Source organism: Pelobates fuscus, chromosome 4 (assembly GCF_036172605.1).
Source record: "Pelobates fuscus isolate aPelFus1 chromosome 4, aPelFus1.pri, whole genome shotgun sequence".
Taxonomy (NCBI): domain Eukaryota; kingdom Metazoa; phylum Chordata; class Amphibia; order Anura; family Pelobatidae; genus Pelobates; species Pelobates fuscus.
Window position 1 is genome coordinate 215,112,621 of NC_086320.1, and position 144,179 is coordinate 215,256,799.

General features: G+C 41.4%; 1 protein-coding gene across 2 annotated transcripts; it reads right to left on the reverse strand.

Annotated features, from left to right (window-relative positions):
- Window positions 1–15,222: 15,222 nt before the first annotated feature.
- RPRD1A (regulation of nuclear pre-mRNA domain containing 1A) lies at window positions 15,223–86,808 on the reverse strand. 2 transcript variants are annotated; one of them, XM_063451886.1, is made up of 7 exons: window positions 86,417–86,805; window positions 80,769–80,898; window positions 74,531–74,637; window positions 74,149–74,261; window positions 73,203–73,329; window positions 72,918–73,093; window positions 15,223–16,720 (listed from the first exon to the last, which is right to left on the reverse strand). In XM_063451886.1, exons 1-7 carry the CDS (start codon window positions 86,565–86,567, stop codon window positions 16,571–16,573), a joined length of 954 nt encoding a protein of 317 aa, XP_063307956.1. In that variant the 5' UTR covers window positions 86,568–86,805; the 3' UTR covers window positions 15,223–16,570. The 2 variants fall into 2 exon arrangements, with proteins under 2 accessions (XP_063307956.1, XP_063307957.1); XM_063451887.1 differs by lacking the exon at window positions 15,223–16,720 and adding an exon at window positions 67,067–67,274 and having other exon boundaries at window positions 86,417–86,808.
- Between the last annotated feature and the right edge of the window lie 57,371 nt (window positions 86,809–144,179).

Below are 144,179 nucleotides of genomic sequence, written 5' to 3' on the forward strand. Positions count from 1 at the left end.
ATGCCCCATAAAAATCGGCAGATCAAAGGGTTTTGACCGATTGCTCTCCCTTGGGATGGAACGTGGGCTGCTGATATAGCCGATCTGATGACGTTGATGGTGCGGTATGATTTGCCTTCTTCGAAGATGGAAGACAGAAAATTCATTATCTCGGGAACAGGAGCTGTAAAGGGATCCAAGTCCCGTCCCATGCACCAACTGTGCCAAGTTCTCCATGCAGATAGATAACTTTTTCTAGTTCCTGGGGCCCATGAGTCCCACAGCAGGTCCTTAGTTGTAGCCGATAGTTCGTGGGTGTCCCAGGCACCCCTGAAAGAGTCCAGGCCACCAGGGTTAGTCTGTCGTCCTGAAGCATGGGATGCGGGTTCCCTGTCGGATCCCTGAGTAGATATGGGTCGGTCGGTAGGAGGAGTGGATCCTCGCACGTTAGTTCGAGAAGGTCCGGGAACCAGGGTTGGCTCTGCCATAGTGGTGTCAGTAGTGTTAGCGTCACCTCTCGTCGTCGAATATGGTGAAGTACTCTCGCAATCATTGCAAATGGGGGAAAAGCATACGCCCCTTGTTTGGGCCAGTGTTGAGTGAAGGCATCCACTGCCGTGCATTCCGGGTCCGGGAGCCAGCTGTTAAATCTTGGGAGTTGATGGTTGTTGCGTGATGAGAAGAGGTCGATGAGGAACGGGCCTCTCTGCTCATTCAGGTGGGCGAATATTTGTGTGTTTATTTGCCAGTCGCTGGTATCCCTCCAATGTCGTGAGTACCAGTCTGCGGTGAGGTTCGATTCTCCTGGGAGATGTTCTGCCCGAATCGAGATGTTGCGTGGAAGGCAATAATCTAAGATCTTCTTCGTCAGTTCGACCAGTGGTTGGGAGCGAGTCCCTCCCAGGTGGTTGATGTATCGTACTGCGGAGATGTTGTCCATCCGCAGTAGGATGCAGCAATTGGATTGTCCCTTCATCAGGCTTTGGATGGCGAAGGATGCGGCCAATAATTCCAGGCAATTGATGTGCATGGTGAGTTCCTGATTCGTCCAGGTCCCGCCTGTGGCTGCGTTCCCATCTGTTGCCCCCCTTCCCCACCGGCTCGCATCCGATTCCAGAATGAAGTCCGGGTGGTTGCCAAAGATGGCTCATCCATTCCACGCTTGCATGCAGTTGAGCCACCATTCGAGTTCCTGTCGTACCTCGTCCGTCAGTGGTACCGGTTGATTGTATGTGGGGTCTTGTCTGAGGAAGCGGGCTTTTAGCCGTTGCATGGCTCGGTAATGTAAGGGGCCAGGAAAAATGGCCTGGATGGAGGAGGATAGCAGACCTATTATCCATGCCAATTGTCGGAGGGGAATGTTCTCTAGTTTGAGGACTTTGCGTATCTCTTTCCTGATGGCCGATACCTTGGTATTTGGAAGATGAAGAGTGCAAGACCTGGAGTCTATTTCGAAGCCCAGGAATTGGATAGTGCGCGTGGGGGTTAGTGACGATTTGTCCCTGTTGACAATAAATCCCAGTGATTCTAACAGTTGAATCGTGTATGCGGTGTGGTGTGAAACCCCTTCGCTTGTTCTGCAAAAAATGAGTATATCGTCTAAGTAGATGATACATCTGATGCCTCGAGTCCTGAGATGGGCCACTACTGGTTTCAGCATTTTTGTAAAGCACCAAGGTGCTGAGCTGAGGCCGAATGGGAGGCAAGTGAATTGCCATGGGGACCCCTGCCATAGGAGCGGTCGGCTGTCTTTGTGAATAGGGATCGCCAGGTATGCGTCTTTGAGGTCCAGACGCGTGAACCAGTCCCTTTCTTGTAGTAAGTCCCTTAAGAGGTGTATTCCCTCCATTTTGAAATGGCGGTATACCACGTGGGCGTTCAGTGCCCTCAGGTTGATCACCGGCCTGAAGTCTCCGTTTTTTTTGCGAACCAGAAACATGTTGCTGAAGTAGCCCCCTTGCGTGTGTGCGGGTTGTATTGCGCCTTTGTTGTGGAGCTCATATAATTCCTGTCCTATAAGCTGGGCGTCCGTGTCTGCCAAGTATAGGGGGGCGGGGGGCGATGTTGGTTGGGGTATGACTGTAGTTCGATGCGGTAACCTCTGACCGTCTGTAGCACCCACGCGTCTGTGGTTAGACCTGCCCAATTCTGGGAAAAAAGAGAAACGCGGCCGGCAGTCATGGTTAATAAAGCCACATTTGAGTTTGGTTTCCTTACCTGTGGGAAATCTTGCGCGGGCACGTCCGCGTCCTCCCCGGCCTCTATCTGTTCCTCTTTGGAAATAGGAGTAGGATTGTCTTGCACCCGAGTCCGGATAGGACTGTTGCGGGTAGAAAGGTTGTGGAGCTCCAATGCGGGGCCTGATGGCCAGAAGCGGCTGGTGGCACGACCCCGCTGCCGACCAGCCCTGCCAAAAACACCCCGGGAGGGGTTACCTCTGAAGACTTTCCGCATAGAGGTACGAGCTCTGCTCAGGGAAGTGAATACATTCACATGTTTGTTGAGCTCCTTCATGAATGCCTCTCCAAAAAGCTTGCCCTGTGCCTGCGGGCCTAGTTCTTTCACCCCGAGGTCAGCCAACTTTGGGTCAATGCGGAATAGTGCTGCGCGGCGCCGTTCTGTTGATAGGGCCGCATTGGTATTGCCCAGGAAACAGAAACCCCGCTGGGTCCATTCCCTGATATCGTGAGCCCACTCACGTACCATGTCCGCAGTAAAGGAGTCTGCTCTGGCGTAGGCATCATCCGCCAGGTACATCACTCGGGCCAAAGGCCCCATTGTATCTAGGAGCTTATCTTGCAGAGAAGGTCGAGGGCATTCCGCCCGCATCCGCTTGCGCACATGTTTCTCCAGTGGCTTGCGAATCCAATTATGCATAAATTTCAAGAGGTGGTCAGGTGGAGCTCATTCCCCTGAGCGGGGGTGACGTATATTTCTGGAATCAAACATGCATTGTCCCGTGGTATCCATGAAGCTCCCCTGTTCATGGGTAGCGGTTGACGTGCCAGACTCTGCATCCCCTTTCGTCTGGGGCTCACCCAGAAAGGTCTCTGAGACGTAGACATTGGATCCCCAATCGCCTTCGTCTGAATCCGAGACCTGTGCCTGCCACTCATCCAGGATGGAGAGGGAGTGGGGCATCTCTTCTTCCTCGTCCGAGGAGATTTCTTTGGGAATTCTCAGGGGTGCGGGTGTGGGTATGCGTTTGTTACGCTTAATGGGCGCCTTGCCTTTGTTAGAGGCCCTCTGGGACGCTTCGCCTTTCCAGTGGCGTTTTGCCGTACGCTGTCGTTCCTGGGAGGACGCGTCTGAATCTTCCGAATCCTCCCTGGTGCGCCTAGATTTACCAGTCGGCTTGATAGTATCAGTGGCCGCTGGAAGCACCTTTGCAATGGCCTTCTCGAGGGATGTGGCTACCGCCGCATTAATCATGGCCTGCATTTGTTCAGTCGACATCTGTGACTCTTTTTCCATTGTATGATGGCTGACAGGCACAGGTATGAGAGGTGTAGGGACCGTGAGGGAGGGTTTGGTAAAGGCCAGTGGCCGTGTATTATAAAACGCTGTTTTGCATTAAAAGCAGACTCTTATAGACACTGGGGCTCACCCAGGAGGGACGGAATTGCTATAGCAGATTCCGGTAAGCAGCACTTATACGGGGGCTCACCCCTTGCCAGAATACTCGTTAAAAACTGACTGGCAGATCCACTCCCTAAGGGTATTATACCCAGTTGCACAGGTCCCTGTGAGAAAAAATATAAATAACACTCACTTTTGCGATGAGAAACAGGAGCTTCCACTTGCAGCAGTACTAATCGCCTCATCCAAAACCACACAAGATGGCCGCCGTAACTGTCACTTTAAAAGCCCGGGAAAGGCAAGGGATTTCGGTAGTTAGAGTGATCAGATTGCGTTCGGCAGATTTGCTGTTCGCACAAAAACCGCCGAACTCAATCTGGAGAAATAGTGGTTTAGCGTTCGGCAGTTTGAAACAGCCGAACGCTTCAGACGGATTCCGTCTCTGTTCAAGCGGAGGAGGGCTGCTCCGTCCGTGCGTGTCCGTGGACGGACCGGGGAGAGGAAACTGGGGAGGGGATGTGATTTGCCCAGCCCAGCCCTGCAGCCAGCGGGTAGCTAACTGGTATCCCGGTCGGGTAATGTAACAGTAGAACGAGGTGGCGAACGTAGCCACCAGGGAAAGGAGAGGGAGGGGGGAAAAGGGGGGAAAAAATCCTGACAGGCTGCCTCCGATTATGAGAGGAGCCTGAAGGGTAAAAATGCCAAACATTTTGGCAAATTTAAAATCACCCATAAAGGTTTCCCCACCACCCTTAGTAGGAAAACACAATATAGTAGAATATGTGTATATAGTGAAAATAGAAGTAGTACTCTGACCTGTTACTTGTGATGGAGCAGCAAAGAAAGAGGAAATGATGGGCTATGCCTGAACTGATATACACTCTGACTCACTGTGATTGGTTCTTTGTTTTACTGTTTTTTTCTTTGCTGCTATGGAGTGAGTAAAGAAAGTTAATGCAAATACGAAGCCTCCGGTCATGTTATAAAATTAAAAAGGATGAATTCCTCATTCAACTAGGTTACGAGGTTTTAGCCTTAGATGCTCTATAATAATCAAACTCTTTCAACATACCGTATATACTCGAGTATAAGCCGAGTTTTTCAGCACATTTTTTGTGCTAAAAACCCCCAACTCGGCTTATACTCGAGTCAATAGTCTGTATTATGGCAATTTGCATTGCCATAATACAGACTGGGGGAGAGGGGTGCTGGCAGAGCTGTAACTTACCTGACCTGCAGCTCCTGTCAGCTCTCTCCTCCTCCGCGCCGTCCGTTCAGCACCTCGGTCAGCTCCCAGTGTAAGTCTCGCGAGAGCCGCGGCTCTCGCGAGACTTACACTGGGAGCTGACAGAGGGAGCTGCACGGACGGCGCGGAGGAGGAGAGAGCTGACAGGAGCTGCAGGACAGGTAAGTTACAGCTCTGCCAGCACCCCTTTCCCCCCACTGAACTGCCAATGCCACTGGACCACCAGGGAAGGAGCCCCCCTCCCTGCCATGTATCAAGCAGGGAGGGGGGACGAAAAAAAAATAGTAATAATTTAGTAATATTATTAGTAATAATAAAAAATAATAATTAAATAATAAATAATAATGCAAAAATAATAATAATTAAATAAAAAAAAATAAAAAATAATAATAATAAAAAAAAAATTAAAATAATAAAAAAAATATAAAAAAAATTGCCCACCCCCCACCAAGGCTCTGCAACACACACACACACACACACTGCACTCATACACACACTGCATTCATACACTCACACACTCACACTGCATTCATACACTCACACACTCACACTGCATTCATACACACACACTGCATTCATACACACACACTGCACTCATACACACACTGCATTCATACACTCACAATGCATTCATACACTCACACACTCACACTGCATGCATACACTCACACACTCACATTGCATTCATACACACACACTGCATTCATACACACACTGCATTCATACACACACACTGCGCTCATACACACACTGCACTCATACACTTACACTGCATTCATTATACACACACTGTAAATAAATATTCAATTAATATTTTTTTTAGGATCTAATTTTATTTAGAAATTTACCAGTAGCTGCTGCATTTCTCACCCTAGTCTTATACTCGAGTCAATAAGTTTTCCCAGTTTTTTGGGGTAAAATTAGGGGCCTCGGCTTATATTCGGGTCGGCTTATACTCGAGTATATACGGTACATTGCATAACCCAGAATTGTAACCCTGTAACCAAAAACCTCATTTACATTCCTAGCCAATTACTCCCTTGGTAATACCATCACACACATAATGCTGAGTGTTTCACCTTGAACAATGATCAGGTCAGTTGTATGTGCCTTGCCAATAGTCTCTCTCAGTAATCATAATTATGGAGCAAAGAAAGAGTCATGGGAGTGTTGTTAGACAGCCCAGAACTTGAGTCAGTCATTGGCTGATAGCTGTCAGCCAATGCTCTCAACCAATGAATGCGGCTTTTGGAGCTTTGCAGCACATCACTGGATCACCAGGAAGCATCATAGCTCAGCACAGAACACATTGGTGAGGAACTGGGCCAGACTATGCCTGTCATAATCACTACAGCAGGCTGTGTTGGTTATGATGCTTGGAGTAACACTTTAACTAGGCTAGATAGCCTTCCCCACCCATCATATTTTACTATACAAAGTTTTTTCTTTTTTGTAATGATCACTGATATCGCATGTCAGGTGACTGAGACCCTGGCACCATTTTCTTGTGAATGTGTGATAAATTTGTTTTCCTATCAATTACCAACTGCTTATTTTTATATAGAATATACTTAATCCATGTTGTATTATGATTACTGTGAGTGTATATTTATTTACACATTCTGCGTCCACCACTTTGAAATATGCTACACCAGAATAGCTATGTTTCTGGTTTATTAAATAGTTCATGGAGCATCACTTTATGCCAATAAGTAGATTTCCATCCACAAGCTGGGATTATACTGTTCAAGTGCCTACTCATGCTCAATGAGCCTGGTTGGATGTAATACTGTTGAAGCTTACTGTAATTAGTAAAAACTTCACAGTAGTAATGTATGGTGAGACATTCTTAACTACATCCATAGGCGTGCGCAGCCTATTGCATTAGGGTGTGCACCCTAAAGCACAAGCACACGCGGCGTATATGTGTGTATATATATACACATATATATATATGTATGTGTATATATATATATATATATACATATATATATATATATATATATACACACACACACACACACACACAAAGCTGTGTGTGTGCTGTGTGAGGGTGCTGTTAGTGTGATGTGTGTGTGAGGGTGCTGGTAGTATACTATGTGGGTGAGGGTGTTTGTGTGTGCGTGCTTGTGAGGGTGCTGTGAATGTACTGTGTGTCAGGGTGCTGTTTGTGTGTGTGTGTGCACTTGTGAGGGTGCTGTTTGTGTGTGAGGGTACTGGTAGTGTGCTGTGTGTGTGTGTGTGTTTGTTAGGGTCCTGTTTGTGTTTGTGAGGGTACTGTTAGTGTGCTGTGTGTTTGTGAGGGTGGTGTGTGTGGGTGCTGTATATGTGCTGTGTATGTGTGTGGGTGATGTGTATGTGTGTGGGTGCTGTATGTGTGTATGTGCTGTGTATGTCTGTGGGTGCTGTATGTGTGTTGGTGCTGTGTATGTATGTGGGTGCTGTGTATGTCTGTGGGTGCTGTGTATGTATGTGGGTGCTGTGTATGTATGTGGGTGCTGTGTATGTGTGTGGGTGCTGTGTATGTGTGTGTGCTGTGTATGTGTGTGTGTGCTGTGCATGTGTGTGGGTGATTGTGGGGGGTGGAGGTGGGGGTACTTTATGTAGGGAGGGGGGATCCTTCCTTGCTGCCTTCCCTGGTGGTCCAGTGGAGGTGGGGGCAGATCAGTTATCCCCCCTCCCTTCTTACCTTATGCCTGGGAGGGGGGATCCTGCGGCTGATGCTGCCATCCCTGGTGGTCCAGTGGAGAGTGAACTCTAGCCCCGCAGGGCTAGAGTTCACTCACGCGAGATCTGAGCGTTGCCGCGGCAACGCTCAGATCTCGCAAGAGGAACCCGGCGGAGCTGCTGGCAATAGCTCCCCGGGTCCTCTCCTGCCTCCCTCCATGCCTGTGAGCCGGTGAGGGGATAGCGCCGGCTCTGCATGAGCCGGCAGGGGAGATCCTGAGATCTCCCCTGCCGGTCTCAATACATAGGCGTGCCGCGGGGATTAGGGTGTGCCCAGGCACACCCGGCACACCCCGTGCGCACGCCTATGACTACATCACTCCATAGAGACCTGACAGGGCTGCCTCAGTATAAAAATGGACTTGCTTGACATTTACAGAAAAAAAAGGTTAAAAGTAAAGAATATAATATACTATTCGAACAAAATAAAATTGCCATTATACTGCATACTGTGCATTTTTCTGGTGCATTCCAGAAACCAAATGTGTGCTACTCTTGTAAAACAAGCCATATTATATTTTGATATACTGCCTGTGTACTAAAACCCACCATGAATACCTTTTCCAGGTTTTTGTGAGGTTACAGGGCCATATTGATGATGGATTTTTTGTTGCTTTGTAGGTAATGTGAGCAGATAAATTAAGTTAACCTGATAAATGTATACAATTTTCAAAAGAGGACATCCTGGTGTATGTTAAGCTCTGTTGCGTGGTGCATTTTTAATACTGGGCACGGTTTTAACATGCAGTAAATCAGAATTAGAGCTTTAGGATTAGGGATAGGTTTATTAAAAATGTTGTGGAATGCAACTCCCATCAACCTCAGCCAGGTTCTGCCTTACTATGAGCCATAGGCATTGCAGTTCAAGTCATCCTGAGGGCAAGTCTGTTGTAGCCCTAAGTCTCCAACTCTAAACATCTTAGACCAACTTCTCTACTATACTAGAAAATCTCTCTGCTGACAAAAACAACAGGCGTCCCTTTTCTACAATGTGCAAGGTACTGGGTTAACAGCAGAGTGATCTCTCCCTCTCTGCATAGGATAGTATTTTTACCTTTCCTGTCAGATCAGAAATGGTGATTGGTGCACGACTGTGCAAAAAAAATGGTCTAATCTGGGTTCACAGAGAGGCCAGATCAGGGTTCCCTTACATTGAGGGAACACCGAGTGATTTTCCATTTCCCATGTCCCCGGTATATTTATGAATATACTATATTTTTTTTTAAACTATTTTTCTTGTTTGTTTTAGATCTCAGTACCTGGACACTGCCATCTTGTTTTCCTCTGTCCATGATACCTGCTGTGGGATTGATTTTACCAATGGATTAAGGGTAAATTTGAATGGCAACTGAAAGAGGGCCTTGTTTTAAAGGGACACTCCAGGCACCCAGACCACTTCTGCCCATTGGAGCGGTCTGGGTGCCAACTCCCACTACCCTTCACCCTGCAAGTGTAATGATTGCAGTTTTTTATAAACTGCAATAATTACCTTGCAGGGTTAACTCCACCTCTAGTGGCTGTCTATTAGACAGCCACTAGAGGGCACTTCCTGGTCCATAGCACAGAAAACCTGTGCTAGAGAGTCGCTGGACGTCCTCACACTGTGTGAGGACCTCCAGCGTCGCTCAATTCCCCATAGGAAAGCATTTTCAATGCTATCCTATGGAGAGCTCTAATGTGCATGCACAGCATTGCCACACATGCGCATTAGGTCTCCATGGCCGGCGGGCGGGATCAGTCTCGCCCACCGGCCGACGTAATGAAGAGAAGGAGCAGCGGCGACCCAAAACCACCGCCGATGGACATGGGCAGGGGTCTCAGGTAAGTGACTGAAGGGGATTTCACCACTTCAGCAACTGGGGATTAGGAGGTGGGAGGGAGAGGGGACCGGATTGTTTTCCTGGCACTGGAGAGTCCCTTTAAGCTCTGTCCATTGTCAAGTTTTATCAACTGCTATACAGCATGAAAAGTAATCCTTACTTTTCTTTGTGTATTTTATGAAAACTAAAGCGCACAGTGGAAAATAAAAAGTGACTCAAACATAAGGAACTCTACAAAAGCACCACTTTAAGCATTAAAAACCACTACATCTTAATACAGAGGTTTAGGTGCAAATACCCTTTTGTATCTTCATTTGGGTTTAATATACATTTGTAGTCGGGGACAAAAGCCGTACTTATAACAGGTTAGATATTTGAGTAAGTCGGTTGTAATAAAAGAGGGCCCACCTGGTAATAGTATATATACATATATAAGGGGAGTGGTGGGAGGGATGAACCCGGAGGCATCAGCCCTGTGGAGTAGGGGGCCTGGGCTTACATAGCCGGGTAACCCCTCCTAAAACTTCAGGCTCCGCCTTCTAATTTGTAGTCGAGGACATAAGCCGTACTTATAACAGATAGATATTATAACAGATAGATATTTGAGCAAGTTGGTTGTGGTGTGCCAAAACCGACGTATCGGGTAGGCCTGTAATAAAAGAGGGAAAAAAGGTTGAATGAAATTCACTTTATTATACATATTTACATGGCAAGATTCTTAAAGGACCACTATAGTGCCAGGAAAATATACTCGTTTTCCTGGCACTATAGTGCCCTGAGGGTGCCCACTCCCGCCGGGCTCTAGAGGGTGGAAGGGGTTAAATTTACCTTTTTCTCCAGGGCCGGGCCGGGAACTCTCCACCTCCATATAGCGTCATCGGCTGAATGCGCATGCGCGGCAGGAGCCGCACCTGCATTCAGCCAGTCCATAGGAAAGCATTCTCAATGCTTTCCTATGGACGCTGGCGTCTTCTCACTGTGAAAATCACAGTGAGTAGCGCGGAAGCGCTTCTAGCGGCTGTCAATGAGACTCTGAAACTGCTATGTTTATAGAAGAAAGGGTTAATCCTAGCTGGACCTGGCACCCAGACCACTTCATTAAGCTGAAGTGGTCTGGGTGCCTATAGTGGTCCTTTAAAGGCTTGTCTTAATTCTAGCTCTGGTTTCGGTATGTATGTGGAATACACTGCGGATTTCCATCGTCCTAATCTTTTAATGATGTAAGCTGGAACGTTTTGTCTTGATGCGGCAGAGGCTGCCCCTATTCTGAATGAGTGTCCTGTAAAGGCATTGGGGTTAAGTCCCAGCCTAGTTAATAGAGTACTGATGTATGAAATGAACTTGGCTGTGGTGAGTAGTTTGCCCTTCATGGTGAATAGGGCCTTGTTAGGATTTATGTCAACGAGTGATGCTACATACCGGTCTAGTATTACCACCGGGCACCATTTGTTGGCCGTGGGATAGTAATTTATTTCTGTAGGTGGTCCTGATTGGTTGGTTTTAGTGTGACTGATGGTGAGAACATAATGATCTGAATGTTTGTTTAGGTTGGGATACTGTCAGATAATTTTTACAGGATGTGATGTTGTCAGCAGTGAATTTGTTGGGTCGTAAGAACCCACAGAATGCCAGGTAAACTGCAGTTTTGATGGTGAGATTCGTATTTGGTTCAAAGGGTTTGGTGTCTAGTAGGTCGAATAGTGCCCGGAATTTAGGACCGTCTATAGGTTGTCTTTTAGTTGTAGTGGGGTTATCTAGACGCTGTATGCCTCTGAGTATATTCTTTACGGGGTAAGAGGACATGAACGGTTTAATGCTAGGTTAGGCACTTTATATATGGTGTTGTATACCAGTGATGTAGAGTTTTATGGTGTTTAGGGAGTTTTAGGTGAAGGTGGCAAAAGGATATAAATGCTACTATGGAATCCAGAGAATGTAAATCTGCAACTTGATATTCGGACGTAAATTTGCTATAGACGGCAAAGGCTCTATTCTATGATTTGAAGGTGTTGACTGAAAGGGCAGCGCTAGCCAGGAACCTGCTGTGCGCTATTAAGCGGGTCAGTCCAGGATTAGGTCTTGGAACGAGGAGGTTGGCACTGGCGTTTTGTTGGCCAAAGGGTGGGCTTTGAAAAATCTCTGAAATTAAGAGCAAAACCGGGCGTCAGCTGCTATGTTTGTGGGTCCTGGTATGTGGAAGCATGTGACGTGAAAGTGTAACGTGGCTGGGAACAAGTGAGACGTCTGACTAGCCTAATGATTACGAGGGAGGAGGATCTGCCTTTGTTTAGGATGTCACTTGCAGCTTTGTTATCTGTGAAGCATTTTACTGCTTTACCTTCCCATAGGTACCCCCAGACTTTGGCAGCCGCAACTATGGGGTATATTTCAAACAAAGCTGAAGTCGTGTGGAATGAGGGCAGATTTGTGGTCTCCATTGGCCAAGTGTCGCTAAACCAGGCATTGTTGAAAATAGCAGCAAACCCAGTATGTGCTGCAGCGTCTGTCCAGATAGCTAAAGAATGTTCTGAAACGGGGGGTATGAACATTGCTTTACCGTTCCAGTGGGACAGAAACCTGAGCCACATGCGGAGGTCGGCTATGGCGTATTCATCTAGTGTTATGGTGCGGATGTCACTGGTCAGTCTGGGGAGAAGACTCAGGAGCCTTGAGATGAATGATCTGCCTTGTGGTATTATCCTCATCGCAAAGTTTAGTGTACCTAGTAAAGAATACAGCTCGGTTTTTGTACACTTGTTTCCCCTCAAGACTCCACCGATTGTATGATTCTGATGACTTTCTCCCGAGGAAGGCTAGCTTGTAGCGCAACGAAATCTAGCTGGATTCCTAGGAAAACCAAATGGGTGGTAGGCACTACTGTCTTCTCCTGGGAGACTGGTACCCCTAATGTTGCAAAAAGCACCTTTTTTTTGTTAATGCTGGTGGGTGTTGTGTGTGAGGCTTCTATTGTGAGAAAGTCGTTCAGGTAGTGGATCACAGATGGACAATCGTATATGTGGAGAAGGAGCCAACCTAGTGTGTCTGCAAACACGTTAAATAATTTCGGACTGCTTTTAGCTCTGAATGTCAGCCATGTGGCAAAGTAGCATTCCCACCCCCACTTAATGCAGTGCACATGCTAGCTGTCTAGATGGTCTGTTCGGGTACTGGGTCCAGGTGGTGTGAGGGGTCTGGCTTGGGTGCCAGGCAGAGAGAGTTCTTATTCTTGTTCCAGTATTTGTGACATTCTACAATAGAAGAATTTAATAGTGAGTCATGGGCAGGGCTGAGTCAGCCTATGCCAACTGGCTTCTAGCTAGCTATCGTATATATCATGATATATATACATGGCAAATTTACCTAGTCTTAGTAGGGGAGATAGGGCCTGCTTTAACGCCTAGTGTTTTCGAGAGGCTCTACCCATACTTAAGTGGGGGCCTCTTGGTGACAGGGAGAGGTAGTCTCTCCGTCTTTAAGAGAGGGAGCATGATTGGAGCGGCCCTAACTATCCCATAGGGAATGATGTGAAACATTATCTATGTGTTGGGTTAGGGGTTAAGTATGGGGGGGGAGGGGGGGAGGAGCATGCTTCACAAGGTTAGTTTAAATGACTAATAAGGCCTAAAAGATTCTAAGAATATAGCCAGTTGGTTAATCTATCAGTGTTGACAGGGGTAGGGTTTCCAGGGAAGAATGGGATGTGGGCCTACTTGCCAAGGGCTTAAGGCAGACTTACCTAGGTCGTATGGAACTGTTGAAGCACAAAAGAAGAGGGGGGGTTGTCTGAACTTTAGGGAGTACGTAAAGAGAATATGGATGACATGGACGGACCCGGTCATATGCAAATAGGGGTGACAACTAGTAAGTAATAGGTAAGGTAAGGTTAGAGAGTGTTACTAAGAACGGCGGCCGTCTGAAGTGAGGATAAAGATGTCCTAGTAATGTCTGGGTCTCCCCCCACAACATAGTGCAATTCTAAACCTGAATTGTGGTACCGGGTGGATCCTGTTGCTCTGAAGATGGGAAGATAGTTTGCGACGTAGTTGTCACCTAGTTTGGTATAGATATATACTTATTAGGGTGGCTTAGGAGATGAGTATATGTAAGTACGAATGGCAGTGGCAGTTTACTTAAAAATAGAGCAGCATTATGATTGTGACATAACATGTGAATGAAATTAGCAGACTTAAGTTTTATGGTTCTGAGAGGAAGATATTCGGTATACGGACAGTAAATATTGGCAGTACAAGCTGCTGAAAATCAGTACGGAAATAATGGTAGACCTAGTTATGAGGAAATAAGTGACTTTTAGTATACGTATGGTGAGATAGATCGTGCCAACAGTACAGAGGCGTAATGACAATGGCAGCTCTGCGAGGCGGCATGACATGATTCTTTATTCGTAGTTGCATATACAGTTTAAAACAGTATGGTCTGGGTGAGATGGGAGTAGTAGTATTATAACAGGAGTGATAGGACCAAATTTCTCTATGCATAGGGGATTATACCAAATGATGTAGTACACATATTTGACCATTAGGTGGTAGTGTTCGTCTAATTGGTTGGTTGCCGAACAGGTGAATTACTCAGACTGTGGAGAAAGCGTGGGAACGAACGGTTTGTGCGGTAAGTTTATATGAACGGTGATGGGCTGGTGTGTATTTGCCCATTCTGGGCAGACTCACGGTTCGCTGATCTAGATGCCGGAGGAGCGACCCGGACGTGCAGGAAAGGTAAAAGGTTGACCGTGTGACCTGCTGGGCTGCGGAGCCGGTAAGCGGTGGCTGGAGGAGCTGATGCCGGGGCTGGAGCGGAATACCGGTATCAAGGTGGGTGTTGGATGCCAGAGGGACCCTGTAGATGCTGTGGCAGGTCCGGTGAGCGGGCGGGAACGGTAAGTAAATACCGGCGGGACTGATCGTTTGAAAAGATGGCGGCGAGGGATCAGATATTCAGGTAAGGAAACCGGAAGTCAAGGGTTTCTTAATGAACCCAGAGGCAACAGCCCTGTGGAGTAGGGGGCCCGGGTTTATATAGCTGGGTAACCCCTCCCACAACTTCAGGCTCCGCCTTCTAATATACCATTTTTTTTAATATATCAGAAAGTACTATGCTTTATCTGAGTGTATTTAACACAGAAGTAGCCCTTCCAGATGTAATATTTTCCATATTCCTGAAAAAATATGTATTAAGCTATGGTAAAAATCTACAGAGACAAAATGTTACATACTTTCATGCATCAGTTAACCCAATGAGGTTTTTATCTTGGTATTTTATTGTAATATATCTATTGGAAGTGACAATGGGCTTCATGAAACACCAAAATAGAAGATTTGAGTCGCCTAAGCATCTAGTACAGCTACTTTGACCTTAAATGTGAAATCCCTGATTGTTTTAAAATGTTCATGTAAATCAAACAGGAAATGCCACTTACCTGGAAATTACATTGTTGAATAAAAGAAAAGAAAAATCACCTATAACTTTTGATAATCCTTTTTCATGGGATGCTATGTTTTCTTTTAAATGTATATACAAATTTTAACAACATAAATCACAATAAAGTTTAGTTATGGTACAGCCAAACATACTAAAAGTAGAAAAACAGAAGAAATGTTTATGGTTTTCCTCCTCTTCCTCAATGCTCTCTGTATGCTGATGGACAGGTATAAAGACAGTTTTTATAATAGCGAATGATAGCCATCACTCAGGGAACTCACTTTAAGGATAGAGCTAAATATACAGCCTTGTGGATTTCTACATTTAAATTTTATTTGAAAGACCTCACAAACACAGTATATTATACTTATATAAAGGAGATAAGTAAACATAATATTAAAACCCTTGGGAAGTGATGGCTCCCGTTCAAGTAACAAGTATGAAAAAATAATTTTTAATTGCATTTTTTTCAAAGTCAAAACACGATGCACAGAGCAGCAGCAGGACATATCAATATATCATCAATGTGAATAAATCTTTTAGTCTACAAAGATAGCAGAAACTACACATGCAATGGATGATGTGGTATGCAACAGAGTGCCAATTCTGTTCTCAATACAGATTTTAGTCATACTGACCTAGAAAGGTTAACACTTCTTTCTTGAAAGTATACAAGCAAGAATGCTAAAAGCCTGGTTTGAAATAAGATTAACAAAACCAACATGTGCTATAAATGTATGCATATGCTTTTAGCAGGTGGAAGAGCATTATCATCAATATGTTTAAATTATATTATTGACTTCACAGTAGCCATGCATTTCCTCTACATTAAGAGCCAGGCTTCCTGCCATATAGGAACACCTTATTTTAGCTGTAGCAGTACCTTTGGCCAAAAGGAGTGAGGAACATAAACCTCCTCAAAATCTTTGCTCAATTTCATACCATCTCTACTTCGGTGTGACTCTCTCTTTAGCCTGCATTTCAAGTTTGCAGACTGCAGACTTGGATCTTAATTGGAAAAAGTCACAGTGATTTCAAAAAAGGGAACTACCATTTAAAATAAATGCAAAAAAACAAAACAATTTTAAAAGTCAATTCAGGGTTATTTACTAAACTGAGATTTTTGCTGGGATTTTAAATGTCAAATTTAAGGTAAAAACAGCCAAACTGGAAAAAAAAATCTCCAAATCAGCTATGCTTCCAGTTCGGCTACAAAGTGAAATACACTTTGAATTCACAAAAATTCTCACTTTAGTAACAAAGCCTGATTTGTAATGAATCTGTATACATTCGGTTATTAAATGTCAAGCCTAAAGTTGCATGGCCATTTAATCAACCAATTTCAATAAACTAGAGAACATCAATAGTTTCCATGGTTCTAACTTCAGACTGCACCTTCACAAAGGAAATGTTCTGGATATCCAGAAGGTAAGATGCAATCCATTTAAATTAAATCCTTAATTTACAGTGAAAATACATCAATGCATAATTCACAAGTTGAACTCGACTGTACAAAGGTATATACGGTTTCATTAAATAGTGAAAATGATTAAATACACATTATTTAAGCTTCACAGCTTATTAAAGTAATTTTAATCCCACTAGAAAGGCTGCAGGCCATCAATAGAGGTGGGAGTAAAATGATTTAACCACACTAAAAATGGTTTATTCAGACTCAAATATTTTATGTCACACTTTTAACAATATACAAAAATAATACTAACATTTGCCTAAACTAAGCCAGACCACTGTAACCAATCACATGTGACCAAAGGCTTTGTTGTCAATCATCATTATAGAGATCCGCAGCATATGGCAAATGAACGCGACTTCCTGTAACATTTGGGAGACGAGATAGATCTGGCAGGTTCTGGATACGTAACCTCAGTTCTTTCCGTACTTGTGATACTCTTGCCAACTTGCGCTTGTATTCCTTTAAAAACAAATAACAAGGCAATGATTATACAGTATAGAAATATTCTGACAAGAAACAATTTACTCTCCCCAAAGAAAATTGCTAGTTGTTTGTAGAAGAAGCTAGGCAAATTATTCCAATATTTTTTTAAAATTTTAATAATATCTAGCAAATACTTGGATATGCTAGGTGCAGTATGCAACAAAAACAAAACCAAGTGGAGGCTGGAGCACCTACTCCAGGCTGTTACCAGTACCCAGGAAGAAACACCTCCCATCCCTGCTAAGTATGGTTCTTAAAATACACCGAATGGCCTATTCACAGAGAGATTGTTCACAATTAATTTATTAAACCATAAAACATGACAATCTCTGAATTCAGAAAGCCACTGTAAGCAGCACTCAAAAGAGTTCCACACTTTGCTTTAGTAACATAACATATCACATAACAATGGAGATCCACATGTTCCATTTGCACGGTTTATAGTTAAGTACCCAAACAATAGCTGTGTTAAACCTTTATTTCCATCTATCTCATTTATTTCACCAACACATACTATATACAGTTTTTGTAAACAACAACAAAAATGTTTAATTTGATGTGATATATACATATAAAAATCATCATTTAGAATAAAAAAAACAAATGGTTAAAAAAAAAAAAGAAACACATTTTTGTGTTGTGGCACTAATAATGTACATATAACTAGTGCTGCTTAAGAACAGCAATTCAAAATAAATGTATCTATTTGTCCTTCTTTAGAGAGTGTATCATATATCCATGATTTCAGTTTATTTTTGGTAATTACAAGTTACAAAATACAAGATGCAAAAATAAACAATTTTCAATGTGGAACAATTTTAGAATTTTATTACATTTGTAAAGTTCAATTGCCATCACAGAAAATAAAATGTATAAACAAAAGTTATTTTTATATAAAGTTGACATTGACAGGTATTTAACCAAGGGTATTTTGGCACTCTTTACATCTAACTCAATCTCTAAAAAATATAATGTAGTAAAACATTTTCCCCCCACATACACACCTATAAGGTCTTCTATTTTGTAAACCTGCTGGGTGCTACTCTTGCACAAAACCACAAATTGTGTTCAGCTACATTTTCTGAGTACAACAATATCCCCAATGTATGGCTTTGTCATTAACCTGTGAAGCTACTGTACCATATAAGAGATCTGACCCTTTCAGTTTTACAGTTAGAATTGTAATAGATGGATTTGATAGGCCAATCTTTCAATTTGGGGCATTACAGCAGTTTGTTCAAATTAACCCACAAATACCTACTGTTTTGTGATATTAGACGCTTCATGGTTTCTCATATATTGTGTCTTAACGTGCCACCATTCTTTACCAGTTTACATCAAAGCCTGTTGTAAAAATTTCCTCCATATTTTAAAGACATTGCACTTTTTGCTATTCAATTTGTGATTCTGATATGTTCCACTAGGATTAAGGTACGTAATTGTGACAGATGGGCAGGCCTTCTCCGGTCCTCTCCAGGGATGCAACTTGCTTCAATGGTGACAACCATAATGGGCGACCTGTCTGGGAAGCTGGTTTGTCAAGCCACTGAATTAGCTGTCGTGCTTTACGTTAGGCTGACAGACAGCCTCCTGGTTGGCGCACTACATGCAGGACCATGCATGGTCTGCTTGGTTCTAGTGCTCACTGCACAGTGAGAACACGTCTAATGATGAGCTTGCACTGTGCTGCCAGAGGACAGTTCCCTGGAGGCAGGATGCTAAGGAACTAAATTGGAATTATGGGAAAGGACTACAAAATTAGGACTGTCCCAGTAAAAGTGGGATGGTTGGGAGACCTTAAATTATGCTCAGCTCACTCTTCTGAGTAAAACAATACACCCAATACATGCCCTTTCCATTATCTTGTGAAATTACAGTGCCAAAGAGACCTGGCTATTCCAGTTTTTGCTGTTAGAATTTTGCTAGATGTATTTGATAGGGCGGTCTCATTTTGGGGCTTTGTAGCAGCTGGACTGTTCAAAATACCTCATAAATGCATACAATTTGCAAAAGTAGTCATCACAGGGTATGTCATTCTGTATATTTTGAACCTTATTGTGCAGTTATTTTTTTCCCACCAATAACCTTTTTTTTGTTTTTACATGCACATTGCAATTTAGCGGTTTATTTTTTAAATGTGTTATGTGCTACTGTAATAAAACTAAATTTTTTAATGGCTAGTTGAAGTTGTGTGTATGGTGTTTGGGACATATTTGTAGCCCACACATTTAAATTAGTTCATAAATGCATACCATTTGCAAACGTGGACACTAAGGTTGAGTTGCGGTATTAGCTTTCATTTTATAATTTTTTACACACATTGTATTTTATTTTTAATCATGTGTGCCACTGTAATAAAAAATATCAAAACTGTAGGCTGCAACATCTCCTGAGTATAAAAACTCCCACTATTTATACTTTTGCTAAATCTCTATCCTAATCATAGTAATCGTGTTAGAGCAACCCCTCTGCTGTCAGCAGAGGAATTATGTTGCGGATTTCAGCAGAGGTATTCCCTTCCTCAGCCCTAATCCTGACATCTGTTGATTCCAGCTGAGAGAATTCTTAAAAGTGCAGAGTATTTTCTGAGCTGTACTTTTTTGCAATGTTGCTAAATCATATTGCAACAGGTTTTCACAATATGATCTAAATCTTCCCTGCAGCCATGATCACTTACTGTAATCAGTGCGGGGCAACTTGCATACCTCAATGCACATCATCCTCTACAGCTCTACATTCCCTTGCTGGAGGGAATCTCCAGTGATGTCAGAAATGACATCACTGATCCTAGACGTTTAGCGATGGTGATTTAAAGGGCTGTATTGAGCAATGCATACAGTTTATTGATCGGTGTGGGACAACTGTTTTGGCCCCATGTTACAGAGGCAAGCCAGAAGAAAAAACAGTTCCTGCTGGTATAATGGAGTTTTTTCATCAAGGGTCCTTCAGGGAAGAACATTTAAGACAAAATAATTTCATGATATGTCATTAAGAGGTTCAGATAATCTTACAAGTACTTGATCAAGAGTAAGCATTTTTGTAGCTGTTGTGAGTAAGGCACACCAAGTTAAATACTATTGGTGTTTTCTTTCAAAAACACAACTTAAACCACTTATATTACCAACACTCTTGGATTCTGAGAATCTCTTATTATGAGTGAATATGTGTACATCCTCATAACCCTTCTGAGTACATAGTTGTATACACGCAGAGGGAAAAAATACACTGCAAGCACTGTTCTGCCCAAAGTTTTCCCCCAAAAAGTTCTGTCCAGAAAATACCCAATGCACATGTGCTGTGGTTGTGATCCAGGCAACTGGAGAATTGCCAGTAGGATGTTCTCCTGCTCTCAATCAATTCTTCAGCATAGAGATCTATGGTGACTCCATGTTAGAAATGAGTGACAGGTGAGGAGCGTGGATCTATTAAAAATTTTTTTCTCCCAATCTATACATTTGTATGCGAAATGTAAAATGTATAGGTGAAATGTAATGCACAGATTATATAAACGCATACAAGAACAGGTACACTTAAAAAAAAAAAAAAAAAAAAAAAATCTTCAACCAAGTTCTTTTAGAAGTTCTGGCATCAAGAACATTGTATAAACCAATAGAAATTGTGGAGATTTAATTATCAGCTCCATTTTCATCTGCAATGGATCTCCCAGTAGAGAGGAGATACCTCGGACACAAAGAAGAATCTAATTGAAGATGTTTTGCAGGTTTGTTTAGCATATCCCTTACAGTTGAATATTGTATTAAGCTGTAGTTGTTCTGGTGACTATAGTGTCCCTTTAAACAACATATATTGTAATAAGGCCAAAAATTTACAAAATGTGAAGCTCTTTTAAAAAATGGAAACTACTTGTTATTAAAGGGACATGCATCACTTGAATTAATTTTTTTAAACAAACATTTTTTACATGCATATACAAACTGAAATAAAGAAGTTTGCAAAATATTTAATAAACGTTTATAAATGTACTCAGATTTCTTTGTATGGTACGCCAGTCAGCTAGGGGAGTAACTTCAGCCTCTTACGCTGACTCTTGCCCCCACATTAATCCAGGCATCTTAGTTCCAGACAACTATCACTAACCATGCATGAGAAACTTTGCACACTCATGACTTTTGCAAGCAAAAGAGCAAGGGTGCGGAGTCAGGGATACAATAATGACAAACTGATTCCCTGCATCAATAAAATGGGTAAATGTAATAAATGATTATATACACTCAGTGGGAGACACTGCTCTACATCCTGAATTCCAGTATACAGTTGTAATTAAAATTATACAAACCCCATTGAATATCAGGTTGGTCGTCAAAATTGACAGACGTTAAGCTGTTTGCAAATTTACAAATCAAACAAAAGCAATTGAAATGGCTCAAAACAACAATTGTGTCAAGTGGTTTCTCCAAATTCAACATATAATTATTTCTTCAACCTCAAAATTATTCAACCCGCTGAATAGAATCCCTCACAGCAGTACAAATATTCAAAACAGGTGTTTCAAGCACACCTGTTGCAACTAAGTAAGGGATCCAGTAGTTACACCAGGTGTGCTTGAGCTGGAACACTTGAAATATCTGAACTGGCAATGAGTTTGCCAAGTGACACATTTGACAACATGTTAGAAATATAGTAAGTCAAAAAAATGGTCCACAAAGTTAAGAGAAGAGATCATAGCCCTTCACAAATAGGGAACACGATACAAAAAGATGGCAAAGGCACTGAATGTTTCTAGAGACACAGTTGGAAGCATAGTTTGCAAATTGAAAGTTGAAGGAACAGTAGTTACACTACATGGACGGGGCAGAACAAAAAAAAAAAAAGTCCATCAATGGCTGCAACCAGATTTCTGAGAAGGCAGGTTGTGAAAAACCCTCTCGTGACTGTAAAAGACCTACATCAAAACTTGGTGGCAACAAGCACTGAGATTTCAGTAAGCACAGCAAGCTAAACGTTTCCATGCCATAACTCCAAAACGTACACCACTACCTACTGAAAAGCAAAAGAAAAGTCAGCTCCAACATGCTCAAAATTATATAAATAAGCCACAGAAGTTTTGGGATTCTGTTCTGTCAAGCAATGAAACAAAACTAGAACATTTTGGACCAATGGATCAGCGTTCTGTCAGGAGGAAGTAGAATGACGCATACGCTGAAAAGCACACTGTTCCTCCAGTAAAGCATAGTAGTGGCTCGGTAATGCTTTGCATCCTCTTGCACTGGAAACCTGCAGCGTGTGGAAGGCAACATGGATTCATTGACGTATTGGGAAATCCTAGGAAAAAAAACTTCATGTCATCTGGGAGGAAGCTGAAGTTGGGCGTTATTGAACCTTTCAACAAGACAATTATCCCATGCATATCTCAAATTCCACCTAGGCCAGTAGTAGTCCTGGTAAATTCTACACTGGCTATTACAGTCACCAAACTAACACCGTAGAAAATCTCTGGTGGGATTTGAACAAGGCAGTTGCAGCAAACCCAAGAATATTACTGAACTGGAAGCCATTGCTCATGAGCAATGGGCTAAAATTCCTCAGGAACTTGGTGTCTTGCTATGCATCTCGTTTGCAGCAGGTCATAACAGCAACAAGGATGTTCGACTTGGAACTAGTCGATGCTTGCCATGATGGGGTTGAAAAATGTTGAGACCGGAGCAGTCATTTTATGTTTCAGTTGAATTTGGGGAAACAACTGGAAGCATTGGTTGTGTTGAGCTATTTCGATTGCACTTGTTTGATCTGTTCTTTGCAAACAGCTGAATGTCAGTACATTTTGACAATAAACATGACTTTCAATGGGGGTTGAATAATTTTGATTTAAATTGCATACTGAAAGACTCATTGCTCTGCACAGTGAATCCTTCTATATACAGAGTGTGGGTGCCTATATATTACATAAAGGGCTCACAATGTCTGCTCGCCATTAACCATTGGCGAATAAAATAATATATAATAATATAATAATATTGCAGTGATTATTAACTTTTAAAGCCCAGCCAGCAGCATAGGACATTAAAATGTTCAGATTATATGTACACACACAAAATGTAAAATCATTTGCTACCAGCCAGGCCTAAAAAAAAAACCCAAAAAACCCTCCGAGTGGAAATTTTACACACTGTATGTAGCCACCATACATCTATATGTTACCACACTTCCATGACATTCCTTATATAATCCTCACATTGCAGCCAAGCTCTTTGGACACATACAAACGTATGCACAGACATACACACACTGATAATTTGAATCTGTTTAATTTAGAAAAATGGTGACTCAGAGGGGATATGATAGCATCATACAAATATTTGGGGCCAATACAAGCCATTGTCTATACATAGGACATGAGGTCACTCATTTAAACTAGAGGATTCAAGAAGGTTATGAACTGTAAGAACAAGGATGTGGAATTCTTTATCTGAAGGAGATCCAAGGAGAGATTTGATTGCCATTTTCAGATCGAGAAGAATTTTATTCCTAGTTTGCTGCAAAATTGGAAAGAGCTTTAAAGTTAAACTGTGTTTTTTTTGCCATCTTTTGGATCAAGAGCAAAAACTGATGTGAGAAAGGCTGATCTTGATGGGTCGACATGCTTTTTTCAGCTTACATAACTATGTAACATACACACACTGGTGCATTCACAGACATATTTGAAAGATAGACATAAAATCACAGTTTATGTGGCAGCGTGTATTGGTGCCCGTGTGTGCATGTCTGGCATTGTGCATCTGTATATGTACCACATGCCTGACAGTACTTGTGAATCTATGAGTGTCTGTATGCATGTGTATCCGTGAGTAAGTTTGTAATGAATATCTGTGTCATTGAACATGTGTTTCTCTGTGTATAGCAGATGCTTGCAGTGTGTTGTGTATGGGGGCTGCTTGTGGTTTTGTTGTTTGCATTGTTTTTCTGGCAAGGCTATGTTGTATGTGTCAGTGTTGACCGTTTGTATATGAGGGCTACTGTCTGTGGTGGGATGCCTGCTTATGAGGGTGACTGAATTGTGCATAGGGGGAGAGTGTGACATGGGGTGGGGTGTGGCAGGGTGCATATGTGAGGGTAGGAGTAAACCAGGGTGCCTGTGTGGGGTAGAGTGTTACAGTGATTATAAGAAGGGTAAATGTGATTGTGAGGGGATGACTGTGTGGGGGCTGACTGTGACAGGGTGATTGTAGCATGGGTGAGTGTGACAGGGTAACTGTGGTGGGGGATGTATCAGTGTGTATGTGTGTTGGAGCTTTGTTGTTAGCTTAAAGGGACACTATAGGCAGCCACACAACTTCCGCTCGTTAAAGTGGTCTGGGTGCAGTGCCCCTGTCAGTTTAACCTTGCAATTGTAATTATTGAAAACTACGAGGCAGAGGGGACTATTTGTATTCCTAGCACTATAGTTTTCCTTAAACCCCTTAAGGACCAAACTTCTGGAATAAAAGGGGATCATGACATGTCACACATGTCATGTGTCCTTAAGGGGTTAATGCCAGTAAACACTATCTATACATGAGAATATTGAAGGGGTTGAATTACAGATAAATGAGTAACAAAAAGTGTCAGAAACATTTTACATGGAAGGTGGAAAGAAAGCAGGAGGAGAAGTAATTAAAAACATAGTTCGTGAAGAAGGGGCTAAAGTAGCATTATGAAAGAAAGCTTCTGGTAAAGGGATTAAGGATCTAAATTGAAGAAATCATGTGGACAAAGTGTATAATGACAAAGTGATTCTGTGATAAAAGGAGTTGAACAGGTAGAATGAAAGGAAGAGGCTTGAGAGTATGTAATCCATAGGCATTACTGTGTAGTTCAACAAACAAAGGTTTCTGAAATCAGGACAAAATTAAAATACAAATTTTCGGCCCTCTAATCTTAACATAGAATGAGCAAACAAATACCTGTGGAGTATAGATAATTTCCCCCCTAAATATCTGCTTCATTTGAATGTAATATGACGTCACTGTGATAAGAGAGCTCAGAGTGAGGTACAGCAAGTTGACATAATTACCGTAAACAAATACACCACACTATAACTCTCCACACAGACGTGATCATTCAATCCCCTGTCCATACAGAACAAAGTGAAATATTAAAATACCACCAGAATTTTCATCCTAATTTCTTTGTACATATCTATTTGCCTATTTGTATGGACAGTCACCGAGGTGGACTTCACTCTCGCCCCGCTGGAGAATGGCAGTAAAAGCTACCCCAAGCTCAATGGCACCTAAGCAGGTGGATGTGCAGTCCGTGAATGCACATGATGCACTTCCACAGCCTGTGCGCGTGCTTAGACGTTATCAGTGAATTTGTGAGATGTTTAAATTGCAAGCTCATGACAAAGTTGCACATGAGCAGTTTCACTCTTCATGATTCCTAGGTATAGGACAACGACTGAATTTGATCAGTAACTTCTCCTGCAGAGGCACATGGAAAGCACAAGCAAGAAACAGATAAATATAAGGAAAAAATTATAATTCACCTACTTTCTCTGCCTGCAAAATGAGAGATCTATCTCATTTAAAGCTAAAGCATTTGCATGTGACATGCAGGTCCCTTTGAGGTTTCTTAATGTTTGTACATATTCATTGCTCAATGTGCTTGTGGTCACGCAATGTCTATTGGACAATTTAGACGTAAAAAAGAAATTGGTTTGGAAGTAGTGTTTTTTCCAGGGATGAGTTCTCAGCAAATCAATAAATCTGACTTTTTTTTTTTTTTACCATTTTTAGTTACCCTAACTTTAACAGTGCTTGAGCACAGACTTGATTTTTGTGTCTAAATAAATCATATATATTTCTACTACATATCTGTGATGCAATAAAGAGTCTAGGAAATAGGTAGCAGACCTTTCTCTGTGATGTCAGTTGTACTGGTTTACTCAGTTTTTCATGAACAGGAGGACGGCTGAAGAGGTTAGAATTCTTAATAGGATCTGCAATACTTTTAGTTGGATTAATAAGCTTCTCTCTGACATTTAACATACTGGTCAACTCAAATTGTTTTAATCTTTTGCAATGTGTCTGCAACTGCTGGTTGTACTATAATTCTGCTGTCAAGTATCATAACATCACAGCTGGTTTCGTTAAATGTGATTCCTACGTCTTGTACTGCATGATGTGTTTTGCAAACACCATCTGTTAATGTTTGTTAGTTTTGTCGTTATGCATATTTTTTCTCCATCTGTTCATCTTGGTAGAATAAAATCCTTTAAATAAGCAGGCCATGTTAGGGGGAGACCATCCAACAATGTAGAGCAGTAGGGTTTACTGTCAGGCCTACAGCCCCTCCATCACCTTTGATTGGTGCATTATTTTGTTCATGGGCCTTGTCAATGGATATAGCAGAGAATGCATGCTTGACTTTTTTTGTGACAAACGTTTCTTTCATGAATAATACATAGTTGTTAAGTTGATGCTTTTAAGCGAAACCATATCATGTAAGTGGGCAGGGATCCATGGTACATAATGAGCATGATCAACTTTTGTCCTTTTCCTATCGATACTAGACTTAATTGTGGCCAAAATGTTCGTTATTTTGACCCTTTTTTTTGTTTAGTCCAAACTACATGTCAGCCCTTTTTTTGCTGACATTTCAGACAAAATTTGGCCATTATTTGGATCAATTCAATTCTGATGTAGGCCAAGGCAGCATGTTGCAGTCATTTAGGAGAAAAAGCCTTAATTGGTACCCTTGTAGAATTACCATTTTTAAGGGTACCAAATTATAGAGCAGTGTTTAGTATGTAGCTCCTTTTTGTTATCATTATGGCAATCCCACAAGGATTAGGGACCTCACTGTGCTGCAAGTGGGGACATTTACACTAAACTGCGATCAGCCAAACTACCGACTTGGCAGCATCAGAATGTTTAGAAAGACGGTGTGGGATGACAGTTATATTTTAGTAACAAGTGATGTGTCACCCCTTTATACTTCTATCCCAGAAAATTTAGGAAGTGGTGTGCAATGAGATTTTTTACAAGAATCTGGATAATTTTCTATTGAGTGCATCGACTTTTTAATTGATAGCATAGAGTGGATATTAAACAACACTTATTTTTTTTAATTGTAAATATTATCTACAATGCCAGGGCAATGTGATAGTAGCTAGGTTTGATCCCAGTTTCACTAATTTACATATGTCTGGATGGGGGATGGGATAGACTTTTATCACAGGTACATAGATGATTTAACTTTCATATGGAATGGCTCCATGGCTAAACTATGTTTTATATAACGGAACTCTGTGCTCTATAATATCCAGAAAGGTCAACTGCAACGGATAAGGAAAAATTGTACAGACAGAGGTTTTTAAGGAGCAAGCACAACTTTTAAAAGGGAGATTTTTAGATAAGAAATATCAAGAGAAAATAGTAAGTGGACAATACGAATAGAGGTACTTAAGTATAATCAGTATGACCTTATGAGTTTGAGGAATAGTGGGGATAATAAGAAAATTACTTAAAAAGTATACCCTAGTATTTGATTTTAATGATGCTCACAGAGGCATTAAATCCATTATAGACAAACATTGGGATTTGTTGAAGGTGATACCTTTATTTGCATTGTTACTGCCTATTTTGTGTTTATTATTGTGGCTGCTTGCTTTGTGTGTCCCTTTGATTTATGTGGGGATCTGGGCAAGTACCTGGCCTTTGGATTTCCCTGGGGATCCCCCCTGCCAGCCCTCACGCTGCCCGAGATTGCACCCCCCCCCCATATGCCATTTTTTGGTGTCACGTGCGCTCCCACAAGTTCTGGGGGACCTGGACCTCTGGTTCCTTGCCTGTCCGCTCCCCCTAAGTGCTGGCTGTGCTGCTGGCCCCCTTATACACCATTTTATTTTTCTTGCAGTGTTTAGGCCACATGGACCCCCGGTGGAGGTAGGCCTCTACCTGTTATGTGTGGGATAACCCCTCTTACAGCTACTACACCACAGGGCACTAACCTGTATGACATTATTGCCCCACACTGGGCCCTGCTGGTGTGTCAGTGACACTTTTTTGGGTTGGGTGACCACCTCCCTCTGACAGCACCGGTGGATCTTCAGTGTCCTATTATATTCATCCTGAGGGTGACCCCCTACTGCTGACTGCACTGCTGGACCTACAGTGTCCTGTTATATTCATACTGAGCCTATGGTATGCTTCTGCTTGTTTGGTTACCCTCTCTTGCATGCTGAATGACCCCCAGCTGTCCTCACCAGGTACCACACTGACAGTGTTTTACCTTTATGGCAATAATATGGTCATGGCTGACAGAGCAGATTTCCATGACCAGAAAGTCTCCAGGTCTGGCTTCGTGCCACCATAGTGGCCTCAGTGCCCGAAGCCCTGGCTGCCTTCCCTGGTGATCACAACCAAGACCCCAAACTTCTTAAATGTATTGGCATTAAAAATGTAAGACTCCTTGGAGAGGTGGGAATATAAAAATTATTTTAGGCAGATCAGAAGTGGAATGGGTTTTTAATCTACAGACCCTAGTTCCCCATGGTCTAAATGTAGATTTTGATTTGTAAAATGTTTTAAAACATTTTATAAATCTATATAGTCCTATATCCCTACCTGTTATGGTCCTCCCTTGTAGTTATATTCCTGATTTCTCGATTTTTCTCTTCTAACGCAGTACTCTCAATTAGTTTTATCCTAAATATTAATATTATAATTTTATATATAACGCTTATTCCATTTATGTGTCTTGATAATTACTATGTAACTGATGTTAAATGAAAAATGCTGACAAATGTTATCTTAGGATTTATAAGACTATTTATTATCCTCCCCTGAATATAGTAGATAGATAGATAGATAGATAGATAGATAGATAGATAGATAGATAGATAGATAGATAGATAGATAGATAGATAGATAGATAGATAGATAGATAGATAGATAGATAGATAGATAGATAGATAGATAGATAGATAGATAGATAGATAGATAGATAGATAGATAGATAGATAGATAGATAGATAGATAGATAGATAGATAGATAGATAGATAGATAGATAGATAGATAGATAGATAGATAGATAGATAGATATATAGATAGATATATAGATAGATATATAGATAGATATATAGATAGATATATAGATAGATAGATAGATAGATAGATAGATAGATAGATAGATAGATAGATAGATAGATAGATAGATAGATAGATAGATAGATAGATAGATAGATAGATAGATAGATAGATAGATAGATAGATATATAGATAGATATATAGATATATAGATAGATAGATATATAGATAGATAGATATATAGATAGATATATAGATAGATAGATATATAGATAGATAGATATATAGATAGATAGATATATAGATAGATAGATAGATAGATAGATATATAGATAGATAGATATATAGATAGATAGATATATAGATAGATAGATATATAGATAGATAGATATATAGATAGATAGATATATAGATAGATAGATATATAGATAGATAGATATATAGATAGATAGATATATAGATAGATAGATATATAGATAGATAGATATATAGATAGATAGATATATAGATAGATAGATATATAGATAGATAGATATATAGATAGATAGATATATAGATAGATAGATATATAGATAGATAGATATATAGATAGATATATAGATAGATATATAGATAGATATATAGATAGATATATAGATAGATATATAGATAGATATATAGATAGATATATAGATAGATATATAGATAGATAGATAGATAGATATATATATAGATAGATAGATAGATAGATAGATAGATAGATAGATAGATAGATAGATAGATATATATATATAGATATATATATATAGATATATATATAGATATATATATAGATATATATATAGATATATATATAGATATATATAGATATATAGATAGATAGATATATATATAGATATATATATAGATATAGATAGATAGATATATATATAGATATTATATATATATATATATATATATATATATATATATATATATATATATATATATATATATATATATATATATATATCTATATATCTATCTTTTTAAATGTCTATTTATAAGTAGCACTGCATATTTATTCACTACTGAACTTATTTCCCTGATGCATAATTTTCTACATATTACATAACAAGTCAGTTATCAATTTGCCCCACTAGCAATTTATGTCCTGTTTTAACATTAAATTGCCCGTTGCTAGTAGACTTCAATCCCCATGATGCAGTTCGCATCAACTTTCCCTTTATTTTCACCCTTGGCGACACTTACCCCTATCCCTCCCTATTCCTGTCCACCTCAGTCGCTTGACTTAATGCTCATCCAGAACCCCCATCCACGCTCGCAGTGTGAAAGAACTACATCTCCCATCACACATAGCGCACTGTCACCAATGATTACAATATTGTGCGAGTTACGTGACTTGCTTCTTTAATGTAATTTAAAGTATTAAAACCTTGTTTTCAAGAGGTTTTAGTCGGAATGAATATATATTATAATCTTAAACATAAGTCCTTTTATTTATATTTCTGTGTCATATAAACTTTTATGCTATTGGCTCTTGAACAGTGATGTCATTTTGTCTCCAATTTTAAATCACTCTGTACCTATATAAACCACTATGAGCCAGGTTGCTAATGTTATCCCATTTGAAAAAGCCCTAGTGGCGAAACGCGTTATGGTAATATTGTATGTGTATCTTATTTAAAGGTTTTTTTGGTTACTACTTTTTTTTTTTACGCAATTTGACGCTTTTACCTGGCTATTACTTATTTCATTGTGCTGATATCATAGTGCAGTTGGCCTGCACTAGAGTTGTAAGTAAATTGTCTTAAGTTTATTTTAAACATCCTGTACATACTGAGAGCACTATCAGTTGTTTTTCATGTACCCTTCTCCTGAGTGTCGAACACCACCTCCTCCAGAAGACTAGCACCATCTATCCCATAAGTGGGGATTATACCGCTGTACGCTCTTCACACCTGAGCTGGCGATAGCTCTCCCAAATGTGAGTTGAACATATATACTCCTTTTTTTCACTCATATTGGCTTACACACGCTATATAATTGGTCTCCTTTGCTCTTTGTATTTCCATACAAGGGAATCATTTGGACTACTATAAACACTGAGGATATCACATCTCTAAAAGCACCTTAAAGGAATACTATAGTCACCTAAATTACTTTAGCTAAATAAAGCAGTTTTAGTGTATAGATCATTCCCCTGCAATTTCACTGCTCAATTCACTGTCATTTAGGAGTTAAATCACTTTGTTTCGGTTTATGCAGCCCTAGCCACACCTTCCCTGGCTATGATTGACAGAGCCTGCATGGAAAAAAAAACTGGTTTCACTTTCAAACAGATGTAATTTACCTTAAATAATTCTATCTCAATCTCTAAAATGAACTTTAATCACATACAGGAGGCTCTTGCAGGGTCTAGCAATCTATTAACATAGCAGGGGATAAGAAAATCTTAATTAAACAGAACTTGCAATAAAGAAAGCCTAAATAGGGCTCTCTTTACAGGAAGTGTTTATGTAAGGCTGTGCAAGTCACATGCAGGGAGGTGTGACTAGGGTTCATAAACAAAGGGATTTAACTCCTAAATGGCAGAGGATTGAGCAGTGAGGCTGCAGGGGCATGTTCTATACACCAAAACTGCTTCATTCAGCTAAAGTTGTTCAGGTGACTATAGTGTCCCTTTAAAAGACATCTATATCTAGAGTGAAATACTTAATACTTTTAGACCATTTCCTATATTGCACTTTATTTATATGTCCTTATCTCTTTGTTGTCTTAAGATACAGTGCATTGTGTTACCTGCTGAAACATTTATAAGTATATTGTATTATTATCACATTTGGCACAGCCCTGCACTATTGTTTACTGTGTGTCACATTTTCCTTCCATGGTGACTCTCCACCGACCACCCTGCACCCGGCACCTCAGGTGCTCGGGGCTCCAACTCGGGTGATTCCCTCTGCTCTGTGGATATGGGCTTCGCACGTAAGGGACCTTGGCAGGGTCATGGCACTCCCACCGATAAAGAGGAAGCTGCCTGCCAAGTTAACCAAGATGGCCTCTAGTTCAGGCAGCCACTCGGTGGAGGAAGGTTGTGACGTCCTGGATGAGTACCGGACCGACAGCTCTGGTGCCACATCCCCCAGTGCGTTTTTTTTTTTCTCAGCAGCTATGCCCACTACGTGAGTGAGACAGTGTTGGACTCTCTCCTGACTGATCGCCAAAAGGCCCGCCAACCACCACTGATGACCCCGGTGGATTCTGGATCCTTCCGGCTCTCCCCTCTTCGATCCACCGGCTCATTAAAACACCCTCGCAATGGGCCCCTCTGGACAACATTGCAGAACTCCTGCGTTACTGGCTCCGCCGCCCCTTGGATAAGGAGGTTGGAGCAAACCTTCGGGCGGAATGCCCCCGCCCAATGTTACAGGACACAGTGGCTCTTACTTTCGAGTTCGACCCGGCGTTTGCTTGCATCATGATACGTCCGGAAAAGACCCGCAAAGACCTGGAATTGGGTGTATGCTCTGCCCAGGAAAGACTGCTGGATGGCAGTGGCACATTGACACAGATGTTCCTCATGGCGCGTGACGCTCTATAAAGTGGAACACCGGTAGTTGCTAAATCTCCTACAAGATTGGCTTGCTCAACTGGATCTGAGGGAACCCTACCTCACATTCCTGATCCGTCTGATTCAGAACCTGGGATTCGCCCTCAACGTGGAAAAATCAGAACTGGTTCTCTCTCTGTTTGTCCAATTTCTGGGTTTTGTGGTGGATTCGGTTCAGGCGGTGCTCAGTCTTCCAATGTCCAAGCTGACCACCTTCAGGAAGGATATCAGAAGCCTGCTCCGCGACACGCAGGTCACACTAAGGGACCTGGCCCAGACGTTTGGCCTGTTGTCATCCTCCGTTCAAGCCATCTTCCAGGACCTTGCAATATTGGGCACTTTAACGCCTGAAGGCTCGCTATCTCAGGTCATTGGCCTTGTACGACCGAGTTGTGTGGCTTTCAAACGAAGCCAGTCTGGAACTTCATTGGTGGCTGCAACATATTGAGGCCTGAACCGGGAAGGCAATATTCGGACCTTAACCAGACTTTGTCCTGGAAACAGACGCCAGCTGTATGGGTTGGGGCACTCCTTGCGATGGAGTGGCGACATGAGGACTCTGGACTCCAGAGGAGAGAGCTCTTCACATCTACTGTCTGGAACTAATTGCAGGATCGGTCGCCACTCGCAGTTTCACCAAGGGAAGAATCACTGCTTGCCGCTTCTCTGCATGGACAACGTCCCAGCTGTCCGTTACATAAATTGGTTGGGAGGTTTCCCGCTCCAAACTGCTGTCGGATCTCACGAAGGATCTCTTTCAATACTGTCTGGACAAGAATGTGTCAATTGTGGCAGAATATCTCCCGGGACAGGGCAATCAAGAAGCGGTCTTGTTCTCCCAACACAGGAAAGATGCCACCGATTGGAAACTTCACTCTCCGGTGTTTTGACTTCTGGACTCATCCAGAGACACCCTTCACTCGGATCTGTTCGCATCCAGGGCAAACCGTTAGACGGAGTTTGTTCTTCAGTTGGCTTCCAGATACCTCAACGAGGCGTTGGACGCATTTCTCCGGGACTGGCCTCCCTCGTGTGCATATGCGTTTCCCCCTTTCTCCAGGATACTTCAGACATTGCATCGGACCACACTTCTAGGAGTGTCGCTTCTCCTAGTCACAATACTTTGGAGGAGTCAACCGTGGTTCCCTCTCTTGCTGAAGTTGTCATGTGAAGGCCCTCTAATACTCCTGGTCTCCAGGTGTCTCCTACGGGATCCACATCCATTGATATTAGAGGATTGCCTAACACTAAGTTGCTAGGACCATTTCTAGGGTTTCTGGGAGGTGTCGGGCCGATCAATGACGGTTAGAGAGTTACTCTGGGACTTTTGGGCATCTGGCACCATAAGATCATACCTGCACGCCTGGCTGTTAGCTGGAGAGACATTTGGATCCCTTTACGGCCCCTATCATGGCAGTCCTGAACTTCCTGGCTGAATTGTTTTCTTAGGGTAAGTTGTTAACGTCTTTCGGTCAGCTAGTTTGACAGCTCATGTGCCTTCTCAAGATTTTGTCATTAATAGAACCCCTCAGTCTGCGCCTTTCAAGACCCCTACCACTTGCTATTCCTCACTTTGGGTTGTATCGCTTGTTTTGCGATCCCTTGAGGAGTTGCCTGATAACGGGGATTTGTCTTTGCGCCAGCTTTCCGCTTAGCTAGTTCTCCTGTTAGGTGTTGTATCTTTACGTCACATTTCTGATGTTCGTGCTTCTGATGTAGACTGTTTCTCCTTCTCACCAGATGATATGTCGGTTTCTATTTAACGCAGAACTAGATCTCATTCGTCTTCTGGGTCGTATCCCCACTCTCTAGATAGTTCACGTCTCTGTGTGGTACGTAAACTACAGACGTATATATCCAGGACCTCGTCCTTTCGTCCTTCTGCTCATGGGCAGCTGTTGATTTCCTACGTACGACCGTTTAGGGCTGTTTCTGCACCTATGATTGCTCGTTTGATTTGGTGGTTTCTCTCATTGGCCGGCATGGCGAGTTCCTTTGGGGCACATTCGGTTAGGGATGCTGAAGCTTCAGCAGCTCTAGAAGCCGGTGGGGGTCCCTTACGGATATTTCTCAGCACCGCTGTTTGGGCTAGGTACTTTTCATTTCCGTCTACGATCTCATGTTTCTTCTGTTTGTATGTCTGGGCGTTACAATTGGAAATATGAAGCCTCCTGTCTTGCCATAAAATTAGGGATTATTCTAGCCTCGGTGAGGGAATAATCTAAATTTTATTAAAGAGAGGAGGCGAATATTTCCCACCCTTTTACGTGTTTCTCCCTGGAATTGTTTTTTTTCTCTTATGTTACTAAGGGATATGGTTATGTTTTTACAATGTTGTATAATGGTCTTATATTGTATAATAAGGTTTTTCTAATATACAGTTTTGGTTGTCCATGTGTGTTTATTCCTCATGCATTATACTGTGGAAGTAATATTGGATGGATATGCCATCTTGCCATGACAGTTTACTTTCACGATGTTTCTTTTTCCTTGCAGTGTAATCTGGTTTCTCTCTGGTTTTGGCAATTTCTTCTCGAGATGTACCTGTTACAAGTTGGATTCGTTGGTTTTCCTTGCTCTCCTGCTCAACTTCATCAAAGAAAGAGGAAGTGAGAGGGTATGACTGAGGGATTTCATACTGCTGTTATTTTGTTCTGATTGGTTGTTTGAAAAAGTTCTGTTAACGGTTTTCTTTGCTGCTGGAGGTTTTCAGTAAAGAAGGTAAAGCAAATATTTGCCTCCTGTCTTTAATAAAATTTTGATTATTCCCTTACTGAGGCTAAAATAATCCGTAATTTTCATTTTAAATGCTGAATAATTGGAACAATATGCATGCAAAGCATTTTTTTTTTTTTACAATTTTGCCAATACTTCCCTATCGTTTATATTCACTTTGTCAAGCCTTGACAGCTGGTTCAATTCCTCATGCAAATGATCTTTAGTATTGTAGCTAATGATATATCATAAGATTCTTAGGCTAAGCAAGCCCATTTCTAGAGTAGAGACTATGGACTGATGCAGTTAATATCGGCGAAACACGTCATTACAGCCCTAACATCATTACGCATGCTGGTCTGAAGCCCCACCTCTTGGAAGTACAGAAACGCATTTGGTTCCTGGAGTCACTCGCAGCTGGAGTCTGACAGTAGGACCGGAGGGACCAGAAGAGTTTACCTGCCTTCCTGCATTTTAACATTTAATAAAGGATATGGATTTCACCACAGTCTTCATACACTTATTGAGAAGAGGAATCTTAGTTAGAGCAGGTTGTAATGCTCTACTTCTGTGAGTGCTTTTCCTGATTATTTTATCTTTTGATTATTTTCAACAATATTACCCTATTTGTGTTCCTGATTTCCTCTCCCCCCCTTCTCGAAGATCCTCTAATTGGATAACTTAAGGCACATCAGCTTACTAAAGCTTAGCATTTGTGAACATATGTGTATGTTGTACTCTTTCATGCAATGTTGTATATATCATATTACTCTTTAAATTTTAACGCACAGCGCATGTTATGGATATATGAGCTTTTTACACATTGTAAGATGCAGCTTTTATATAATTTCTATACATTATTTTTAGTGGGTAGTTCATTCGATTTTAGCGCCCTACTTTTACTTTTAGTTTATTACAAGTCGCTAATCCAATAAATGAATGAACAAAATAATATGCAGAATGAAATTTTGTCCAACAAGCAATTCATTTTTTGTTTTGATTCATCGTAATTTCAATTCATTAATTTTTTATTTTTTTGTAAATATGAATTTTATTGAAAGGTTTTTCATTTGCTTCCAGTTGCAATATAACAATTGTTTGGACTCGCAGGTCCCATATGGCATACATCTTTTTCAGGTTACATAACCTGTGAGAATTGTTGCTGTATATCATGGCTGCTCATGGATCGTATTTACCGTATATACTCGAGTATAAGCCGACCCGAATATAAGCCGAGGCCCCTAATTTTACCCCAAAAAACTGGGAAAACTTATTGACTCGAGTATAAGACTAGGGTGGGAAATGCAGCAGCTACTGGTAAATTTCTAAATAAAATTAGATCCTAAAAAAAATATATTAATTGAATATTTATTTACAGTGTGTGTATAATGAATGCAGTGTGTGTATAATGAATGCAGTGTGTGTGTGTATGAATGCAGTGTGTGTGTGTATGAATGCAGTGTGTGTGTGTGTGTGTATGAATGCAGTGTGTGTGTGTGTGTGTGTGTGTGTATGAATGCAGTGTGTGTGTACAAATGCAGTGTGTGTGTATGAGTGCAGTGTGTATGAGTGCAGTGTGTGTGTGTTTGTGTGTGTTGCAGAGCCTTGGTGGGGGGTGGGCAATTTTTTTTATTATTTTAATTTTTTTTATTATTATTTTGTATTTAATGTCATTATTATTATTTTTTTATTATTTAATTTCATTATTAATATATATTTTTTTAGTCCCCCCTCCCTGCTTGATATATGGCAGGGAGGGGGGCTCTCCTTCCCTGGTGGTCCAGCATTGGCAGTTCAGTGGGGGCTGGCAGAGAGCTTACTTACCCCTCCTGCAGCTCCTGTCAGCTCCCTCCTCCTCCGCGCCGTCAGTTCAGCTCTTCTGTCAGCTCACACTCTAAGTCTCGCGAGAGACTTACACTGGGAGCTGACGAGGTGCTGAACCGACGGCGCGGAGGAGGAGGGAGCTGACAGGAGCTGCAGGACAGGTAAGTAAGCTCTCTGCCAGCCCCCACAGCCCCCAGTCTGTATTATGGCAATGCAAATTGCCATAATACAGACTATTGACTCGAGTATAAGCCGAGTTGGGGTTTTTCAGCACAAAAAATGTGCTGAAAAACTCGGCTTATACTCGAGTATATACGGTTGTTTATATCAAGCCATTGTTTATCGGACTCACAGGTCCTATTTCGTGTATACACTTATCATTTAGTCATACATGAAGGCGCATGACAGCTATGAACATTCGTCTGTTATATAAATGCTGTGAGATCGTAAGCTGAGCTGTGTGTGTCGGGATCCGTTTGGCTCCGCGTGTGGTGCCTACGCCGGCATCTGTGGGCTTAGACTCTTAGGTCACCTAGATTTCCGCGCTGTGCGCTGTCGTGGTTGGATACACTATGCGCTCGTTTGGGTTTGTTACTAGTAGTCATGTATGTGGGAAGTCAAGTCGTCCTAGAGGAGTGCGCTGATGTTTCTGTCAACTTGTGGTTGTAAGCTGCGGTTGCCGTTCCAGTGTGTGTTGTCTGGTCCAGCGTTTGTCTGTTGCGGTTATGACTGCGCGTGTTGGTTTGTGTATGTTCGTGTCTATGTCGTGTCTCTCTCTCTCCTTCTGTGTGTGTTGGCAACTCCTGTAGTTACTCAGTGTGTCCCCATGCGTGTTCATCAGTCCCTTCAAGTGTGTAGGGTTTTGGTGTCCTTTTGCCCTGTACCCCCAGTCCTTTTCCTGATCCGGCAGGCAAGTTCCCTGTGATGCCAGCTCCCATTGCGGTCGAGTGCAACGGTGTTCTCTCGTGGTGTGTGCCCTGGGGTGATATAGGGAGATTGGAGGGGTCTATGGTGGGAGGAAGGGGGGAAAAACGGGAGGGGAAGTTTATCTGCCTTCCCCCTCGGTGCGCTCAGGCCGTCCCTCCCGACAGTCGCCCCGTCTTCCGTCCCATTGTTTCTCGTCGTCTAGCTGCACTTACGTGCAGTGTAATATCCACGGCGTCCATCTATCCACATATTTGTCACTTCTCCCTTGGGATTCTGCTATTTTTGCCTCTGCTGTCCTGATGTCTTCCACCTTACGTGTCCATTCTTCTATCGTGGGTGGGTGTTCCCGTTTCCAGTGTAGAGGAATCAGGGACTTGGCCGCGTTTAATCAGTGCCTCAGTAACGATCTCCGGTAGGAGGGTATTGGTCGTTCCGTATGGTGTAGAAGAGCGGCTGCCATCGTCAAGTCTGAGGGTTCGTCTAGGATTTGTTTTATCTCCCGTTTTACGTTCTCCCAGAAAGGTTTTATTTTCGTACAGTCCCACCAGATGTGTCTTAAGGTGCCGGGATACTCCCCACATCTCCAGCAGGTGTTTGGTATTGTCGGGTTGTATCGGGTGATTATGGATGGTGTGCGGTACCAATGTGACATGAGCTTATAATTCACCTCCTGGTATTGGGTGCTTGAGGCACTTTTGTGTTGTAAGGTTAGTATTTTTCCCCACTGTTCGTCCGTGAAGGTCTCCTCCATCCAGTCCTCCCATTGTCTCTTGTATAAGTTGTTGGCAGTGCGGTGGGATGTCTGTAGATTCTGATACAGTGTGGACACCCGAACTTCCAAATCCGGCATTAGTGTGCATAAGTTTACATACCATGTTAGTTTTCTGTGTATCTTGTTCTTGCGTGGATGTAGTGGAACTGGTGCATTAGTGTTGGCGTTTCTACTCCTGCGATTTCCCTCAACAGTTGAACACCCGCATTGTTCAGGACCGAGTGTATCGGTATATATCCCTCCTGGTCTTCGGTTGGCCAGGCGGTTGGTGGAAGGCTATCCCCCAGGTTTGGGTTATATGTGATGGGTATCAGGGGGCTGGGTTCAGGTGAGATCTGCTGTTCTATCCTCATTGCGGACCAGTGCGTCAGGGTGTGCGTGAGGGGTGAGTCGTCCCCGAGGAGTGTTCGGGCGTCCCTTTCATTGTTCCAAATCAGGGTATGCAGGTTTTTGTCCGTGGTATCCCTCCACAGCTGGACCCATCGTTTGTGTGGTGTGTCAACATGAAGTTCTTTAAGTCTCTGTAAGACTGTTGCCTGATGGTATCTTTTGATGTCAGGTAGAGCCAACCCGCCCTAGCTCCTCGGGAGGCAGAGTTTGTCGTAACTGATCCGGGCCCTTGCCGCTTTCCAGACATATTGTATGAATGCTGTCTTGAGTGTGTAAAAATGTATGGGGGATGGTTTGCGGTGTCGTGTGTAGGATATACAATATCCGTGGTAAGATATTCATCTTTAAGACCGCTATTCGTCCAATCCATGATATGTGCGGGTAGTTCCATCGTCTGAGGTCTTCCGTGATGTGTGTCAGGAGTGAGGCGTGGTTATGAGTGTAGAGGTCTTTGGTTGTGTGTGTTATCCACAGTCCTAGATATCTCATCCTGTCCTTGCACCAGTGGAACGGGAATTGTCGTCTCAGTTGCTCGCAGTCGTTATCCGGAACCGTGACGTTGAGGATTTCGCATTTAGCCAGGTTGAGTTTCAGTCCGGATAGTCGGCCGTAGGTTTCAAATTCTTCCATTAGAGGTGGGATTGAGTCTAGTGGATTGTCTAGGAAGAACATCATATCATCCGCATATGCGACCACTTTGTGTTCCTGTGCTTTATGTCTTAGTCCCACTATCCTCTCGTTTTGTCTGATGTGTTCTAGCAAAGGTTCCAGGTTGAGAGCGAATATCAGGGGCGAGAGTGGGCATCCCTGCCTCGTGCCGTTTTTGATCTCGAAACCGTCTTTAAGTGCACCATTCACCCTGACTCTGGCGGTCGGTCTGCTGTAGAGCGCAGTGATCCAGGTAAGCATACCCAAGCCCATACCCGTGGCACGTAGTGTTTCCAACATAAAGACCCAGTCCACCCTATCAAAAGCTTTCTCCGCGTCCGTGGAGAGGAGCAGCAGTTGCGATGCCTTGCGTCTGGCCAGATGTTGAATGGCAAACAGTCTCAGAGTGCAGTCTCTCGCTTCCCGTCCCGGTATGAAGCCTGTCTGGTCTGGGTGTACTATTCGTGTCATCTGGTTTTGTAATCTCAGTGCCAGGATTTTGGAGAAGAGTTTGATGTCCGCGTTAAGGAGCGATATGGGGCGGTAGTTGCCGACTTGTTCGGTGTTTTTTCCTGGTTTGGGGATCACTGTGATGGTAGCTGCCAGTGTCTCCCTGTGGAAGGCGTGTCCATCCCTTATGCTATTGAGCGCCTTGGTCAGGTATGGTAGCAAGATATGTCCGAATTTCTTGAGGTATTCCACCGGGAAGCCGTCTGGTCCTGGGGCTTTGCCCGATTTTGCAGTTTTTAGTGCTTTTCGTATTTCTCAGTGATAGGCGCGTCCATCTCCTCAGCATCGGCCGGTGCGAGGGTAGGTAGTTGTAAGTTGGTCAGGTATTCAGTCGCGGCTGCCTGCCTAATGTTCGGGGGGCGCCCGTTATTTCCGTCATGTGTGTTGTACAATTTCGTGTAGAATTTCTCAAATTCATCTGCGATTTCCTTCGGAAACTGCGTTGTGCCACCCTGTGCCGTTCGGATGGTGTGTACTTGTGCCCTACGTTGTGTGCCTCTCAGCATCCTTGCGAGGAGTCTGCCTCCTTTATTTGCGTGCCTGTAGAAGAATGCCTTCGAGCGTTGTATTGTTCTGAAATGTCTGTGTTCAAGGAGCTCAGCTAGTTGTCGTCTGGTGGACAGTAGGTCTCTGTAGGTTTGCTCCTGTTGGTCGTGCTTGTGGGTCGATTCCAGTTCGCTGATTTTCTGTGTGAGAACTAGGATCTGGTGGCCAGCTTCCTTCTTTTTTCTGGTGGCAATTCTGATGAGGTGACCCCTGATAACGCTTTTATGGGCTTCCCATAACGTCATGTCCTTCTGTGACATTCTCCGCGAAATACTGCGTGAGGTGTTCAGCTACCTGTGCCTGTGTTGCCATATCTATCAGTAGGGAGTCATTTAGCCTCCATGTTGTTCTTGCCGGTCGGAACAGTGGCGATCTCATGTGTACTTGCACCACGCTGTGATTCGACCATGTCGTGGTGAGGACATCTGCCTTCTGTAGGTACGTGAGCCCTTCTTGTTGCACAAATATGTAGTCAATTCTGGTGTATCTGTGGTGTAGCGCGGAGTAATAGGTGTAGTCCCTGTCTTCTGGTCTCAGCGCTCTCCAGGTGTCCACCAGTCTCATGTTTCGAAGAGCTTTACGTATGATTTTAAGCGCTGAGTCCGGGACGCTGCTGCTTCCCGTGGTGGTGTCTCGTCGAGGATCCATGGGTATATTGAGGTCCCCACCAAGTAGTAGGGTTCCTTCCGTGAATCGGGAGAGCCGCATCAATGTTCTTCTGAGGAAGCTGGCCTGTCCACTGTTTGGGGCATAAACCGTAGCGAACGTGTACATTTTTCTTGCTCTCTCTCCTTTAATGAAGAGGAATTGTCCTCCTGTGTCTGCCATCTGTCCGTGAGGGTGAATTGTAAGTGAGATGCCACTAATATCGCCGTCCCCGCTTTTCAAGAGGATGGGTGGTTGCTATAAAAGTTTTTTTGGTAGCAGTTGTCTCTTAGCAGCTTGTTGGTTTCTGGCCTGAGGTGTGTTTCTTGTTGGAGAGCCACTGCTACGCGCTGCCGCTTAAGGTTGCGGAGAAGGTGTGATCTTTTCTCCGGGGTGGAGTCCCCTGCAGTTTTGTGTTTGAATCACTAAGGGTGCGGGTGCGTACGCCATGTTGCCAGGGCCCAGGGTCTCCGCCTGGTCAGCGGGGTGGTCTATCTCCGCGAGGGCTGTTTCCTCGTCGAGCGGGCGGGCACGAGCGCCACCTCGAGGGTGGCTATCTGGGGCAGAGGGGAGGAGGTTGCGGACCAAGTTGGGGAGTGGAAGCTAGAGGTTCAGGAGCTGTGTGTAGGCGCGTTTGTTAGCGCTGTGACTATGTGTGGGTAGTAAAATGTGTCAGAAGCCGTGTGTGTCTCCGATCTGCTGTCGGCTTTAAAGTGTTTGTTTCGTGTGGTCGATCTAGGGTGTAAGGGGTATCGTGGTACCCAGTTATAAGGTAGCTCCGTGTATCTGGGTAGATAGACAGTGCCGTACCGCCGGTCAGTTCTCCCGGCCAGGCTTCGGCAGTGGTCCCCCAGTGGAAATTTTACACGGGTTATGTGTCGGGTGGTGGCCTGTGCCTGTCGGGATGTATCTCTCCCGCTAAATCACTCGGTGTGATGTGTGGTGAACTATTTGTGTCCCGCAAGTCTGCGTTCCCGCTATGTTTATAGCTCGTTAGATGCACTAATGTTATCTTGTTATGATATCTGAGGTATAACCTTGTTGGTGGGGCCGTCCTCTGGTTCGTCAGGTGAGAGTGGATGTCTGGCTCTTCTGCTAGGGGATGTCGTTAGTGAGGTGTCGTCTCCCTCAGCGTCAGTTTGTCGGTATATGTGGTGCGTGTGCGAAGTGTGTGTCCCGTGAGGGGCATGGGTTTAGTAGCGCATGGGAGGTGGCGATTATGTGCATATCCGTCTCCCTTGGCGTTGGTTGAACCGTCCTAGGTGGGGGGGTGCCTGTCTTATGGGTTTCTGGCGCGTTAGTCGTGGGGGGGCCGGTTGCTGCTTACGGGTATTCGGTCGACCTCTATAAGAGTGTCTGTGCCGGGGTTGGGTGACGGCTCGGTATGCATACAAGTTAAGAATTTGCTTTAGTATATATACTCATTTCGACATATAGTAAAAGTTGCAAGCATAACATTCATATACATTCCAAGTTTCTAAAGACATCCCCTCCTCTCTCCTTCCACCCATATCCTTTTTTCTTGTCGTTTTTTTTTCTTCCTTTCTTTTCCTCCTTTTTTATTTTCCCTTCTCCACCCCCCTCCCCTCTCCACCCCCTTCTCTCCCCCTTTCCTCCTCTTATTGTTTTTTTTTTTTTTTTTTAGACATTTCAGTTTGCTGTGTTGTTAGGGTCCCCCCCCTCTGGTTTTCATTCCTCACTTCCTCTCCCACCCTGCCCCTCTCCGCAACCAGTACTAGTAGCTTATTGTGACCCTATGCCTACTCCTCTTCCCTCACAGAGCCAGCTCTTATCACTCCCTTCCCCAACCCCTTCCTCCTGGTCACTCCCCTCCTTGACCCTTCATCCTTAACGTGCCATAACCGTCCGTCAGCTGCTTCTCCCGAATGGTGGATATCCCTCCCTCCTTCCCCTAAGCTGGCCTGTTGCTTCCTAGGTCCTTGTCTGCCCCCCCCCCACTCATCTGCATCCCTGATCACAGACCCCATTGTGCCCTTGCTCCCACTCTCTGTACCTTCAAACAGTGTCATAATGTCTCATAAACCCGGCTCGGGGTTCGTGCATTCGCTTCAGATTGCGGTCGGTCCATGCAGAGTGTTCATATGAGTTGTTCCCAAATTGCCCCCTGTCCCATCCTTCCCAACCTGCTGGTGTTCCCTAGGGTGGGTCGGGAAGCGAAAGTTCACGGTGCTAGTCGTGATCCAGTGTCCCAGTGTCTCTCTTCGCTGGGTGGAGGATGGTTCTCGCGGCTCCGTGAATCTAGGAGGTGTTGGGGGTTTTCTGTGGGTTTAGGTCATATGTCTTTGCCTCGGTCTTCGAGTGTCTATAGGTCAAAGTGTGTGTCGTACTTATCTGAGGGTCTTGTGTCTTTGTCTGTGGTCTGCTGTGGGAGAACGTACACCTCTGCTGGTGTGAGTCAAGGGGTCAGTCGCCTTTTTAGATCTGCGGTCTATTCTGCTCCGGGACGTGCTGGCTGCAGGTGTCTGCGTGATTGGCGTTCGTGTGGCGAATCTTCCCTGCGGCGTCTGGGAGCCATTTGGCGGTTCACCTGTTCTGGCGGTCCTAGGACCCAGTCTGTCACTTCAGTATGAGGTAGCCCCATGGTCTGTAGGAAGGCGGGTACTTCTTCTGGCCAACGTAGGGTTTTCCATTCATTGCCCTGTTTAGCGGTCAGGCAGAAGGGGAAGCCCCATTTATACAGTACATTCCGGCTCCTCAATAGCTGCGTTACTGGCCTCAAGTGTGAGAGGGGACAGGTCCTGAAATAGTGACACGTCAGCTCCCCTGAACCTCCACGTTTGTTTAGTTCTAGCCTTGTTCATTACAAGTTCTTTTATTTTATATTCATGCAGACAGCATATGACGTCTCGTGGTGGGTTTTCAGCAGTGCGGGGTCTCGGGGCACTGTGTGCCCTGTCAAAGTCGAAGTGTTGCGGTGCGTCTGGGCCCAGGATTTCCCTGAATAGGTCCGTCAGCATAGCGCTGACATCTTCTTCCCCAGGGGTTTCAGGCACGTTGCGGATCCTTATGTTGGATCTGCGACCCCTATTGTCCAGGTCTTCGGCCTGCCTTCTTATTTGGAGTAGCATGGCCCCTTGTCTCGCAATAGCTGTGTTTGTGGCCTCCATTCTGTCTGCGGCTGCTTGCTGTGTGTTCTCTAGGGTCTGTATACGGCCATCTTGGGCTCTGAGGTCCCTCTGCAGCGTGGCCACCTCTGACCTAATTACTTCATGCAGGTTAGCTGACAGGGCTTGGAGGTCAGTTTTTGTGACCATGGCTGCGGTGAGGGCCCTAATGTCTGCTCTGATGTCTGCTAGGGAGGGTTCTTGCATGTCATGTACCTGGGTTGGAGGTCGGCCATCTTGGGGCCTGGTACCGCGCGTGGCTGCCTGGCCGGTGTTCTCAGGTACCTGTCCAGCGTACCAGTGTGTTGCGCCTGCTGGGGTCCTGTCTCCGCCGGGTGTGTGTCCGACCGTTTATTGCGGCCCATCGGGTAGGTTATGCTGCCGTGCGGTTGCTGAGGTGTAGCTTAGCGGGACGGAGCTCCTCTATTAGGCGGCCATCTCCGTTGGCGTCCAGGCCACGCCCCCCATTCATTCATTTTTTTTTAGACGAATGGACAAATGCATAAAGTCTGGACGAAAAGTGTATTCATCCAAAATGAATGCGGATGTCCAATGGATACCACTAAAGAATGTTCAAAGTTGATCAGTGCCATGACTCAAAGATCTCGTGTGACAAAACTTTGGAATTATTATTTCTTTACTTAAAATGAGATTTAAAAAAAAAAAAAAAAAAAGAATATAAACAACCTATAAATGAAAGCAACACTCCAAGTAACATCGCTGTATCTGGGAACAACTCTCCACCTAGACTACTTTTGCCAGAGAGCCAAAAGGTACTGGACAGGAGTTCCCTTAAGCTCTCACGAGTCAATATTAACACAAAGAAGTTATTTATTAAAGTGTTCTGAAAAGGGACTGTTCAATTTCCATAATGTTTTTAATCGTACTTTGTAGTAATTTAAAAGTGGTAGAAATTTCCATTTTAGAAATTGAAAGTAGCAAATGTATAGTGGCAAAAAAAATTACATCACTTTTCGAACGTAAAAACTCAAATCTGTTTCACTGCGGAAAAAAAAGTGTGTTTACCAAAATGATGATGATTAGGGCTCAAAATACAACAGATGTCAAACTGTCCAATTACAGATTTCCCAATGCAACCCAATGAGAAGTTTTTGCAAGGCAGGTGCTCTGGTTAATAACCTGCTTCTTGAGTTCAGCTCCACTGAGCTAAAAAAAACCAGGAAGTAACAGGACTGGTTGTTTGACAGCCAGGGAGTGTAACAATGTTAATTTATTAAAGGGACAATTTCTGTTGAAATCTACACTTTGTAAAAATAAAAACAAATTTCACGCATAAAGCACTAGCAAGCTGAAGTACTTTATGGGTCCGGAGTGTCCTTTTATATCTCCCCATTGTCTATAGGGTTTCAAAACACTGATATGTCCATCAATTTATTCAGACAACTGGCCTGAAACCATCTAGGAAAATATCCCTTCTATATTTAGAACCAGATTCCTGGATACCACTGCCGTTCCCAAAATGTACTGACTGATCAACAAAAGCCATATGTAAATCTATAATGGAAATTTATCACCATGCATAGATCTTGTTTGAAATATCTCATGCATTTTTTTCGAACGACTTAAACAAGATATTACTACTGATACTCTAAAGTTTATTATAAAGCTCATAAAACCATGTAACGGACGGGTTTGTTTGTCTTAAGCTTTGGCTGTGCTTTTACATGGGTGGAATTTCCTTAATAAGAAGGAAAAGTGAATATAAAGTTTGCAAGACCACAACAACCAAACAAGTCACATGTTTAATAAATTGTAATTCGTTCAAACTAATGCACAAGCTATTGATTTTTTATGTCGCTGATATATTGACATCATCAATTCTTTCTGAAACTAAAAAGATATGCCAACAATAAAAACTACATCATTGTCTCTATAAATTGGCATACTTATGGAAAGGATATATGAACCAATGTTATTTCATGAAAACAAAACAAGGATTGGGCACAGGTATAAGGTCCAGGGCAAGTTTATTGGACAGAAACAGGCAACGTTTAAAGCTCTATACAAGCCTTTGTTAAGTCTGACCAGCCTAATGGGCTTATCATGCCCAGAAAGTAGTATAACCAAGCAGGTTTGCAGCAGTTGCAAAAGCACGTTCCTCTGCCTGGTGTATCTGTGGAGCAGAGAGCGCAAGTTCTCTCATGTAAGTGGCAAGAGGGTCCATATTTAAAGTTAAGTCATATTCCCATATCCTCCACGAACACAGAACTGCTGCAACATTCGGGGAGATCAACTGTGACAGTGGATTTTCTCCACTTAAAAAATAAAGTATATCTTGTATCTTATTTCTTGAATAATTGGTTATGGTATGCCCTTGCTTTTTAAGCGTTTTAAACATATTTTCATATCAGTTGATTGATATGAGAAATATCTATCTCAATATTCTTCTTGGGGAACCCTTATTCAGCTTTTCAAAAGCATCCCATGCTTATAAAATACAGTTCCTGTTATATACTCTATACTACTCCACCAGTAAAGTTCTGAACCACTTTGGAAAATACACATAATTTTAGATCCAGGCTCTCTGTTGGCTTTCTAGAATCTAATCAAGGTCCATCTTTTTAGTTCCTGAGCTTGCAATCTCCATATAAACTCAAAATCAAGCCAAATGGCCGAAAGAAAACACCGTTAGAACTTCACTAAATTACACTGTCTTGATATGAATTTATATAACATCATAATCTATCGAGACAAGGAACTTTTTATTTTGAATAAACAGAACAAGTTAACTCTAAAAATATTTTTGCCCACAGGACTTTAATGTATGTTCAATTTAAATGTACTTCTTTCAATAACACTTCATTTTCAACGTTCTAATATTTGAATATTATATTCTTCCTTTTATTTCCTATACCTCACATCTAAATTTGATCACAGTTTATTTAAAAGACAAATAATTTGTCATGTAAATATGCTTAAAACAAGAATACTTTTTCAGACATTTGAGCGATTTAACAAGGTTGATGGCTAAATGCACAATGTTCTGTTACTAAGAGTTAAGGAAGAAAAATCCAATAATTTGGCCTTTTTGTAAATCACAAACACGCCATCATCACTGGATGTCCATTAATGTTTCCAATGGATGCATCAAATCCCTAATGGAAATAAAATTGGCAAGTTTCATCAAGAGGTATTTAAAGGAGCAGTATAGTGCCAGGAAAACAAACTCTCATTCCTGGCACAATAGGGTTATTAGGTCTCCCCCACCCTCAGGGCACCCCTTCAGCCACTTGACTTTCTCCAGCGCCGGGCTCCCTCTGTGCTGGGGAACTCTCCACCCCCTGCCGACGTCAGATCCGAATGAGCAGGCGCGGCAAAAGCCGCACGCGCATTCAAACAGCCCATATGAAAGATTTAATCAATGCTTTCCTATGGACATCCAGCATCTTCTCACTGTGATTTTCACAGTGAGAATCGCGGAAGAGCCTCTAGCAGCTGTCAATGAGACAGCCACTAGAGGCTGGATTAACCCTCAGTGAAACATAGCAGTTTCTCTGAAGTGGTCTGGGTGCCTATAGTGGTCCTTTAAATTGTATATTTTTTCTGCAGTGGTGACTTCATTTGAATGTCACTAAATTACAAATTGTCCAAGGGGTTTTAAATATTGTTTTATGGGCAAATACAAAAATGCATACATATGTTTGTTTTTATTATTGTTTACTTTTCTGTTGCAAAATATATTTTGTAACTTCAAAGTGTTAAGGATATTGTGAAATTCGAATGTAAAAAATCCCAATAAAAATCCATAATGATTTAATTTTTTTTTTTTTTATATTTTGACATCAAAGAAGTGAATATTTCTAGGTACTGCATATTAGTAGTTATCAAAGGACCCCTAAAGTCCCTCAGACCATATCTAGGTGAAGAGGCCCGATTATTTTAACTCTGCAGTGTAAAACATGCAGTTTACATGTGATCCAATAAATCCAATGCTTTCCAATGAGAAGCATTTAGATCAGTGCATCAGTTTCCAATGCTACTCTATGATGAGCACTGTGTTGCCCATCAGCTCGAGAACCTGATGACGATGCAGGAGGTGGATCAGCCAACTGCACTAATGGATTAATGGCACTAGAGAAATTGTAAGTAAAAGTCCTTTTCTTCACATTTTAACTAAAATTGGGAGTGGGGTAAAACTAGTCTGCAACTTTAGCATTCAAAATAAATGTTTGTATTCTTAATGTTAGAGAGACCTTTAACCCCTTAAGGACGGCGAGCGTGCTATGCCATCCTTGGGAACCTGGCTCTCAATATTCCTTGCGAGGATCTCACAATCACATTGACGGAATAGCCATCCATAGCAGTGCCAGCAGGTGGAGTGCCTGGAATGACAGGAATTCCCCCTGCTGCCTGTAAAATGTTAAAATAAAGTTAAAACAGTGTAAAATAATATATACTTTGTGTATGTATAATTACATACATATATACACACACACACACACTGTTCCAAATTATAATGCAAATTCTATTTAACCCCTTCAGGACCGCTGACGGTTCAGGACCGTCAGCGGTAAAACGTGCGTTTGGACCGCTGACGGTCCTGAACCGTCATAACGGTTTTGGGCTACTTACCTGATCGCCGTCGGTCCCACGGCGGCGATCAGCTCTCCTCCCGGTCCAGGGGGACTGCCTGTCTGCCCGGGCAGTCCCCCCTCGGCAGATCAGGACCCCACGGCCATGTGATCACTCGATCACATGACCGCAATAGGGGTCTGTGTATCTGCCTGCAGGGGGACTGTCTGTGCTGACAGGCAGTCTCCCTGCAAGTAAAAAATCATTAAATAAAGTGTAAAAAAAAGAAATCAGTGTAAAAAAAAATAAAATATGTGTATATATATGATATATATACATGTATTATATCTATATATAATATATGTATATGTATCATATATATAATGTCACACTAAGTGTATTTTTATATTTATATATACGTATATTAATATAAAAATACACTTATATTTAAATTACACACGAATATATACAATATATATAATAACTATATATATGGTATATATATATTATTATAAAATACAAATAATATGTTAATAAAAATAAATAACAAAAAATAAAAATAATTTTTAATAATTAAAAAAAAATTATATATATATATTCAATTTTATTCTAACAGTATTTTGATATTGATATATATATATATTTATATCAAAATACACTTAGAATGTAATGATATATATATCTATGTATAAATAAATAAATAAAAATAATACGAAATATACATATGTCCACATACAAAATTACATTAATAATTTCATAAATATACACGTAGACGTCAAATATATAAATATGTATATATATTAAAATTCTACGTGCATATTTATGTAATATTTTTACCTAATTAAGTAATTTTAATGATTGCAATTTGAGGGACCTGCCTGCCAACCCAGGCCAAAAGTCCAGATAATTTAATTTGCTAGCACTGTGCTTAACCCTGTAACTTTCTATGACACCCTAAATCCTGTACATGGGGGTACTGTTTTACTCGGGAGACTTCGCTGAACACAAATATTAGTGTTTCAAAACAGTAAAACATATCACAGCGATGATATTGTCAGTGAAAGTGAAGTTTTTTGCATTTTTCACACACAAACAGCTCTTTCACTGAGGATATTATTGCTGTGATATATTTTACTGTTCTGATACACTAATATTTGTGTTCAGCGAAGTCTCCTGAGTATAACAGTACCCCACATGTAGAGGTTTTATAGTGTTTGTGAAAGTTACAGGGTCAAATATAAGGCTTGATTTTTTTTATTGAAATTTGTCAGATTGGTTAGGTTGCCTTTGACAGCGTATGGTAGCCAAGGAATGAGAATTAGCCCCATGATGGCATACCATTTACAAAAGAAGACAACCCAAGGTATTGCAAATGGGGTATGTTCAGCCTTTTTTAGTAGCCACTTAGTCACAAACACCGGCCAAAGTTAGCGTTTCTTGCATTTTTAACACACAAACAAATATAAATGCTAACTTTGGCCAGTGTTTGTGACTAAGTGGCTACTAAAAAAAACTGGACATACCCAATTTTGAATACCCTGGGTTGTCTACTTTAAAAAAATATGTACATGTTAGGTGTGTTTCAGGGATTTATGATAGATAACGGTGTTACAAGGTCACTATTGATACATTTAAAATATATATATATTGAAACAGCAATTTCCTACTTGTATTTATAGGCCTATAACTTGCAAAAAAAAGCAATAAAGCATGTAAACACTGGGTGTTTTTAAACTCGGGACAAAATTTTGAATCTATTTAGCAGTTTTTTTCATTAGCTTTTGTAGATAAGTAAAAGATTTTTCAAGTAAAAGTCCAAAAACATGTTTTTTTTTTATTTTTCACCATATTTCATTATTTTTTTTAAATACAATATATGACATAATATAAATACTGGTATGTAAAGAAAGCCCTTCTTGTCGTGAAAAAAACAATATATAACTTGTATGGGAACCGTAAATGAGAGAGCGGAAAATTACAGCTAAACACAAACACCACAAAAGTGTTAAAACTGCTCTGGTCCTTAACGTACAAACATCGCAAAAACAGGCCGGTCCTGAAGGGGTTAAGTGTCACAAAGATTAAATATTTTGTTTTTCAGTTTCACTCATGGATGGCATTGTGTCTCAGGGCTCTTTTGATCACCGAAAACAATCTCGGACACCTGTGAAAATTAGATTGCCAGGTGAGCCCAATTTAAGGAAAAACTACTTTAAGGAAAAACATTATTAAGCAGAGCGCCATTTTCATGCAATATGGGGAAGAAAAAGGATCTCTCTGCTGCCGAAAAGAGTGAAATAGTTCAATGCCTTGGACGAGGTATGAAAACATTAGATATTTCAGGAAAACTTAAGCGTGATCATTGCACTATTAAGAGATTTGTGGCTGATTCAGAGCACAGATGGGTTTGTGCAGATAAAGGCACATTGAGGAAGATTTATGCCAGATCCATGCATCGGATCAAGAGAGCAGCTGCTAAAATACCATTACATAGCAGCAAACAGATATTTGAAGCTGCTGGTGCCTCTGGAGTCCCACTGACATCAAGGTGTAGAGTCCTCCAGAGTCTTAAAACTGTTCATAAACCTTCTATTCGGCCACCACTAACCAATGCTCACAAGCAGAAACGGCTGCATTGGGCAGAAAAATACATGAAGACTAATTTTCAAACAATCCTGTTCATTGATTAGTGCAGTGCAACCCTGGATGGTCCAGATGGATGGAGTAGTGGATGTTTGGTGGACGGCCACCCTGTTCCAGCAAGGTGGTGGTGAAGTCATGTTTTGGGCCGAATCATGGGAAGAGAGCTGGTTGGCTCCTTTAGGGTCCCCAAAGGTGTAAAGATGACCTCTGCAAAGTATGTGGCGTTTCTGACTGACCACTTTCTTCCCTGGTACTGAAGGAAGAACTATGCTTTCTGTAATAAAATCATCTTCATGCATGACAATGCACCATCTCCAGCTGCAAATAATACCTTTGCATCAATGGCTGCTATGGGAATAAAAGGAGAGAAAGTCATGGTGTGGCCTCCATCCTCCCCCGACCTCAATCCTATTGAGAACCTTAGGAGCATCCTCAAGCAAAAGATCTATGAAGGTGGGAGACAGTTTACATCCAAACTGTCCAAAAACTCACACGTTCAATGGATGCAAGACTTGTGAAGCTGCTATCAAATAAGGGGTCCTATGTTAAAATGTTTAAAAAGTTAAAATGTTGTTATAAGGTTGATTGAAATAGCTTTTGATTTCAGTAAATATGCTGCAAACACAACAAATGTCAATTTTCAGTTCTTTACAACCTATAAAGTGTTTTGAAACTTACTGTGCGTAATAATTTGGAACAGTGCATTGTAAGTTTATGTTTAATTGAAATACTGTTATCATTAGGTTTGTTCAGTAAAATTTGAACTGTACTCTTAATAGTTGATAACATGAGCATTATGCCGACTGTTATTTACATCAATTATTTAGGTAAATGAGAAATATCATTTGCATAATAATTTGGAACCGGGAGTATATATACACACACTAAGTGTATTTTAATATTTATATTAATATCAAAATACACGTAGATTATTATACATTTTTATTAAAATATATAAATATGTTAAAAAAAATGGAAAAATATATTTGCGCAATTTCGTTCTAACTGTATTTTGATATCAAAATACACTTATAACAAAATATATATTTATATGTATATTTCACTATATATATATATATATATATATAAAATAATTTTAAAAAATTATATAAAATTTATATTTTAATTCTATGTATATATTTATGTAATATTTTTACATAATTAAGTCATTTTATTAATTACAATTTGTGGGACCTGCCTAATAAACCAGGCTGAAAGTCCAGGGAATTTTATTTGCTAGCACCATATTTAACCCTGTAACTTTCCAAGACACCATAAAAACTGTACATGGGGTTACTGTTTTATTCAGGAGACTTTGTTGAACACAAATATTAGTGATTCAAAATGTTAAATTGTATTACGATGATGATATAATCAGTTTAAGTGACTTTTTGGCATTATTCACACACAAACCGCACTTACACCGACGATATAATTGTTTTACGTTTTACAGTCTTGAAACACTAATATTTGTGTTCAGCGAAGTACCCCTTATTTAAGGCTTGTGTTTCAGTTTTTTCACATTGAAATTCGCCAGATTGGTTACGTTGCCTTTGAGACCGTATGGCAGCCCCCATGATGGCATACCATTTGCAAAAGTAGACAACCCAAGGTATTGCAAATGGTGTATGTCCAGTTTTTTTAGTAGCCACAGTTGTGTTCAAATTTCTGCATTTATCACACAAAAAAAAATATTAACGCTAACTTTGACCAGTGTTCTCTACTACACTAGGAACATGACAAGCAAGGAATGAACAGCTGTATCAGAACCAAGCTTCTCCCTTTCTGCAGAATGCAGCTGTTATTCAGCCGCCATTCATTGAGGCTAAGCACCCAAGAAAGTGGCAAACTATTGAAAAATGCTGGCTGTACTGGTTAACTGGTTATGATCAAAGTGACCAGGTACACCATATTTTGAGGGACACAAATCACATTAATGGGCAGCACATGAAAATGTAGATGAATGTAGAATTCAGAAAAAGGTGAATAACAAAGCAATAAAGACTTTTGCAAAATATTAATTATACATACTACACGGCAACCCTTTTCATGCATTCTTATAAATGTGACAAAATTATGTGTCCCTGAAAACATAGTGGTGATCTGGTCACACTGGTTATAATGCATGAATAATCTTCTGCATTATATTTTTTCAAAGTGGACTATAATGATAGCTGTAAAGTTTAAAACATTTAAATGTTACCTACTAAACCTTAAAAGGACAACCAATGTTTAGTAGATAAACCCCCCAATGGAAACATGCATGCATTTTATTATAGATCTAGATCAAATGAAAAATGCATAAACAATTTGCAAAAAGTTGTATATCTAGTCTGAAGCATATACAAACCTTCCTCTTCTGTGGGGGTACCAATTCCAATATCTTATACAGCTTAATGAAAAGTCTTTACAAGGGAGATACTTTGATCAATTGACTGCCTCTTGAGTTAAGCTCAACTAGAAACTAAAAGGGACGATGATTTGATTGACAACTAGGGTGCTTAACAAGTTTTATTTATAAAAGTGACAATTTCTATTGAAATTTGTGCCTTTTGATAAAAAAAAATAAAAAGAACCCTCCACATATAAAGCTGTAGTGCTTTAGCGGCCTGGAGTGTTCCTTTAACATTTAAATACCTTAGTGATGGTGATCACACTACAATAGGAACCATCCACCACCTGAGACCCTGTTACTTCTAAACAAGCAGCAGTGGGAACTGATCACAGGAAGTCTGTATTAAATAGACACTAGAGTCACCAGAACAACTACAGATTATTGCATTTGTTCTGGTGAGTAGAATCATTACCTTCAGGTTATTTGCAGTAAACACTGTCTTTTCAGAGAAAATGCAGTGTTTGCATTACAGCCTATAGACACCTCTACTGGCCACTCCTCAAGTGGCTGCTAAAGCTGCTTCCTTAAGCATTCTTGCCTAATGCATGCAGACACTGAATTTTCCTCATAGAGATGCATTGATTCAATACAGCTCTATGAGGAGATGTTGAGTGGTCAGGGCTGTGTTTGACTGGTGTTGGCTCTGCCCCTGAAATGCCTCCTTCAAAGTCACAGCCAACCCTATGGGGAAGCACAGTGATTGGCTCAAACTAGCACTTCTGATGTCAGCAGACAGTGGGCAAGTCAGAGACAGACAGGGGCAGAGCAAGCAGCTGCAGACTTGAATAAAAGTAAGATTTTACTATATTTAGGGTGGCAAGAGGGGTCCAGATGGTTGTTTTAACACTAGAAGGTCAGATATATATGCTTGTGTTCCTGACCCTATAGTGCTCCTTTAAGGAAGCATCCAGTGCACCATGGACAACATGGAGCACAAACAGCAACTGGACCTACTGCAGCAATAGTTCCCACAGCATAGGGAATGGTCTTCCATACCCACAAGTTTTAGCACTGCAAACACAGGCAAATAAAAGCTGTTTATTCAACTCTTCATTAGAGCATCAAAAGTATAGTAGGACATTCATCTGATATGGCTCATTCAAAATAGTGGACTTATTCATAGATATGATGCAGAAGTGAATTTTTTTTTTATAAAGTGGACTCAGATGCGAAGGAAGTAAAAACAGCAGCACACTTGAACCTTGGTAGTTAAAGGGACAATACAGTCACCAAAACAACTTTAGTTTAATTAAGCAGTTGTAGTGTATAGCCCCTTCAGTCTGTTTGCTCAATTCTCTGCCATTTAGGAGTTCAATCACTTTTGTTCCTGTTTAGGCAGCCATAGCCACATGTTCCCTGGCTGTGACCGACACAGCCTGCATGAAGAGAAAAAAAAAAAAATGTTATTATCAAATCAGATTGTAACTTACCGTAAACACGGTTATCTACTGCTCTGTAAACTGGACTTTAATCACTGTAGGCTCCTGCAGGGTCTAGCAAACTATCAACAGAACATGAAATAAGATATTCTAAACTAAATAGAATTTGCAGTAAATGAAGTGTAAACATCAGATAACTTTTTACAGGAAGTGTTTAGGGAGGCTGTGTATGTCACATGCAGGTAGGTGTGCCTAAAGTTGCATAAACAAAGTGGTTTAACTCCTAAATGGCAGAAAATTGGGCAGCGAGACTGCAGGGGCATGATATATTACCAAAACTGCTTAATTAGGCTGTTTTGGTGACTATAGAGTCCCTTTAACTGTCGCTACACTAAACAATGCGCAAACTTAATTCTTAGTCATAAATAAGTGAAGAAAACAAAATGTTGAGTACTTGAATAATTAAGTAAACAAAACAATCAATCCTAATTTCAGCCTTCTGTGAGCAGATAGGTATATCTCACAAACAGCAATATGGCATATAAAAGGAGTAACAATCTCCAAATAGATGGATACACTCCTACCAAACCATGATTTCTGGAGAAAGACCTCATCCAGAAATCCTCACAGACAACAACAGAATCAACACTAAATCATGAAAAGCTTTAATGCACCCTTCTTAAAAATAGAGAACATCTGTCTTACCAATAACATTTAAAGAAGACCATGAATGAGTAAAGGAAGGAGTGAAATCAAGACAGGCATATTCACAACCTAGAAGCCAATATTGGTTGACTATAGAGCAGTGATGGCTTACCTTGACACCATAAATTGTTTGTGGACTACATTTCCCATGATGCTCAGCTAGCTTTTAGAGTCTAAAAACTAGCTAAGCATCATGGGAAATGTAGTCCAGAAACAATTTATGGTGTCAAGGTTAGCCATCACGGCTAAAGAGCAACTAGTTTGATCACTGGATATGTTGATTATTATTATGATATTTATAGAGCACCGTCAAATTCCGCAGCGCTTTACAATGGGTGGACGAACAGACATGTAGTTGTAACCAGACAAGATGGACACACAGGAACAGAGTGGTTGAGGGTCCTGCTCAATGAGCTTACATGCTAGAGGGAGTGGGGTAAAATGACACAAAAGGTAAGGATAGTATTAGACTAGTGACAGTTGCAGAAGAGGAATCAGTCAGGAGCCATTAACAGTTTAATTGATATGCTTTTATGAAGAAGTGGGTTTTTAACGATTTTTTGAAGGAGTGGAGACTGGGTGAGCATTTAACGGAGGAGGGAAGTGAGTTCCACAGGAACAGTGCAGCCCTCGAGAAATCTTGAAGGAGAGCATCAGAGGTGGGAGTACGGACAGAAGATAGACGTAAGTCTTCAGCAGATCGTAAGGGCCTAGACGGGACATACCTGTGTATAAGGGAGGATAGGTGGGAGCAGCATTATGTAGAGATTTGAAAGCAAGAACCAGAATTTTAAATTAAGCTCTATATTTTATAGGAAGCCAATGTAGGGACTGACAGAAGGGTGAGGCGTGGGAGGTGCGGGCGGACAGGAAGATGAGCCTCGCCGCCGCATTCATTATGGACTGTAACGGCGATATTGAGATTTGGAAGATTAAATATAAGTGTCAGTTACAGGTTCATTTACTAAAGTGAGAATTCAAAATTAATTTCAAACTGAAAAAAAAATAAAAAAAATCATCTGCTCTGACCGTAACCACTGTAAGGACAAAGGCAATTGTACAAGTTTGGACCAAAACAAAACCTGGAATTTGAGCTGTGTGTTTGTTCGACCATAAATACGTCTTTCATATTAAGTGCACCCACACTTCTATATAATTTTGTTCAGGAGAAATAGGGCTTTTTATTTCACATGAAATATTTCTATATGAAATATAAATTAATATGAATAAAATATAATAAAGTTTGAAATTATGAAATCAATATTTTTCAAGTTCTGCATGACATTTTAACTGTGGAAGCCATGATACTGGTAGATTTTGCAGCTCTAAATATATATTTGTGTTCAGCAATGTTTATTTTCAAAATGTCAGGATACTGTTGGGAGATATGGGCATATGATTAAAAAGGCTTTATGTTTGGTGGAAAATCATTCTGAATTGTGGTTATAACAGGATGGGGTTACTGCCCATCTAGCCAGGGAAACAATGGACCTTCTGAAACTGCTGTTCAGCAAGCGGAGAATACCAAGAAATTCCCTAATGAGCAGTTACGTTCACCTGACCTTTCAGCTCCCAATTAATTCCCGTGGGTATATCTGAAGGAGCAGGTGTACGTGAAAAAGGGTGTATTTATTATTCTCATAATTAAGTTACTTACTACTTATATATTGGGAGATCTGTCTGACAACCCAGGTAGTCCCACTGCAGTGAATGTGTCAATCACATGACACAGATGGGTAGGATTAGCTGCAGAAGGACTGCCTGGGTTGTCAGGCAGGCCACCTGATTGCAATCGCCAAGGAAGGCAAGTATCTGGCCAGAGGGAGGGCCCTATCATTAAGACATGCTATGCCATCCTATGACGTTAAAGTCCTCCTTTTGTAGGATGGCCTAGCACACCATTTGTTGGGGAGGTGTTAAATTTTAAAGGCCAAAATAGTTGACCTGGAAGAATTCTCAAAGTCTTATGTTTTCTGTTCAGCTGCTCTGACATTAAATTAGACATTCTTTTTGAATTTACATTGGAATTTCACTTTAATAAATATCCTTGTGAGTGTTCCACAATCAGCAAGTCCGCTATCTTTCTGAAGATAAGACCCAACCTCAACCCATCAGTTAGATTAACAATCTTTTAATTAGTAGATATGAGAATGCACACATCTTTGGAAATAGTAACTGCATATTTCCGTTTGTTTATCAATGATCCTTCCATTGTCTGAAAAGTTACGAGAGTAGGAGAGCATTCTTAAAACTTGAAAAAAACTCTTAAAAATTGCAAATTTAAAAACCAAAAAAAAAAAACCCATAACATTGACATTAGCATTCAGATCCTTTGCGATGACACTTGAACCTTAGCTCAAATGCATCCAATTTCTCTGGATTTAATACTGAGACATGTCTACACTTTGATTGGACTTGTGGCATCTTCAATGATTTGGAAAAGCACACACTTTATGGTTGCATTGAAGCTTCACAAAAGCACAATGGCCTTTATAATTCTTAAACAGATACATTTGGAAAAACCTTGACTCTTCCTTGAGTTAGCTCCTTGGCCCATTCAAAAGGAGAAATCTGCCTTAATAAGAGAGGTGAGGTGACCAAGAAACCAACCGTCGCTCGGATTGTGCTGCAGAGATCATGTGTGGAAATGTTAGAAACTTGCGGAAATTGAACATTCAATGTAACACTACACTAACCTTTATGGCAGTCTGACTAGACTGAAGCCTCTCCTCACTGCATGACACATAAAAGCCTGTTTGAGTTTTGCCAAAGAAAAATATAAAAAGTAAAAAAAAAATATATACAATTAAAATCTCAGACTAAGAAACAAGATGAAGCCAAGCTTGAACGGTTTGGCCTTAATTTAAAGTGTAATGTCTTGAGGGAACCAGACACTGCACATCACCTGTGCAATGCCATCCCCAAAAGTGAAACATGGTGCTGGTAGCATCATGCTTTGGGGATGTTTTTCAGTGGAAGAAACTCGGGAAAAGCTGAATGCAGTAACATACAAGGGATCCTTAATGACAACCTGGTATAGAACCTTTGACTGGGCCAAAGATTTGCCATCCAACAAAACAATGACCCTAATCGCAAATGCAAGAGAAACCAACTCTGTGAATGTCCTTGAGTGGCTTAGTGAAAGCCCCTCTTTGAAGCCAACCGAACATCTCTGGAGAGACCTGAAAATGGCTATTTACTGATGGGCCCCATCCAACATGACAGAGCTTGAGAGGATCTGCGGAGATGAATGGCAGAAGCTACTAGAATCCAGGTGTGATATCATACTAAAAAGACTTGGAGCTGTACTCACTGCCAAAAGGTTCTTTAACAAAGTATTGCAGTTAAAGATCTGTAAACTTCTGTCTATGTGATATTTTAGTGTTTTTTGAAATTTAGTGTAAATAGTGTTAAAAACCCCAAAAAACAGATATTTGCTTTGTCATTATGGCGTATGTAAAAACGAAAAAAGAAAAAATGAAGGCATCAATACTTTCTGAATACAAAGCCATTGGAGACAAAAGGCAAAGAGCATTCACCTTCAATGTTTGAATAATTGCCAGCAGCTGTCACTAGCAAACGTCAGTTGGAACACATATCTTTTGAAGCATCACACAAATTAATCCCTTAAGAAATTGTAATATCTTTTAGGATTTTTTGCAGGCACTGGAAAGGATTCCTGGGGAATGAAGAAGGTACCCATAAGGAGTATGGAGATCTTCAGACATGTATATATATATCATGTAATTAAAAAGACTTTGGAACTGATAAGGCCACTTTAAAGTGACATCAGAATTCCATTTTTTTTTTCCCTTCTTCAACTACTTAATAGGGATGGGAGTTTTCCATTAACAACTTGAAGGGATATAATAGGCATTAAAACAACTTTAGCTTAAGCAGTCCCACTGTTCAATTCTCTGCCATATAGGAGTTACATAATTTCTGTTTCAGTCCATGCAGCCCTAGAGTAAGAGTAACCCATTTAGATTTAGATTTATAGTGCCAGGAGAAAGCAGGCGCCTTTTTAAACTTTAAGGCAATTTTTAAACCGATTAGTAACAGTGTATCCCAAAGTTGGGGCTCCAGCACCTAGCACTCTGCCTCCCAGGTTCTCTTCCTTTCTGTATTGTGGTTAGTCAGCTAAGACTTGCAAGCCTATCAACAGTCATCTGGCTAAAACTTCCTCATATTGCAACAAAAAAAAAGGAATAAAAGACTGGAGGAAGAAATGCTGGAGCTCAATATTCATTGTTGCCAACCAGTTTAACCTGTGAAGGTATCAAGGCATCTGGACACCCACGCCTTCATAACAAATTAGCTTAGAGCAGGATCACCCAAACTCCATCCCTCCAGATGATGTTGTTTAACCCCTTAAGGACCAAACTTCTGGAATAAAAGGGAATCATGACATGTCAAGTGTCCTTAAGGGGTTAACTACAACTCCGATGATTCTCAGCCTATTTAATTTATAGAATCATGTTTTAGTTCAGCAACATCTGGAGGGTCAGAGTTTGGGGAAGCCTGGCTTATAAGGTTACTCCAATCATAACTACCACAGCATGCTGTAATGGTTTTGAGACTAGGAGTACAATGGCCCCATTTTCTAGTAATGGGGCAAACCGCTTTGCAACAAAGCACAGTGTCCTCCAGTGAAGTGCATGAAAGTCAGTCAATTTTGGCCATTTATTAGCGGAAAGCATCAGCTGATCACTCTCAGACAACGAATGCTCAGCTGTACATAGAAATATTCACAGAACTGACATTAGCACACCTTAAAAATCGCTTTCCAGGTTGGCGTCCCAATGATGCTGCTGGTGTTAGAGTTACACCTTTAGCATCAAAGTGATTAAACTTTGCATGTGCAGTTTCCTAGCAAAAGACTGCACCTACAGACTCCAAGCTCCATGATTACTTCAAATCACTTAAGTGGTCATGGTGCTTGGCATAACACAAGTTGTGTAATGGGAGGGAGTGTTGGTTTAAGTTTTTTTTATTTTACTATTCTTTATATATATCCACAACTTCTAGTTACCAAGTCAGTAGGGTTGTTACTGATCACCAAGTCCCTGAGGAAGTCCGAATCTAGGACGAAACGCGAAGGACGCCCAGTGGTGAAAACGGATTGTTTTAAACTTAAATGTAAGTTAGAAACATAGAATGTGACGGCAGATAAGAACCATTCGGCCCATCTAGTCTGCCCAATTTTTTAAATACTTTCATTAGTCCCTGGCCTTATCTTATAGTTAGGATAGCCTTATGCCTATCCCACGCATGCCTACACTCCTTTACTGTGTTAACCTCTACCACTTCAGCTGGAAGGCTATTCCATGCATCCACTACCCTCTCAGTAAAGTAATACTTCCTGGTATTATTTTTAAACCTTTGTCCCTCTAATTTAAGACTATGTCCTCTTGTTGTGGTAGTTTTTCTTCTTTTAAATATAGTCTCGTCTTTTACTGTGTTGATTCCCTTTATGTATTTCTATCATATCCCCCCTGTCTCGTCTTTCCTCCAAGCTATACATGTTAAGATCCTTTAACCTTTCCTGGTAAGTTTTATCCTGCAATCCATGAACCAGTTTAGTAGCCCTTCTCTGAACTCTCTCTAAGGTATCAATATCCTTCTGAAGATACGGTCTCCAGTACTGTGTACAGTACTCCAAGTGAGGTCTCACCAGTGTTCTGTACAATGGCATGAGCACTTCTCTCTTTCTACTGCTAATACCTCTCCCTATACAACCAAGCATTCTGCTAGCATTTCCTGCTGTTCTATTACATTGCCTGCCTACCTTTAAGTCATCAGAAATAATCACCCCTAAATCCCTTTCCTCAGATGTTGAGGTTAGGACTATCAAATATTCTGTACTCTGCCCTTGGGTTTTTATGTCCAAGATGCATTATCTAGCACTTATCCACATTAAATGTCAGTTGCCACAACTCTGACCATGTTTCTAGTTTACCTAAATTATTTGCCATTTGGCTTATCCCTCCTGGAACATCAACCCTGTTACATATCTTAGTATCATCAGCAAAAAGACACACCTTACCATCAAGACCTTCTGCAATATCACTAATAAAAATATTAAAGAGAATGGGTCCAAGTACAGATCCCTGAGGTACCCCACTGGTGACAAGCCCAAGCTTCGAATATACTCCATTGACTACAACCCTCTGTTGCCTGTCACTCAGCCACTGCCTCACCCATTCAACAAAATTGGAATCCAAACTCAAAGATTGCAGTTTATTGATAAGCCTTCTATGTGCAACAGTGTCAAAAGCCTTACTGAAATCTAGGTAAGCAATGTCTACTGCACCACCCTGATCTACAATTTTAGTTACCCAATCAAAAAAATCAATACAATTAGTTTGGCATGATCTCCCTGTAGTAAACCCATGTCGTCTCTGATCTTGAAATCCATGTTTTTTGATGTTCAACAATCCTATCCTTAAACATGGTTTCCATCACTTTCCCCACTACTGAAGTAAGGCTTACTGGCCTATAGTTGCCCGACTCCTCCCGATTACCTTTCTTGTGAATGGGCACAACATTCGCTAACTTCCAATCTTCTGGGACTACTCCTGTTATCAATGATTGGTTAAATGAATCTGTTAATGGTTTTGCTAGTACACCACTAAGCTCTTTTAATAGCTTTGGGTGTATTCCATCAGGTCCCATTGACTTATTTGTTTTTACTTTTGACAGTTGAAATAGAACCTCTTCCTCTGTAAACTCACGTGTAATAAATGACCAATTTATCCTTTTTCTTAACTGAGGTCCCTTTCCTTCATTTTCATCTGTAAATACCGAACAAAAATATTTATGGAGGCAGTCGGCTAGACCTTTATTCTCATCTACATACCTTCCTTCTTTTGTTTTTAATCTAACTAATCCTTGTTTTATTTTTTTATTTTTCTCATTTATGTATCTAAAAAAATGTTTTGTCCCCCTTTTTTTACAGACTGTGCTATTTTCTCTTCGGTGTGTGATTTGGAAGCTCTTATAACTTGCTTAGCCTCTTTCTGCCTAATCTTATAGATCATTCTGTCTTCCTCACTCTGTTTTTTTTTATAATTACTAAATGCTAACTTTTTTTTTTTTTTTACTATTTTGGCCACATCTGCAGAGTACCATAGTGGTTTCTTGAATTTTTTGCTTTTACTGACAAGCCTAATGCAATTTTCTATTGCCTTCAGTAGTGCAACTTTTAAATAATCCCATTTCTCTTGGACTCCATTTAAATTGCTCCAGTCTGATAATGACTCCTTTACACATATTCTAATTTTAGTAAAGTTTTTTTAAAGTCTAAAACTTTTGTTTTTGTGTGGTGTGACTCAGTCACTGTTCTTATATTAAACCACACTGACTGATGATCACTGGATCCTAAACTTTCACCTACAGTAATATCTGATACCAAATCTCCATTTGTTAACACTAAATCTAGTAAAGTTATTAAATTATTTTTATACTTTACTCTGGAAGTGCACTAAATTTTTTTGCTTTCTCTATATTCTCTCGAGCAACACATTCCAACCAATTGATGGGAGTATGATAGGGATGATGAAAGAACCCAACTGATATTGAAGGAGGAATTTTACTTAAGGCCATTTTACGTCTGAATTTGTGAGTGGCCAATTGTAAACATACCTTTTGTGATTCACTCATACATAGTTATACGCTAGGTTATTTTATCTCTCAATTTAGCAGATTATCCCCTATTTTTGTGTATTAGTTCCTAAGTCAGTAGGGTTGTAACATTTCAGCATTTTGGATTTCCCTAAATGTAATGTGTAACGCTTGTATTTTCAGAACATTAAAAGTGGCAATAACAGTGGATGAAAGGTCAGATGTTATAGTGTATATTGTGATGTTAGTGAAGACTTGATTAAAAAAACCTAAGCATTTTCACCTGTCGGCTTCTTTTTCATTTTTCCAATTAGAGCAAGGAATAAGCCTCTTTCCTGTTGTATGTTACAGTGCTTTAATAGATTGAAGCATTTTGCCCATCCCTTATGTCTTTTATATAGCATTTTAAAGTAAAAAAATGTTACAGGATATGTAGATGTAAACGGTTTTACTTTCATATTTCCCAATATTTACTATAACTGAAGCTCAGGTTTTCTTACTGTACGAGAAAAAGAAAAAAAAAATTATTTACTATAATTTTTTTTAACTTTTATATACATACACCCTTTCTTTTGTGTGACTACTCAGATTTCTGCTTTATGTAGATGTCTATGCATGAATATAAAGAACAGAAAAGTAGTATTTGTACAGTGTGGGTAATCATAGGAAAGTTAGATTTAAAATTTGCTCATTAAAAAGTAGCTTATTTCACAGCCCTTACATGCTTCAAACATTAAATCAAGGTACATGCCACCTATGCACATTTAAAGATTCACTATAGTGTCAGGAAAACAAACGCGTTTTCCTGACACTATATAATCCTTAGGTCCCCCCCATTTCTTAATGCTTTCCTACAGCCGTTCTGCATGCTCAATTAGATTTTCGCATTGAGCATTGTGGAAGCGCCTCTAGCGGCTGTCAGGAAGACAGCCACTAGAGGCTGGATTAACCCTGCAATGTAAACATAGCAGTTTCCCTGAAACTAGGTTTACATCTGAAAGGTTAAAACCTGGTGTCCTGGAACCCAGACCACTTCATTGAGCTGAAGTGGTCTGGGTGACTATAGCGGTCCTTTAACAGCAAGATCTTGCAAACAAAGGAACACTCCACGTGCACATTGAGGTTTGGTGCAACATGTAGGTTTCATATATGCTTTTACTTTATTAAATTTATTTAAAAAAATAAAAATAAACCAGTGTGCTACAAAACACTTTCTACCTCTCACTCCAATCTATATGGCATATTTTGCCCCTAAAACATTGGTGTACATAATCCGGTTACATTCTGCAGTAAGAAAAGGAGACTTGTGCTGCAACTCCACCGATACTCTTGCTTTGCCCATGAAATGCTAACTTAATATACACATAAGTGCAAGTGAAACTGTGTACTTACCTGGCCCTCCGCTGCGGTCTTATAAGACGTGGGTGTTTCACTTCGGTAACACCCACTTCCAGTCCGCCTGCACTCCTTCTCTGGTCTTCATTGATTAGCCCTGCTTATGAACACTTCCCCAAGCAGGGCAGACCACCTTCATGTTGCTGCCACTACATTGTTATACCTCTACTCCCTAACATTGCGGGCTGGGGAGTTACCAAAGTAGCCACAGCTCATGCACTATGGTTGCTATGAATGGAGTTCTTGTCTGCTCTTCCTATCTCTCAATCATTTAGCATTAAGGGTATGCTGAGGAATTGTGGGGAACAAAAAAAAAAAACAAAACCTATATTTAAATAGATTTTTATCCCACTGTATACATTTGCTAGCAACTGCTATCACAATATTTAAACAAGCCATAGTAAAAGGTGGCAAGAGAGTTTCATTTTAATTTAACCGGTTATTTTCTGGTTTGGTGAGAGTTTATTTTCAATCAATTGTGCTTCATAAGTTTTGTTAAAAAAAAAAATGTCCCCAAAGAAAACCATAATATTGCCATCAAGCTTCATTTTATGAAATAAACAAAATTGTAAAATACAGATGAAAAGACAATAAGCACAACATATTCTGCCTGCATATTCCTACTCTATTGTGTATAACCACAACTATAAGCCAACCTTTACATAAAATCATGAATAAGGCCACTGGTAAGGTATTCCATAGAGACATAAAATTGGGGCACAGAGCTTGCCAGGCATTGATAAACACAGCTGTTATCATAGTGTGAGGAATGCCATTAAAAAAAATGGAAGTCAAATCCAATGTAAATTGTCCCTTACAGCAGTGGTTCACATCCCAGTCTTTGTTTTAGGAATTTTCTAGTCTTGTTCCTATTGTGATTTTGACAAAACCTAGACTGTTAAATGTAACCAGAGGACTGAATTGGGAACAACTGATTCAGAGAATACTTCCAAAACAATACTGTAAAGCAAAATGTAGAAAAATACAAAGCTTTCCCCCCTCTACCTGGACGCTCATCATTTTAGGTTTACAGAGAACCTACAATGAATGTATGCATTGTATTCATACAACTATGAAAAGAAAACAAAAAGCAATTCATAAATGTTATTTTGACATGCTACTTTAACTAACTGAAGGTGATGTGCTCTGCTTTTAGTAAACATATAATCAATATATGCTGTACAGGTAAAATTGCCAGCAAATGTATATAAAAAGGTTTATTTGTCTACAATCCACTTCCTTTGCTTTCAAAATAATTCAAAGTTCAAAGTATGGGCAAAACAGTCCAGAAAAAGTTGGCACAAGGCTGTACACTAAGCACATTGTGAAATTCACATCAGCTACTGAACTGACCGCACTGAAGCAGAGTGAAAAGTCCAAGAAATGCATAGTAAAATTTTAACTATGCATGTCCCATACATTCAGCAAGTATAGGGAGTGGAAAATATATATTATTACACAAAAAATAATAATTGTTATTTTCTTTAGAAATAATGTTTACACAACAAGTACTTTTATAAGTTGTGTAGTGTTGTCCATCAAGTTATAGCCAAAGATGATGCAGAACTTTTACACTAATTATTATTCAGGATTAAGAAACAGATCTGTACGCAAAGACAACCGACTAGTCCGCTAAATACTCTGGGTAAACATTTCTATTACTCACATAGCTGCTTTTTAACTAGATACAATGGTTGACATATCTATAGCAGCACATTAACATGAACATGCATTTTGTTGTATTAGTTAACCATAACATTTGAGATGTTGGGATTTTAAAAATCCAAAACAAAATAAGAGAATGTAAAGTAGACAGACACCTTATGGTCATAGGATAAAATATGGTGGAATATGGGGTGGGGCAAGGGAAGTAAAAATCAAAGCAAAAAACAAAAGCCTATACTATATAGCATTAGTCTTTCACATGGCCCCAAATACTTTCATTTGTTACCAAGTTGGGCATAAGAACATATGTATAAACACATTTGTAGAATTATTTGCAGTAACCTTAGAAACATGAGACAAAATGGATTTTGTACTTTGTTTTTTTTTTATTTTGTAGCAGGGTTGGTGTGGTAATGAAGACGACATCATTTTTCAAGATATGTCCATATGCACCACCTGCAACAGAATCTAAATAAAAGGTTAAATAAACTATATACAAAAATATACATGAGAGTCTGCAGTATACTCACCGGTCAGTAGTGGTTGAATAAAGGGAAACAAAAGCATTCCCTACAACAAATTTTAAGACTGAAACACCAAGGCATATATTAAACAATACTTCTTGCACTTCTTGGTTATCAAGGCGAACAAACCTTTTTCTGCACATGTTTTAAACCTTTAACCATTTGGGGTACTAGTGCAAATCACACCATTGTAACCTGTATGTAAACAGCTTTCTGGCGGTTATTTTAATATGGTTTGTTTGCCATGTCCTATCAAGTCCAGGGAACAAATAACCCTTTAACTTCCAGCTCACATTTCAGCAAAGTTGCAGAGTTGGTTTACTTTACAGGTGATACTCGAAAAATTAGAATATCGTGCAAAAGTTAATTTATTTCAGTAATGCAACGTAAAAGGAGAAACTAATATATGAGAGACACATTACATGCAGAGCAAGATAGTTCATGCCGTGATTTGTCATAAGTGCGATTATTATGGCTTACAACTCATGAAAACCCCAAATCCACAATCTCAGTAAATTTAAATATTGTGAAAAGGTGCAATATTCTAGGCTCAGTGTCCCACTCTAATCAGCTAAGTAAGCCATAACACCTGCAAAGGGTTTCTGAGCCTTTAAATGGTCTCTCAGTCTGGTTCAGTAGGAATCACAATCATGGGGAAGACTGCTGACCTGACAGTTGTGCAGAAAACCATCATTGACTCCCTCTATAAGGAGGGAAAGCCTCAAAAAGGTAATTGCGAAGAAAGTTGGATGTTCCAAAAGTGCTGTATCAAAGCACATTAATAGAAAAGTTATGTGGAAGGGAAAAGTGTGGAAGAAAAAAGGTGCACAAGCAGCAGGGATGACCGCAGCCTGGATAGGATTGTCAGGAAAAGGCCATTCACAAGTGTTGGGGACTTTCACAAGGAGTGGACTGAGGCTGGAGTCAGAGCATCAAGAGCCACAACACACACACGGATCCTGGACATGGGCTTCAGAGGTCGTATTCCTCGTCATGCCACTCCTGAACAACAAACGTCAGAAGCTAAAGAAAAACAGACCTGGTCTGTTGCTCAGTGGTCCAAAGTCCTCTTTTCTGATGAGAGCAACTTTTGCATCTCATTTGGAAACCAAGGACCCAGAGTCTGGAGGAAGAATGGAGAGGCACACACTGCAAAATGCTTGAAGTCCAGTGTGAAGTTTCCACAGTCTGTGTTGCTTTGGGGAGCCATGTAATCTGCTGGTGTTGTTCCACTGTGCTTCATTAAATCCAGGGTCAACGCAGTTGTCTACCAGAAGATTTTGTAGCACTTCAAGCTTCCTTCCGCAGACAAGCTTTATGACTTCATTTTCCAGCAGGACTTGGCACCTGCCCACACTGCCAAAAGCACCAAAGCCTGGTTCAATGACCGTGGGATTACTGTGCTTGATTGGCCAGCAAACTCACCTGACATGAACCCCATAGAGAATCTACAGGGCATTGCCAAGAGAAAGAAGAGAGACATGAGACCGAACAATGCAGAAGAGCTGAAGGCCTATAGTGAAGCATCCTTCCATAACACCTCAGCAGTGCCACAGGCTGATAACTTCCATGCCACCCCGCATTCAGGCAGTAATTGCTGAAAAAGGGGCCCAAACCAAGTACTGAGTCCATATGCATGCTTATACTTTTCAGAGGTCTGATATTGTTCTATGTACACTCCTTGTTTTATTGACTGCATGTAATATTCTAATTTACTGATATTGTGGATTTGGGGTTTTCATGAGCTGTAAGTCATAATCATCGCATTTATGACAAATCACGGCTTGAACTATCTTGCTATCTCATATATTAGTTTCCCCTTTTACGTTGCATTACTGAAATAAAAAGGAACATTTGCACGATATTCTAATTTTTCGAGTATCACCTGTATACCCTGTGTCTGCCAGCGCTTGCAATCAGGATACACCGACTATATCCTTTCCCTGGTGCAATTCCAGAGCTTTCTGACACAGTTTTCTAGTTCCCTTTAAAATTCCCTAAATAATTAAACTGGATGCAATCCAGTCCCTGTATTACAAATGACAGTCAAGCAAAGGGCTCTTTAGCTCATTTAGTGGTAGTAATATGATCCCAATGTCTGATCTAAACTTTAACACACGTCTTAAAACCTGTAATGAACTGAGAACCATTGCTTCACTCTACAAAAGAAACAAAATGTTTGAGACACAAAGAAGAAATCACAGACGAGCAGCTCAAGAGCTTCTAGTATGCGGAAACATTTAGAATTTCACAAAACAAAATGACTACAAAACAGTAATGAACAAGTACTGGATGCACAGAGAATATAAGGGGTCAGTTTTAGCACAGAGTCCTCATTAAAGGCTCAATCAGTAACTATTTAAAAAAAAAAACAAAAAAAAACCAACAAAAAAAAAACCTTTGAAGTCAGAACACCATACACAATCATAGTTCTTGTGCTAATTTAATGTTTTAAATGTTATCTGTAGCAATCTTTATATAGAGAATAATCCTAGTGTGTCAAAGTGGTTGATTAAATGCCAATGGAGAAATTATTTGAATGTCCCAAGGGAAAGTAGTACAGTGACATTCATACATAGAGGTGTTAATTTGATACTAGCTAGAGAGAGTAACCAAGGAGATCTTATTCAAGACAGTTGTATATAATCTGATAGCATTTACCCTGGAAGTTTTCAATCTTGGTATTAAACATTTGAATGGATTTCATATGCATTAGCCTATTTTGCAACATTCTTCAATTTAATCCAGTCTCTTCTGCCCCAAACCATGGTTATAAAATATTTCCTTCTTTTTAAGACACAATGTCAAAGCGCTAGGAGCTAAATTTTTCGATCTTTCCAGGTTCAGTCGTCAGCTTTTCAAAAGTAAAAAATGGTAATAAATAATTGGATTCAGAGATATTTGTATCTGCCCATAGAGTCCTGGTGACCAGCATCCCTTGGATAACAACAGCCATTGTAAAAGACAAAGGACATGCACAGCTGAATCTGTGACAGGTTGTTCACCAAAACAAATGAATCAGATTAGGAAGAAAGAAGGGAAAAAATCCCATTTGGAATATGTCAAAAGGCATCATAAGGAAATGCTGGAAATGTAAATTTTCTCTGGAGTGATAGACCATAACATCACTCACAGCAATAAGCGCAGCCAAATGGTAGTTACCCCAGACAGTATATGTCTACAGCTAATTGAGTTACCCTTTATGCAATTAAAAACATTATGCACGTTCAAAATTTTAGGCAAAAAAAAAAAAAGTTCTGAGACACACATTCTTCACTTTAGCCCTTTCCGTAAAAATAAACAAGAAGAAATAAATAAGTGATTCTTTCATGTACATGTTCCTGAGTGCTATAAAAAGAAGTTCTGATAGCAGTAACATCCTGTTTTAAGAAATCCATGCTAGCTCAGAATGCGAACCATCCAAAGAACAGACAGTTTACTGGAAATACCAAATTCAGACTATGCCTGATGTAGTTGAATAAAATAATCAAATACGGCACATTGATAGCAAACCTCTCTTATTGCGTCATGGATGATCTAAGCAAATCAGGTGTTATTAGCACCAGTGAGATAACTCAGGGGTCTAATTCATCATCAGTAGAATCTGTCATGGTTGACTCACCCCATCATCCTTCTGAGGTAGATAAAATGAGTACCATTGAGTTGGATAATAGTAACACCTGGATGTTTGGCAAAAGTAAAATCCCCAGGACAAACCAGAGTAATCTAAATGTACCTTTCCTGGTTAATTACTTTGAAATATTTGTTAATGTCGTATTAACAACAACAACAAAGTCCCCAGTTAACTTTACAGATTTAGTGGAAGAACCTAACCAACCTGAAGAAGGAAGGCTTGCTTGCAAGTGTTACAATGTATAAAAGCTACCCCTTTAGACATTGGCAGATAGATTGAGGATTCAACCAAGCGGTTATGCATTCCATCAGTGCATTATGCATTGCAAAAAACAAGAGTGGTGAGTGACATTGCCATCACTGTAATGGTTTTAAAATAGGCTATATTAGGGGAATGATTGAATATATATATATATATATATATATATATATATATATATATACACACACACACACACACACTGGCACTTGCTATTAGTGAATGAACATTTGGCCATGGCAAGTTGAAAGTCACCACCAATGGAATGCAGTGGCAAATAATTTTAAGACATAGATATATGTATGGTGGCATATTGCCAGCCCAATGCAATGAATGATCATATAATGTAACTAACCTCCCCCTCCCCATTATTTTTGCCTAGGTTATGTGTTAAAAAATATAAAAAACTATTCCATTCAGTGAGATTTGAAATTGTGGTCTAGTGATAAATTATTTATGGGCATATAGATATATTTACAGTCATCACAAAAACTAAACTGCAGTGATGACAAGTGAAACTTCAAAAAGTGCACAAATTCTGTAAATATATGTATGCCCTACTCCAGGGATAGGCAACCTTCGGCACTCCATATGTTTTTGACTACAGGTCCCATAATGCTCTTTAAACCGTTATGCTGGCAAAGCATCATGGGAAATGTAGTCCACAATATCTGGAGTGCCGAAGGTTGCCCAACCCTGCCCTATTCTAAATGCAGCAACAAAAAATACAATGTCAAGATCATATTACAAGACTTTAGACACATTCTACAGATAAGAACAAAATCTAACAGAGTTTTCGAAAGCAGCGTTTCTTCTTGCCATTAGTAAATGTACTTCATTGGTGATTGTCATGTACCTTCATCATTTGTATACATAGATCTCAGAAGCACATGAACATAAAAAAAAGGCAGAAAACATCTAAAATAATGATTTAATATAGATCAGGATGAAAAAAATAAATAATTGCTACATAGACCATCTAACGAAATAGACTCCATTAATGACTGAAAACTGTTAAAACGGTGATGAAGCTTATTTTCATTAGAAAAGATGGTTAGCTACTTACTGAAACAGGTTTTGTTTATAAAAAAAAATAAGTTACCTGTTGTGCCAATGTAGAAGAGAAACTATTGCCTACACCGTGTAGGAAAGTAAATTGACCCCTTTGATCTAGTAAGAAACAAGGGGGAAAACGGAGGGTTTTGAGGGGAATAATAAAAAAAAAAAAAATCAACACTAACCATGAAAATATCTTTAATCCATTTGTCCAGCGTGGTCCAGATATGTTATCTTCGTTTTTTCTCATTCTGCATGAACTTTGTGTACAACACTTTCATTTTACTTTTGCTCACATCTGGATGAAAACATCAGCTGACACTATTGGCCAATTAATTCTGCCCAAACATGTGGAATTGAGGTTACAAATGCAGAAGAGTAGACCCTGTACTAGTGCTATCAGAAAAAGAGCCTATATCAGATGTATGTGGGATCCAGGTGTCAAACTGTTTGAAAAATGGTTTGACTACTCACTGGGGCACAGTGCCAGGGAACTTCTGGTACCAACACCACTAGAGCAGTGCCTAGAATGCCTTTTAAATTATGTTTAATCAAACTCGGCTCTAATGAAGAATTAAATAGGAGAAAAAAAAATGTTAGAACAATACACAATCTAAATAAAGTAAAAGGAATACGCACTTCCAGTTGCTGTTCTTTTTCATCAAGGACCTCTTTCTGACAACGCAAAAAGTCAGACAGCATCCGAGTTAACTGTTTGCGATCATCTATTTCTGCAGCCAATCTACCATTGTAATCTGCCAGCAGCATGCAGGCGTCATCTACCATCTTAGAAAGTTGGTTACCAGACTCCTTATCTAAAAACAAAAAGCGTAGCAAAAAGGAGAAGGGAGGAGAGCATGAATAAAAGCATGACAAAACTATGTATAGCTGGATTTTTCTCCCCTTTAAATAAAAACTACCCACCGGTAATTTTGTCCAAAAGAGAAACATCTTGAACTTCAACTGGTAACGAACCTATCCTCTGATGCACAGCAGCATCACCAGATGCAGCATTCTCGAGTTCTTGTAATGCACGTATGAGATCTGTGGTCTAGAAAGAAAGGAGAGGGAAAAAAAACAAACAAAAAAATACAAGCATATTCATATATAATGATATAGTGAAAGTTACTTTTCTAAGGATAAACATCTTTAATTTCTTCATTTCAGAACCATTAAGTGTTCAAACTCTGGGCTTGTGTATCATGGTGGACTCATCCTTCTGTAAACCCCTTAACAATAAGCCCCCTAGCAAAGCCTGCCAACTCATACTTATTGAAATCTGTCTTTCACCCAAGTAAATTAATTGCCTTGTATATGTTGTACCGAATAGTGCGGTTTAGAAAATGGTGTTGCATGGCACGTCTTTTTTGTCATGGTTTTGTTTCTTCTGTCAATATAATATGAAAAACCATCCATTACTCCTCTATGCTTTTCCACTCTTCTTATTCACTTAAACTCTCCAGCTCACTCAATTGCTCCCTCTCATAAATACATGATAATTTACAAACATTTTTGTGTATAATAGAATTGCAGCAGACATGGTTCCATTTCCTTCCCATCTATAATATATTTGCCTAATCAGTTTTTACATATATCGAAGAAAACCAAAAGGTTATTTTACACTAGTGCTGAATAGGTCTATTGAGCTTGATTGTCATGCAGCCTCTCTATAAAATACACAAACACACTAAAACCATCAGAGAGATACACAATACTAACCAAGCAGAAATACAATTACAAACCATGGAAAAACAAATAAAATAAACGCCCTTCTATATTCACCATGGTTTTCACTACAAATCAAATATCATTTCCCATACATAAATAAAAAAAGGTTTATTTTGAAGCATTTGCTTTCACGGTGTCATACTTGTGGAGGTTCTTCTGGAGAATTTCTTGCAGAAAATTCGTCATCCTCATAGTCATCCTGATGTTCAATTTTGACTTCCTCATATGGTCTCTTTTTTGGTTTCTTTTCTCCATCTTTGAATAAAAAGGTGTACAAAACAAATACTTAATATTAGAACAAACCCCTTTCTGATTGGTGAGATAGTTAAATCATCTCTCTTGCGACTTTGCCTAGTGTATTTTTAAAGAAAAAGATGACAAAAACAAACCGATTAGGAGTGAAAAAAAGAAGAGGATCAGATTGAAGCAAGGTAAACGCTTAAATCAGAAGTGATTAAACATATTTAAATCCATGCAACCTATTATAACAGATTCATGGTGTTGAAGGACCGATAAATACTTACACAAGGCTGCCTTCAGCTGTTCCAACACATCATTTTCATAAACAGCCCTTTCTTCCCAAATAGACAGGACTCGGCCCAAGTGTTTCTTGCAACTTTCATCAGTTTCACTGACCCCCCAAAAAAAAAAAAAGAAAAAAAAAAGAAAAAGAAAGTTTAGGACATACTCAAACATATGTACTTGCACATGCCTTAAAAGGGACACCCCTGCCCAAACACAAAAATACATTTCACTGTTTAGTAGATATACCCCAAACAAAATCATGCACTTAAAATATGATAATATATATTTATTTTCCAGAAGTCCTCAGCACTCACCCCTTCATCTTGAAAAAGACCCTGAAGGGTCGAAATGTTGATCGGAACTTTATACTTGAATGAATACTATTGAATAAGCATCACTTGGATTAAGACATACGAGTGCACTTCTTTGCTTATTGAATATATATATTGGTGGTGTATTTCATTGGTTATCTAAACAGCCTGAAAAAGCTGCATATCTCCTGTCCGCTGCCTTTTCTAACCTCACTTTTTGTGGCGGTCTACTCACTGGCTTTTCAATGCAGCTCAATGTGAAGTCTTTACAAGGCAGATGCTTTGATCAATTGACTGCCTCGAGTTTAGCTCTATTGAGCTAACCAAATCAGGAAGTAACAGTTGTCTGATTGACAGCCAGTGGGTGTAACAAGGATAATTTAGAAAAGTGACAATTTCTATTAAACTTGCACTTTTTGAAAAATTAAAAAGAGGACATATTCTTCAGACATAAAGCATTTCAGCAAGCTACAGTGCGTTAGGCGCCTGAACTGTCCTTTTAAGCACAAATAAAATGTGACACTGACTCAAACTGTAAAAAAACATTGTCAACTCACCTAAAGCACACATTCTTCCTTCTAATCTACCCACCATATTCACATTACAATTCCACATTCCCTTCATTTTGCTGATCTAGCATCTCTCCACAACCAGATAATCATCGTTCCTCCCTCCCCTCACACTTTCATGAATCTTCAGTTTAACCTCATTTAATTTAGTCTCTCCCTCACTGTTCATTTCTTCTGCACATACCTCAATCACACCACTCCCATAGCAACTTAAAAAGTCCTCTCCTTATACCAGTCATGTCCAAAGTCCAGCCACACGGTCCAATTGCGGCTTTAATACGGCCCCACAAGTAATTTGTAAAATCTATATGTTGTGGCCCCCCAGTGAACCCCGAGTGCTCGCGGGATCTTGTCGACGTCGCTGGATTTGGTGCGTTCATTCTCCCTGTTGGTACAGAAAGATCTGGGACAGATTCTACAGTGGAGGAATAAAGAGGAGTTCTCTGGGGAATTCTTGTTGAGCAGTGTATTAGTGCCCAGGTGGAACACTCTTATACCAAAACCTCTGGCACTGCGCTCACATGATCCCTTTCCCTTCTGGTCAGTTTTTAAAATGGCGACTGTAAATAAGAGAAGGAAAGTTAACAGTGAGGGCCACCGCTTCCAGGATAGGTGGAAAGTGGAATATTTCTTTACTGAAATACAGAATAACGGTGTTTGTCTGATATGCCAAGAGACTGTGGCTGTTTGAGGAATTTAATGTAAAAAAAACACTACCAGTCGAGAAATATCACATATGACAAGCTAACAGGGCGCAACCGCAGTGAAAAGTGTAAGCAACTTGAAGGCGTTTTAATGTCACAAGAGTGATTTTTCACAATAGCCTGTGAGAGTCAAATGAAAATGCCACAAGGGCGAGCTATGAGGTGGCAACGTTAATTGCTAAAAATAGCAAATATCTTTTGCGGAGGGTGAATTTATCAAACAATTTGTTATGAAAATGGTTGAGAATATCAGAGAGAAGAAGCAAGAGTTTGCCAATATTTGCCTGGCTCGTAACAATGTAACACGGAGAATTGAAGCTATTTCATCAGATATTAAGAGACAGTTGACATCCAAAAAGAGGATTTTTACTTCTTTTCAATAGCCTGTGATGAAAGCACGGACCTATCTGACACAGCTCGGTTGCAAATTTTTATGAGAGGGGTGGACGATGAAATGAAAGAGACGAATTACCTGACCTCCAGAGCCTTATGGACCAAACAAGAGGAAAATATTTGTTTCTGTTAGTTCTGCCATAGATGACATAAAAATGCCTTGGAACAAAGTTACTGGGATTATTACTGATGGGGCACCTGTCATTGCTGGTGAACGAAGTGGATTATCAACCCTAATCTGTAACAAGGTGATCGAAGAAGGTGACAAAGCTATTAAACTCCACTGTATCATTCATCAATAAGGTCTCTGTGCTACACATCTCAAATATGATCATGTTATGAAACCGGTGCTAAAGACTATTCATTTTATTCGCTCTAAAGCCCTGTGCCGGCAGTTTAAACAGTTTCTACTGGACATCCAGGATGAATACGAAGAGGTTTTATATCACAACGATGTAAGATGGCTCAGTTGGGGGTCTGCACTGCAACATTTTTACTTTCTCAAAAAGGAAATTTGAGAATTCTTGGAAACAAAGGGACAACCAATGCGAGAACTATCTGATCTTTTTGGCTGGCTGATTTGAGGTTTTTAGTTGAGATAAAGCATCTGAATGTACTGAAAATGAGTCTTCAGGGGAAAGATGCAGCGGTGAACCAGCTTTATTCACACCTCAAAGCCTTTGGAACAAAGCTGCAACTTTTCCAAAGGCAATTGTCACAAACACAGCCCAATACCATACATTTTTCAGCGTTGCAAGAAATAATGAACAGTTTACCACAGAACAATATCAGTGCGCAAACGAGCAGGTATGCAGCAGACATCGCATCTCTGGCTGGGAAGTTTAAACGGCACTTTCAGGATTTTGCTGCTATTGAAAAAGAGATCAGCCTTTTCTCCGCTCCATTCTCTGTTGATGCTCCAAATCAGCTGCAACCGCGAGTTACGCAGTAGTCATCAGCAGCTCTCTTTTGTGAACTTTTACCGCCAACTGGATAAGAGCCGTTTTCAAGAGATTTGAACATTGACTAAGAAAATGCGTAACTTGTTTGGCTCAACATATTGGTGTGAGAAGACATTCTCTGCTATGAACTTTAACAAGAACCGCGTGAGGACAAGTGACTCTCACCTGCGTGACATTTTGCGAATCAAAACCACTGCATTTGAACCAGTCCTAGCCTATGTGCTGCAGTTCAGATCTCCGTTTCACCCTTCACATTAGTGCAGGCAAGTTTTTTTTTCTCAATTGAGATTATTACATTGTATAATCTCAGTTAATATCAGTTGGTCTAAATCAGGTATAAATATATTTGGACACAACAACATGTATACTTGGTGTTCCTGTTCATATTTTTTTCACTTAAAAGTTGACAGACAATAATATGTAATGTACTTTACGATGTTCCTGACATATTTCAGCTTCCTGTTTTTTTTCCCCCATCTGGCCTTCAGATATGAAAGACAGAGTGATTTAACAGCTGTTAATAGATTTGTCATCCATGTGACGAAATGAAAAGTATGCTGTTTGCAATAAACTTTGCATTAATTAGTTAATTTTCATTTAAAGGGTCACTATGGTCACCAGAACAACTACAGCTTATTGAATTAGTTCTGGTGAATAGAATCATTACCTTCAGGCTTTTTGCTGTAAACACTGTCTTTCAGAGAAAATGCAGTGTTAACATTACAGCCTAGTGAAACCGTATATACTCGAGTATAAGTCGACCCGAATATAAGTCAAGACCCCTAATTTTACCCCAAAAAACTGGGAAAACTTACTGACTCGAGTATAAGACTAGGTGGAAAATGCAGCAGCTACTGGTAAATTTCTAAATAAAATTATATCCCAAAAAAATTATTAATTAAATATGTATTTACAGTGTGTGTGTGTGTGTGTGTGTGTGATGCAGAGTGTGTGTGTATGTGATGCAAAGCCTTGGTGGGGGGGTGGGCATTTTTATTTTTTTAAATTATTTTAATATAATTTTTTTGTTATATTAATATATATTTTTTATTTTATTATTATTTTTTTTTTTATATTATTTAAAAAAAAAAAAATTGTCCCCCCTCCCTGCTTGTTAGCTGTCCAGGGAGGGGGGCTCTCATTCCCTGGTGGTCCAGTGGATGGGCTGTGTAGGAGGGGGCTGGCAGGAAGCGGTCACTTACCTTTCCTGCAGCTCCTGTCAGCTCCATTCTCTCACCTCCGGTCCGTGCAGCTCCCTTCTCCTCCAGTGTAAGTCTCACGGACGCGGTAACCCGTGGCAACGCTCTGACCCCGTGGCTCTCGCGAGACTTACAGTGGAGCTGCACGGACCGGAGGTGAGAGAAGGGAGCTGACAGGAGCTGCTGTGAAGGTAAGTTACAGCTCTCTGCCAGCCCCCAACAGGACCGCCACGGTCCTGGTCTGTATTATGGCAATGTAAGTTGCCATAATACAGACAATTGACTCGAGTATAAGTAGAGTTGGGGTTTTTCAGCACAAAAAATGACTTATACTCGAGTATATACGTTAACTTCACTGGCCACTCCTTAGATGGCTGTTAGAGATCCTTCCTAGGTCATGGCTGCCTAAAATGCATCCAAACATTCAGTGTCTCCGCCCTCTGCATGCAGACACTGAACTTTCTTCATAGAGATTCGTTGATTCCATTCATCTATGAGGAGATGCTGATTGGCCAGGTCTGTGTTTGAATCATGCTGGCTCTGCCCCTGATCTGCCAATCCTATGGGGAAGCACTGTGATTGGATCAGGTTACCACTTCTGATGAGGTCGGCAGACTGTTTTTCTGAGTCTAACAGCATGCCTAGTTACAGCTTCAGGCTTGAATAAAGTAAGATTTTTACTATATTTATGGAGGCATGAGGGGCCCAGGGGGGCTAGATGGTGGTTTTAACACTATAGGGTCAGGAATACGTTTGTGTCACTGACCCTATAGTGATCCTTTAGTTTTAATGCTTCAAAAAAAAAAAAAAAAAATGTCAGGGAAAATAGTCGGCCCTCAAGCATGTTCATTCCATCAAATCTGGCCCCGCTTTAAAAAAAAAAAAAAAAAAAAAAAAAAAAAGTTTGGATACCAACTTTGCCTTATACCCTGCACATCCTTTCTAGCCTTTTTACTGGCTTAATTTCCCATCTGCAATTCATTTCCTTCAATGTATCCCTATTCCTCCATCATTCAGGATCTGTTGTATTGTCTGCCTTTCCTCTTCTAGATCGGTCACCAATTGCTTTTTCCAGTAAGTTACAATCAACAAGTGAGCTGTGGTTACTGATGGAAGAGGAATTTATACAATGTTATAATCACAGATCTGTCCAGTACAATAGCAAGTTATTTCACTTCAATAAAAGATGCCAGATGGACAAAGCAGTAAGAGAAGTCTTCAAGATGAAGGATAGACCCAATCACTGTGCATGGTAACCCGAACAGTATAGTGTAATTATTTCAGGGACAATGTCATTGCTGCTCAGTGCTCTCTGTGTGTGTTCAACACCAAAAATGAAAGTTACACACATTTAAAAATAGTACAGTCCAAATAGCTAAGGGGTACAAATAGGCAGCTAGTGTACTAGTCTATAATAAAAGCAAAGAGGACTTGACTCACATTAATAAAATGTTAAAGAAACACGATAGGATCAGAAACACAAACATGTATGTGTGACCCCATAGAGCAACCCTGCCCCCCCCCTAAATAAAGTAATATCTTACTTTTGTTCTGCTGCCTCTGCCCCTTATCGACTTTCTTAGCTGATATCAACAGAAGTATTGTTCTGAGCCAATCACAATGTTTTGCCATAGGATTGGCTGAGACTGTCAAGGAGGCAGATCAGGGGCAAAGCCAAAACACAGCCCTGGCCAATAAGGATCTCCTCATAGAGAGGTTTTGAATCAATGCATATCTATGAGGAAAGTAAAGTGTCTCCACGCACAGGGTGGAGACACTGAATGGCAGTGCTGCAAACTGTGCAGCACTTCCCCCGAAGCACCTCAAGCAGCCATCTGAGGGGTGGCCAGTTGAGATATTACTAGGCTGTAATGTAAACACTGCATTTTCAATGAAAAGATAGTGTTTACTGCAAAAAGCCTGAAGGGAAGGATTCAACTCTCCAGAACAAATACAATATGCTGTAGTTGTTCTGGTGACTATAGTGTCCCTTATCCATATTGTGTTGAGGAACCATTAAACAGTTTTTTATTTTTATAGAAATGATATCTTGTACAGATTAGTTGAAAATGATTAGCAAAATGGGAAAGATCCAGTACCTTGAGACATGTTTAAATGCGTCTGCAATGACAGGTGCAAAGTCTTTTGTGAATTCTGGTCCTTTCCTTTTGCTATTCTGAATGACATCATTTGCCAGGTACAGGAATGTCAACTTCCTACTTGGCTTTGCTGAAAGAAGAAAATTAATTAAATGTGGAAGTAGGAGGAAAAAAAAAAAAAGTTAAGCTTAGAAATACATTTTACTACTGTAAACATGGACCCCCTCACTGCCAGGAACATACACATCTATAGCCTAAATGTTCATCTGTATTTTTTGCATGCTTAATTTTGGACACTTTTCCAAAAATGCTTCCTCTAGTACTCTTATCATTTGTATCATTTACTGTTGCTGGCACTTGATTCCACAACTCCCTTTACAGTCCTTACCAACCTGCTGTGCTTCCAAAGATAGTTTCTCATCAGACAGGTTTCTTTCAGATTTCTTTATATGTAAAAAGCGTATAAAACAAATTAATGCTTCAACAACCAGTTATATCCTGGCTCCCTGACACAATAAATAGTCAAACTGTTTAAAAACAGTTTGACAACCAACTGGGGGTCTGCTACCACCTCCTTTGCAGCAGGTAGCTCCATCACGGAGCTAATCCCACTGGTGCAAGGAAGAGTCACTGGTTGAGAGCAGTAGGCTGTAGTGGTCCTGTTGTTTACTGTGTTTTCATACATATAAAAGGAGAACTCTAAAGAAGCCTCTTCCTGAACATAGATACAGATCAACCCTGGTCAAGAATACCCAGTTTCCAACATTTCAGTGACAGAACTCAAACTTGCATGAGTACAGTGATTGAACAATCTCAACATGGTAATAAAACGGTGACTCGTTAATGAATACTTAAAGGGAGACTATAGTCACCAGCACACTAATAGCTTAATGTAGTTATGGTGTCTATATTCCACTAACCCAATACTGGGTGGTAAATCACCTAACAGAATAACACTGATCATACAAAAAAAAAAAAAGATACGGCCCCAACGTTTTGGCACAAAGCCTTTGTCAAGAGAAAATGATGACAAAGTGTAACAATGTGCCCTAAATAGCTGAGCATAAGTACTCAACAGAATACACTTGAAGAAAACATGTGGCTACATATTAGGAAAAATCCTCCCAACCATGATCCAAAGGTCATAGTTGTCAGGCAAACCATAAACAAATAACAAATTAAATGGAATATCATGGACCTAAAACAGACAGATATGAAAATAGAGAAGAATATGGCACATAAAGCCTACCTCAATGAAGCTAATCGTGCACGCCTCGATCACATACATTACTAGCTAATGCCATGCAGAAATGCCAGTTACTGCATTGGTCATCGAAACACCAATAAAAGTTTACCCAGCATTCACATCAGCAATCATTTGCCTGTAATGATCTTTAAGGGATGATACACATGTGTTAAAGAGGAATACTCATTGGTCAAAATGTTAACGGGGAATACAGCAGTTTTAAAAAAAGTTGCATTTTCATATAAAATAAAAAATTTAGTAACCATGTAAGTAATTCCCCAAGTAAATGTTATGTGACTCCCAAGAGATCGAAGCTCAATCTTCAATTACCAGTTTGTGATCTAGTGAAAACAACAATTATGTACCTTGAGGTTTACATACAGCTACAGTGAACAAATTACCAGGTTCAAAGTAATGAATCCCACAGAGATTAGTTATCTTCAAGTATTTAATACAACTACAATTCACACATAAGGGAACAACAACAGATATAAGCAGTGTTTGACTGCAAACAAGGAGATTTTTTGCTAGACAGTCAATTCTCATAACTCACAGTCACCACCACAAATCTTGGTCTAAGTCAGGACTTAAATTTGCTTGGAATCTAGAAGCCAGCTGCCCCCCCCCCTCCCCCCCCCCCCCCCCAAAAAAAAACCTGTTTCCTTTTTAATGGAAGAATTGCATTTGTTAAAGGGATACTAAATTCACCAGAGCCACTACAGCTTAAACGTAGCAGTTCTAGTATCTATGTGCACACGCTTTTAATGTAAACATTTACATTGCTGCCTGGTAACACCTCTAGTGACAGTCACTCAGATGGCCACTAGAGGTGATTCCTAGTCCAGTGCTGCATAGTGTGCAGCACCTATGTTCAACGCCTGCATACTCTGCATGGAGGAACTGAACGCTGTAAAGGCGGCATAGTATGCCTTAACGATCTGGCCCTCATTCCAGCCCAGATACTGACCCTCCTCACTGGATCAGATCGGTAGGACTGTTTGATAACTAAGGCAGCCAATCCTGTAGATCCGAATCATGTGATCGTGATGACACTGTGATAACATGACTTGGACCTGCATGATTGACAGACTGCTTGCGGGGGTTCTGGCTGAATGGTCAGGGAATATATATATATATATATATACACACACACACACACACACACACACACATATATACATATACACACACACACATGTGTGTAGAAACAATCGCACTCCTGGGACTTGGTTGAAGTAGTAAAATTTAGCTTTTATTTATTCCATATAAAATATCAACGTTTCAGCTCCAACATGGAGCTTTCATCAGGACAGGTAAAATAGAAAAATAGTTGGTTGCACTCTCGGATTTCCATTAAAATATAACTTTTATTCCAATTACTAAAACAGATCAATGTTTCAGTCCATCTTGTGGACTTTCATCAGGATCACAGTGATCCTGATGAAAGTCCACAAGATGGACTGAAACGTTGATCTGTTTTAGTAATTGGAATAAAAGTTATATTTTAATGGAAATCCGAGAGTGCAACCAACTATTTTAAATATATAATACCAGCACTCTAGGGTTTTCAAAACAAAAAAAAAATGTTTTGGGTTGAAATTCATTTTTTTTATTGAGGAAAGGTATCAATTATTGCTAACAAGATAAGGTAGCTAGGCATGGTAACTCACACTAAATAGAAATGTTGCATATTAGGCTCTATTTATATGAGGTGACCACGGATCCTGAATTCTCTAGCATACAACTGTACTGCACAGGTATAAGGTGAAACAAAATAAATAATAAATCACTGTAGTAGTAAAGAAATTGAGCTAGAGAGGCGGCCATAACATGGAGTGATAAAAATTAGCAGGTATCATGGGAGTTTAACACGTTGCTCCATGCGAGACAGCAAGTTTCACCCAATGCCCAGACTTGGAAGTGCATGAGGATTGTCGGAGGGACAGCTAGGCAGGTGTGAAGAACAGTAGCCCCAGTAAAGTATGAATGCATGCATCACAGAACCACAGACTAGGGTACTCAAAAATGAGGCCAAGTCTCTCCCTTTTGGGATCCAGCCAAAGCTCCTGGTGGACCTTCAGCCTCCATGGTCGATGCACCAGGGGTGTAGCCCTGCTGGCCTTCAGCCTAGGTAGGCTTAGGGTAGGTGACATGGATGCTTGTGGGGAAGTAGCGCCCAGAGTGGTCCCACTCTACTCCCGCCTTTCTCTACTCCTCCCGGTCTCGGGTCAGTATTTCTACAAGTCGTGCAGCCAATTTCACCCAGAAGTTTGAAAAATGCTCATCCAAGCCCTTTAACATTTGCCGAATAGTGCTGTGTTGGGCCTCTGCACGCTGTGTCGGATCCTGTATAGGGTTGAGAAGTGTGTCCTCCATCTCAGATCTGCAGTGAACGGTGCTTGTGCTGTATCACGTGGAAAGCATTGGATTGGCTAAACGTCAAAAAGACAGGGCCAAACGAGGTTTTGCCCAATAAGAACCTCCCCATAGAGATGCTGAACGGCACTGCTGCCAACTGTGCAGCACTGAGCCAGGAAGCACCTCCAGTGGCCATCTGAGGAGTAGCCACTTTGAGGTGTCCATAGGGGCAATGTAAACACTGCTGTTTCTCTGAAAAGGCAGTGTTTGCATAAAAATGCCTGAAGGCAATGATTATACTCACCAGAACAACTAAATTTAGCTGTAGTTGTTCTGGTGACTACAGTATCTCTTTAATGTATGATTTACTGAAGCTGCAGCTGTGAATTGCATAAGGCTATCCTAAATATAAGACACTAATGCAAGTATTACGGAAATTGGGCAGACTAGATGGGCCAAATGACTTGTTTGACATCGCATTCTATGCCCTTGCTCTGCAATATGTACTTTCCTCACAATTAACAGTAACTCTAATCACTTACCATTCCTCTGTGTTACAAGTTAAGGAGCAGCTGACTAAGGGTGTAGGTCAATGAGTGCACTTCACCACAGACAGGGGAGCTATGATAGAAAGATTTAAAGGATCACTATAGTGTCAGGAAAACAAATCGGTTTCCTGACACTATAGTATCCGGAGGGTGCCCCCACCCTCAGGGTCCCCCTCCCATGTTAAAACCCCCTCAGTTACTCACTTTCTTCCACCGCCTGGCTCCCTTACCTCGACTCCCCAGCCGACGTCAGCGGAGCGAAATGCGCATGCGTGGCAGTGCCACGCCCGCATTTAAAGTATCCATAGGAAAGCATTTTCAATGCTTTGCTATGGACGCTCTGCGTGATGGAGGCATTAAATGCCTCCCGCGTCGCAGATGCGCCACTAGTGGCTGTCCAGAAGACATCCACTAGAGGCTGGATTAACCCCAAATGTTAATATAGCATTTTCTCTGAAACTGCTATGTTTCCAGTAGGCAAGGTTAACCCTAGAGGGGCCTGGCACCCAGACCACTTCATTGAGATGAAGTGGTCTGGGTGACTATAGTGTCCCTTTAAATACACAAAGGGAATCAACACAGTATAGGAGACCATATTTAAAAGAAGAAAAACTACCACAACAAGAGGACAACCTTAAATTAGAGGGGCAAAGGTTTATAAATATCAGGAAGTATTACTTTACTGAGAGGGTAGTGGATGCATGGAATAGCCTTCCAGCTGAAGTGGTAGAGGTTAACACAGTGAAGCATGCGTGGGATAGGCATAAGGCTATCCTAGCTATAAGATAAGGCCAGGGTCTAATGAAAGTATTTAAAAAAATTGGGTAGATTAGATGGGCCGAATGGTTCTTATCTGCTGTCACATTCTATGTTTCTAAGAGGCCTGAAAAATTCACATTGCTAACTGACATTTGACACAATAATTCACCAATATACCTATGTTTAAATGAATACATACCAAATTGTACTTAATTGAAATTTGGTTTGCAAAACTTGAGTAAAAGCTACGGAATAGGAAAAAAAAACCAAAAAACTGTCCAACTCAAATGTATTCAAAGATTTACTATTTGAGCCTCAATTTTGCTATTTGGTTTTCAAATGTTTACAACTTTGCGTGAACTATACTGAAAACCTGCTAACTTTGAGAATTTTTTCTAAGTCCACCTACAAAAAAAAATAATGTCACAATCTAGTTAGGAACCTTGAAACTTCACCTCTATAAAGCTTACATAGGTGTGTGCACATCGCCTATAATGAAGGTAAATCCTCCCGCGGTATAGACGGAGGTGCTGGAACACACACTGTGCATGGGGTGAACCCCACTATTTCAGTCCAAGCTAATGAAAGTTTTAGTTGCTGCACAGAGTGAGCAGTGATCCCCTATAACACGGTGCAGCCCGCTGCTGTGGCCGTCAGATGATAAGGAATGACAGCTGCAGTGGGTCTGTCCATGCTGGCCCGTGCGTGCTGTGCAGTTAACCCCTCCCTGCCCTTACCTTTGCGCAGCTCCCTGTCCCACACGGTGACGATGACCTGGGAGTGCTTCCTATGGTGGATGAGCCACAGGGACAGGGTCTGCACGCTCTGCTGGGAGTTGCTCAGCTCCGACAGCTTCTTCTCCAGAGCGGCCTCCGAGAATGCCGACATCCCGCCGCTCTATCCCTCAATCCTCCCGGAGCGAGCTGTGCAGAAAGCAGCGCTGCCAGAGCCGCGCACTGACCGCCGGACACAACGCGACTCACAATGCGGCGCCTGCTACGTCACAAGCCGGGGACGTGACATAGAGCGAACCTCGGCGGAACCCAGCCTTCCACGGCCGCCTGGGATACTCTATGGCTGCTCTGTGCGGATAGCGAGATATAGCGGCTGGCTACAGATAGCAGTTAGAGGAAGCCAGACAGCGCACGAAATGACGATACAAGCGGAAATTACGTCACTCTCCAGGGACGCCTGGGAAACAACCATGTTGCTATCATAGACGTCTATGGTTGCTATGCCGCTTGGCGGCTGAGACTCAGTGCTGCCACCTAGTGTTGTTGAACGGATGTGCAAGGAATAGGAATTCAGTTTCTTTCGTCAATAGCCGACAATAAATGCAGAACTTTGAGGATCTGTGTATAAAAACTATCACTTTCACTTTCACACAGGTTTTGTGCTCCATTTTCTGATCTAAAAAAATGTTACTTGACCATTATACTTTCGTGACGTTATGTTTCCACCACTTTTATTACGTTTACTAATGTTTTTGTATACTCATTCAGGATTTTTTTTTTTAGTCCTTAAAAAACAATACCAAATGTGAAACCTTCTCTCCAGTCACAGAAAATTGCCATTTAAAAAAAAAAAAAATTGGATTTTATTGGTATTTATGCATCCAATATACATCCGTGTCGTTATATATAATGTAGAAAGAAACAAAAGCATACATGGTAGCATCACATGACAAGGTATATCTGAAGAGGAAACAATATTCCTATAACTGAAGGGAAAACATTATTGTTATGATATGACTAGTCAGGCATAGGAAGCATCGCTTTGGGCTTAGATTATATTAGGGATTTCAGGAAGTTTATATAATCTGTATGGCTAAATATGCTGGATAGGGTTATCTAATACACAAAGCGATCCAGCTGTCTTTTCTCCAGCAAAACCAGCTAGTAAATTAGGTGGACAGCGCTAAGAATTATTATAATAAAATCATACATACACAGATAGCAGCAGATTTCACAATTATGTTTCTTACTCTTAAAAAAAAGGAAATAAAAGTACAATGATAGTGCAGTGTGTTATGAATAATATGGTGATAAAGATATATTCCAAAGGGGCACTCACGTTTTCCAGAGCTTAAAAAGCTCTATTTTAGGAGCCTGGACGGAACAATCCCCGTCTAAGGATTTCTTTTTGCTGGTATCAGATTCCCAAGGTAGTGCGGTTCATCTTTTTTCTCCAGCAACACCATGAATGGAAGGTCTCCATATAGGGCGATCTCACAGCCTTCGTAGTGCACTGTTCCCAGGGATCTGGAGCGTGTCATAATGGAGGGTCTTGCCGCTATATCTCTGGTGACGATTATGACATCCCAGGGTGCCCCGCCGGGGCTGTAGCCGCCTTCCTGACCCTGAACGCCACTGTCACCGGTGAGGGGTCTGTTTCCACCTTGAGGCCATAGTGGCCACTAGCTGCCGCATGAAGGACAGCAATTCCTCTCTCCCAATTCTTTCAGGGATGCCTCTCTAACACAGTGACCATCTTGTGCAGCATCTGGACTTGGTGGCTAAGCTTCTTCACCTGGTTCTGAGTCTCCAGGAATTGCTTGTCTCTGACCTTCTCTCTTGTTTCCACAGACTCCCACTTTGGCCTGTGTCTCTTGTAGATCTTTCTTCCACACCTACCTCTGCTCTATTAATAACCTCTTAATATCCCCCTTGGTGGATAGGGAAGAGTCTTTCTCTGATTCAGATTCCCTGTATACGCCGTCTAAGCCAACCGATCCCGTGGAATTGGCATCCCCCTTGGACCCTTCAGAGTAGTCAGCCTCGTTTTTTGCCTCGGGCGCCATCTTGGGTGACGGTTGCACTGTGGGCCTCTCAAAGGACAGTCTGATGTCGTGCATACCGGAGTCTTCCTGGCGCAGGATTTCTTGTGCTTGCGTCCCATGGTTTGTCTCTGGAATGTGGAGGGTATGAGTGAGTATGTTTTTGCTGATAGTTAGGGTAAAGTTCAATTGTTTGGAGGTCTGGTTTGGCTCATCGTCGGCCACGCCCCTAAGAAATTGCCATTTTAAAGTAGCAGAAAACAATGGAGGAAAATAAGGTGGTTCTTGCTTTTTTTTTTCAATTTATCAACACCACTATTTAAAATAACAAAAAAGAGGAGCACAGTAAAATTGTGGCATCAAGAGTAACCTGTGCGACAATCAAAACATATTGTGACCCAAAACCAATAAAAAAAAAACGTATAATGATAAAAGCCCCTGAAATGTTGCGTGGCACTTATACCACTCTTTATTTGTGAGTAATATTGTTTTTTAGTTTATTGCAGTGGTTCCCAAACATTTTAGGTTCAAGGCGCCCAAGTCAAAAGAAATTCTAGGTTGTATATATGTACAGTGCAGCGGCATTTACTGGGCCCCTGTTCGGCAGAAATGCTTTCCGTTCAAGCGCAGATCCAGAACCTAATGTTGGGAGGGGCACTAGTAGATTATTTAAATAAATAATCCAGGCACAATAAACACTACAGCGCTTTGTAGTGGTTATGGTGCCGGTAGTGGGGTAGTGCCCTCCCAGAGTAAGAAGTCAAACTGTTTAAGAACAGTTTGACAACTTACCTTGGACCTGCCGGGATAGGGGCTGTAGAAGAGGATAGGGGCAGTAGTGTGTGGGAGGGGTGCAATATGTGTGTGTGTGTGAGTGGTTAAGTGTGTGTGTGTGAGGGGTACAGTGTGTGTGTGTGTATGTGGGGCAGTTTGTGCATGAGGGGTACAGTGTGTGTGTGTGGGAGCAGCGTGTGGGTGGGCAGGTTGTATGAGGGGTACAGTGTGTGTGGGAGCAGTTTGTGTGAGAAGTACAGTGTGTGTGGGTGTGCAGTGTGTGTGTATGGGGGGTAGGGTGTGTGTAGGGAGGGGAGCAGCGTGTGTATGGGGAGTAGTGTGTGTGTATGGAGGGCAGGGCCGGCGCGTCCATCAGGTGGCCGCCTTAGGGCGCACCGGCCCGGGGGCGCAAAAGTCCGGGTGACCGGCAGGAGGGAAGCGCACAGCTCCCCTCTCCTGCCGGTCACTTCTTGTAGCGTGGCCGAGCGCAAGCCGGCAGTGCTGCGGACTGTGTGGAGGGGCGGGGATATGAACACGTCATATCCCTGCTCCCTCTGTAGCACACAGTGCGGCTGGCGCCCAGCAGGGGCGGAGCTACCGCCGGCCCCCTCACGTCAGCCTGGGAGGAAGTCCTCCCAAGAAGACAGCAGAGGGCAGAGAGGAGGGGGGCTGGGCAGGACCAGCTCCAACTCCCAACTACCTCAGGCAGCACTTTGGATCCCAGGTAAGCCACCCTCCTGAACCTGTCTGTCAGTGTGTGTGTGTATGTCTGTCTGTCAGTGTGTGTGTGGGTATGTCTGTCTGTCAGTGTGTGTGTGTGTCTGTCTGTCAGTGTGTGTGTGTGTGTGTATGTCTGTCAGTGTGTGTGTGTGTGTCTGTCAGTGTGTGTGTGTGTATGTCTGTCAGTGTGTGTGTGTGTGTGTGTGTATGTCTGTCAGTGTGTGTGTGTGTGTGTATGTCTGTCAGTGTGTGTGTCTGTCAGTGTGCGTATGTCTGTCAGTGTGTGTCAGTGTGTGTGTGTCTGTCAGTGTGTGTGTGTGTGTCTGTCAGTGTGTGTGTGTATGTCTGTCTGTCAGTGTGTGTGTGTGTGTGTATGTCTCTGTCAGTGTGTGTGTGTATATGTCTGTCTGTCAGTGTGTGTGTGTATGTCTCTGTCAGTGTGTGTGTGTATATGTCTGTCTGTCAGTGTGTGTGTATGTCTGTCAGTCTGTGTGTGTGTGTGTCTGTCAGTCTGTGTGTGTGTATGTCTGTCAGTCTGTGTGTTTGTGTGTCTGTCTGTCAGTGTGTGTGTATATGTCTGTCAGTCTGTGTGTGTATGTCTGTCAGTGTGTGTGTGTATGTCTGTCAGTCTGTGTGTGTGTATGTCTGTCTGTCAGTGTGTGTGTGAGTATGTCTGTCTGTCAGTGTGTGTGTGTGTCAGTCTGTGTGTGTGTATGTCTGTCAGTCTGTGTGTTTGTGTGTCTGTCTGTCAGTGTGTGTGTATATGTCTGTCAGTCTGTGTGTGTATGTCTGTCAGTGTGTGTGTGTATGTCTGTCAGTCTGTGTGTGTGTATGTCTGTCAGTCTGTGTGTGTGTATGTCTGGCTGTCAGTGTGTGTGTATGTCTCTGTCAGTGTGTGTGTGTATGTTTGTCAGTGTGTGTGTGTGTGTGTATATATGTCTGTCTGTCAGTGTGTGTGTATGTCTGTCAGTGTGTGTGTATATATATGTCTGTCAGTGTGTGTGTATATATGTCTGTCTGTCAGTGTGTGTGTGTATATATGTCTGTCAGTGTGTGTGTGTATATATGTCTGTCAGTGTGTGTGTGTATATATGTCTGTCTGTCAGTGTGTGTGTGTATGTCTATGTCAGTGTGTGTGTATATATGTCTGTCTGTCAGTGTGTGTGTATGTCTCTGTCAGTGTGTGTGTATGTCTGTCAGTCTGTGTGTGTGTATGTCTGTCAGTATGTGTGTGTGTATGTCTGTCTGTCAGTTTGTGTGTGTATGACTGTCAGTCTGTGTGTGTGTATGTCTGTCAGTCTGTGTGTGTGTATGTCTGTCCGTCAGTGTGTGTGTATGTCTCTGTCAGTGTGTGTGTGTATGTATGTCAGTGTGTGTGTGTGTGTATGTCTGTCAGTGTGTGTGTGTATATATGTCTGTCTGTCAGTGTGTGTGTATGTCTGTCAGTGTGTGTGTGTGTATATGTCTGTCAGTGTGTGTGTGTATATATGTCTGTCTGTCAGTGTGTGTGTGTGTATGTCAGTGTGTGTGTATGTCTGTCAGTGTGTGTGTGTGTGTATGTCTGACTGTCAGTGTGTGTGTGTGTATGTCTGTCTGTATCATTGTGTATGTATGTCTCTATATGCCTCTTTGTTTCTTTATGTCTGTGTCTGTATTTCTGTGTGTGCCTGTGTCTGTATAAATGTATTTCTGTGTTTGTACGACAATGTACCTGTATGTGTAGATTGTATGACTGTGTTTGTTTGATTGTGTGCCTGTATATCTTTGTGACTGTGTGCCTGAATAATTATGTCTGTGTGCTTGTATGGTTGTGTGTGTGTCTGTAGGTTTGTGTATTTGTGCATGTATGTATTTTTGGCTGTATCTATGTCTATGTGGGAGAAAAAGAGAGATAGATAGGGGCTGGGGGGAAGAAAGAGACAGAAAGGGGCTGGCGGGAAGTAAGAAATACATAAGAGGGGTTGTAGGAGACACACTGAAGGGCACAAAGGGGTAAGACATTCAAGAGGTTGGATATGCAACACTAATGGGGGTAAGAAATTCAAAAGGGGGCTACGAGACACAGAGGTGAAGATGCATTGTTTATTTATATTTTTTTTTGGGGGGGGCGTCAAAATGCATCTTCGCCTGTGTAGTCAAAAATCCTAGCACCGGCCCTGATGGAGGGGCAGTGTGTGTGTTTATGGGGGGGGGGGTAATTGTGTGTAGCCTCAGGAGCTGCTAGAGTTCCCTCTTGCGAGATTGGGTTGTTGCTGTGGTAACCGCGGCAACGCTCCAAGCTCGCGAAAGTAGAACCAGATGGAGCTGCAGGTAAGAGCTCCCCTGGGTCCTCTCTCCCTTCCTCCCCTGCCGGCTGCCAGCATTACACTGCTAGCGGGCCGGAGAAGGAGATTTTGGGAGCCGCAAAATATATTGCGGCTCCCATGTGTGCCCGTCACGGCGCCTGGCACACAGTTTGGGAACCGCTGGTTTATTGTTTGATTCTGTGCCCTTATTGTTACATAATGATCTGCACTCTATTTTGAAATTTTATTTTTTAGGTTATTCCAAACAAAATGAATGGATATTTAAGTAAGCAATTGCACATTTTGCAGAAATTTGTGCAACAATTATTTTTTTAACACTTATACATAACCCTTTTAACTCCCCTCATATGCAAAAAAGGAGGACTTTTTAAAAAAAATATTGTTTGTGCAATGCACCATTTTAATGATGACAGTAGTTTAAAAAGTTAATGTTAATGAATAATAAAGTAAATCTGAATAGTCTGATCCCAATCATAAAACCAAAAGCATAACATTTTTGTTTGTGGGATTTTAAAAACATTTACACGTTTATTTTTATTTGACATGTCTTTTACAATTCCATTATTTTTGCATTCTACACATTATTTTTTCAAATGTAAACATTGCTGTCCATCTTTGTATTTTTTACACTTTTACACCATCTGCTGGTCGCAATGAGGAACTACATGTGATGTTTTTTAATTTAACCCCTTAAGGACTGGACTTTTTTTGCGATGTTGTACATTTGCGACCAGGCATCTTTTTACACTTTTGTGGTGTTTGTGTTTAGCTGTAATTTTCCGCTCTCTCATTTACTGTTCATATACAAATTATATATTGTTTTTTTCAGGACAAAAGGGGCTTTCTTTACATACCATTATTTATATAATCTCATGTAATTTAATTTTTAAAAAATGAAAAAATATGATGAAAAATTGAAAAAAATACATGTTTTTTGACTTTTATGTGAAAAATCTTTTATTCATCTACAAAAGCGAATGAAAAAAACTGCTAAATAGATTCAAAATTTTGTCCTGAGTTTAAAAATACCCAGTGTTTACATGCTTTTTGCTATTTTTTTGCATGTTATAGGGCTATAAGTACAAGTAGGATATTGCGGTTTCAAAACATATATTTTTAAAATTTATCAATAGTGACATTGTAACACTATTATCTGTCATAAATCGCTGAATAACACCCCACATGTACATATTTTTTTAAAGTAGACAACCCAGGGTATTCAATATGGGGTATGTCCAGACTTTTTTAGTAGCCACTTAGTCGCAAACACTGGCCAAAGTTAGCGTTCATATTTGTTTGTGTGTGAAAAAAGTAAAAAACTAAATTGAACGCTAATTTTGGCCAGTGTTTGTGACCAAGTGGTTACTAAAAAAGACTGGTCATACCCCATTTGCAATACCTTGGGTTGTCTTCTTTCGCAAATGGTATGCCATCATGGGGGTAATTCTCATTCCTGGGCTACCATACGCTCTCAAAGGCAACGTAACCAACCTGGTCATTTTCAATGTAAAAATATTTGACCCATATATTTGACCCTGTAACTTTCAAAAACGCTATAAAACCTGTACATGGGGGGTACTGTTATACTCAGGAGACTTTGCTGAACACAAATATTAGTGTTTCAAAACTGGAAAATGTATCACAACAATTATATCATCAGTAAACGTGCTGTTTATGTGTGAAAAATGCAAAAAAAGTCACTTTCACTGACAATATCATCGCTGTGATATGTTTTACTGTTTTGAATCACTAATATTTGTGTTCAGCAAAGTCTCCCGAGTAAAACAGTACCCCCCATGTACAGGTTTTAGGGTGTCGTAGAACGTTACAGGGTAAAATACAGTGCTAGCAAATTAAATTCTCTAGACTTTTGGCCTGGGTTGGCAGGCAGGTCCCTTAAATTGCAATCAATAAAATAACTTAATTATGTAAAAATATTACATAAATACGCACGTAGAATTTAAATATATATGCATATTTATATATTTGAAGTCTACGTGTATATTTATATAATTATTTATGTCATTTTGTATATGGACATATGAATAGTTCGTATTCTTTTTATTTATTTATATATACATAGATATATATACAATTTCATCCTAAGTGTATTTTGATATAAATATATATATATTAATATCAAAATACAGTTAGAATAACATTTCGTATAGATATATAATTTTTTTTTAATTTTTATTATTATTTTTAATTTTTTTAATTTAATTTAAATTATTTATTATTCGTATTTTATAATAATATATATATACAATATATATATAGTTATTATATATATTATATATATACGTGTGTAAATTAATTATAAGTGTATTTTTATATTAATATATGTACATATTAATATAAAAATACACTTAGCATGACATTATATATATGATATATAGACATATATTGTATAGGTATAATATATGTCTATATATCATATATATATATACACATATATAATAATATTTTTTTTTTATTACCTTTCACTTTAAAATTTTTTATGATTTTACAGTTGCAGGGAGACTGCCTGTCAGCACAGACAGTCCCCCTGCAGGCAGAGACTAGGACACCTATTGTGACCATGTGGTCGCCCTGTTGGGCGATCACATGGCCCCAGGGGTCCTAATCCGCCATGGGGAGACTGTCTGGGGTGCAGGCAGTCTCCCCACAACGGGAGCAACGCCGATCGCCGCCGGGGGAACGACGGCGATCGGGTAAGTACATTTTAAATTTAGGACGGTTCAGGACCGTCGTCGGTCGGCAACGCAAAAATGCCGATGACGGTCCTGAACCGTCTTGCGTCCTTAAGGGGTTAATTTGTATAAATAAATAACAGTAATCTAATTTTAAAGCGGCACTGTCATGCCGAATCCCGTTTTTTTTTAACCCCCCTCCCGCCTCCACTACATCCAATCGACCCCCTAGTCACCCCCAAATGCCCCTAAGCCCCCCACATTACCTCTTTTTAATTCTTTATCTTCTGCCCCGATCTTTATTCAGGGCGCCGCCATCTTTGTGTGGGTAGGTGAAGTCCCTGTGGGACACGTCATCTACCCACACTACACAGACTGTGAGATTCCCGCACATGCCCAGTGAAACACCTGGACATGCGAACGGGAATTTCACCTATTCATTCATTCATCAGACAGACGAATGAATGAATAGAAAAAATCAGATGAACAAACTAACACTGTGTATCAGTGTTAGTATGTTCGTTCAGTTTATTACAAGGAGGGAGCTACCGGCGTGCAGCTCCCTCCTTGTAATATGTAACTATAGAAGCGGCAGGGAGCAGTGCTCCTCGCCACTTCCTAAGCCCCCCATGTCCCCCCCTCACTCTATGGGGGTCAATATGACCCCCATAATAGCACAAGGGAGATTAAAATCTCCCCAATACCCCTACTCGCTATACCGCGAGTAGGGGCATGTCCACTAAACAGTGAGCAGCCTGTGGCTGCTCACTGTAAAAAAAAAAAAAATGGTAATAAGTAGGTCCCCCCCCCCCGGCCCCCACCCCTGCGCGGTGGGTGGGGGCCCTAATAAAACAATAAGGGGGGGGACCTATTGTCCTCCCCCCCGGCCCCCACCCCTGCGCGGTGGGTGGGGGCCCTAATAAAACAATAAGGGGGGGGGGACCTACTGTCCTCCCCCCCTGGCCCCCACCCCTGAGCGGTGGGTGGGGGCCCTAATAAAACAATAAGGGGGGGACCTACTGTCCTCCCCCCCTGGCCCCCACCCCTGCGCGGTGGGTGGGGGCCCTAATAAAAACAATAAGGGGGGGGGACCTATTGTCCTCCCCCCCGGCCCCCACCCCTGCGCGGTGGGTGGGGGCCCTAATAAAACAATAAGGGGGGGGGACCTACTGTCCTCCCCCCCTGGCCCTCACCCCTGAGCGGTGGGTGGGGGCCCTAATAAAACAATAAGGGGGGGGGACCTACTGTCCTCCCCCCCTGGCCCCCACCCCTGCGCGGTGGGTGGGGGCCCTAATAAAAACAATAAGGGGGGGGGACCTACTGTCCTCCCCCCCGGCCCCCACCCCTGAGCGGTGGGTGGGGGCCCTAATAAAACAATAAGGGGGGGGACCTATTGTCCTCCCCCCCCTGGCCCCCACCCCTGCGCGGTGGGTGGTGGCCCTAATAAAAACAATAAGGGGGGGGACCTATTGTCCTCCCCCCCGGCCCCCACCCCTGCGCGGTGGGTGGGGGCCCTAATAAAACAATAAGGGGGGGGACCTACTGTCCTCCCCCCCTGGCCCCCACCCCTGAGCGGTGGGTGGGGGCCCTAATAAAAACAATAAGGGGGGGGGACCTACTGTCCTCCCCCCCGGCCCCCACCCCTGAGCGGTGGGTGGGGGCCCTAATAAAACACTAAGGGGGGGGGACCTACTGTCCTCCCCCCTAGCCCCCACCCCTGCGCCCTAAATGAACCCCCCCCCCATCAAGGTGACTAGGGGTCCCAAGCCCCTAGTCACCCCCCACCCAAAACATTCTATCCCCTACCTACCCCCCTCACCCTAAAAATAGTGAGGGGGGAATAAAATAACTAACCTGTAAAAAAAGAAAAAATAAACTTACCATTTGACGTCTTCTTTTTTCTAAATTCTTCTTACTTCAGCCCCCCAAAAGGCCAAATAAAAATCCATAAACCCGTCGCACTTTAAAAAAAAAAAAAAAAAAAACGAGCGCAAACAAAAATTAATCCATCTTCACCCATGGAGGGCACGCCGCGTACTGAGCTCCGCAGGGCGGGTCAAGGCTTATAAAGCCTTGCCCCGCCCTGCAATTAGGCTTAGAACACAATGATTGGTTGGTTTAAGCCAATCAGAGTGCTCTGTGTCATTTTACACAGCGTGGGAAAATTCAAAAGAACTTTCCCACGCTGTGTAAAATGACAGATCACTGTGATTGGATGGTTTTCAAGCCATCCAATCACAGTGCTCTGTGTCATTTTACAAGCGTGGGAAAATTCCAAAGAACTTTCCCACGCTTGTAAAATGACACAGAGCAGTGTGATTGGATGGATTTCAAGCCATCCAATCACAGTGCTCTGTGTCATTTTACACAGCGTGGGAAAATTGAACTTTATAGATGGGGCATATTATTTACTAATACTAAGTAATCTTTACTTAGTATTAGTAAAGTTGGCTGAAAGACCAATTCAGGTATTTCAGCCTTTTAGTAGATAGCTCCCTGATACCGTGGGAATTAGGGAGTTATCTACTAAGCGGCTGCAAGATGCAGCCACAGCAATGAATAGGATCGGAGTTTCAATCATTAGAATGAAATTCCGATACAAACAAAGTACCGAATTGCATCCTAACACCAATGGAGAAACAGTGCTCATTCTGTTAGGATGCAATTCGGCAGTTTTGCCGGCGTTCTGTCTAAGTGACAGGACGTTCGGCAATACTGACAGGAAGCATTGTGGGAACAGGGAGGAAAGCTAGGGATCATGGGAAAATTGCTCTGACCAGCGGAAATGAAGCACACTTTGCTCCTCCGCTGGTCAGAGCTGGTCAAGCGGAGGAATCCCATAAGACAAAGAGTCCCTACTTTGTCTTATGGTTTTAAAGAAAACTAAAGAAGACAGGAAGAAAAGAAGAACAGATCCTGAGAGAGGGGGAGAAGAGGAAGAGATTGAGGAAAGGTAAGTTCGGCATGACAGTGCCGCTTTAAATAATAGAGATTGGCAAAAATGTGTTCAGTTCTGTTTAAATTAATTAATTTTTAAATATTGGTTCGTATGAAATTCAGAAATTATTCATTTGGAACAAAAAAGTGGGAAAAAATGTGGAACGAAGTAACATTTTCCCAATTTTTAAAATGATACCAAATTAGGGCACCGTTTAGCAGATTGCTCCCTAATTTGGTTATCCCACTTAATGTTGTCAAATTAGAGAGCTATCTAGTAAATACAGCTTAAAGATCAAAATTAATAAATGGCCTTTTTGCATTCATTGAGATCTTTCATCTGCTTAGTAGATGACTCCCTAAATTGCTATCCTTACATGAGATTGGCATATTTAAGGATACAAAATTAGGGATTAATCAGCTAAACAGTGCTATAATATCCTTAGCTATGACAATCTCGTATAAGGGTACCAAATTAAGGAGCTGTTGTGTTTAGAATATAATTCCCTAATTTGGTATCCTTCAAATGTCAATCTCACATGAAGGCAGCAAATCAGGGAACTGAATACTAAACAGCTGAAACACCAAAATTAAGAAAATGGCTTTTTTAAATTTTGACCTTTCAGTTGTTTAGAATGTTGCTTCCTAATTTGCATTCTGTATACATGCACTGCACACATTCTATATAAATGAGGCATATATATTCTGTATACCTGCAGCATATATATTCTGTTTTCATGCAGCATATGCATTCTGTATTCATGCAGCATATACATTTTGTGTGTATGCAGAACATTTTATACTTTTTACTGACTTGCAAAGCGTGAAGATGTACAGCATCAGTTAGGCGATCTAAAGTAGCAAGCAGGAAGTGCCTCTAGTGGCTGTCTAATTGACAGCCACTTGAGGCAGTCTTAGTCCTGCAATGTCATTTTTGTATTTTCTCAAAACTGCAATAATTAACATTGCAGAGTTAAGGGGACAAGGTCACTACACCCAGACCCCTTCAATGAGCTGAAGTGGTCTGGGTGCCTACAGTGTCCCTTTAAAGGCCAATAATGGGTAAGCAAACTTAATGATGTAATGATGGTTATATAACATGTATAATACACATAAAAAAAAAAAACCATTGTGTAGCATGGTATATCAGTCTAAATGACAGAGTTGTTTTTTTGGAAAAAACTTACAATTTATTGAGCCTATAAGTTGGCTCTAGACTGTAACAGCTTTCCACCAAGCTGAATGAATGCATGAAAGGCTTGGTACTCTGATAGCTCATCAGGATCCCCAACTGCTTAAATTGTCCTCAGGTGAGTAATTAGGAGCAAGATAATAAAGTATACATTTAAAATTTATTGAAACAAAGAAAAGAATCATATAGATAAAATACCACAAGGCATTTGGGTAGGCACAACATTTTTCACAAGTTTCCTTGGTGTTCCTCAGGTTCAAAAGCGATGGTTCAGGCAAGGCTCAAAAATCAGGATACAGTAGGACAGTTACTGAAGGTCTTTACATGATCAGGAGCACAGTACAACTGAGCGAGGAACTAAGGGTGTTTGAGCGAGGAACCAAGAGGCTAAAATAGGGAGAGTAGGTGGTTTTATCTATTAAAGTTCCTCATTGGTCTCCACCTCCTATAAGGCTTTGTTTCAGCATGCGTGCCCTATGATTCTCCCGAAGCTCTAACTCCTGTGTGGTCGCACGTGAAAGCGGTGGCTCTCACGAAAAAAAATGTTCTGTCTTGCCATGTTTGGTAACCCGCGTCCGTACAAACCTGCCTTCTGTATTGCCATGATCGGTAAGGCGTATTCACATGAACAGAGGTGGCGTTCATATGAATGTGAGTGGTCGTCGTGGGTGATTGAGCCAATTGCGCTGTCTGGAGAGTCGCACTCCGACGCGGCATTCTCGTAGAGTGAGAGGGAGACTCGGTGTGGGAGCGCGAGGTAGGTGAGTGTGGGAACGAGGTCCTGATAGTACCCTTCGTCTAAGCAATCGCCTCCGGAGACTACTAGGACAGGACGAGAAGGGTGTTGGAGATGAAATCTTCGGAGTAGGCAAGGAGCATTGATTTTTCCTACAGGTTCCCAGGACCTCCCCTCTGGACCGTATCCCTTCCAATGTATAAACTACTTGAGAACTCCTCTCCGAATGTGGGAATCAAGGAGAGGAGTATTGTCCCTTGCCTCCCTTCTTGGAACAAATCCCGCTTGGTCTCCATGTATGAGACCTGGTAGGTTTTGTTGGAGTACAGTATTTTGGTAAATAATTTCAGATCGCAGTTTAGTAATGAGATGGGCCTGTAGCTAGCGCACTGTTCTGCGTCCTTGCCCTCTTTTGTGATCAGTGAAATATTGGCTGCTAGTGTCTGTTGCGTCATGGTGCTTCCTTCCCTGAGAGAGTTGTATGCTTTCAAAAATTGTGGTGTGAGTATGTCTGCGTATTTTTTATAGTAGCCCACAGACAGGCCATCTGGTCCTGGTTCTTCTGTTGTGAGGGGCTCGTCTAACTCTTGGATCACCTCTGCAGGGAGGTGTTTATCTAGGTGACGGTCTAGGTATATCAGTCTCGTGTCTACTTCTGGGTGGGGTTGCATGTTGTGTGGATAATGAGTATAAGTCAGAGTAGGATCCAAGGACTGCGGCTATATCTGTGGGCAAGAGTTTCAGTCTGTTATGTTTGTCTCTGATTTTGGGTATGTATGCGTTCGCTCGCCTTTTGGCTGTCATTCGGGCCAGTAAGGACCCGCATTTGTCACGTTAACAAAGAATGTTTTCGTTTGTGTCACCATTTTTTGGTAGGAGTGATTGAGCAGTGTCGAGAGTTCTCTACGTAAGGTCATCAGTTTGCGCCAGTCGTCAGGTCGCCCAGTCTGTTTGTGGGTCCCCTCAACTTGGTGGATTTCCTGTAAAAGGTGTGTTAGACGTGCCTTTCATTCTCTTTTAATCGTGGAGCCTTTTGCTATTAGTTCCCCTCTTATGACACATTTGTGGGCCTCCCAGAGGCACATCGGTGTAGTTTCTTCTATATCGTTTTCTTCAAAGTATGTTGTGAGGGAGGTACAAATCTCTTGGAGAGTCAGCGGATCTGTCAGGAGGGATTCATTGAGTCTTGAGTTCATCATTGTGGGCCTATACAGTGGGGATGACAGGGTCATCATTAGTGGGGCATGGTCTGACCACGTTGTGGTGCCTATGCGGATCTGTAAGTCTGTTAGATAATAGTAGGGGAGGAAGAAATAATCTAGGCGGGAATATGATTGGTTAGGGGTTGAGAAGAAAGTAAAGTCCTTGTCTTCGGGGTGTGTGGCCCTCCAGCAGTCTACTAGTCTGTGGTCTCGTAGGGACTTGTTTATGGTTTGTAAGATGTGTGCGGGTACTGTGGAGGTTCCTGTGGATGTGTCTTGTCGTGGGTGTAGAGCGACATTAAGATCCCACCAATGATGAGGCACCCTTCAGTGAATCCCTCAATCGCTCGTAGGGTTGAATTTATAAATCGGGCTTGTTTGGTGTTGGGTACATATAAGTTTAGCAGTGTGTAAGTCTTGACACAGACATATCTCCCTCCTTTATCTACCAGGGTTTCTTTGTGTTGGAATTGGAGAGATTTATGTAGCAAGATGGCAGTGCCCTTGGATTTCCCGTCTGGGTTGTTACTCGTGAAGCATTGTGTGTAGCGGTTATTCGTCAATTTGGGAGCTTGTCCGTCCCAGAAGTGTGTCTCTTGGATGAACACTATGTGTGATTTAAGGCTATGGAAGTAGTTTAGGGCGTGGGATCGTTTTTCGCGTATATTAAGGCCTTTAGCATTTATGGATAGGAGGTTGATGGGTGCCATTCGGTAGGTGTGGGTAGTCGCCATTTCGCCGCTATAACTAGTAGCGTTGGCTGTGCGTGAAGCAAGGGCAAATAGACTTTAGTGCTGTTGTGGTGGAGAGCGTCTTACGGAGATAGGAGAGAGGGAAAGAGGGAGAGGGGGTGTTCAAGGCGTATATCGGAGCCCGAATGTGGGCATGGAAATTAGGTCGGGTAAATCTGTCAGGTCCCCACGCAAGGAGGGCCCAGTCTCCACTGAGTGGAGTGCGAGCAGCGTGAAGCAGTGTTTGGTAAGATAATGGGTGTCTGAGGGGGTCCGGTCCGGCGTCCGCCCCAGTCAAGAACCAGGGGCCGCCCCCTCGCAATAGTGACACCTCAACCAATGGGGTACCACAGCCAAGTGGCGTTTACATGTAAGGTATAAAACAACAGTGTATAATAGTGTATCCCTCCCTTACCTAACCCCCGTTGTCTCTGTATGCATAAGTCGCAGTCTTGTGTTATTCAGGGTTGTCCCCGTCATCTATGTGTACCTGTGGGTTGGTTCCAGCTTAGAATTCGGATGTAGAGGGTTTGCCTCACTTGTCCCCTCCTATATGTGTTGTCTGGTTATTATTTTACGTTATCTTTTTAGGGGATCCCAGTTTGTCCTTAAGTGTGTCATAGTAAGAGTACCAGTTGCGTGTATATGTGTCGGGACAAAATACAGTGATAGAGTATGCCTAGTGCATCATACTTGTAAAGTTTCTCCCCCTCCCACCATGGTGCAAGTTATATTACCACCCAAAGAATCAGGGCGAGGACCCTCGTTAGAGTTCACTGTCCTTTTGGGGGTCTGTAGTCTCATTGTCTGCATGGTTTGCGTGAGGTGCCTGCTGGTCTTGTGGATTCCTGTCTGGATCTGTTCCTTCGCTGTGCGTGTGCCAGGTCAATCTGGGGCGGCAGAGGTGGTTTACATAAGTCCAGCAGATCAGGCCAGCGCATGTTGATTGGTGGGAGTTGCAGAAGGTTAGAGATCTCTATGTAGTCTCGATGTCCCCGTATCAGTCTAGGGCCTTCAGGTGTGAAGTATGCCAGACGGGAAGATCCACCTGTATCGTATTTTCTGCGAGATCAGGACACGTGTCAGCGGTTTCAGTGCTCTCCTGTATCGTATTGTGGCGGGACTGAGATTGGGGTACAGTTGCAGATTATGTTGGTGAAATCTGATGTCTCCATTCTCGCGTGCCGCTTGCAAAATTTCCTCTTTCAGGGTATAGCTGGAGAGGCAGCAGATAACATCTCTCGGGGGGCTGTCAGGTGGTCCCTTCGGCCGGAGAGCCCTGTGTGCACATGTGAATTCAATGACTGATCCCTCCGCTCTCTTCAAGATGCCGTTAAATATCGTGGCTAGTATCTCACGGAGGTGTTTTGGGGAGTCTTCTTTCTCTGGCAAGCCGCGCAGGCGGAGGTTTAGGCGACGTCCCCTGTTGTCCAGATCTTCTGTTGTAGCTGTGTGGTCTGGCAGTCTAATGTGGCTGTTGTGGCTGCTTGAGCTGTCACCAGGTTGTCATGGTCAGCTTCCACTATTGCCATGCGGTCAGTGAGGCCCTGTATATCTGCCCTTATGAGCTGTAGGTCTGCTCTAATGGAGGTTTGCAGTGCTGTGTTTGCAGTCAGCAGATCTTCTTTTGTGGGCAGAGCTCTTATTAGGGCTCCCAATCAAGTGGAGTAGATGGAGGGATTTTCCCTCTGCTGGAGATCGGTGAGGTCGGCGTGGAGGGGTCCGACATGTTGCAGGCCTCTGAGGCCACGTGGGAGGTTAGTGCTGTCGGTGTTGCCAGGTACTGCTGCATGGGGGCAGTTATTTGAGCCTGACGTGACCCTGATTGCCTGGGGGTGCTTGCTGCTCTGGAGTTCTTCCCCATGGTCGGCTTTGGCTGCTTGCAGAGGTGCTGGGGATAGTGAGGGATTGAGGAGCTCTTGTTTAAGCCTCCATTGCTGTCGGCAGCTCGGCCACGCCCCCCGCATTCACCACTTGTATTTTTAATTTAATGTCTTTATTGATCACTGGGATTTGTAAGGTAGCAGCCAAGGAGGAATCAAGGAAGCATCCACTTGCTCCCGAGTCAATTAACGCTTGGCATTTATGGTCGTATTCCACTGCAAGAAGAGGGAGACTGATCAGGGAGGAGTCATAGTATTCAAAGTAGAGGGTAGGAGAATACCCCTTGTAGCTCTTCGGTTTTCGGGGCAGGTCCTTACGGTATGTTGTGGATGTCCACAAAAAGGCATAGGTTCTCTCTTCTTCTACGTTGTAATTCAGCAGGGGGTACACTACCATGAGCCAGTCCCATTTGCATTGGTTCCTTTGTCAAAAGTGGAGAAAGGAAGTGATGGGAACCTGGGAGGAGGAGCATGTGGACAGAGAGAGGTTGCTTTCTCTTGACATCTCTCACGTAAACGTCTGTCCAAATGGATTGCTTGTTGCATAAAATTTTCCAGCAAATCAGGAACACCAAAGTGAGCAAAATCATTTTTGAGAGGATCTGAGGCCCTGGTGGAACTGGTTGATAAGTCCAATTTCCTTCCACCATGTTATTTGGCATAACATTTGAAATTGCTGATGTATTCCTCTACCGGTCTGCATCCATGTCGCTAGGCTCTCATGGATGTTTGAGCAGTATCTTGCCTGTTGGGGTTGTCGTACATGGAGGACATAAGTGTCACAAAGGAGTCCCAGCGTTGTACAGCAGGATCGTTATCCCGTAGAAATTCATGTGCCCATTCTTGTGGAGGGCCAGAGAGGAGGGATATCATGGTATGTACTCTGACGGAATCAGAGTAGTACGTGCGTGGTTGTAAATCGAACATCAACTCACAGGACATGATAAAGGACTGTTACTTCAAACGATCACCTATAAATCTTTCAGGCATGGTGATCCGTGGTTCAGGTGCTATAGACGTATCTTCTGGAAGGGGTACTAGATTGGCAGCTACAGCAGGCATAGGTGTCCGTGCTTGTGTTTGCAATTCTCAGGCTGCTTGAGTCAGGATGGTCACTTGTCTTGTTAGGGTATCTAGAATTTCAGTCATGTCTGTGAACTCCATTTTATTGGCTCAGTTGTTCTGTCGGGTTCACTGTTTAGTAGACGAAGCCCAGGATGCAGAGGAGTGCTGAAAGCAATGGACCAAGTTCGAAGTACAAAGGAAAAAAAGATTAGAAATAGGATGGCGCAAATGGGAGAAGGATCTTAGTACATGCAGAAACCAACAAAAACAAATCCTGGTAAAACGATTTGAACATAAAATAACTTACAGTAGTGATGGTGCGCAATAACAAAAATCGTATTCACTATGGACCTCTTTAGAGAGAGTGAAAGTAACCCTGTGTACATGAAATGAGGTGTGGAAATATTATAAGTAATTGAAACACAAACAGTGGTTGTGGTAAAACAAAGCACAATTTGTAGGTATACTTGCAGACATGGAAATCATTCTGACGCCTATTAAGGAGACAGAAACAGAAAAAAAGCTCCTAGTGCAGCATAGTAATTCACTTATAGATATATAAAAAAGAGCAAACAGAGGTGCCCTTAATGTATTACACTCACAAGATTGGAGTGGTAAAAGCACCACTCGTTGCTATAGCACTCAGGGAGGATCAGCCCCTAGAGTGCGTGGGATCCGTGGAAAAGAAGCTTGCAACTTAGATCTCAGGTAAGTATACTTTATTAATAGTAATTTGAAACAGCAAAACTTGTTGTGGAGGTAGTTAGTCCGCTCAGCTCCAGCCTCAGGAAACCGCAAAGAAAGTTCCATATACTCATGCAATGTAAAAAATCTTCCGGCTGCTGTTGCCGACTGTCTCCAAATCACTTCCTGGTTCCGGGTCCGTAATGCATTTCGCCCCACCCACAGGGCTTTGTCAAACGGCCCACAGCCGTTTCCTCTCTCTCAACCTTTTTTGTGGGATAATTGGTCTGAATTACTACCCTGGGCCGAGTTTGCTAGGAACAATGCTACCCATGACTCTTCCGGACATAGCCCATTCTTTGTTAATAACGGTCGTCATCCTACTGTTCTGCTGGCTGTTTTCTCTGATACTGCTATTCCTGCTTTGGATGATCACCTTATTTCTATTTGTGAGACTTGGACCAAGGTTCACTCCGCTCTCGAAACTGCTGCTGATCGTTTCAAATTTCATGCTGATAAACGGCGGGGTGTCAACCCTGTTTACCAAGTGGGTGAGAGGGTGTGGTTATCATTGCGCAACATCAAACTAAAAGTTCCTAGCATGAACTTTGCTCCCAGAAACCTTGGTCCATTTCGTATCCTTCGTAGAATTAATCCTGTTTCATATTCTCTGTCTCTCCCTGCCTCCTTACATATTCCTAATACATTCCATGTTTCTTTGCTCAAACCACTTACCCACAACATACCGTATACTATCCCTAGTCTTCCACCTCCCCCGTTGGTTGTTTCTGGACAGGAGGAGTATGAAGTCTCTTCCATAATTGACTCCATGTTTTCTCGTGGTTCATTACATTATTTGGTTGATTGGAGGGGGTATGGGCCTGCTGAACTTTCTTGTATTCCGGCTTCGGATATTCATGCTGGTCGCAAGATTCATTATTTCCATGCCGAGTTTCTCCTAAAGCCTGATCCTGCCCGCCCAGGTGATTGGTCTTCAGGTGGGGGATAATGTCACATGTTCATCCTCACCTTCTAGTGTCCATAATGGCAAATGCCTTTCTGGCATTAACAGAGGTGCTACTCAGCAGCCCTGTGCCGGTGTATCTGACTCCTGCGGCATGTTGAAGGACGCTGGCTGCTGCGGATCCATTCCAATTTGTAACCCCATGTCCATCCACGGTATTGATGACATCGGCGTGCATGTGATGTCACGCAAAGGATGCGCACGCACGTTCTGGGGTTAAAGGAGTCTCTAGAGGAGACTTATTTAAACTCCTTTTTCCTTTTCCTCATTGCCCTGTCGTGGTTTCCCTTAGTATGTTATCCGAGAGTGTGTTTCTGAGCCTTTATTTCTGGTTATTGACTGTGGCGTCATTTAACTTCCTCATATTCTGACTATTCTCTGGTACGTTAAGTCCGGCCATTCTAAGGCCCGGTAAGACGTTACCTTTAATCCTAGGTGTGATACAGTTCTGTGCGCTGAATGAACTAGTATCCTGACAATAAAAAGCACCCATAGGTTAGCCATACCCATTTCTTAATTTGTTGTTTAACCCCTTAGTGACCAGACCGTTTTTCAACTTTCTTACTGTTAAGGACCAGGGCTGTTTTTACATTTTTGTGGTGTTTGTGTTTAGCTGTAATTTCTCTCTTACTTATTTACTGTACCCACACATTAGTTACAGTTATTCACGCCATTAAATGGTCTTTCTAAAGAGACCATTATTTTTATCATATCATATAAATTACTATAATTTTTTTTTATAAAATATGATGAAAAAAAAACAAAAAAACAACTTTTTCTAACTTTGACCCCTAAATCTGTTATGCATCTACAACCGCCAAAAAACCCTATGCTAAATAGTTTCTAAATGTTGTCCTGAGTTTAGAAATACCCAATGTTAACATGTTCTTAGCTTTTTTTGGAAAGTTATAGGGCAATAAGTATAAGTAGCACTTTGCTATTTCCAAACCATTTTTTTTTTCAAAATTAACTAACATTACATTGTAACACTGATATCTGTCAGGAATCCCTGAATAACCCTTCCATGTATATATATTTTAAAAGAAGTCAGCCTAAGGTATTAAACTTGGTGTATTTGGACTCTTTTCATGCAGCCATTTAACCACCAATCTATGCCAAAAAAAAAAAAAGAATAATTGGTGATTTTGTTTTTACACATATAGCATTTTAAGAATACATGTACTGAGAACTTTAAGGATTACTGCCAAAGAACACCCCAATATGTGTTCAGCAACATCTCCAGAGTACAGTGATACCACTCATGTATAGGTGTGTCAGGTTCTCTGGGGGTTAAAAGACCTTATTTGGAGGGTGCGCATTCCAGTTTTCCAACTTAAAATTTTCAAAGCTATTCAACATGCACCCATGTCCTATTTGGGACATTTTTGAAGCTGGCCAATGTAATTTACCCCCATCAAACCATATATTTATGTACAGTAGATACCCTAGGGCAGTGATGGTGAACCTATGGCACGCGTGCCACAGGTGGCACGCGTGCCACAGGTGGCACGCCAGGCCCTCTCTGTGGGCATGCGGCCATAAGTCGCCGGGAGAGGGAGCCGCTAGCTGTCTGCATCAATGCAGAGTAGGCACCTGCCTTACCAAAATGGCAGGCGCCTTCTCTGCTACCATGTTGGGAGGACCGGAGGCAGGGGGAGGGACCTAGGAAGCAGCTCTCAGCGCTCCACACAGCATCGGAGGACAGGAGAGCTGCTTCCCTGTCACATACTTACCACCACCGGACCACCAGGGATGGCTGTGTGTCCCCCTCCTAAGAAGAAGGGAGGGGGGGATACAGATTTAATATACTTTTTTTTTTTTTATTTAAAAAACTGTTTTTTAATGTATCTTCCCCACCCCACACACACACAGCACCCCTACCCCTACCCCCACACATACAGAATCCCTAACCCCCACACAGCACCCCCACCCTCTCCCACACAGCATCCCCCCACACACACAGCACCTCTACTCGCCCACACACACGCCACCCCCCATACACTGCACCCCTACTCCCCCACACTCAGCACCCCCCACAAACAGCACCCCTACCCCCCACACACAGCATCCCTACCCCCATACACAACACCCCTACCCCCCACACACACAGCACCCCCCCCCACACACACAACACCCACAACCCGCACACACATAGCACCCCTAACCCCCCCCACAAACAGCACCCCTACCCCCACACACAGCATCGCTACCCTCCCACACAGCATCCCCACCCCCCTACACACAGCACCCCTACTCCCACACACAGTACCCCTACCCCCCCACAAACAGCATCCCTACCCTTGTGCTGCACGTCTGTAAAATGTATGTGCTACATGTATATAAAATGTATGTGACATATAAATAATACCAAATTAATGAGCTATCTACTAAACAGCAAAATTAATAAAAGCTTTTTTTAATTTTGCTATTTCAGTTGATTTCAGTTGATTATCAGATAAGTCCCTAATCTGGTACCCTTAATTATGACATTGCAATGTAAGGATACCAAATTGGGACCTATCTACTTAGTAGATAAGTCTCTAATTTGTTATCCTTAGGAAAGAGAATGCATCTAAAATATTTTTTTTAAATATTTTTTTTGATTAGTTCTGAATTTGTTTTCATTTAATAGTTTTTTACAATTCTGAAATGTATATGCTTCTGAATGAATTTTGACAATATTAATTTCAGAACAAAATTAACCCCTTAAGGACTAAACCTCTGGAATAAAAGGGAATTATGACATCTCACACATGTCATGTGTCCTTAAGGGGTTAATTGCACATGTCTAGAAAGCACTGATTTTAAAGTGGCACTGCCATCCCTAACTAGTCTTTCCCCAATCGATTCCTCTTCTTTCCTTCTGTCAGGATCTGTTAATTTCTTCCTGTCTGTTCTAGTTTTATTTAAAACAAAAGACAAAGTAGGGACTATTAGTTAGTCTTATGGGGGGTTTCCAATGCCTTACCAGCGGAGGAGCAAAGTGTGCTCTGTTTCCTGTGGTCAGAATTTTTTTCCCACAATTCTTACCTTTCCTCTGTGATCTCGCGATGCTTCCTGTCAGTATTCCCTACTGAATTTCGTCAGAATGAGAACAGTTCCTCCATTTGTGTTAGGATCGGAATTTCATTTGAAGAAACTCTGATCATATTCGAGCAGCATCTTGCAGCAGCTTGGTAGAAAACTCCCTAATTCCCACGGTATTAGGGAGCTATGTACCAAAATGCTGAAAGACCTAAACTGATCTTTCATCATAATTTACCAGTACTAAGTAAAGATTACTTAGTATTAGTAAATTCTGCCCCTACTCGCTATATCATGAGTAGAGGCATGTCTAGTAAACTGTGAGCAGTGTTGTAAAAAAAATAAACCCCTAGTATCCCCCCCTCCTGAGCCCCCACACGCAAGTGGGGGCTATTAAACTGAAGGGTGGATCTAGCGTCCTCCCATTGCCCCCACCCATGAGCGACTGGTGGGGGCCCTGATTGAAAATGTGGGGGGACCTATTGTCCTCCTCCCCGGCCCCCACCCATGAGAGGCAGATGGGGGCCCTAAATTACAATAAGGGAGGGACCTATTATCCCCACCCATGAGCAGCGGGTGGGAGCCCTAAATTACAATAGTGGGGACCTATTATCCTTCCCCACCCATGGGCGGCAGGTGAGGGCTAAATGTAACCCCCCAGGTGACTAGGGGTCCCCAAGCCCCTAGTTACCCCTCCACCCCAAAAAAATTAAATGCATTCCTATCTACCCCCCTCATCCTAAAAATAGTGAGGAGGGAACAATAAAACTAAATACCTGTAAATGAAACAAACTTACCATTTGATGTCTTTTTTTCTGGAAAAAAAACCTTTTTTCAGCCCCAAAAAAGGTAAAAAAAAACCATAATACCTGTCGAACATTGAAAAAGAAAAAAAAACCCAAGCGCCAAAAATCCAACAAAAAAAAAAAGAAATCCTGACGCTAAAAAATAAGAATCCATCTTCACCCATGGAGGGCATGGCGCAGACTGAGCTCCGCAGGGCAGGGAAAGGCTTATAAAAAAAGAAACACCCTGCAATTATACTCAGAGCCAACCAATCAGAGTGCTCTGACAGGTAAATGAAGAGACCTACAGGTAAGTCTCTAGATCTACCGGTCACAGCACTCTGGTTGGCTTGAAATCCAACCAGAGTGCTGTCATTTTACACAGCGTGGCAAAGTTCTTTGGAATTTTCCCATGCTGTGTAATTTGACTCATAACACTGTGGTTGCTTTTCAAATTGAAAGCAACCAATCAGAGGGTTATGAGTCCAATTACACAACATGGAAAAATTCCAAAGAACTTTGGACACTAGGTGGCTTTTTTTTTTTTTTAACAGTGAGCAGCCACTGGCTGCTCACTGTTTAGTAGACATGTTCCTACTCGCGGCATAGTGAGTAAGGACATTTGGGATATTTTAATCTCCCTTATGCTATTATGGGGGTCATATTGACCCCAAAGAGTGAGGGAGGACATGGGGAGCTTAGGAAGTGGCGGAGAGCGCTGTTCCCTGTTGCTTCTATTTTTACATAGTACAATTTAAGTGTTGTGAAAAAAAACTGCCACAGTGCCTCCCTCCAAGATTGCGGTCTAGATCTTCCAATGTTTAACCCTGTCACAGTTTTACTTTGCCCGAGCATGAAACTAAGTTAGAGAGTTCTAATGAATCCTTCAGGGTACAGCTTAACACCAGCCAAGTTCCAGGTATAGAAAACTCAGTTTTATAATTCTGCAGATTTCACAAATTAGCAATCCTAAAGTGTATTATGTGCGCCAGTCTGTCTAATTCTGCCTACCTAGTTTTGCAATACACCTGTTCAATTCAAGTCAGGAGTTAACATAAAAAAGACATTAAAAAGTCCTTGAAATGGCATGTTGTAATAACATTACAAGTGGTAAAATCATTAGTTCACACTTGTCTACTTTCACCGGCAACATTATATACTACAAAAGAAATTATTTGTAACATTTTGTAAGCAGAAAAAACTAATGTAGTATGAATTTGTCATTTAAACCAGAAGCTATAGATCAACCACGTTATAATGTCATCTTTTTAATGTAACACAAACAGTACTTCTGCTCTTTCAGGTCTCATGGGAAGTGAAAACTGGTGTATCCAATTAACTGAACACCCAGGAACATAAAGGCACAGTAAGTGATGAAATTAGAAATTTGCTATAACAACTTCATGTTTTATGATTGAACCGTATTCCTAGCCGCGCTTAGCAATCATGTTCTCCACTCTGCTCGTGGTATAATTGCATATGTCAAAACAGAATCTTTTTGTAAACCAAACCAAAATGTGTTATAATTTGAATTTAGTTGAGAATACTGTAATTTTGCTCTGTTGCACCTCCAGGCACATTGCATTACATTACAACTGTTGCACTGAATAAGAATTCAAAGACTTGGGGAAACCCTGAGGCATCTTACTTTAATACTTGATAGAAAACTAATATCACACAAATCGCAACCACTCAAGTAAAAAAAATGCAATTTACAAACATACAGCAGACTACAAGAGTCTCATGTTACTGGCTTGTGCACCAGTTAAAATATTCCCCCCTACCCACTTGTTTTTCTACGGCGATGAATTTTAGCTTTTGCTACTACATGATTACATTTGTAATATGATTTCTGGATAGCTGATTTTTTTGACACATTAGAGAAAAATATTTGTTACACAGAAAGAACACATCTTCAAGAACATATACTATAAACTAATGTGGCCACTACAGTCTATATATTTATATTTACACATTTATTTTCCCTCAACATCTGATTAACCTGTATGACCATTCCCAAATGTAAATGTTAGTCAGGTCTTTGTATTTTATCAGACTGTATTCATTAAAGGTCAGCATTTTGAATGATAACATATTTCCACAGGGTAAATCACAAGATCCCTTAAAATAATGTATGGCTTACTGTTTGTCACTTGCCGGTCATACAGAAAATGAAGACCTGAAAATCTTATCACATTTCATTCAGTAAAATGCATAATAACCATGTACAAAAGGAAAAGAAAAGAGCAGAGACATAACTTCAAAAACCAAATACATTTCTATGTGTGTATGATTCAAATGAACAATGGAAAGTAATGTCAATAGTAAGGAAACAACTAGGATCCGCAGGGCATTTGTAGAAGAGGAAAGGAGTGGTGCCCAGTAAACCGCACATAAAAAGTCAAACCATTCAAAAATGGTTTGACTACTTACAGTGGATATGGTGCTTTAAAGACAACAGTTCATATCAACTATCCATTGTCATCACGTCAGATTTAGCATTAAATCTTACATCAAATATGGCATTTTATAAGCATCATAAATCACAAAATGAAGTATTTGGGTTGGTAACAAGGAAAGCAAGAGACAGTTGATAAGTCATATAAAAGGAATGGGTAATGGTTGTAAGATCTACTCAGGGCCGGCGCTACCATTCAGGCGAATAAGGCATTTACCTGGGGGCGCCCAGAGGGCTGCCCTGCTATAGCTGTCTGGGGATGTTGTGCTGGGCGAGTGGCTCCTTAGCCACCCCCCCAGTGCAGCCATTCAGCTGCGGGGCTCCCTCTGCAGCCGATTACCTGCTCGGTGAGCGGGGTTTACTGCAGAGCACTGGGCTTCCTGTAGGCAGCAGGGGAAGTCGGGATATGACCTGGTATCCTGGCTGCCCCACTGCCTGTGAACACCGGGAGCACGATGTAGGGAGCAGGAAGTAGCCTGTGCTTACAGTGCACGGCTCTCCTGCTCCCCCAGGAGAAAGAAGAGCAACATTCTGGATCCTGCTGCCTGGGCCTCTTCTCATCTTCACAGCACCCAGGTATGGCAGGGTTAAGGGGGATTGCTTATTGTGTGCATGTTTTTAAATGGGGGTGTGTGTTAAATTGGTGTGTTTGTGTGTGTAAATAAAGTGTGACTTTATGTAAAGTGGTGTGAGTTTGTGTTTGAGTGACAGTGTGAGTTAGTGAGAGTGTGCAAGTAACTCTGGGTGTGTGTTAGTGAGTGTGCTAGTGACTCTGGGTGTGTGTGTTAGGGAGAGTGTGCAAGTGACACTATTAGTGAGTATGTTAGGGAGAGTGTGCGAGTGACACTGTTGGTGAGTATGCATAAGTGACACTGTGTGGTGTTAGAGTGTGTAAGTTAGAGTGTGTATTAGTGAGAGTGTGTAAGTGACACTGTCTATGTCAGTGAGTGTGCAAGTGACAATGTGTAGGTCAGTGAGAATGTGTTTGTGTTAGAGTGTGTAAGATAGAGTTGTAATGTGTAAGTGCGTATGCCAGTGCGAGATTGTGTAAGTGACACTGCAATGGTAATTATTGCAATTTTTAAGAAACTTCAATAATTACCGGGTTACCGGGTTCAGGGTTAACTCCTCTAGTGGCTATGCACGGGGACGTCCAGTCACGGAAATACCACTGTGAGTGCGGCCATTGAGTAGCGAAGCACAAAAGACATTGGTGCTGGACCCAGGTAAGTGACAGAAGGGGTTTTAACCCCTGCTGCACCATGGGGGGTGGGGGTGGGGGGGGATCGACAAGTTTGTCTTCCTGGCACTATAGTTTCCCTTTAATATCTACTCAGTGTGCCTCTTTCCCTAAATGTCTCTTCACTGTAATTCAGAGCATAGTGAATAAACATCTGAGGGAATGTAATTTAATTCATGAGGGGGTGTGAAAATTTATTGTTGCTTAGGGTTGCAAGAATCCTTGAACCGGCCCTGCTTCAAGGGCACCTATTCTATGTGAGAAAGCTATCTGCAAGTCTAAGATAAGCATCATTGAGGAAAGCATAAGTCATAAACGTGCCCTGCCTATACAACTCTGAGAGGACATCATATCCAAAGTCTAATTATAAACAAAAAAACTTAAGGTAATTCTTATCAGAGGATAATGCAGAGCAGAGCCCTGAAGCGCGTTTCGCCTTACCGTCTATTCAAGCCTTACTGGCGAAATTGGGCCTCTGCTCTGTTGTATAGGCAGGGCATGTTTATGACTTATTCTTTCCTCAATGGTGCTTATTTTAGACTAGCAGCTTTCTCACATAGAATAGGTGCCCTTGAAGACACAGCTTAGTAGTTTATAGGACAACAGTCAAAAGCACTATTTAAGATATTAGTCATGCATTCAGTGATTTGATCTTTTTATCTGGTATTAGTGACAATACAGACTGAGTTCCTTCTTAGAGTCTATAACCTTAGCATAGCGATACTAATAGTTCCCTTCAAGGAAAACTGCTACAATAGTATACTATAGTTTTGATCAAATTGTTATATTTACTCTATTCGATATCTTGTGTCTTCTGGGATTGCCAGTTTCAGCTTTACTGGCATCTCTTAAACACCACAAGTTCTTTAAAGGGACACTACATTCCCAACTTTGATCTCAGAGGAACAGGCAGGATTCGTCCCGGGTAAGCAAGTAGGCGACAACACCAGACACTTCATTAACCTCATAGAATGGGCCCACTCCACACATCAAGGGGGAGTCCTGTTAGCGCTCGACGCTGAGAAAGCGTTTGATCGCCTAAATTGGAAATATATGCGATTAACACTCGCCCAAATGGGCATTCCCCAAGAGTTCATAACCAGCATCCTAGCCCTGTACCAAGAACCTTCAGCTAAAATCTTTAGCACAGGCTTCCTATCGACTCCATTAGCCATACGAAACGGCACACGACAGGGCTGCCCCCTTTCCCCGCTCATCTTTATTCTTTGCCTAGAGCCCTTGATAAGGCATATAAAACAAACAAAAGGAATTCAGGGCATATCTACTCCAAAGGGCGAACAGAAACTAGCATTGTTTGCGGACGATATTCTCCTGTACCTCACAAAACCAGAGCACTCCATCCCACAGCTGCAAAATCTCCTTGCCACCTACAGCGAAGTATCCTTCTACAAAAACAACACTGCAAAAACACTCCCTATTCTAATACCGCACACCATCATGACACAACTTGAGCGCACATATACATTCGACTGGAGGAAAAAGTCGCTCTCATACTTAGGGATTAACCTCCCTAGCGGTATTCCCGAGCGTGACTCGGGGTTAATTTTCGCTGCCAGAAGCACTAACCCCGAGTCACGCTCGGGGTAGATAAGATGTACTTACCTCCGCCGCGATCCGCTTCGGGAGGACTGCCTCACAGCCCAGGCAGCCCTCCCACGGCAAATCAGGCCCCCGGGGGCCATGTGATCGCTCTCAAAGAGCGATCACATGGCCCTCTATAGCTGGCTGTGGATCTGCCAGCAGTGTCACGACAGTGACCCCTTCACGCAGAGTGCAACCTAACTATAGAACGTATACCGGACCTTAGAATGGCCGGGCTCACGTTAGAGTAGTCAAATGGGATAGCCAGAGGTCAAGGGATAACAGAAGACGGAATAACGATTAACAAGCCAAAGTACAGGGAACCAGAGAGTAGAATAGTCAAATAGAGTAGCCAGAAGTCAAATACCAGGAGAGAATACCAATAAACATAAAGAGCACTATGGGAACCAGCAAGAACCACACTAGGGCGTCTTACTGCTGTCAAGACAGCCCTTTTATAGTGTGGTGTGTTTTGCTTTAAAACCACGCCCCCAAAAGGTCCGGGTGCGTGGTTGCGTCATGATCCTGTCGGCTTCCAGCCGACGGCAGTGGCGCGCATGCGCCGAAGTTAGAAATTCCGCTCTGAGTGAGCGGCCGGCGTCAGAGGTGCCGTGCCGCTCAGTGAAGGAGGATGCTGTACTGCGTGGGTCCGAGGATGACAGGTAAGGTATCGTGACAAGCAGGGGGACTGTTTGAAATATCAGACAGTCCCCCTGCTGGTGGGAAGTATAAAAAAATAAATAAAAGACAAGTGTAAAAATAAATTAAATATATTTTTATATATATATATAATATGTATATATATTATATAATAATATATATACATATTATATATATGTAACGTCATACAAAGTGTATTTTAATATTAATATAAGTATATATATTAATATTAAAATACACTTAGAATGACGTTACATATATAATATGTATATATATTATATATATAATAGATATACAAATATATATATATATTATATATAAATACGTATAATTAAAATAATAAATAAATAAAATAATAAAATAAATAAATAAAATATTGAAACAAAATTTAATATAAATTATATATGCATATGTAATTTCATTCTAACTGTATTTTGTTATTAATATATATATATCGGTAACAAAATACACTTAGAATGACATTCTATATATATCTATATATATATATAAAATACAAATAACCGCAAATATATATATAGAGATAAATACATATAATTACATAAAAAATTACATTAGTATACACGTAGAATTTAAATACCTATAAATGCATATATATTCAAATTCTACATGTATATTTAAATAATCTTTTAACGTAATTATGTGATTTGATTAATTAAAATTTGATTGACATGCCTGACATGGAGGCGGAACTGGGCGGGTAATTCAAATGCAAAAAAATGGTACCGCTTTTGGTACAAAATTCCTGACATAATCATACCGCCAGAGAGGTTAAACTCACTAAATCAATAAGCACCCTACAAAAAGAAAAACATATTCCTCTGATTCAGAAACTCACAACACAATTAACATCATGGGAAGACCTAGAGGTTTCCTGGATAGGCCGCATCAACTCAATTAAGATGATGATTCTCCCGCACATACTTTACCTGTTCAGAACCATCCCCATAACCTTGCCAGCCCGCCTCCTTAACAGGCTCCAATCTGTTATAAACGCGCATGTCTGGAAACGGAAACCCCCGCAAATTAAAAACAAGACTTTAGGCCTCCACTTCACTAGAGGAGGTCTGGGCCTCCCCGATGTTCGGTTCTACTACCAGGCCTCCTTATTAGCTCAAGCTCAGAGCTTCCGAGAAAGCACCAACCCCAATCTGGCTCTCCTTTGAAGATGCCTGCATACACCCGGCACAAATAACCCAAGCTCTGTGGGTGGGCGCCCCGACCCTCATTAAAAAGCCAATCCTACAATGCACAATGACACTTCTACAGGCCTGGAGAAACTGGGCCTCGAATATACTAGACCCAAAGGAACTGCTAAGGTTGTTTCCAATCACAGCACTACAGACCCACTCTCCGAATCTAGAAGTCCACAAGTGGCTGGCAAAAGGTATCCTGAGGGTAGAAAATCTTTTTGACAAAGGTGTAGTAAAACCATTCCCAGTTTTACAGGCAGAATTCTCCCTCCCCTCCCGAGACCTATTCCTATACCTAAGGGTCAAGAACATCCTACAGGCCAATACACAAGCCAACGAGACCACTCAAAGACCACTCAATAGCTTACAGCCCACAACACCTGTTGAACGCCCGCCACATCAAACCCCTTGCACTGTGCTACAATGCCCTGTGGGAAGCTGCTACCCCACACAAACTCCAATACATGACACAATGGGAGAGGGATATCGGTAGGGAACTCACGGCACAACAATGGCACAAGGCCATATCCATCACCAAGAGGGCATCGTGCAGCATCTCTATGTGGGAGGCATATAGCAAAATCACAATGAGATGGTACATGGTGCCTCACAGACTGGCCAAGATGTATAGTACAGTCTCTCCTCTATGCTGGATGTGCGAGAAATCCCAGGGTACACTGTTACATGTCTTCTGGGAATGCCAAGACATTCAGCCACTATGGTTAAGCGTACAAACACTGGTAAACAAGTTAACTCACATTACCCTGCCGCTGTCACCTGAAGGATACTTACTACATATGTTGCCAACGCTGCCCCTCTGATAGTAAACCTTCTCACGGTCACTAAAATAGATAGAGAACCTGCTTATTCACTGACAGCACACGCTACAACTTACATAACACACTTAACTTCTGAAACTTGAGACGGTAAACCTCCTCATGTCCCCCTCCCCCTTTTAGTTTTTTCTTCTTTCATGCGCGTTGAAATGGCCAACTGGCCAGATCCAGAGCTGAGCTGGAGGGGACCATCGATGGGTCACATATGAGGCCTTTATTAGTTATAGGTCCCGTCTCTCAAGTTTACACGGGGCCTGAGGTCTTCACCAAGGCACGTGAATCCACCCTTCATACACCAGGGGTTTCTTCCTTGCTTGTTTTTTCTTTGCCCTGGTATCGGTACCACTAGCCATCTAATTTTCAGATATAGCATTCCCAAACTTAAGCGTGTAGGTGAGCAAACAACATAATAGATATTTATAACGTGTACGGTACGTAATGGAGGGCTCGATCCCGGACATTACCTGTTTACACCTGAGACGCTTCAACACAGAATCTAGTATATAAAGCATTTTATCGGCTGGATTACTGCCGCTTAAATCCTTTCACATTTTGAAAATACACTTATAAAGGACCAGTCTCAATTGTCGTAGATATTATATTGTCTAGACCGCTATTGATTACCTAGTGAATGTTAAAAGCCATTATCTACCTGTTATATTTTGTTGTTTTCACTCAAAATGCTGGACCTGCGTGTCCTATCACTCTGACATGTCGTTCTTATTAATCCCTTAATAAAGAGATTTATAAAAAAAATAAAAAAAAAAAATAAAATAGATAGAGAAATAGAATAGAAAATAGAAGAGATTTCAATGAAATTAGATAATGTCTGTCTATATGAAAACATGGCTCTGAGAATGAAGGGAAAAGCACAACAACATGAGGTGGTATGGCATGACTGGCTCACGCATCGAGGGGCGGGCACTGCATAGCAGGCCAGGTCCGATAATAAATACATAACCACAAAACATAAGTCCCAACCGAGCTGAGCGTACCCAAATGAAGTTCCCTTTGCATTCATTACTGGTCCCAGATCAAGATCAAGTTCAAGTTTATGTTAAGATGAGTTAATTTCCTTCCCCAGGTTTTCCCATATTCCACACACGCTGACCAATGAGGGACAAGCGATAGATATGCCTTGAGCCAAACAAACACGGGCACCAAGACATAACTATTGAGTAGAATTAATCCCAGGAGGCAACCCTGCACATACAATATATTGTAATATAGCGAAATGTGGAGATGTGTAATGACACGGACATATGTACTTAATATTGTATGCGTAAATGCAAGACCTGCAACGTGTGTTGTCCCAATTGATAGATGTTTTTAACGCAAATTACCATGTAATGTATATTGCTACTGTATGTATATCATAATGTGGAACTACCTTTTCCTTTTTTCTCATAAAACACAATAAACACAAATATGTTAAAAAAAAAAAGTGACACTACAAACTATACAGCTTATCCAGATACTTATCTGGTATGAGTTTATTATTTTTATTTTTGAAGTTTTATTTGGATTAATAAAGTACCTTTTCCTAAAAAAAATCTCTTACCTGGCATTTATACACTTTGGAGCCGGCCAAGAGGGAGAAGGAAAGCACACATCACTTTGGAAAAGAAGGACTTGGTATCCACTTGTGCCTCTGGTTGTCACCTCTCTGTTGGTGACCTTTTTGTGTTGGTAAGACGTCTTTTGGTCCGTGAAATCTGCTCTATACAATTCAGATTGAGAGAGCTGAGGAGAATTGCTGCCTCTCAGCTCCCCGGCCAGGCCCCGCCCCGAATGTTGCATTCTTAACGATACATAATATAAATAAAAACACAACTTCTTTCTTTAACTGTTTATTTTCTTATAAATGAAAACATTTGGCGAATGGCCATGACTTTTATTACGGATTTCACAATTCTAATTTAATATCCATGATAATAATAACTGTGAAGGATTTGTATGCATTTACCTGTGTGCTTTCAGTTATGCCTTCTCCCTGCAGTTGAAATTCGTGTAATAAGTTCCTTTCGTTTCTGTATGTTGAGCAATGTATTTGTCTACCGAACCGAGACCACCCTGGGTAGCAATCAGAACTTAGAACGTTGAGGAAACCGTATTTAATTGCTCCTAGGTGGCCGCCATTCGGCATACGAACACGTGGCGAGAACAAAGGATGGCGGCCATCTTAAAACCCACGAACGCGGTCAGCGGGACTTATGCATGATTTGCCTGGAACAATTTTCGGCATGGCAATTCCGTGAACACTCGGTCATCATGGAAGTCCCGGCTGACTACTTTCCACCTCACGAATCAAACCAGCATTCGGGAGGTGGAATCTACCGAACAAGGGGAGCAGTTCTATATAACCAAATGCAATGTTCGTATGGTAGTTTTCGTGTAATTAGACGCGAACGGAGACCGGCTCTTGCTGCTGATTTCATGGAACTGTAAAGCGGATACCACCACATGGCGAGCCGGTCAAACTTCCACATGATGCGACACGGAAACTACCGAACAGAATTTCGTGAGTTTTGGATATGTGACTCCCAGTATCCTCAGCTACCCAGGGATGTAAATATTATAACTGTATGTATTATGGAAGTACTTAACTGAAAATGCTGTAAATTTTAATATTTCTGGCCAGTAGATAACTGAGTTTAGTATGTTGCTGAAACTCAATTATCTAGCCTGGCCCAGAGGAGGAGTCTGTTACTGTTTAAATTGAATGCCTGTTGCTTCCAGTAAATCAGTCTTGTTCCAGCATTAAGCTTTGGCTCATGTGTGGATTATTTCGTGTTACCAGAGATCTTCATTTCTGTGGATTATTGGGAATATTCTTTTATGGGGAAAAATGAATTACTGGACGGTGATATAAACTACTACCGTCACAATAACCATAACTTTAAAACCAAATAACCATTAGCCATTTTCAGGTTCCACAAAAACTTCTCCAGAGCTCTGTTTAACTTTCTGTGCACTCTCTCTAACGGTTTTAAATAGCTTATTTTAAGCCTGCAATATATTGCTATGATTTCTGACCAAATAAAGCACACTTCTGGAAAAAATTGTGCTACAAGAACCAAATCATTCTTAATCTCTTGTAACAAGTTCACCGATTTTGTAGCTCTGGTGTCGTTACCCCCTAAATAAACTATAATTAAATCTGGATAAGGAAAAAGCGATAAACATTTCAAATTTCAAATAACTGTAACCACTTGGCACCACGGGTGCCTTTCCAAAATATTTTTACTGAAGTGCTCTTCAAACCAAGATTTTCTCCATATGTACGCTCCTGGGCCCATACCAAAAACGAGTGACCAGTGGCGTACTAAGAGGGGGCGGTCCGTTCAGGGTGCCACTCACTTGGGGGGTGCCTGGGGCAGACTGTGTTAGGTCCTGGGTCATTGACCGAGGACCCAACACCAGGAGGAGGCCCGGCAGCTTGTGCGATGCCCCTCCTGCACCCATTGCAGACACTGTTCTGCAGCTCCACAGTGTGCAGAGCTGCAGACCATGTGTCTCACGAGATCTGATCAATCAGAGCATTGCCACGGGTTACCACGGCAACGCTCTGACTGGGTCTCATGAGATTCATGGTATGCAGTTCTGCACACTGTGGAGCTGCAGACCGGATATCACCACCGGACCACCAGGGAATTAAATAAGGTATTTAGTCCCCCTTTCCTCTCACCATCACCCCCTTTTCCTCTCACCATCACCCCCTTTTCCTCTCACCATCACCCCCCCTTTTCCTCTCACACCATCACCCCCCCTTTTCCTCTCACACCATCACCCAGCCCTTGCTTGTGCCTGTGTGTGTATGACTGTGTTTCTATGTGTGGTGAAAGTGACCTCGCCACTGGTTTTTGGAGGGGCCTGTTTGCCTGCCTCCTATCCTGTGACTATGGCCCTGTGGTGAACTGGGGGTTAAAGATACTGTTTCTGCCTCTTGGACTTCTAACTGGAACAGATTTCGAACTTTCGAAGTGGCTCTTTGGCTACAGTCAAAGTAGTCGAAGTGGCCGCCATTCGACATTTGAACAAGTGGCGGCGGCCATCTTATTTGGTTGAACATGTTTAGCGGTCATTTGTCGTCGAATTTATGGAACTCAAATCGGACATGCGATGGTACGAACACCGCTGAACAGTTGCCTTCCGGGAGTCGAACTGCGTTCGGTGAGTCGAATGCACACGAGCAAGGGACACACATTGACTGAATTCATTCACCATTCCGTTTGGTAATTTGAATGGTACTTCGACTGTCTAAAATAGACCGGCCGCACAGCCTAATTCTCTGGAACTATTTTGGGCATGAAACCATGTGTGCTGTCAGTCAAAAAGAGACTTCCAGGAATTTCTTGAACCCCTGCTCTGATCTGGGTGATTTTGGGATATGTTGTTCACACAGATCAGGGCTATCAGGGGATGTGACTATGGGGAACAGCTATGGGGATATGTTGTACTTTAGGGTACTTATGAGACTTTGTAAAATATGTTGGGGGTTTTTATGCCTGGGGAGAATGACGTTAATGCATTATTTGCCTTAATTATATCACAGGCTGAGGTTTGTGTACTGTATGTGGGAGTGTCATTCATTGTCACATTGTTTCTATTAGCTTGTACACTGTGTCCCTGTGCCCAACAAGGTCCACCTCGGCGTCACCTTTGTTGGGAAACCTGCATAAAAGGCCAGTGTGCCTCCATTAAAATTAAGTTCCTGTTTTACCCTCAACATAGAGCCTCGTCTCATGTGTGGGGTGGGGGGGTGGGGGACGACGACTGAGGATTGCTATATCACTATACTCTCCTGGGATTATAATCACTAGCTCTTTTAAGAGCTGTTCCTGCTATGCTCTCTGGAGGGGGGGGGGCAAAATATTGGATCCGACCCGGGTGCCAAATGCTCCAGGTATGCCCCTGCGAGTGACCAATAACTTTCCTAACAGAAAGAAAAATATTACTATAAACCCCCATTGCATGGAAGCCAATCTTTATGAACCACTTACACTTGATCACGAACTCCCCCCCCACTTCTTTTTTTAATATAACAAATGAGGTCTGACATACAATTGGAATCTGTTAGAATCCCATCTTCCCATCACTTAAAACACACCTCGCTGCCTCTGTTGCAGCTCCAATCCTGAATGAATGTGATGAATAACGCTCTTTACCTAAACCTAATTTTGCCAAGCATACCAAATGCCTCAGCAAATTGATCACCTCCTTACACTTAGACTGCAATGAATTGATCACCATGAATATACTTAAATTGTCACATGTGTCAATCAAACACCTATTTCTCCACTCCTCCTCCTAAGATATATGGCTTCTACTATGGGAAATAGTTCCAACAATGTTAAATTTTTTGTTAACCCTCCTTGTGCCCATAACTCTGGCCATTCTTGTGCACACCACTGTCCACTCCAATATATACCAAAACCAGTGGCCCCCGCTGCATCTGTGAATAGCTCCAGACAGTCAAAACCTGTGAACTCCCTTTGCCACAGCGACCTTCCATTAAAATCTTCCAAAAACATCTTCAACACTTTCAGGTCTTGTTTTACTTCCCTTGTTACTCTGACGTGTGCAAAGGGTGACTTAATGTTTGCCATTGCCATGCCCAATTTCCTAGAAAACTCTCTCCCCATCGGAATCGCCCTTGATGCAAATGTCAACACACCCAATAATTGCTGTAGCACCTTTAACCCCTTAAGGACAGAGCTTCAGAAGCTTGACTTACGCTTAATGACACAAGCAATTTTTGCATTTTCTTGTTGTTTGCGTTCAACTGCAATTTGCATCTCTCTCATTTATTGCACCGACACATATTATATACTGTTTTTTAAAGGACAGAAAGGGCTTTAATTTGATATAACATATATATATATAAATGCTTACTTATTATAAAAAAAATACAGAAAAATGCAAAAAAAAGAAAAATATTGGTTTTTTTTTACAGTTTTTGCAATCATAATGTGTGCATAATTAGTGCAGGTTAAGGAAAGTAATTAAAAATAAATTCATTTATTTGTTCTGATTTACAGAATATATAATGTGTCTGGGATTTTAAGTTTTTTTTGGTAGTTACAGGTCACAAAGCACAAGGAGTAAAATAAAATTTTAATGTGGAGCGATTTTAGAATTTGGTATGTTTGTCTTGTAAGCCTAATAGCCATAAAATAAAACAAAATTGCCACACAAAAGTATATATTTATATAAAGTAGACATCACAGGCTATTTACCTAAGGTTGTTTTGACACTTTCTACGTAGCCATTTTACCGCCAACCTCTGCTAAATATTGGAGTAAAATTGTGTTTTTTGGGGGTTTTCGAACACAAACGTATAACAAAGAACTTCTCATGTGTATTTTGTAAAGTTGGTGTGTGCTATTCCTGTACAAAGTTTTATTATGTGTTCAGTTACTTCTGCTGAGTACAACGGTACCCCCATTGTATGTCTTTGGCACTATTTCGTGAAGCTACAGTGCCATATAGGAGACCTGTCCTTTTCAGTATTCACAGTAGAATTTTGAGAGACGGATTTAATGAGCCTATGCTTCCATTTGGGGTATTATAACAGTTTGACTGTTCAAAAACCCCCACAAAGGCCTACCATTTGTAAAAGTAGACACTCCACGGTATCTCATAAGGTGCATATTGTGCCTTAACATGCCCCCATTTTTTTACCATTACATGCCAAAGTATGTGGTAAAAAATAATTTTGTGCATTTTTTACATACGGATTGCATTTTTGCTGGGCATTTTGTATATTTCATATGTGCCACTAAGTTCAAACCCCCCAAATTATGCTCAGCTAAGTCTTCTGAGTAAAAGGACACCCCCATTGTATGTCTATGGCACTATTTCGTGAAGCTACAGTGCCATACAGGAGACCTGTCCTTTTCAGTATTCACAGTAGAATTTTGAGAGACGGATTTAATGAGCCTATGCTTCCATTTGGGGTATTATAACAGTTTGAATGTTCAAAAAAAAACCACAAAGGCCTACCATTTGTAAAAGTAGACACTCCAGGGTATATCATAAGGTGCATATTGTGCCTTAGCATGCCCCCATTTTTTCACCAATATATGCCAAAGTATGTGGTAAAAAATAATTTTGTGCATTTTTTGACATACGGATTGCATTTTTTCTGGGCATTTTGTATATTTCATATGTGCCACTAAGTTCAAAACCTCCAAATTATGCTCAGCTAAGTCTTCTGAGTAAAAAGACATCCCCAATGAATGTCTTTGGCACTATTTTGTGAAGCTACAGTGGCATATTGGAGACCAAGCCATATCAGTTTTTACAGAACTTTGAATTTTGACGCTGGGCCTATGTGCAATTTCCAAGCATCTTCGTAAGTTTTGAATTCAAACTACCCCACAAAGGCCTACCATTTCTTAAAGTAGACACCCCAGGGTATTTCAAAAGGCATATTTTGAACCTTAGCGTGGGATAATTTTTCCGCTAGCTTGTACCAGGTGTAGTGGTAATGAGCGTTTTTTCTGCCTTTTTGACACACAAAGTGAGTTTGCACAGTATATTTTGCAAACCTTATGTGTGCTACGACTGTATAATACTTCATATGTTGCTCAGCTATGTCAGCTGAGTATAAAAATACCCCCGTATGTACCTTTGCCAGGTATATGTGGACATCGGAGGGGCACATTTGGGACACAGCCATTCCATTTTTTTTCAAACTTTAAATTTTTACGCTGTGCCCATGTCCCATTTTAGAGTATTTTACCAGGCTATATAATCCAAATACCCCATAAAGCCATACCATTTCTTAAAGAAGACATCCCAGGGTATTTCAAAAGGCATATTTTGAACCTTAGTGTGGGATCATTTTTCCGCTAGCTTGTACCAGGTGTAGTGGTAATAAGCGTTTTTTTCTGCCTTTTTGACACACAAAGTGAGTTTGCACAGTATATTTTGCAAACCTTATGTGTGCTACGACTGTATAATACTTCATATGTTGCTCAGCTATGTCAGCTGAGTATAAAAATACCCCCGTATGTACCTTTGCCAGGTATATGTGGACATCGGAGGGGCACATTTGGGACACAGCCATTCCATTTTTTTTCAAACTTTAAATTTTTACGCTGTGCCCATGTCCCATTTTAGAGTATTTTACCAGGCTATATAATCCAAATACCCCATAAAGCCATACCATTTCTTAAAGAAGACATCCCAGGGTATTTCAAGAGGCATATTTTGAACCTTAGTGTGGGATCATTTTTCCGCTAGCTTGTACCAGGTGTAGTGGTAATAAGCGTTTTTTCTGCCTTTTTGACACACAAAGTGAGTTTGCACAGTATATTTTGCAAACCTTATGTGTACCACCACTCTATAATACTTTATATGTTGCTCAGCTATGTCGGCTGAGTACAAAAATACCCCCGTATGTACCTTTGCCAGGTGTATGTGGACATCGGAGGGGCACATTTGGGACACAGCCATTCCATTTTTTTTCAAACTTTAAATTTTTACGCTGTGCCCATGTCCCATTTTAGAGTATTTTACCAGGCTATATAATCCAAATACCCCATAAAGCCATACCATTTCTTAAAGAAGACATCCCAGGGTATTTCAAAAGGCATATTTTGAACCTTAGTGTGGGATCATTTTTCCGCTAGCTTGTACCAGGTGTAGTGGTAATAAGCGTTTTTTCTGCCTTTTTGACACACAAAGTGAGTTTGCACAGTATATTTTGCAAACCTTATGTGTACCACCACTCTATAATACTTTATATGTTGCTCAGCTATGTCGGCTGAGTACAAAAATACCCCCGTATGTACCTTTGCCAGGTATATGTGGACATCGGAGGGGCACATTTGGGACACAGCCATTCCATTATTTTTCAAACTTTAAATTTTTACGCTGTGCCCATGTCCCATTTTAGAGTATTTTACCAGGCTATATAAGCCAAATACCCCATAAAGCCATACCATTTCTTAAAGAAGACATCCCAGGGTATTTCAAAAGGCATATTTTGAACCTTAGCGTGGGATCATTTTTCCGCTAGCTTGTACCAGGTGTAGTGGTAATGAGCGTTATTAAATTAATTTTTTAACTTTTTCAAACTTTTTTACTTTTTAAAACTATTTTTTCAACTTTTGTTTTGCTTATTCATTTTTTTAAAGTTTCCTAAACTTTCGTAAAACTTTTTTTTACAGATTTAACATTTTTCTAAGCTTTTTCTTTTACCGTTAACCCCTAACTAGCAGTAAGCAGCACTAACAGTAAATTCCCCATTTTCCCATAACTCCCACCCACCCCAGCTAGCAAAATATTTAATTATACAATATTTAAATTAGTTAATTAAATTAATTTAACCCCTGAGGGTTAAAAAATAAATAAAAGTTCATCGTCAGGGGTTAAAAAAAAAATTAGATCACAGTATAATACTGTGATCTGTATTTTGATCACTGTAGGTAGTGATAGACTGGCAGGGAAGGGGTTAATTTTTATTTGGACTGGGTAAAGGGTTTATTTTTTTTTTATTTTTTACTTAAACGTTATTAAAACTTTTTTTTAACTTAATTTTTTAACTTTTTAAAGCTTATTTTAAAACTTTTTTTAACGTTAACCCCTAGTTAGCCTAACACTAAATCCCCCAATTCCCCACTAACTTCCACCCTCCCCAGCTAGCTAAATTTATAATTTTAAAATATTTAAATTAATTAATAAAATAAATTTAACCCCTGAGGGTTAAAAAAAAAAAGAATTAACCCTCAGGGGTTAAAAAAAAAATCAGATCATATTAAAATGTAATCCCTGCCAATTGATCACTGTAGTCAGTGATCAATTGGCAGGGAAGGGGTTAATTTTTTATTAAAATGGTAAAGGGGGGGTAAAGGGGGGTGGGATTTTAAATAAACTTTATTTTTTGAACACCAGGGGGCAGGATCAGCACTGATCCGTCTCCCTGCACTTCACACTGAACCCGGAAGTGCTGGGAGGCGGAAGGTAAGTATACAGAGCACATGTGCCCGCTCTGGCATGCTGTCAGAGCGGGCACATGTACTGGGACAGCCCGATCCGGTGCTCCCGGTCTGCCTCTAATGCAGAGGCAGACCGGAGCACCATTAACCCCACGATCGCCGCGATTGCGGCGATCTGGGGTTAATTTTACCGCGTGACGGACGAGGTCCGTCATCCGTCGTTAAGGGTATCCCCTGGATGACGGACCTCGTCCGTCACCCGTCGTGAAGGGGTTAAGGTCACTTTTTTACAACATTCCCTTTTGAATCAACATCTTCATCTTTGATATTTTTCTTCTGGCAACCTAAACTCCATGCTTGATGAGTCAATGATTATAGCAAGGATTTGTAAACAACAAGTAGTTAATACCTTCTTATTCGCTGCAAAATCTCGTGGTCACTACTCTATCCTAATTCTCCTTGACCGGTCTGCGGCTTTTGACACTGTTGATCATCAACAGCTTCTTCTCATCCTCCGTAATATCGGTCTTCAAGATATTGCTCTCTCCTGGTGCTCCTCCTACCTCTCCCAGAATTTTTTCAGTGTTTCTTTCTCTGGCTCTGCTTCTTCTCCCCAACTCCTCTCTGTTTTTGTCCCCCAAGGTTCAGTCTTTGGTCCCCTACTGTTCTCCATCTATACTGCCTCCGTTGGTAAACTCATTAGCTCCTTTGGCTTCCAGTATCATTTCTATGCAGATGACACGCAAATCTATCTGTCCTCTCCTGATCTCTCCCCGTCCCTCTTGACTAGTGTCTCTGACTGCCTCTCTGCTATTTCTAACTGGATGGCTGCCCACTTCCTTAAACTAAACTTGACCAAAACTGAAATTCTGGTCTTTCCTCCCTCAAGTCAACAGTGCTACCATCAGTTCCACCACACAGGCTCGCTGCCTAGGTGTTCTCTTTGACTCCGACCTCTCCTTGAAGCCTCATGTTCAATCTATCTTGGTGATTCTGCAAGTTATACATGCAATATCTAATGCTTGAAAGTTTAGGCTTAGACACCGATACACAGTACGTGTTAAAGAGTGCTAACTAGACACACTTTCTCACTCCCTGCAAGAGTATCCAATGCGACAATTGTGCCCTCTCAGTTAAATGAAGGGAACGATGTTAATAACCCGTACCTGAAGTTATCATAGTGTACAGTACTAGATACACTCCCAAGAGGAGTCAACCCCTCCTCCTCCCCTATGCAGGACTGCTATTACGACCCATGAGACATGAGCACTTAAGGCTTATACAGTGACCTTCGTTACACATTGTGTAAGGGATAGTCTCTCTCTCTTTACCCTGGGGACTCTCTACCCCCGACAAGGGCCTCAGCGCCCAGGTAATCCAGTTTCAGTGGGTCCCATTTTGGAGACCCTCCCTTATGTACATGTTCGGTCCAAGACGACTTATGATCCAGCCTCACTTTAGAGGCACATTGTTTGTTGTATATAGTTTGTTTTTGGTTACTTGTTTCCATTAACTCCCCCCTCCTTTTTCCATAGGACCGCAACTCCACGAAAAGAGCACTTTCCAAATTACACATCTTTTTCCCAATAAATATGAAACTACCTTCAATACAAGAAACTCTCTGCAGGTGATGAGAAAACGAAGACGAGATATTGCCTATGGCATCCTCGTCTATTTCACTCGCTCCCACATACGACCGATGACTAGCATTAGCCCATATGAGCTTCAAATGACACTGCAAAGCAGTGTAGAACCCCCTCACAGACACTATGACGCTTAACATCTTCTCCTTAAATGCCAAAGGGCTGAATACACCTCATAAAAGGAGACTGGCTCTCACAGAGGCGAAAACACACAACGCACATATTGCATTTTACCAAGAGACACATTTCCAGACAAGAAGCCAGCCTAAATTCACCTCCAAACACTTCCCTTTGGGATTCCATAGCACGTACAAATAAAAAAGAAAGGGGTGTATCAATCTTAATAAGCAAGGCAGTGTCCTTTCAACTTATCAAACAAATCAAAGATAAAGAGGGTAGATTTCTCCTCATACAATGACAACGACCAACACTACTTCTTAGATAAAATCTTCACTTTGTCACTTTGTCAGATGCCCACAAATTTGGGGATATCATCTTAGGCGGAGACACTAATTGTCTTCTGGACCCTACTTTAGACACCACATCTACGAACACAGTTGATCCACGAACAACAAAGAAAAGACTACGATCCACTTCCTTGATAGATCAGACACTCGCGGACCACGACATCCTAGACGTATGGAGAATACTTCATCCGGCCGCTATAGATTACACTTTTCACTCTGCAACCCACTCATCATATTCTCGAATTGATAGATTTTTCTTACCTGCTACGCTACTGGCAAAGGTAGCTACTACACGCATTGGCGATATCACATGGTCTGACCATGCCCCCATCACCTTAGCACTTATAACACAGCACCCCACTCATGACAGGAGAACTTGGCGCCTCAACGATACCTTGTTAGCAGATCATAAGTTGGTTACACAAATCAAAGGAGAACTTGAAACTTACTTTGCAATAAACAATAACGAAGATGTTAGAGCGGAAAGTCTGTGGCAAGCACATAAAGCCGTTCTTAGGGGCCAATTTATCAAGCATTCTAGCAATAACAAGAAACAGAGACTTTCGAAATATGCAAATATACTCACGGAACTCAATACCCTGTCTCGAAAGAATAAACAAACTCCATCTTATGACACCACATCGAAGATCCTTCAACTACAGGCTCAACTTAATGACCTAGAAACAGCTAAGACCACTTACTACCTTACGAAAATGAAACACAAATTTTTCAAAGAAGGCAACAGAGCTGGGAAGATCTTAGCTTCACAACTCAAGACCCGAATGTCAGCTTCAAAAATAGCATATCTCTAAATGGAAGGCGGTCACAAGATCACGAATCCACAAAGTATAGTAGATGAGTTTAGCAAATACTACAGCAAACTGTATAATCTGGGCTCAGATAACCCCTCCTCTACCCCCAAACAGAAAGACATTGATGACTTTTTACGAGATGTCGATTTACCACAGATAACAAGGTAAGAATGCCAAACCTTGACCCAACCTATTTCCATAGAAGAAACACTTCAAACCATAGCACAACTACCAACGCACAAATCTCCGGGGCCTGATGGCTTCTCAAACCTGTATTATCGCACCTTTGGTAATATTCTAGCTCCCTACATGACAAACTTATATAATCACTGCTATCGTACTGGTAGAATGCCAGCCGGAATGCTACAGGCACATATCTCTACACTTCCGAAGCCAGGGAAACCCCCCACCCAATGCCCAATCTAAGACCTATATCCTTGCTTAACTGCGACATGAAAATTTATGCTAAAATCATAGCAAATAGGTTAGCTCCGATCCTCCCCAGAATCGTACACACAGACCAGTCAGGATTTATTAGAGGCAGGCAAGACTGTGATAATACCAGGAAGATTTTAAATATCTTATCACGTATTGAGAAACATGACACGGAGGGCTTTCTGCTGGCCTTAGACGCAGAGAAGGCCTTTGACTGACTTAATTGGTCTTACATGACATCAGTTCTAGAAAAATATAACTTTCCCACGGAATTTATCCAGGGCATCATGGCACTTTATTGCACGCCCTCCGCACAAGTTTCCAATGCAGGCTTCGTATCCACTCCCTTTAACCTCACCAATGGCACAAGGCAGGGCTGCCCGTTATCCCCCCTTCTATTTATCTTATCACTAGAACCCCTAGCCCATAAAATTAGATGTGACCCACTGATTACAGGCATACAGATCCATACACACAACTACCGCATAGCAATGTTCGCAGACAACATCTTTCTGTCCCTAGGTAAACCAGACTCTTCGCTGCCACAACTCATGAGCCTACTAAACACATACGGTCATGTATCATTTTACAAACTAAATACGTCAAAAACACAGGCTTTACCGATCAACATACCACCACACCGACTGAAAATCCTGCAAAACAATTACCAATTTGAATGGAGGCGCGATTATGTCACATATCTGGGAGTCAAATTGGATTTGCACAACCAGAAAATGGTCTCATTAAACTACACACCGCTGGTCAACATGTGCAACTCGAGCTTCCAAAAATGGAAAGATGTCCGTATATCCTGGATGGGGAGACTACAAACTATCAAGATGATGATATTACTGAAAGTCCTATATGTGTTTAGGATGTTACCACTACACGTTCCACTAATGTGGTTCGAGACCACACAGCGAACACTGAATAGATGTGTGTGGGGCAAAACAAAACCATGCTTACCTTTATCCCTCCTACAAATGACGCCTAAAGAAGGGGGAGTAGGTTTGCCTAAGCTTATCACGTATTATAAAGCAGCCCTATTAGAGGCAGCAGTCCGACTCCACGCACCAAACAACACCTTCCAGTGGGTGGATATGGAAAGAGAAGCAATGAATCCACACTCTCTAATGAATGTCTTATGGACCCCGAAGCCACATAGACTGCAGGGAGACACATTATATCCCACGACTGCTCTTACCTTAAGGGTCTGGGACCTTATCCACACTGAATCAACTAAAGACAAGCGTTTCAACTCACGTGCTCCCCTAATGGCACTGGAAGCAATTTCTCTGTGGATCTCACTAAAATTATGGAATGAAATGGGTATACATCGCATCGAAGATTTATGTTGTAAAGCTCAGATATTACCATTCCCCGACCTACAAGAGAAGTACAAACTACCAAATTCCTTTATCTTCTCGTATCTTCAATTAAAGAGCATCATCAGCACTAAAGTCGAGTTTTCGCACTGCAAACCTGAATATAGACTGAGCTGCCAGGCAAACCTCATCAACAGATGCCTTTCGGCTCTGACGAAACCAAAAATTTATCTCTGTGTTACCGAATATTGCTGGACAGCCACCCACCACAACACTTTAAATATACTTCGCAATGGGAAAGAGAAGGTATTCCCAATTTAACGACTGAACAATGGCTCAAATCGCTAGATGCTCTACAGGGCATTACAACATGTTTCTCCCACATAGAAGCCCACAGGAAACTAGTCTTTCGCTGGTATCTTACACCACAACGTCTGAACAAAATATACCCGGTAGTAGGGCCCAATTGTTGGAGATGCCAGACCGTACCAGGACACATGACTCATGTATGGTGGGAGTGTGAATTGATCAGGCCATTATGGGCCCATGTTAAAACCCTGATAACTCTGGGCGCGGGAAGCTGCCCCATCACTTATCCAATTTGCTTGTATTATTTCCCCCTCCCTATTTCCTTTCTGTATCCCATTGTTTACTTTACGGAAAATAAAACAATTTATTACCAAAAAATCGTTAAAAACCCACTTCTTCATAAAAGCGTATCAATTAAACTGTTAATAGCTCCTGACTGATTCCTCTTCTGCAACTGTCACTAGTCTAATACTATCCTTACCTTTTTGTATCATTTTACCCCACTCCCTCTAGCATGTAAACTCATTGAGCAGGTGCCTCAACCCCTCTGTTCCTGTATGTCCAACTTGTCTGGTTACAACTACATGTATGTTCGTCCACCCATTGTAAAGCGCTGCAGAATTTGATGGCGCTATATAAATACCATAATAATAATAATAATAATAATAATAATAATAATAATAATAATTAGCAGCCAAAGGGATACCTAATTGTCTGAAATCAATCCTAGGTGGGTATTATACACAGAGCAGTTTGGACTGCTCTGGAGAGTGTAAATAGTTTTCTTACCACTATTTTTCCACGTAGTCTTACTACACAGTTTTAATCAAAATTATTCACCTCCAATTGAGAATCAGGTTTATTGTCAACATTTACAGACTTTCAGCTCTTGCAATGAACAGATCTTACAAAGGCAATTGCAATAGCTCAAAACAATGAATGCTTCAAGTGATTTCCCCAAATGCAAGTGAAAATGCAACTTATAATGACTTCTCCAGTCTCAAAATTATTAAACCCCCTGAGAAGAATCTCCCGCAAAAGCACACATATGCAAAACAGGTTCTATCTCAAGCACCTGAAGCTTAAGATGGACAATTCAATTAGGTCTCTGAATGACTCTTATGTTTGTCACCTTGTGCCCATTGTGTTGCAGAGTGTGTGTAATGTGATTAGTTGTGGTTAAATATTTTGTGTGCTCTCCTGTCTTGCTAATGCTTGCAATCAACTAGGTGGATTTGGCTGTGGAGCCGGTACAGCGCCACCTGTTGGTTGCAAGGATCTAGCAACAGCTATATGCACTACCTGAATAGCAATGGATGCTAATTTGCACATTCAGGTAGATTTGCATATTGCAAATTCTGCAGGCAGGAGATATATTTTGTGTTAAATATTGTGTTTCCCACCCCTTTATACATATCTTGTTATGTTATTATAATTCCCTGTATGTTTTTTGACATGTTTTGGTTATTTGTAGTTTATTAAGTTTGTCACAGCAATCTTTATGTAATAATAATATGGGATTAGTCACCATTAAAAATAAAGCTTTGCATGGTAGTTCTTTTTGGAATTTGTGTCCTATGTGGATATTTAGGGATCCCAGTGACAGAATATTCTGACCTATTTGCTGGCTGCACGATCCCTCTAGCCCTAGGATAAATAAAAAAAACTAGGCCTAAGAGCCACAATTGCATATGTAAAGGCAATAGCTATAATCACATTATGGGCAGTGTTCCAGGTACCTGCCTGGAAGAATAGCTGCAGCGGCAAATGCAAAGGAGGTGATACCTGTCTGGAAGAATAGAGCTACAGTGTAATAGGCAGAAGGGACGATCCCTACCTTGAAGAAGGGCTGCAGCGGAATAGGCATAGGGTTGATACCTACCTGAAAGGAGAGCTGCAGCCTGGTTGAGTGGTAGAGCTCCTGAGGGACCCCAGTCAAGCTTTTGAGATTGGGGCAAAAGCAATCCAGGGTCCGTGCAGGCGGCTAGAAAGCGGATTGGGCTGAGGTACTCGGTAGGAGTACAGGAGCTCCATCACACACCTGAAGCAACTAATCAAGGACTTTATCAGTTGCACCAAGTGTGCTTGAGCTGGAACACTTAAAATACCTGAACAGGCTTGAGTATCAAACTGCATGTTAGAAATAGAAGTCTAAAGAATGGCCAACAAAGTTAAGAGAAGAGATCATTGCCCTTCACAATCAAGGAACAGGATACAAAAAGATAGTGACGGCACTGAATGTTCCTTGGAAGTGTAGTTTACAAGTTCAAAGTTGAAGGAACCGTAGTTACACTTCCTGGACGGGACAGAAAAAAGAAACTATCTATGACTGCAATCAGATTTCTGAAAAAGCAGGTTGTGAAAAACCCATGAGTGACTGCAAAAGACCTGCAGCAAGACTTGATGGCAACAGGCACTGAGGTTTTAGTGAGCACAGTATGGTGCATACTTAAACACAGAAGATTTCCATGCCAGAACTCCAAGACATACACCACTACTGACCCAAAAGCACAAGAAAAGTCAGCTCCAATATGTTAAAATTGTGACAGACCCTCTGGTCACCTAAGCGGGTACATGCATCTCCAACCACTACCCCTCTCTCAAAAGACAATCTTCACTATCAACTAACCCTCCAGCCCGTGTCGCCCAGCACCCCTTCCTAGCAGTTCAAGAGTCAACCTTCACCAGCCAGGGGGCAGCTGATACATGGTGTGCCTGACTGGGAGCAACCTCGAACTTCCTTGGAACTCTAAAGCGGATCGCAGAGTCACCGCGGTCTGCTAAAACTTTAACAGTAGTGCTCTCTGTCCCAGGATCATCATAGAGGGAATGATGAGGCATCGAATGACACCAAGGACTTGGGAAAGCTCCATGTACCCACAGAAAGCGCTGTGTTTTTAAGTGACCGGGAACTCTACCCAGCTCTGGAACTCTGCGCCGGATCAGAGACTAACTGCGTCCTGCTGAACTTTTTACTTCCACCTAATTTGAGCTAGTTCTGGGAGCTTTCTGGACAACATGGGTGCTCCAGAGACACGTTTCCTGGCATGGCATTGTTATGGGGATAATTGTATGCCAATAAATCTACCATCTAAAGAACAGACACCAAGGCGCCAGGTATGTCGCAATTATATTGTTCTCATCCCCAAGTAACTAAGGTGACAATTTGGCTTCAGTAAGCCAGTTCATTTTCATCCCTCACTAAGTCTCGACTAGTGCTTGGGTGGAACAGCGGTACTTTTTGCAAGAGAGCATAATTACTCTGGAGCTTCTACACAAGGGAAGGGGAATCTAGGCGCTAGTAAACCAGCTACTCATGATCCCCATAAAAAATCTCTTTGAAGAAGGTGGTACAGCACCCAAACCCAAGAATATTACTGAACTGGAGGCCATTGCTTATGAGCAATGGACTACGATTCCTCAGGAATGCTGCCAGAACTGGTGTCTGGAAACTCAAAGGAGTGAAATACGTTTTGACTGCATTCAAGACTTTTCTTTACAAGTGTACATTCTGTTTTTTTTTTAATATATTTTATTTTGTTTTTAATATTATTTGTAATAAATGTAATAGAACTTTAAAAGTCCTCTGAAGCCTCAAGAAGCCGTCAATGGGGTGGTGCCATCCCCCCTCCCCTGTATATTGGCACCCTCCCCTGTATATTGGCAATATATCTGTTACCCTCAAAGTCTGTATTTTAAGGCTCCGAAAAAGATTAGCTTGATACCTATTTTATACTTTTATGGTATTTACACATTGGGCATCGCTCCTTTATTGGAGCTGGGGCGAATATCAGAGTTGCAGAGTGGTGTGATTCTGCCTCAAGAGCATACAAGTCTTACTTACAGAGCCAATATATATAGGCTATTTTAAATGTGAGTGATCCATTTTTCTTATACAAAAAATTAAAATTTTATTACTATTTACACTATATTCTATTGTATCTTTTATATTTAGTTGCACATAATTTGATTACAACCAGCGCTCCACTAAAGGTATAGGTTTCACTTGTACCACTTGTTTTTGTGTATTTAGATGTGTGCGGAGAGGAGGGTATTCCACACTAGGGTACAGAGCTGCTGGTTTCTTTTTATATTATTTCAATTTAAGCTCTTCTGAAGCAACACACTTCTCCTGAAGGAGGTTTTTGTGTGTATGCATTATTAAAGGGACACTCTAATCATCATAATGACTTCATCTAAATGAGACCAGATAGTATCACTTTTCCAAATAGTGTCTCTGGGAGGGAACTGTACAAGGATTCATAGCAGGTTCCTAAGTGTTATAATTGTTAGGACTGATTGGTTAATCTCTTCCTCATCTATATGTGGTCTTCCTGAAGCTCTGTTCAGTCTGTCGAAGATGAGCAGCTTCGGAATCTTTCCAATTGTATATATTTTTTTATTTCAAAGTTTTTTACATTTGATTTTTATGCATTTATCTAGGCAATAAAAATAAAAGTGGGGGTAGTTTTTGACAAATGTTCGCCTGTTAATCAGGATGATTTGCTTTTTCACTGCACTATTTCACTTTGGCAAAAAATTAATTCTACTACAAGGTCAAACAAGAGCAGTCTATTATTTTAACGATTGCTTAGAGTGTAGCATGAGTTCACACAGGGCACAAAATATGTCTGCACGAGTAACAAAGTTGTCCTCTGTCTGACAGTACAATCAAGTGTTGCATGATCTTGTATCCTTTATGTTACTTTGGTCAACCAGTAGGGGTACTTTGCCAAAACTACAATCTGGTCTCTTTCATTTGCTGAGCTTTGAACATGAGCTGCTTTAGCTGGACCCGCTCTCATACTTTGCTGTCATTACAAACAGTCAGCACGTTTCAGAACATGCAAGGGCTGATAAGATTTGATATTGGCTACAGAAGCATATGTTCCCTTGAAGAAGCTGTCTCCAGAGGACAAGAACCCAATGTAAAACAAGAGATCTTTGTAGTAGATTCAACTGTGTGGCTGAGTCCTTGCATGCCTGTCTTTCAGAAACTAGTCAATTGCTAGACACCTGTACAGTGTAACATTAAACGTCAGTGTCTACAGGGCAAACAGAGTTCATTTATTACTTTTGACATAGATCATTCAGCCTGGTTGACAGAAGTTGAGATATTGCTGGCCAAACTTACACGATTAAACCGGTGCTAAATACAAATATTTGATATTGCTTTGTAACAAACCCATTTTAAGGTTTAAAGCATGGGTATTTCTAAAATATTATCCTTAATGGACTCATTAAAGTTGCTTAGTATGAGCCAATCAGTTCTCAAGTCAGTCAAGTGAATTTGTCTTTTAGGATCAAACTGATCCTGAAATCGATACTAATACATGCCATTGGTAATGCTGATGTTTAATTATAATAATTCATTACATTCGGGTAAACATTTGTGTAGAGCAGGCAAGCAAATCAGGGGATGGGACAATGTTATGGTGAGTATCTTGACCACATATTACCTAACATTTTAAATGAAAAAATAGGGACACTTTAATATCAGGGCTGTGACTGAGGGTGTTGCAAGGGTTGTGGCCAGGAGCAGGTCTGTTCTGAGACATTTCATGAGACATAGTAAAACAATTTGTGCAACTGAAATATAATTTAGAACAAGGACAATGTATCTTATTTACACATACTGATTTATTGTAGCTTAAAGTCACATTATTATATCTTTATTTTATTATTGCTGTGGAGCTCTGTTAAACACTTCTATACGTTAACAATATAGAGCTCCTATAAAAGAGAGATATTAGGATAGAAAAATAGGGGCAAAGGGATTTGGACCCAGAATAGGGACTGTCCCTCCTAAACAGGGACTTTTGAGCGGTATGACTAGCAGGCATTCAAGTAGAGCCAAATCAGTATTAAGCTAAACAATAAATACCAGGCAAAACATAATATTTACCGATTTATTTTTTTAAATTGATCCAAGGATCAATCTGACTGCCATTCTTTAGTCAAGAAGGAGTTGTTTTCCTAGTTTGTAGCAAAAGTGGAAGTGCTTCAAACTGTGTTTGTTTTGGGGTTTTTTTTTGCCCTTCTTTTGGCTCAACAGATGTGAGAGAGGCTGAACTTGATGAACACGTCTCTTTTCAGCTATATAACTATGTAACCTGCTTGCCTTTTAGGATTTCATTTATTGTATGTTCTGCATTTACAGAAGAGGGGCGTACTATGTTTACACATGTTATTTACAAATCCCTATCAATCAAACTAATTCATTTAATTTGCTATTTTTTGTTAGATTAGACATCTGCTCCAGTCACACCACAAAAAAAATGATGTAAAAAGCTAGGGTTCACTGTATCATGTGTGATGAACCCCAGCCTAAATTTTAAACTTTCTCACATCAATGTGACAAGTAGCAAGAGATTTGAGGTTTTATTCTTAGCGGACGAGAGCAATGTAATATGATTGGAATGCTAATGAGTGATAGGGTGCTGAAACCACACAGGGATATCACACTCACAGCAATTATACAATAGAGTGTTATGTGACACAAAATATGAACATGCTTAACCCCTTAACGCCGTTACGGCATTCCATGCCGTCGTGCTTTAAATGGGCTTTAAAGCCGTTGCGGCGGCATGGAACGCCGTAACGGCTTTCTGCCCCAGGAGCCAGGAGGTACTCACCTCCGCCGCGATCCTCTTCTGGAGGGCTGCCTGACAGCCCAGGCAGCCCTCCCATGGCAAATGAGGCCCCCGGGGGCCATGTGAAAGCTCTCAAAGAGCGATCACATAGTCCCCTATAGCTGGCTATGGATCTGCCAGCAGGGGGGCTTTCTGAAATATCCAACAGTCCCCCTGCTGGTAGGAAGAATAAAAAAAAAAATTAAACATGTGTAAAAATAAATTAAAAGTATTTGTATATATATATAATATGTATATATATTATATATATAATATATATACATATTATATATATGTAACGTCATACAAAGTGTATTTTAATACTAATATAAGTATATATATTAGTATTAAAATACACTTAGAATTACGTTACATATATATAATATGTATATATATTATATATATAATAGATCTACATATATATATTATATATATATATACGTATAATTAAAATAATAAATAAATAAAATAATAAAATAAATAAATAAAATATTGAAACTAAATTTAATATAAATTATATATCCATATGTAATTTCATTCTAACTGTATTTTGTTATTAATATATATATATATATTGGTAACAAAATACACTTAGAATGACATTCTATATATATCTATCTATATAAAATACAAATAACCGCAAATATATATACATAGATAAATACATATAATTACATAAAAGATTACATTAGTATACACGTAGAATTGAAATACATATATATGTATATATATTAAAATTCTACATGTATATTTAAGTAATCATTTAACATAATTATGTGATTTGATTAATTAAAATTTGATTGACATGCCTGACAACACAGGGAGAAAGTGCAGAGAATTTAATTCGCAAGCACTATATTTGACCCTGTAACTCTCCAAGACACCATAAAACCTGTACATAGGGGGTACTGTTTTACTTGGGAGACTTCGCTGAACTCAAATATTAGTGTTTCAAACTGGTAAATTGTATTACAACGATGATATTTTAAGTAAAAGTGATGTTTTTTTGCATTTTTTACAAATTAAAGGCACTTTTATGGACTATATTATTGTTGTAATATGTTTTACTGTTTTAAAACACTAATATTTGTGTTTAGTGAAGTCTCCCGAGAATAACAGTAACCCCCATGTACAGGTTTTATGGTGTTTTGGAAAGTTAGAGAGTCACATATAAGGCTTGCATTTCATTTTTTTCACTTTGAAATTTGCCAGATTAGTTATGTTGCCTTTGAGAGCGTATGATAGCCCAGGAATGAGAATTACCCCCATGATGGCATACCATTTGCAAAAGTAGACAACCCGAGGTATTGCAAGTGGGGTATGTCCAGTCTTTCTTAGTAGCCACTTAGTCACAAACACTGGCCAAATATTCGTTTTTTGCTTTTTTCACACAAAAACAAATATGAACGCTAACTTCGGCCAGTGTTTGTGACTAAGTGGCTACCAAAAAGACTAAACATACACCACTTTCAATACCTTGGCTTGTCTACTTTTTCAAATGGTATGCCATTATGGGGGTAATTTTCATTCCTGGGCTACCACACCGTCTCAAAGGTAACATTACTAATCTGGCAAATTTCAATTTGAAAATGGAACGTTCTATATTTGACCCTGTAACTTTCCATAACACCTCAAAACCTGTTAATGGGGGATACTGTTGTACTCGTGAGACATTGCTGATTACAAATATGTGCATTTTTTGCAGTAACACCTAACAGTATTATGACATTCACAGCTAAAATGGCAGACTGAAATACAAATTAAAAAAAATAATCTTATTTTCTCACATTTTTTTTAATTTTATTTATAATAAATTATGTTCCATATATGAATAGTTATTGTAAATTAAAGCCCTGTTTCTCCTGAACAAAATGATATATAATATGTGTGGGTGCACTTAATGTGACAGCGGTGAATTACGGGTGAACAGACATATAGCGCAAATTCCAGTTTTTGTTTAAGTTTTGTTTTGATCAGAACGTGCACTATTGACTCCGTCCTGAAGGGTTAAAGTGTTAAACAGCTTCATATAATAAACAAAACAAATAAAAATATAAATAGTTTGTACTTTCTGTTATTATAGTCTTAATTACTCAGAAAAAATATGCCAAATGTTTTGTGAAATATAGATGATTTGCACAGTACCTTTTTCCATCCTTTAATATATTGTTGGTAGGGAGAATATTCTGTTCATCTCTCTAAAGTAGTGTCTATTCTCAGGACAGTTGAATTTCACACAGGACAATCCTTCATTTCTTTTCAAATATTTTATTGAAAAGTTTTACATTTTATTACAATATATGCATTACATTATCATTATTATAAGGGAAGGATATTTAGACATACATACATTTACATAGATAATATATTCAAAAGTAGGAACTCCTCAATTTCTTGTTCAATTAATATCCCATTTAATGTGAACATATCACTGGATATGCTAGCTTTGTGTGACCACTAGGTTTGGTAACTATTTTTATTAAAAGGAGAAGATATTTAAGGCACCATCATTGCCCACATTTAGTTTTATTTATTTATTTATTTTTTTATAGATCTTTATTAGAAAAAAAAAAATTTCATTTTTTTTTGACATACAACAAATATGCGGGAATTAATACTTAGCGGCGTATATGCACATCCATCAAATAAATACATAGTTCTTTTATATTTAAAATGCATAACACGTATTCATAAATAGTAGTCGCGTATTCACTTATAATCCAGCATATCAATACTAACATACACAGAAAAACAACAATAGGACACAACAAACATAAAAAAAAAAAAAAAAAAAAAGAGGTCTGAGCGGTGGGTGGGGGCCCTAAACACAAATGTGGGGGGGACCTAATGTCCTCCCCCCTGGCCCCCACCCCTGAGCGGCGGGTGGGGGCCCTAAATACCAATAGGGGGGACCTATTGTCCTCCCCCCGGCCCCCACCCCTGAGCGGCGGGTGGGGGCCCTAAATACCAATAGGGGGGACCTATTGTCCTCCCCCTGGCCCCCACCCCTGAGCGGCGGGTGGGGGCCCTAAATACCAATAGGGGGGGACCTATTGTCCTCCCCCCCGGCCCCCACCCCTGAGCGGCGGGTGGGGGCCCTAAATACCAATATGGGGGGGACCTAGTGTCCTCCCCCCGGCCCCCACCCCTGAGCGGCGGGTGGGGGCCCTAAATTCCAATAGGGGGACCTATTGTCCTCCCCCGGCCCCCACCCCTGAGTGGCGGGTGGGGGCCCTAAATACCAATAGGGGGAAACCTAATGTCCTCCCCCCCGGACACCACCCATGAGCGGCGGGTGGGGGCCCTAAATACCAATAGGGGGGGACCTATTGTCCTCCCCCGGCCCCCACCCCTGAGCGGCGGGTGGGGGCCCTAAATACCAATGGGGGGGACCTAATGTCCTCCCCCTGGCCCCCACCCCTGAGCGGCAGGTGGGGGCCCTAAATACCAATAGGGGGGACCTATTGTCCTCCCCCCCGGCCCCCACCCTTGAGCGGCGGGTGGGGGCCATAAATACCAATAGAGGGGGGACCTATTGTCCTCCCCCCCGGCCCCCACCCCTGAGTGGCGGGTGGGGGCCCTAAAAAAAATGTCCCCCCCAGGTGACTATTGGTCCCCAAACCCCTAGTCACCCCCTCCCCCCAAAAAAATGATCCCCCTACCTACCCTCCTCACTCTAAAAATAATGAAGGGGGAGTCAATAAAGCTAAAAACCTGTAAATAAATAAAAATAAACTTGCCATTAGATGTCTTCTTTTTTCTATAATCTTCTTTCTTCAGCCCCCAAAAAGGCCAAATAAAAAACCAATATAACCGTCGCACTTTAAAAAAAACAAAAAAAAAGAGCGCAAAAAATATTAATCCTTGTTCACCTTTACGCCGCGTACTGAGCTCCGCAGGGCTTACACTCTGATTGGTTGGTTTAAGCCAATCAGAGTGCTCTGTGTCATTTTACACAGCGTGGGGTGGGGGCCAGGGGGGAGGACAATAGGTCCCCCCCTATTGGTATTTAGGGCCCCCACCCGCCGCTCAGGGGTGGGGGCCGGGAGGGAGGACAATAGGACCCCCCTATTGGTAATTAGGGCCCCCACCCACCGCTCAGGGGTGTGGGCCGGGGGGAGGACAATAGGTCCCCCATTGGTATTTAGGGCCCCCACCCGCTGCTCAGGGATGTGGGCCGGGGGGAGGACAGTAGGTCCCCCCCTCCTATTGGTATTTAGGGACCCCACCCGCCGCTCAGGGGTGGGGGCCGTGGGGGAGGAAAATAGGTCTCCCCTATTGGTATTTAGGGCCCCCACCCACCGCTCAGGGGTGGGGGCCGAGGTGGAAGACAATAGGTCCCCCCTATTGGTATTTAGGGCCCCCACCCACCGCTCAGGGGTGGGGGCCGG

Coding starts and splice junctions, on each gene's coding strand:
- RPRD1A (XM_063451886.1), bottom strand. CDS start 86,567: ATGTCGGCATTCTCGGAGGCCGCTCTGGAGAAGAAGCTGTCGGAGCTG. Junction 74,262..74,530: donor ACAGCTGAAGGCAGCCTTGT/GTAAGTATTTAT, acceptor TTTTATTCAAAG/ATGGAGAAAAGAAACCAAAA. Junction 16,721..72,917: donor AAAAAGAACAGCAACTGGAA/GTGCGTATTCCT, acceptor TTGTTTTTAAAG/GAATACAAGCGCAAGTTGGC.